This window comes from Saccopteryx leptura, chromosome 1, assembly GCF_036850995.1.
Source record: "Saccopteryx leptura isolate mSacLep1 chromosome 1, mSacLep1_pri_phased_curated, whole genome shotgun sequence".
NCBI lineage: Eukaryota > Metazoa > Chordata > Mammalia > Chiroptera > Emballonuridae > Saccopteryx > Saccopteryx leptura.
In genome coordinates this window covers 149,845,002-149,979,502 of record NC_089503.1, presented here as the reverse complement: position 1 = coordinate 149,979,502, position 134,501 = coordinate 149,845,002, and the positions used below count along the sequence as shown (strand labels likewise).

Below are 134,501 nucleotides of genomic sequence, written 5' to 3'. Positions count from 1 at the left end.
GCTCAGCGGTAGAGCGTCGGCCTAGCGTGCGGAGGACCCGGGTTCGATTCCCGGCCAGGGCACATAGGAGAAGCGCCCATTTGCTTCTCCACCCCTCCGCCGCGCTTTCCTCTCTGTCTCTCTCTTCCCCTCCCGCAGCCAAGGCTCCATTGGAGCAAAGATGGCCCGGGCGCTGGGCATGGCTCTGTGGCCTCTGCCTCAGGCGCTAGAGTGGCTCTGGTCGCAATATGGCGACGCCCAGGATGGGCAGAGCATCGCCCCCTGGGGGGCAGAGCACCGCCCCTGGTGGGCGTGCCGGGTGGATCCCGGTCGGGCGCATGCGGGAGTCTGTCTGACTGTCTATCCCCGTTTCCAGCTTCAGAAAAAAGAAAAAAAAAAAAAAAAAAAAAAAAAAAAAAAAAAAAAAAAGTCTCTTTGGGTCATGTGAAGGAAGCCCTTCTGAAAGTGGGCAGAGGTGGCCAAGCTCTAGATCAGGAATGGAGCTCATACCCACTTATGCTCCTGAGGGTCCAGGGGGTGAAGGGCAGGGACCATCAGGACTTCAGACAGGTGACAATGACAGTTCTTCCAGGCAAGGAGAAAGCTCTAATTATAGTACTAATTTTCTCTCACTTAGGAGTATTTTCATTTTCAAGTGACCACCTTGCATTTGAGTTGATCGGCCATGCATGTGTGGTGCTCCTATTTGAGGGGTGGCACTGATAAGATTCAGAGACATTGCCTGGCCTGTGGTGGTGTAGTGGATAGAGCATCGATCTGGAATTCTGAGATTGCTGGTTCGAAACCCTGGGCTTGACCGGTCAAGGCACATATGATAAGCAATCAATGAACAACTAAAGTGAAGCAACTGAGTTGATACTTCTCGTTCCCCATCCTCCTCTCTCTCTCTTCTCTCTGTAAAATTAATAAAGAAAATCTTAAAAAAAAAAAAAGGTTCAGAGACATTAATGAAAGTCTTTTTTTTTTTTTTTTTTGTATTTTTCTGAAGCTGGAAACGGGGAGAGACAGTCAGACAGACTCCCGCATGCGCCCAACCGGGATCCACCCAGCATGCCACTCTAGCGCCTGGGGCAGAGGCCAAGGAGCCATCCCCAGCGCCCGGGCCATCTTTGCTCCAATGGAGCCTTGGCTGCGGGAGGGGAAGAGAGAGACAGAGAGGAAGGAGGGGTGGGGGTAGAGAAGCAAATGGGCACTTCTCCTATGTGCCCTGGCCGGGAATCGAACCCGGGTCCCCCGCACGCCAGGCCGACGCTCTACCGCTGAGCCAACCGGCCAGGGCCTGAAAGTCTTGGTTGGAGGCTCACAGCTGGTGAATTAGGAGAGTTGGGTTTGTGTCCTCTGGCTGCAGTTCCTCTGCAGGATGCTGTAAGAATAACACACCAGAGCGTATGAACATCCCTTATTCAGACTGAGTAATAATTCAGGGCTCACACATCCACTGTCCATGCCCTTGCCCTGCCTACCCCTGGAGTTCCCCGTCTGTGTTCACGGCACTTACCCTTGTCTGCAATGATCTTGTTCCTTTGTTCACTGACAGCATGTTTGCCACCCGGAGTATAAACTCTATGATGGCAGGAAACTTGGTGGTTTTGCACCTGAATCCCTGGATCCTAGAACTGTGGTGCGGAAGGTTCTTGAGAAACACGGCTTTATCCTGAGATCCCCTGAGGACACAGAGTTTGCGCCCAGGGCCTGTATGCACTTTTTGGAAGTGACCCCCTGTAAGGAGGGGTGTAGTGAATGTGTGCAGAAGGAAAGGAGATACAGACATCCACCATCCAGCTGGTCAGTGCGCTGGGCCGCTCAGGACCAGGGACCATGGTGACTGGCATCTTCTATGAGGCCACGTGGAATCTGAAAGTTTACCCATGTAAGACACAGAGCTACAATTTATTTAAAAAAATGGTTAGTATTTTCCTGTAGCGAGGCTCTAGAAAGAGCTAACATTTGCTAAATAGCCTCATTCATTGATATGCACATTATACAGAGAAAGGGCGGCTTGTGGTTCCAGTTCCCTCGCTTTGAGATAAACGAGGAACTACTCAATCTTTAGAAAAATTCCCCTGGACCATGATTATCTGATGGCAAAACATTTTGGGTGATTTATTGAAATACGTGTCATTAATTATTTAAGTTGTGTTTGTCATGTGGCAATGACACGGACCAGCCCTCAAACCTCAGACACCTACTCAGCCTCAAAAACCTGAACGAAAATGACTTTTTATCGCCGGCACGAAGATAAGAGATGGGGACTTTTGATTTTTTCACCCTCTGTGCTCTGCCCCCCCCCCCCCCCCCCGAAAGTGAAATCAGACATGGTGTCGTCAACCCCTGAGCCCGCTCTGAGCATCAGCTGACCAGCCTAGGACAACTACACACGTTGCTTCTCAAGAACTCAGAGTGTGTCCACTAGCCAGATGGATATATATATCAGATACTGGGGCGCTGGGCTACATACACATAAGTGTACGTACTGAAACATTAAGCGCCATCCTCCAAGGCGTCCCCTAGACAGCACATTTGTCCCATAGAACTTTTTGAGATGATGAGAATGTTCTAGGTCTGTGCTCTCCCATACAGTAGCCAAGAAGCACATGTGAGTGCGCTTGAAATGCAAGAAACTGTATTTTAAATGTCATTGAATTGCAACTAATTTAAATTTACAACGCCACATGTGACTAGCGGGTCCTAGATTGCGTGGTGCATCTGTCAACAGTAAATGACATCAGGACACGCTACCAATATTAAAAATCATCAAAAGGTCACTCCTGCTCAGTTTCCCGTGAGCTTTACTAACTTGATCACTTACTCTACACCTGAGCGTAAGCTGAAGGCCATAGAGTCTAGATCTAGGACAAGGAGTTCCATTTGTCTGTCTCACACCCGAAGCGATGGGACTGATTATGGCATCTCCCCCCCCCCCCCCCCCCCCATTAGCTTAGAAGTCACTTCACAATCTTTCCCACAGCTAGGCTCCGGAAAGCCACCGGTCGCTGAGAGGAGGTAACAACGAGCTGATGCTTACAAGAAGACGCACCATTTGTGTGCTGACTGTTCCATCAGGGGTCACCTCAGCATGAGCCCAAGGAACACCAGCCACGGAGCAGTCTCCCCTTCTTCATGTCTCCCACCGTGATCGGACACTGACCTGCTCGGCACATCCATCGGGCAGTCCAGTCAACCCCTATGAGGACAAAGGAGCTCTCTCCTCTCCTCACTCTTTTGACAAAAAACTTCAGCTATCAATCTCCAATCTTCAAGCCACCGCAATCACTGTATGTCCAGAATGGAGGCTGGACAGGGGTAGAGGAAAGAAAACCCAGAGCATGTTTTCTGAATATCAGCCCCATGTAACTAGAAGAACCACACAACACCCTACACTTCCCTCCTTCTCTGCTGTACCTCCCAAGAAGTGAATAATATTTGGCAGAGGATATTTAATTCAGTTTACTTATTAATCCATGTACTTCCTCCTTCGGTTATATTAAATATCTATTACGTACAAAATCCCACGCAGGGGAGAGGCGCACAAACACCAGGGAGGTCCTGATTGGCCTCAAGGCAGTCGGCTTCAGGGAGTGTAAACTTAGAATAAAGAGTCTTGGCCACAGAGACAACAAAGTGATGGGGGACAAGAAGGGTTGCAAAGACAGAGGCCTTGGAACTGGGTGTTGCTGGATAAAAAGGGCTTGCCAGGTAGGAAAGATGGAGGTAAAATCATGCATGATAGCGTGGAGGTTTGACAAAACTGTGTGGCACACCTGAGACACTGAGAGAGGTTTAGCGGAATTTATCATCCCTGAAAGTGCTACCCTGGGAAGTGATGGTGTCTGCTTACCCTAGGGGGTTGTAAACTCCTTTGCAATCTCATGATGAACTTGAAGTGTTCGTCTGGTATGTAAGCGAGGCTGTTGTGCCTTTGAGACGTCATGTAGAATATCAACATTTTACCATACAGAAGTTAAGTCCCAGCGGAAGTGACCTGCTGCTGACTCGCTGTCCGATGCACTTAAACGTGGTCACATTAGGTTTTAGTTACCTTCATCTACTAAATGGAGAGGTGAGTGTACAATTCATTCATCCTTTATTTTTTTCTACTCTTCTAAGAAACAATAATTATCCTAAGAACTCATTCTCAAAATGAAAGAAAACAGAAAAGAAAATCAGTCGATATGCATTGCATCTGCCCCAATAAGCTTATAGGCCAACAGAGGAAAAAAAGAGGTAAGTCCATTTTCAACATACACTGGCAAAGAATGATTAAAACCTGCTAAGGAAGTATCGAGGTACCAGTTTGGATTTGTGGATCCCAGTGGTCGGGGAGGGCGGGGCAGGGCATGGCATGTTAAGGATGAGCATAATTACGACTCGAAGCTGTAGCATCTGAGGAAGAACTGCTAGACCCGTACAAAACACTCAGGAAAAAAAGAAAGGGACATCACTAAACCTTGTTCTGAAGAAGCAAGAGCAATCATTCCTGGAACTCTGATAAGAAAGATTCCAGTAGGCAGGTCAGCTGAGGTTCAGCCAGGAAGCCTATTCAAGTCTTAAGGTTGGTGCTGCCTGCAGGGAAGGCAGGCAGATGCCCAGTTTCAAACTCAGCCTGGCTCTGACACATCAGAGAAGGATTGGTGTGTTTTCTAGGAGAAGTAGATGTGATCAATCATCATCATGATCACCACCATAGCCCAACACCGCTGTTGCCGTTGTAAAATTCGTGGATGGGAACTCATATCACATGCAGAGATGACAAAGGCCATTGGTTCTCTACATGAAAGAAAGGTGATGATGCATTTTCAAATGACCAGATCGCAAAAAGGTATTTGATTTATCAAAACAAAATTAGGAGATGAATTCTTTAGGCCGACAGGGGACTTATCTCAAGCCCCTAACACCTACAGATTTTATTTTATTCCAACTAATGTTCATGAGGGACCTGCCAGGCTCTGGGCTAGATGTCATATATATATAATATATATATTATATATACATATTATACCATATATATATTATTCCATATATATATCCATGTGGTCCTCACAGACTAGTGGCTCCAGCATCTTCTGGGGTCCTAGAGGCTTCCACCTGATCCTTGGCCAGCAGCCCGCAGGAGAAAGAAGAGAGTGGGTACCATGGGAATTATGTCAGCCAGGCCTGGGGGTACACTCCTCTCCCCGTTGACTGGAACTAGTCACATGCACCCTAACTGCAGGGTAGATGGGGACATGGAACCTAGTTTTGACCCCAGGAAGAAAAGAAAATGGGTTTTCAAGGACGCCTAATCCGTGTCCGTCACAGAGTTTACACAGTAACAACACAAAGACCTTCACACTGAAGGCTACCTCTTCTAATTTTCAGGATTTCCTTGGCTGTCTCACTGCTGGGATTTTTCAGTAATGCCTGGCTCATGCCAACTCTTCCTTCTCTCTCACTTGCTTCTTTCCATCCTTCTCTCTCTTCCCATTACCGACATTCCTAAAAAGGCTTTGTCACGCTCTCTGGATTTGCCTCCCACAGGCTCCTGCGCTCCCACCATCCATCTCACGCCCCATTGGAGAACAAAGAGAGTTCTTCACCAGTGAATTCTTCCCATGAATCAATCAAGTCTGAGGCCCCTTGAGAAACCATATGGCATGTGTCTATGCTTCCCAAACGAACATAAATACACCCTTGGGGACACGAGGCCTTCTGCCTGGAAATGCATGATAGGGCAAGATAAAAATAATTTGTTTGGGGCTCAGAGCAGCTCCCCTGGGGGCCATGTCTTTGCTGCTCCTCCCTTCTCGGGGGTGGGGGGGGTAGTTCCTTGGCACCCCATTGCTCTAATATGAAGTCTAAACCTTCTAAGCAGGATTGGGTGCGTGTGTACATGGGTGTGTATTCATCCTGTCCCCTCGCACGGTGTAACTGACCCATGGCTGCCCAAACCCTGCCATGCCCTCCACCACCGGGGAGAAAGGCAAAGAAGCAGGAAGGAGGCAGAGAGGACAAATGCATGGCGTCCCAGGCCTGCAGCACCCTCTGCTTTGTCCTTGCTGGCTCAACAAGCCCCTAGGTGCCTGTCTCTCTGTTAGAGCTAGTTCAAATATGGCTCGTTACCAACAGCCAGGAGAATTCCAATTTCTATAATGAATGTGGCAGTTTTCCCGAAGTCACTTTTTACTACCAAATTGGTGCAACTCCTCAACATTATTTCAAACTGCTCTCAGATAGGATAGAACAGAATGACTGGCTATCCCCCAGGTCCTGGGTGGTACCTGTTCCCCTCATCTGCAGGTGCTCAGGTGGGGAGGTGGAAGAACCCCTCACTGATCTGGCAAGAGGCAGGGTCAAGCCTGGGGACCTACCTGTAAAATAATAAGCTTCTTTTGTGCACTTTTTTTAGTGCACTTTCTAGGTGGATGTATGCTGGTGTGTGGGGCAATGGAAGTGGAGCTGTGCCGCAGAGTTAGCGACATCTGAGACGACGGCTGTGCCATCTGGCCTCAGGAAAATTTGCCCAGCTTGCTTCCTGGAGGTTGTGAGAGAATTGAAACTAAATCATTTATAATGAACACGGAGGATTTAGTTCGAGGGAGGCTGATAGAAAAACTCCAGCAATCTCAAGCTGTTCGGAGCAAGCTGTGTGTCCCCAGCTGCCTCCCCCACCAAAAAAAAAACCAACAACACCAGAAACAAAAAAAACAAGTGCCAGTTTTGAATAGAAAGGAAACACTTGTAGCTCCATTTCCTCTTGGGCACAAGCAGCGCTAAAAAAAGCAGCAGCCTGAGCAGAATGCCTCCCAGTTGTAGCTGCCTTTGCAAAGAAGCCCTGAGCCAGCAAAGCAACAATGTTGACAGACAGAGCAAGACCGGGGCAAGAGCGAGAGATTTGCAGATTAGAAAAGGTCCAGGTGGGGGCGGGGATAGAAACCAGGTAGGCTCTGCCTTGCGACCCAGAGACCTGTCTTGTTTTGTTCTCTCACCTTTGCCTCAGTCGAAATTAGTGTTGTCTTCCCATCTAAACACTGCCTACTTCTTTTCTTCTTCTCTCTGGAAGTTTCTGTTTGAGTTTCAGCCGCCTGTCTTTGAGATGAGCAGCCGCAGGATATGGCCTGTTTTTTTGGGGGGGGAGGGGTTGTTTTTAATTTTACTCAGAAAATCTAATTTAATGGGGTGACATGGATCCAAAAGAGTGCATAGGTGTCAAGTAAACATCTCTAGAGCATCTGAACTGTTGATTGTGTTGTGTGCCCCTCACCCAAAGCCAAATCCTTTTCCGTCTCCGTCACCGTCACCGTCCATGTGGCCTGTTTTTTAAGTGAGACTGAGCACAAGTCACCCCCCCTCAAGGTCAATGAGGTTGGTTCCTCGGTATAAACATCTGCCCACGTTTCTGATTTGTTTCCCACACTTGTAAGTTTTCACAGATAACACGGTGCAGGATTCTGCTGGGTCTGCGGTCGAATATGTCATTGACTCGCTCTGGATCTTGGCCATGTAACTAAACAAGGGGCCTTGTTTTTCTTTTTTAAAAAACAGGTATCGAATTTTATGAAAATAACCCAAAGTGACTTACAATGGAGTTGGTTATGCTCACTGGATTCATCACATTGTTAGAAATACGATTGCTTATTGTAATATTGGAATGGATCAAACACTAGTCAGGGAACAAGATACCCTGACTGTGTTGGAGTATGGCTAGGCCTGCAATAGGAGGAAAAACTAACCAGACAAGGTGGTGAGGTAAGAAAGGGCATGGAACAATGATCGGGGCCACAGCGCTGGACTAATCTTCATCTTTAAAGACTGAAGCGGAGGCTGAGGGAGAAGAGACGCGAGAGAAACAGAAAGCGCTCCCTGGCCTCCCTGGCCCTCCATCCTTGTTCAAGTCTGCCTTCGGACTCTGCTTACTGGACAGCCCTAGGTTGTTACACCCCTGTCTTTGTCCTCTGTATTGTTGGAACTTTCAGCCACTCTTGAGCGAGAGGATCCTCCTCTGTGCAAAACTTCTTCTGGGATTCTTGCGTTCCCAGCCACTTTGAGGATGAGGGGCTAGCCAGAGGAAAGAGCCAGAGCTCTGAGCTGAGTCCTGTACCTCTGGTTCTCCCGGGACACCGTGGCGGCCGTGGGGAGCCGTTCTGGAAGGCCGGCCTCCTGCCAAGGCTGGCGCATCTCAGGGAGGACCGAGCCTTGTAATCTGAGAAAGACATGGTGTGGGTTTCTTGTCACCAGTTCCAGAGGACCCTTCCCTAGTGTCCAAGAGTTGTCTCTTTTCTCCTTTTTCTATGATCTCAGAAATGGAAGTCTCCCCAGATAGATCAGTTTCCATATTGCAGAAAGTTTGGTGTTTGTCTTCTGCACTTGCATGACCTCTTTCCCATTAAGGTTCTTGAGTTGAATGGTAGAAGGGCGGAAATGTGCAGGAGGGCACTTGAACTAAAGCAGAGAGGGTGGACGGGCCCCAGGGGGAATGGTGTTGTTATGATGCGGGGGAGGGGACAGACAGGCCAGGAGAGGAGAGGAGAGGAGAGGAGAGGAGAGGAGAGGAGAGGAGAGGAGAGGAGAGGAGAGGAGAGGAGAAGGGAGAAGAAAGGAGGGAGAAGGGAGAAGGGAGAAGGGAGAAGGGAGAAGGGAGAAAGGGAGGGGAAGGGGATCCACAGGAGGGTGCGGATTATACCTGAACAGGTGAAGAAGACATCTCTGATTGAACGTCCTGCCTTCCACCAAGATTTTATGTGAACACAAGCAAACAGGAAGCCACAGCCCAGGCAAACCTGGCTCGTGCTTCCCTGCTTTCTCAGACTGACTCAGGGCTGGAGGACCCTTGCTGCAGAGACTTGGCCATGGGAATAACAGACAAGCAGGCCACTGTGTAGGGAAGGTTGCTGTTTTGGCTGCCTCTCTATCTCCCTTTGGGAGTTCTTCCCTCGGAACACGGTGCCTTTACAGATGCCCGAGGTGGAGAGCACACAGCTGTCTGCCCAGCAGGACTTCACGTACAAGACCCTCGCTGACCACTTCTCTTTCCTCCACCTTGCTTTCCCGGTATCCCAGCTGCCCTCTGGAGCTAGTTTGGAGTGGGTTAGGTCATAGTAAATGGCAGTGTCTCCACATGGTCACCTTCTCTGCTTCCAGGTGACATTTTACTCTGTTCTCACTGGAACCCAAAGAAACAAGCAGGTCAGAGTGTAAGGAAACATGGCGGGCTGTTGGGGGAAATGCTTTTTTGGTGGAGGGAATATTTGGGTGCATATTACATAGGAAATTGTCTTGCATGCATCATTTTGTGTATATAAAAGGTGAAAGTTCCTATTATATGGCAGCATAGAGTTAACATGCTCATCAATTCATAGGTTGGTCCATCCATCCATCCATCTAGCAAATATATACCATAATTCCCCATGTATAAGATGCTCCCATGTATAAGAGGCACCTTAATTTTGGGGCCTGAAATTTGAAAAAGAATGTATTACATAAAGTTATTGAACTCAAGTTTTATTCATCATAAAATTTTTACAACTCCTCATCACCGTCAAAACTCCTATCCATTGGCTTGTCCTCATCTGTGTCTGAATCACTGTCTTCATATATTGCCTCATCCTCAGTTCCATCGATGGCATTTGAAATGCCACAACCACTGTATAAGATGCAGCCAGTTTTTAGACCCCAAATTTTTCAAAAAAGGGTGCATCTTATAGATGGGGAAATACGATAATTATGGAACCCTCCTACGTAAGTGCTCCTTGAAATGTGATGAACTGGAACATCCATGCTGGGGAGGAGAAGGGGAGAAGAGACAAAGATAAAAAAGATAAATAACTGCCTAATAGTCTGAGATTTATCCTCTGAGAGAGAATTTGAAATTCTTGTCTGGCACCCACAAGGATAATCCCTAAGGGAACAAGATAAGTGCTTCACAGGCTGTCAGGGGACCAGGGAAGCACAGAGTCACAAGGGCGCCATTTCCCACGGGGCTGTGGTTCCCTGGTCAGCACCCCTTGGGTGTGATAGTGGCTAGTAGGCTATGTCCTTTCATTAGTAACAGCTCTGTTTGTGGGAAGAGTGCCATAATTGTGGACAGGAGTTCATGCCAAGTTCTATTTATAGCTTCTGATGACTCATGAACATGCTACCTGAGCAAGGGCTAGCTCCAGCGCCAGGACCCTACTCCCTTTTAGTCAAAAACATTCTCACTGCAGGATTCTGATGAAATCAAAAGCCATTTTCAGGTCAGCCTTTGAATTTGTGTACTTGGAACACACTTACCCTCAGTATGCAAACCATGACTGTCAAAGGTACCTGCATCTCCAGGTGTGACTCAACAACATGTAGATTTTGTGTTAAGGGGAAAAGAAAAAAAAAATAATCCACTGGTTGTTTTCTGAAGTGATCTGGAAAATATGTGAATCAACCTTCAAAAGCATTTCCGTTCCCAGAAGTCTTTGCACCCTCTGGGACTATGTCCTTTGTGACATTTCCACACATGTGACCTTCACACTCCCCACTTTGATTCCAACAGAGATGCTGCCAGCCATCAGGGTTAAGTTCAGTGCTGTGGAGAGATGTCAAGGTGAGGCTTTGAAGCTGCTGTCCTTTTATGAGTTCGGTCTGAAAAACAACCTCTGCGGTTAGGATGTTAAATCCCCTCTGTGTTTCCATGGTGGCATGGCTGAAGGCTGTGACCGTGAAGGCAGGAGGTTGAGTGGCAGATAAGGCAGACTGGTGTGGCCTCCCTGACACGACTTCAGAGGAGTCGCTCATCTTCTGTGCGCAGTGGCGGAACCTTACAATCAGATACTATTCTCCGCTTTGCTAAAAATATAGTCTATCGCAAAGATGACCAAAGCCAAGTGCCGGCCAGGGTTTGAAACAGCTGGCCCTTTCAAACTCTGCTGATGGACATGCAACATGGGATGGCCACTTTGAGAAGCTGGCAGCTTCTCATCAAGCAAGTCAAACATGAACTTAACCACTGTGAGTTTTCAACCGGTGTGCTGCAAGAATCTTTTAAAACATGCAATACCTATTTAGTCAGGGGCACTGGCCTCCTTTCCCTTTGATGTCAAACTAAAAATAAGGGCAACAGCAATCTGGTGAAAATGAATCAAAATTATACCTATTTTTTTTGTCAGATCAGCATAAAATATATTTTTTTGTTGTGCTGCAGAATTTTAGTAGCTTATGTAGACTGTGAGAGGAAAAAGGTTGGAAACCACTGACTTAGCCTATAACACAAGTTCCCTCCTAGGAATTACCCAAGAGAAAAGAAAACACGTCCCCCCTGCAGAGAGCGTTGCATGTGGTGGAAACCAAGCAGAGGAAACAGCATCTCCCAGGGCCAGGGCGAGTGAGAGAGCAGACGGGGAGCTGGAGGACCAGGGGGCACAGCAAAACAAGACCGCTGGGTTTTGTGGTCATGGAGCCTTTCTGGTCTTTGCTCTGAGATTCAGGAGAGACTATTAAAAAGTGTGAAGCAAGAGGATGACATAATCAGATGTCTCTTTAAAAGATCAGTCCGCCAAAGGGGGGGCATGGGTTATGCCTGCAGGGAGGCTGCTGATCTGTTGGGGAGAACTCACAATGGGCCTTGGGTTGGGATGGTGACCTTGGAGATGTTCTCTTTCATCTCCCTTCCCCCCAACAACACCCCTGAGATGGTTTGTACTGATGTCTTTTGTAGAACACTATTTCTTTTTTTCTTTTTTTTTTTTTTTCATTTTTCCGAAGCTAGAAACGGGGAAGCAGTCAGACAGACTCCCGCATGGGCCGGACCGGGATCCACCCAGCATGCCCACCAGGGGGCGATGCTTTGCCCATCTGGGGCGTCACTCTGTTGCATCCAGAGCCATTCTAGCGCCTGAGGCAGAGGCCACAGAGCCATCCCCAGTGCCCGGGCCATCTTTGCTCTAATGGAGCCTCGCTGCGGGAGGGGAAGAGAGAGACAGAGAGGAAGGAAAGGGGGAGGGGTGGAGAAGCAAATGGGCGCCTCTCCTGTGTGCCCTGGCCGGGAATCGAACCCGGGACTCCTGCACATCAGGCCGACGCTCTACTGCTGAGCCAAAGGGCCGGGCCCTAGAACACTATTTCTAATAGAAACAAGAGGATGCATGGCTTCTTTGAAAACTTATTATAAAATGCTCAGTATGTAAGAAAGAATTTATGTAAATCAAGGTAAGTTAGAGAACATAATACAAAAAGTATATAAAAAGTCATCTTCTCATTTCAGAACCAGAGCCCTGTCATGATGGAAACCTTGTTTACACAAGACTCTGCGCTCAGTTTGCAAAGGGGATTAAAACTCTCTTAGGAATAGAGTGCTGTCGGGACTTTCTAGCAATTAGGGCCATAGAAGGGGCTCCCTCAGGAGGCCACACTCTGGGTAAGAGTATAGGGAGGGATCCCCAGGAGAGGGAGAAGGTTGGACATATGACTGCAAAGGATGCCAATCCTAAAACCCTCTGCTGCCATGCAGCAAAGACAATGAATCCAGGTTCCTGGCTCTCTGAAAGCAGAGAGTCCTCATGGAGCTTATCATAAGCCGAAGTAGCCTGAAATGAACTTTCGAAAAGCAGGAGATGCCTTTAAGAGCAAAGCTTGGCCTAACTTCTGGTGACACAGTGGATAAAGTGTTGACCTGGAACGCTGAGGTCGCCGGTTCAAAACCCTGGGCTTGCCCAGTTAAGGCATATATGGGAGTTAATGCTTTCTGCTCCTCCCCCCTTCTCTCTTCCTCTCTATCTCTCTCTTCTCAAACATGAATAAATAATAAAATAAAAATAATTTTAAAAGAGCAAAGCTTGAAAGGGGCATTTCAAAATCTGAGGTGCTGGTTTCTTAACGTTAACTGAGGAATTGTAGCTACTTTTGTGATATGTCCTTTGATTTGGGGGACAGGTGAGGTGGAACCCTGGGCACACATACATATTCGTATAGAGATCAACCCATGTGGCGGAGGGGTCTGTACGTTCTAAGCCCCAAGGGTCGTGAGTCTGAAGCAGGACGAGATAGTATTTGAACAAGGAAACAGTTACCAACAACCCCATTTTCTATGCCGCTGTCAGGGTTGGCAGGCGGCTGCTTGTGGGCCAAATGTGGCTTGCTCTTTTTTTTTTTTTTGTATGACTCACAGCTAAGCATGGTTTTTTTACATTTTGTCTGATTGATTGAACTTTTAAATTTGAGATAATTGTAGATTCATAGGCAGTTAGAAGAAGGAATGCAGAAAAGAATACATCAACCATCTTCATTAAAATTAAAAACTTGTTTATGAAAGGACTCTAGCAAGAGAATTAAGAGGCCACCCACAAAATTGGAGGGAATAGGGGCTAATTCATATATCTGATAAGGAATCACATCTGATAAGGCAAAGGATTTCAATAAACAGTTCTCCAAAAAAGATATATTAAAAAAAAAAGGCCAATTTGAAAAAAATGCTCACCCTCAATAATCATTAAAGAAATGCAAATTAAAACCACAGTGAGCTATTCATACCCATTAGTATGGCTATTAAAAGTCAGGAAAATTTAAAGAAATCAGAAAATAACAAGTATTGTCAAGAATGTGGAGAAACTGGAAACTTTGTGTACCACTGATGGGAGTATAGAATATTGCAGCTGCTATAGCAAACGTTATGATGGTTCTTCAAGAAATTAAAAAGGCAATTACCATATGACCCAGCAATTTCACCTCGATGTATAGATCCAAAAGAATTGGAAGCAGGGACTTGACCACTTCATGATCATTGCAGCATTATTTATAATAGGCATAACAACCCAAATGTCCATCAGTTGAATGAAAAGATGAACAAAACGTGCTATATGCATATAATAAAATATTATTCAGCTTTAAACATGAATTCTGATATATGCTACATCATGGATGGATTTCCAATGTTACATGACAGAAACCAGACACAAAAGGACAAACGTCTTATGGTTCCACCTATGTGGAGTACTTAGAATAGTCAAATTTACAGAGACTGGAAATGGGCTGTCGATTGGGGTACACGAGGAGTTATTTGTCAATGGGGATGGAGGGGCACTTTGGGATGATGAAGAAGTTCTGGAGATAAATGGAAAACACTGTAGTCTCCTTAATGCCACTAAGTTGTACACTTAAAAATGGTTTAAATGATAAAATTTATATGATGTATAGCTTGTAAAGAATATTTTAAATTGATTTTAGAGAGAGAGGAAGGGAAAGAGAGGGAGAAAGAGAAGGAGAGAAACATCGATTTGTGGTTCCACTTAGTTATGTACTCATCGGTTGATTCTTGTATGTGCCCTAACCGGGGATTGAACCTACAACCTTGGTGTACTGGGACAAAGCTCTAACCAACTGAGCCATCCGGCCAGGGTGATTATGGATGTTTTATCATCATCATCATCATAATAATAATAATAAAGAAAAACAGAGAGTTCCCATGTCCTCTCCAGTTTCTTCCAATGGTAACATCTTACAAAACCACACACAACCAGGAAATTGACATTGATATAACCCGTGGATCTTGTTCAGATATCTCTAGTTTTACACGTACTCATGGAGTGGTTTTTACATTTTTAAATGACTAAAAACAATAAAAAAATATATTATATGACACAGTAAAATTATTTAAAATTTAAATTTCAGCCTCCATCTATAAAATCTGATTAGAAGATAGTCACTCTGATTCATTTCTAGAATATCCATGCCTACTTTTGTCCTATCATGGCAGAGCTAGAAGGTGTGATAGAGAGATATATGCCTACAAAGCACAAAACATTTACTATTTGGTCCTTTGAGAGAAAGTTTACTGACCCCTGCTCTACAGTACAATCAGCTGCTCCTTTTCAGCCCCCCAAAAGGTAGTGAGTATAAAATAATTTAGGGGGGAACCACTGTACAGTATGCATGACTTTAGGCAAATGAATCATAATGAACTGGTAAATTGTCAAAGGTAGTGATTCTAGAACTTAAAACTTAAGTTGGTGCTACTTGGCCTTGCTGGGAACCTTAGCTGTTCCCAACATTCAAGCTTTTAGTTTTTTTCACCAGGGTGAATATTGAGAGAGAGGGGGAGGGGGGAGAGAGAGTACTCTTTTTGGGGGGGGGGTTCTTGTACCTTTGGTCATTGAACCAATGGATATGCTTTTGATGCAAGTAACAGAAAATACAACTGAGTGTAGTTTAGATAAGAAGACCTTATTACCTCTCATTCAAATTGTAGAAGTAAGGGGTTTCAGAGTTGATTGGTTCAGTGCCTCTAGGACCCAGGTTCTTTCCACACTCCTGTGTGTCCTCAGGGTCACCCCTCACGTCCTCAACATGGCTGCCACGGTTCATCCTGAAGTGGGCAGAGGGGGAGAAGCATGTCTTTTCCTCCTGTTCTATTGTAAGGATGATGATGACTCTTTCAGAAGTCCCCTAGGAGAACCCTGTCCTGAGATGCTGCATAAGCCTGTGCTAGTCTTGGTAAACGAAATAGAATGTTACTATGATCGCCTAATCAATTGTCATCCCTGGAATAGGGAAGAGCCTATGTTTCTGAAACACATGCTTATCTAATACTCAAGCAAAACTGGGATTTTGTTAACAAAGAAAAAAAATGGAGAGGGGGAGAATAAATATTGGGGGGCAACAACAAGTGTCTGCCACAGTCACCATCTGGATGTCTGCATCCTTGGCTGTGGAGTCTTTGAGCCAGGAAGTGGGCTGTCACCGCACACTGAATCTGTCGGCACTTTGATCTCGGACTTCCCAGCCTCCGGGAAGGTGAGAAACAAATTTCCGTGGTTTATAAGCCACCAGGTCAACGGGACTAAGTGATGGCAGCCTGAACTGAACTGGCTCACACACCATGTAGTATCTCCTTCCATCTGGGTCCTTTAAAAGTAATTATGAATGTTGACTTTCCTTTCTTAGTTGATGGAACTTGGTAGTCATGATCTCAGTGTGTGGGTGGCAAGAAAACACTTCAACTCAATCTGGTTCATGTAGATTCTCAGGTTTACCCACAGCCAACCCACCTCCTCTTTTCAGGAATACGAGACCGCATCTAAGGAAGATGTCTGTGATTGAAATAGAGAAAGGATATCAGGGGTCACAGTGAGACGGCTTCCAGGAGAGTGAGGGGCCAGGGGTGGGGTCTTCTACAGGAGCACAGGCTGGGGGCTGACAACTTATATACTCAGGGACATTCAGAGCAAAAGGACATCAGAACCAGAAATGCAGGGTAATGGTCAGTGCTTTTTCTTCGGATGGCTCTCTCGGACCGGAACTGAACCTGAAATCCAGAGCAACTAGAAGGTTGAGATGAGCTGTTAGGTTCAGATTGATCAGAGTCTTTGCTTGGCAGCAGCTTCCTCTGCCCTTGGGCCTCCTGTCACATCAGCTCTTGCCTGCGTCTTCCCGGAGGTCCAGTGTCCCCTGCTATGGTAGCTCTGGTCTTGTAACTTTACTGGGAAGTTGGGCCTCCCCCTGCCGTGGTCAGATCTTCTCTCTGACTGAACTATTTGTGATGCCCTTCCTAGGGCCGGAGTGACTTCACACACTCTTGTTCACGTGCTCGGGAACCTTTTCTGAGTGCATGGCATCAATTGCCCGAGTACGACCTGGATCCCGATAAGTTGTCTGAGGGCATCAGGACCTCATCAGGAAGAAGGGTGGCAGAGATGGGGTAGTGGTCGGGTGAATGCTGAGTATGGCAAAGATGAGTTAGAAGCAGGTGTCACCATCGGTGTACCCTGGGGTTGGGTGACAAATGCTGGAGGATGTGACAGGTACACTTGGTACAGGCGAAGAGGCAGAAGTATGAGTGTGAGGGAGAAAAGGAGGGGCTGGGAGGGTGCCTGGTCTCACAATTCTTCTCCCTGACCAACTCCACGCCTGTGGGAGCACCGTAACCAGAGTGCTTTGGAAAGGATGCTTGCTTAACCACATCCCTGCTTTCTCCAGGAAGGCTGTATAAACAGATAGCATTAACCATCATTTGAAATAGGGGAAGGAACACAACCTAAAACAGGGCCCGAAGGTCACTACAAAAGCATATCACAAGCCCTGGCCAGTGACCTCATTCGGTTAGAGCGTCATCCTGAAATGCCAAGGTTGCAGATTTGGTCACTGGCCAGGGCACCTATAGGAAGCCACTGATGAATACATGAATAAGTAGAACAACAAATGATGCCCCCCCCCTCTCTCTCCCTCTCTCTCTCTCTCTCTCCCCTACTCTGTCTCTTTTAAAATCAACCAATTAAAAACACACACATACAGCAATGACTAGTAATGACCCATGTGCAAATTTAACTTGAGGCTTCTTAGCAACCAACTCAAACTGGGGCCCGCGGCTGGTTATACAGCCCACCCAGTGGGTGAGATACCAAGGCCAGTGGCCCCCCATAAGTAAAGCACTCCTGGTGCGAAGTGTAGACCAATTCTTTCGGGAATCTCTCAAAATGGATGGCGGGAAACGCCAGAGAGCGTGCTCAGCCATATCCTCACGGGGATCCGGAGACGAGCCCTTTATGGGCATCCTTCAGCAAACTCAGCTAGCGGGAAAGGGCTGCAGCGGGGTGGGGCAGGGGCTTCTCTGAACTATCAGTGTGTTTCTAACTTGGGAGGGCCACAGACATAGTGCCCATTAAAGACATTTCAACATTTCAGCAAGGAGGAAACATTAACAGTCCATTTTGCGGAAGGAGAACGTCCTGCCTTTGGGGCCTGAACATTCCTCTTCCCCTCCTACCAACCCACACACAAACTTCTCTAAATTCTCAGTCCATGGCTTGGCTGAACAAAGGGAAGGTTATACTATAATAACTGTTTTTGAAATGAAAAAGGAGCCAACAATGAAGGAAATTAGGTGATACATTGCAATGAAATATGGCTTGGTCTTATACAGGAGTGGAGGGAGATGGTGTGGGTCCTGAAGCTTATATCATTTGGGGCTGTCAGGGCTCAGAATGAGGCACCCCTAAGATGTGCCTCCTTGGTGGGTGGATTGTTCTGAGCTAGAGGCAATTGAGACCCTGCAGGCTCAAGAGAAACTACTTCCCCCCTCTACCACTCCCACTTAATGACCTAGAAGAATTTAAATTAGGGGACTTGCCCATAATAAGTTAGACCCAGAGATAACTTCTTATGACAGAGCAAACATCTAATTACCAAAGCCTCTGCTTATTTTATCATCCTGTGAATGGCCTCTCTCCCCTCTGAAGCCCTCAAAGCACCTTACCTTATCCTTAGCTCAGAATGTCGCCTATACCTCATTTTACCTTTTTGTCTCCAAACCTGTTGTATACTATGTGGGGCTCTCTGCCTCTCTCACATATGCGGGTTCCCATGTGCATGTAGGCAATTGAAGTTGGCTATGTTCTCTTGCTGATCTGTCTCAGGTAGATGTAATTGTTGGACCAGCTAAAAGACACTTAGCAGGGTAGAGAAAAGTTTCCTCCTATCCCACTACAGGCTCTCCTTTTAAGGAAGACCATGCAAAACTATGAGTCTCAATATCGTGTGTAAAAATAAACACACAGAGAGTTAGAAAATAAATCACAACAAGTGACTGGAGCTCTGGAGGTCTGAGTCTCTTTCCTCCCAGATCAGGCAACTGACCAGACAGACCTGTTTCCATTGAGATGCATTCTGGTTGTCTCTTTCTTTCCAGCCACTAAGCGCCAGCACTCAACTGGCCGGCAGTGCGGGGGTGCCTGCAGCTCAATCTGCCTTGATTCACGGTTCTACAGAACATCTCCTCTCCCATCACTAAGCCCATCCTCTCGTCCTAGGAGATGAAGTGTCTCCCTCCCTTCAGACACTGCAAACTTGGAACAGTTAGTGACAAGGCCCCAAAGAAATCAATGCCTTTCTTTCTCTGGGTTAAAAGAAAAAACCAACAAAACAAAACAAAAAAACAAACGGAAGAAATTATAGTTCTCAGTATTATTCTTTTTATATCATTATCTGCCCACACTCACATGTTGGGCTCTAAATATGGCTATCCTTGGCTGTTATGCAAGAGGATTTCCAGAGAAGTGTTTTGGGGCCAAAGAGGAGGAATGTGAGCTCTGTTCCCCTCCATGAGGCCAACAGGAAGTTGAGAAAGCCAGATTGCTCTGAATGTCTTTTCTGGACATTTTGTCCTCTGTTTCCATCCATTTGACCTTTATTTCTCGGATGAAGAACTCAAACCAAGCTGCCACCCTATGAACTGTGAGAATTCTGACACCCACTCTGTCACCGACTGATCTTGAATGTGAGGAAGCCAGATGGAAAAACCAGCTCCAATCTGGAAAGTAAAAAAAAAAAAAAAAAAAAAGATGTGCTTTCAGGAAAACCTTGTCTATGACTCAGAAAAAAAAAAAGAATTATTTAGAAATGTAACCTTGAGCACCCAGATCTGAGGAGTGCTTCCTCTTGGCTTCTTGTAATGTCACTGGGGATTTCAGCGGTGTTAGCAGATTCGGTGCACAACAGGTTTCCTGTGCTAAGAGGAAGGAGTCAGAGGTGAAGCTTAGCTGAAGGAAGGCAAGGCCCTCTGATGACTAACGCAAAGTGTAAAGTGGTCAGATTTTTAAAAAAGTTGACAGTTGTGGGGGAAGGTAACACAGGAAGACTCCCCAGCCAGGTAATGGTGGCTTGGAGTAACTGGGCTCTTGGAAGGCAGAATGTGTGATGGAGACTAGGAGAGTGTAGCACCCAGGAGAAGCAGGGCCCTGAGCCAAGATTACACAGCAAAGCCTTGGCTTGTCAGGGCTGATGATCTGACCTCCCTGCCCCTGGGTCTCTGGAGAAATTGGGGATACCTTGTAGAACTGACATTTTTGCTTCGGAGGCCGTAGGGCTCCCAGTGAGAACACAGCAAGCTGACCTACAAATCTGTTTGGTGTGAAAGGAATAGGAAATGATGCATGAGAAGGGGCAGAGAGGAATGAAAGGAAAGCAAATAGAAGTTCGAGTCTAACGCATGGAGAGAAAAAACACTGACAGGCTTTGGATGAAGCGTTCAACTCCCATAAACTCTCGGCAACCTGGAATAGAGTGGAGAGGTCTGATCTGGGTAGAAACGTCAACTATCCATTCATTTTGAAAAGTGAACACAAATTTATTGTTCTTAAGGCATATTCCTTACCAGCTACATAGCAGAGGAAGCCAGTAGAGCTCCTTCTGGGATTGTTTACAGGCTTAAAGGAAAGAAAAAAAAATGTCATTGGGTCAATGAATTGCTGCTATCTAAATAGATTCTGCAAAAGTTACTTGGAGAACTTGGAAGTACCTTGTTTCCCTCAAGAAGGCTACGCAGGACCTTGGCATTTGTCTTACAAGTCCTAATTTTTCAAAATATTGCTTCGACAGATGTTTGACTGGTTCCTCAAATTATCAGGTACACCCTTCCCACTGCAGGGTGAGAAAGACCGCGATTTTATCCCGTGTGGGCTGCATTGATGTGTTGTGGTAATAATAGTGTAACAATGGTTTCCGTTCACTTTGTGTTTACGATGCACCAGGCTCTATACTGATCTCTTTCTGCACCTGCTTCTTGAGATTACACTTTTTTTTTTTTTTTGCCTTGGTCATTTCTACCAATTAAAGTAAAATAAAATAAAGTAAAATTAAATTAAAAATAAAAGCGATGGAAGGGCGTAGAGTGAGATGTATATGAAGTCAATGAGCCTTTCCTTCTCGTCCCCTAATATTCCCCCAGGATCCACCACAGCTCCCCGGTCTCTCGTGTTTTCCTCCCAAGATGCTGGGCCAGGCAATTCAAGTGCCTTATTTCATTGAATCCCCGCTTCAACCCTGTGTGGTGTGGGAGAAACAAACTCTCCTCTGCCTTCCTATGGTTCTGCCAGCTGGTCTGATCATCAAATCAACACGAGACAGATTAATAAAATGACCAAATTTTGTTACATACCTAGGTACAGGAACCCCCCACACGAGAGAGCCAGAGACTCCACACACATGAGTGGTCCAGACACAGAAAGAAGAAATGAGGTGTGGATGGCATTTCACGCCGAGGATGAGGCAGGGTGCCTTGCAGCTTCAGAGGGGAGGAGGGTCATTTGCAGGGTGACAGCAAGAGCGGATGCTCAGTACCTACATGTTTGTCTTGTTCTATACATAGGTTTGTAAAAACCCGCCTCTGGTAACAACTCTTATTAAGAGGAAGGTCTCCTAACTTATATTCTTCCCGGGAAAGGTAAAAGTTGCTCACAGGTCCACAGGGGTCTTTACGGCATTCTGCTCCCAACAATTCACATGCCAAAGCGGCACGTCTACGGGAGGCCTGTTATGAAGGCTTGCACAATGTTTACTACCACACTGTGTGGTAACCATGATTATTTTTATTAATAGAGAAGGAAACCGCCTCACAGAGCATTCTTGTCCCAAATAGCAAAAAAATAAAGGAAGCAGGATCGGAACTCACACCCTTTCACCACCGTGGCACTTCCTCTCCGTTAATGGTGCCCCAGATGGACTCAGACACCTCCCTGCTTGACCCCTCTGAGCCTTGCACCCTACCACCACCATCTAGGGCCCTGCTTGGGATAACAACGGTCGCGTTCATTGAGGGTGTGCCACGACGTGCCAGGCGCTTACACACATGGTCTTGTTTAACCCTCGGAGCGGTCCCATGGAGCATGTGCTCTTATCCTCATTAGACAGAAGTGAAACTGAGACTTGGAAAGGCACCCCGTTTGTAAGTGGCAGAGGCAAGCTCAGGCAGGAGGGTCTGATGGGGGAGCTTTGCCTCCCAGCTCCGACCCCCATCCCTACTCTACCTTCTCCAGTGTGCAGTGACCTCCCTCCTCTCAGGACAGACTGAATGCCTCTGATTGGACACCAAGATGCGGTCCTCTTGTTCTCCCCAGCAATTCACCGTCCTAGACTCCTTCCTTTTGACTTTGCTGCCCACTCCCGGAGAGCGAGGACTCTTTTCTTAAAAAATTTTTATTGATTGATTTTATTGAGAGAGAGAGAGATAGAAACATCAATTTGTTGTTCCACTTTTTGATGCACACATTGGTTGATTCTTTTTTTGTGTGACAGATATAATAGAGAGACAGAGAGAGGAACAGATAGGAACAGACAGACAGGAAGGGAGAGAGATGAGAAGCATCAATTCTTTGCAGCTACACCTTAGTTTCTCATTGACTGCTTTCTCATATGTGCCTTGACCCGGGGAGCTGCAGCAGACCGAGTGACCGCTTGCTCAAGCTAGCGACCTTGGGCTCAAGCTGGTGAGCCTTGCTCAAACCAGATGAGCCTGCACTCAAGCCGGTGACCTCGGGGTTTCAAACCTGGGTCCTCTGCGTCCCAGTCCGATGCCCTATTCACTGCACCACCTCTTGGTCAGGCTCATTGGTTGATTCTTGTATGTACACAGATTGGAGATCGAACCTGCAACCTTGGCGTATCAGGATGATGCTCTAACCAACAGAGCTTCCCGGCCAGTGCCATAAGGACCCTACTTTTCAGGCTCAGTCATAATGCTCAGCAAGTGTCTGGCAAACAGCAAGTGTTCAGTAGACAGCCAGTTTATTTATTTCCTATTAAAAAACCATTTTAGCTCTGGGTGAGCCATGGCAGAAACCCTGATGAGATCTTACAGGACAGAACAAGAAAACGGACCAATGACAATCAAACTCTTTACACTTGGTAGTGAAGGGGGCTCCCGCGGGCGGGGAGGATCAGGTCACAGGCTCTCCGAACTTCTCCTCAGTCCTCACACTCCACGACAGTCTTCCAGGGGCCTTGAGGCTGTTGTCACAAAATGTCTTCTAACTCATTTAGGGCCGCATTCCGCTTTAACCAAGTGCGGCCACGGCCCTCCGCAAGTCTGACTCTCGTGTTCCTCGTGTGAACTAGGGGCTGCTGGTCAGGGGGGGACACTGCAGGCCCTTCTGCTGGGCTGTGGGCACCGCTGCCCGGACCTGGGAGGACACCTTTGACCTGTGGGTTCTGGAGTGGCCCAGGTACAACTGCCCCTGTTGGTCTCCGGGGAGGTCAGTGTACTAGTCACAGGGAGTAAATTAGTGAGGCGTAAGGAGGATCAAGTTAACGGAGCGTTCTGAACCTGGTGTCCCTGGCAGCAGTGGAGGTCTAGTTTGGCCCCCTCTCTGAGAGCAGGTCAGACCCCTGGGGCCCAGCACGGGGAGCCCAGGGCAGCTGAGGACTTGCTGGGGGAAGCTCCCACCCTTTGCCTCCACCTTTCAGCCTGCCTGCCGGGCTCTGCGTCTCCTTAAAGCTGTCTGGGCCTTGTTGTGACCATTTTTTAGCTTTTCTGAGAAGAGAAAGGGCATTCTTGGCTTGTGACGCCCTCCCCAGATACCCTCAGTGAAACGTCACTCTCCTTCTCAGGGGCATAGTCAGCTATGTTGTCACCAACGGGTTAAAAAGCCATCTTATTGGACAACCCCTTTTCACCCACTCTCTTCAGACTACCCTAAATCTGCGAGTGTGTCCTCACTAGAGGGGAGAGCCCACTCCTGTCATTTCTCTGCCCAGGAAGCCTTCCCTTTACCAAGTCTCAGTCCAGAGATCCTTTCCTTCAGGAGGTACCTGGAACCCCAACTTCCAACGCCAGCCTTCTGTCCCCACCCCACCCGGGCCACCCCCCTCCCTGGCTCTGGGCACCCGAATGGTCCCAGGACGTGGTCTGTGTCCTGGCCGCCTCTCACAGGGAGCCCTGACCCCACCCGAGCCACCCCCCTCCCTGGCTCCGGGCGCCTGAATGGTCCCAGGACGTGGTCTGTGTCCTGGTCCGCCTCTCACAGGGAGCCCTGACCCCACCCGAGCCACCCCCCTCCCTGGCTCCAGGCGCCTGAATGGTCCCAGGACGTGGTCTGTGTCCTGGTCCGCCTCTCACAGGGAGCCCTGACCCCACCCGAGCCACCCCCCTCCCTGGCTCCGGGCGCCTGAATGGTCCCAGGACGTGGTCTGTGTCCTGGTCCGCCTCTCACAGGGAGCCCTGACCCCACCCGAGCCACCCCCCTCCCTGGTTCCGGGCACCCGAATGGTCCCCGGACGTGGTCTGTGTCCTGGTCCGCCTCTCACAGGGAGCCCTGACCCCACCCGAGCCACCCCCCCTCCCTGGCTCCGGGCACCCGAATGGTCCCCGGACGTGGTCTGTGTCCTGGTCCGCCTCTCACAGGGAGCCCTGACCCCACCCGAGCCACCCCCCTCCCTGGCTCCGGGCACCCGAATGGTCCCAGGACGTGGTCTGTGTCCTGGTCCGCCTCTCACAGGGAGCCCTGACCTCAACAGCTGGGTTTCTTCCACTTGTCCTTGCCCAGCGTCCCCACAGTTTCATGGTGGAACAACTGACCTGCACGGGGGGTTTCCTCTCCCCACTTTCTTAGATCTTCTATGCTTTTAAACTTTTAAAATCAGACATTTCATGCCTAGGCAAACATTGGAAATACGGCAGGTGGGTTCCAGACCGGTTTACTAAAGTGAGTCCTGACCTGGGTGCCGGAGGAGGGTCGTGCCTTCAATTTGTAGAAAGCATGTCTGCAAGGCATAGTAGTGCCCAGAGCAGCGGAGCGGCATCTGCCTGTGGACAGAGAGCTGGGACAGACACATGCGCACCGGTTACTCTGGGTTTCCCCAGATAGGCTCCCGCTCACACCTGCCACACTCACTGCACCTGCTCTTTCCCCCAGTTATTTCTAATGGCAGGTGTATCACCTCACCCGTGAACACTCATATACAAACCTCTAAAAAGGACATTTTCTGAGAGAATTGTAAGACCAGATGCCACAATACCACCATCACACACACATTATTATAACACCTAATAAAATAAACAAGGGTGCCCCAATATCTCCCTTGTCCCCAGAAGGTTTCTCACGACTGATTTATTCAACCTAGAATCCATGCAGGGACTGCATGTTGGTTGGGCCTTTCCCCCTTTGCCCACATTCTGGACTTGTTGGAGAAATTTGGCCAATTCTGCTCAAAGTCTCCCTTTCGTGGTGCTGTTTAAGTTTACCAGACTTCTGAGGGGGGAGCTGATCTAAGGAAGAATCATAGCCCAGGACTCTTAGGGAGGCTGGGGGAGTCTTTGAACTTGGGGCTCTGCATTTTCATTATAGACCATGAGCAGCCAGCAGCTACTGTTTTAGAATGAAGTGAACACTCTCTCCTCTTAATTTTTATGGACTCAACAACCTCTTTAATTCACCCCAGGAAAAGAGCCTGTTTTTTAAGTGATATCAGGTCTAACAGTGCCAGACTGGTGGTCCATCCCCAGGCAGAAAATCATTGACATTGGCTGCTCCTGCTTAAGAAAGAGAAAAGAAAGAAGAGAAGAGAAGAAAGAAAGAAAGAAAGAAAGAAAGAGAAAGAAAGAGAGAAAGAAAGAAAAAAAGAAAGAGAAAGAAGAGCCGTTTCATTGATTCGACAGAAAACTGTGCCCGATGAGGGCCAGAGTCTCTGCTGTGACATCAACAGGGAATTGCCTTGGCCTTGGCCGGGATGCTCCAACAGATCAGCCAGGAAGAGCAGGGCCCACTTTCCATTTCAGGGGGAGGAGGGGCAGCTGGCCGGAAGTCAGAGCAGCTGCATGCTCAGCTCAGAGGCCCTGGGCAGCCGGCAGCTGGAGAACGTGACAATCCCAGGCACAGAGAGGGTCCCTGGTCAGGCCCAGAGCGCCGCGGAGGAGGGGAGTCACGGCGGAGGGGTATGGGTGCCCAGAACCCTGAGGGGCCGTTTCTCCAGCCTGACATGGAAATCTGACTATTGACTTTGGCTTGTTGGATTTCCAGATGGGTTTATTATTATTATTATTATTTTGACAAAGAAAACAAATCTCTCCAGCAGCGACATTACTTGTGGTAGAGTAGGTCCATTTTATTTTTCTTGGGCATGGTAAAACGCTTGACAGGTCATGAAGGAGACAGATGAGAGGACTTGATACTTTTACCCAAATTCTCAAATTAGGAGTCAGTTAAAACCTTTTCATTCCCTGGCTCTTTCTCTTATTAATTAATTGTTTTTCCTTTTTGTTATGATGTCCCCCACCCCCACCCCTTCCCTGCTCTCATTCAGCCATAGGCGAAATCAGAACATTATTTGTTTTGAAACAGTCACTGGGGAAGTTCATGAATCTTTTTCTCCAGGGGTTTTCCTAAAGCATGTCTGAGACTCTCTTTTGCAACAGTTTCAGGAAAGCTGTGTATATGTTGGGGAGAGGGGTGCTGGTGGCAGACAGGGTCACATCAAGGACCCTCCTCTTTGTAGTACACAAGAAAATGGCTCCCCAGAGTGAGGGAGGGCAGAGGGCAGGGAGTGAGCGAGGTTTCAGTTTCCTCCACAGGATCCAGGGGAGGCCCAGCCCCGGGCACAGAACGCAGCCACGGCTGGGCTGGGTGGTCAGCCCGGACAACAGGCTTTTGAGAGCTGTAAGGAGAGCCGGAGCTTTGGAAACCACTTTAAGTGAGGCTTTAAGTGGGGGTCTGCGGGAATGCAGAGGCACCTGCAGCCTGGTGGGGTGATGCCCCTTTCTGTGGGACACCCCCTCGCCCCCAGTGGGAGGTGGGGCCTGGGAGTCGGAATCAGCTCAGCTTTCTGGGAGAATACTAGGAAGCCAGCTAGAAACAGGAAGTAATCACTTGGGCTTTGAAGCAGGTTGGTGTACTGACGCCAGTTTATACAGAAGATGGTCCAGAGGATTGGGAACCGACTGTAAACCTGAGGGAGGGGGTTGTCGGGGAGGGGAGTGGGGAGAAGAGAGAAGGGCCCTAGCCTCTTCCAGTTCAGGAGAGCCTGTAGTGGGTGCAGGAGGCCAACCACATTAGTGTAAGAGTGGGTTGCGCTGGCCCTTTCTGGACTTCCAGCCTGAGGTTCTTTGTTCCTTCCCTGAGTTCAACCCCCACCTCTTCTAGAACCCTTTCCTGGAGCCACCAGATCCTCCTGGGCCTCAGAAAGGCCTCCCTCCACTGTCCTTCCACACATTCCAGGGCTTGAAGCCTCCCTGGACAGACAGCCGTCACACCTGTGCTCAGAGGTGGCACCTGGGAGTCATCAGTAGCCCTGCTGGTCTTCACAGTGCTCACCTTGGTTAAGGTGTCTCCTGGGGCTACAGGCGGTGAAAGGAAGGAAGGAGAGCGATCGAATGACAAGTTTTGTTTTGTGTTTATAAATGAAACCCCATCAGAAGAGAAATTGTGACTGTTAAAGTTGGCATCTATCTATCTATCTATCCATCTAATCAGTCTCCTATTGTGGACATTTCTATTTTATGAGAAAAAATAAAAGCTACCTGAGCAAAGTGCTCCAAATCCTCCCCGCATACTTGGCTTAGGGACGCCCCGTCCTTTGCTCCTTCTCCTCCATCAGTTGAAGAGATGGCTCATTGCCGAGGTCTGTTCTAAGGTGACTTCCCTTGTCGTCTCTTCTCCGCTGTGGCCTCACTTGCTACTGCATGAGGGTGGCCCCATAAGTCTGTCAGGAAATTTGCTTTTGGTTCGACTGACCTCCCTGGTACCAAGGGCACTGAACTGACAGGAAAAGTAAAACCTTTCCATGCTTTCCGTCATTGCAGTCTGAAAACAGTCCCATCAGGCAGGGACAGGCAGGTTCCGCACTCCCACAGGACGCTGTCACTCAAGTGACACTGGCTTTTCACACTTGTCACGGTTGCTCCTGAGGACCCATGTGCCAGGTCTTCGGTCTTCGACAAAGAACGTACAGCAGTGTTCTTGGGGCCGTCAGGCTGGACCTGGGTGGGCGGCAGCACCCTCTGCACCTACAGACCTGAGGGCACGGGCTCCTCTGTGCACAAACGGGTCAGCGGTCACTGATGGGGATGTGCCCTGCAGACACAAAGTGGAGGTGCAGGGAGTGGCAAGGACTCTCCTGCCCAGCCCCACAGGCATTGTATCTTTCAGAGAAGACCATCCTCCTGAGAGGCTTACCAGACCACCTGATGCATGTGGTACACCGCGGACCGAAATGTCATCACGCAGCACCTGACTGTGTCCCCTTTCTCAGCGACCACCTCTCATTGTCCTGGTCAGAACTCTGATGTCCTCCTTGCTCCCCCCTCAGCCTCATGCTGCACATCCAGGCACTCAGAAAGACCCATCAATTTTTATCTCTTTAAGATTTCAAATCCATCCACCTCTCTCTGTGCCCGTGGCCCTGCGTTAGCTGAAGTCACTGTCAGCTCTCATCTGGTTAACGCGACAGTTTCCTAACAGCCCCTCAGATTCTGTTTTTGTCTCCTTCCTCCATTCTTCCTGTTATAGCCTGTGCTCCTTATACACGTTCATAGCAGGGCACACAGCCCCCTCCCCACATGACACCCCTTTAATGGTGCCCCCTTGCCCCCTGGGACTAAGTCCTAATGTCTCCTGACTTTCAAGGGCTTCTCGCTGGTGCTCTTTGCTTGCCTTGTGGTCTCTTCTCTCTGTTGCCTTCCCTTCCCTGTCGTACTGAACTGTTTGCTGCACCCTAGACGCTGTCCTCCCCCAGCCTGTGTCTGCGCTGGCCCTGGGGCTTTCTCCCCTTCTTTTCCTGAGAACGCAAGCTCACTTCTTAGATTCCGGCCTTGACATAGGGTTCCCTCCTCGAAGCCTCTTCTGATTTCTTGGTGTTCCTAGAGCCAACAGGACGTCTCCATCAGACATCTCACCACACTGGATTTTCTGTGCTCATCTCTTTGTTTCCCCGAAAGCCTGAAAGCACCTGGAGGTCAGGAGCAGGTCCGGGGGTCTGTACCGTTCCCAACAACTTGCTCAGTTTTGGCACACGAGTAGCTGGGTCAATGACTGTGGTTCCAACCGTGCTTGTGAGCTAGAGTGGCCCAGGGACATGACCTGTCCTGAGAATGCTACATTATTATCCTCATGCTCCTTATGTCATCCAGGATAATACTCATAGACACAGACAACAGCATGATTATCCAAGGGAATGGGGGGGGGGATGGGGGTTAAATGGTGATGGGAGGAGACGTGACTTGGGGTGGTGAGCACACAATACAATATACAGATGAGGTGTCATTTGTGTGTGTATATATATATATATACATATATATATATAGTTTTATTAACCAATGTCACCCCAATAAATTCAATTAAAAAGAAAAAGAGGAATATTCATGGAGTACTTACTGCCTGCTATGCTATTTTCCAGGGGCAAGGGAAGAAGCCAAAACCACCACTTCCTTATTTCTTCCACCAAAATGATATTTAAATCAAAGTCACTTTCCTTTTTATTTTATTTTAGGAGTGGCTAAAACTGAGATCATCCTCTTAGGAATCGGCGTATAAAAAGTTCCGAGGACTAGTCACTGACCTTACGCAACACTGACCACAGAGTGGTAGAGTTTTCTGGCTATCCATGATGTATTTTGACTGTATGCATCTAGCCGGCCATTTGTTAGATGCCTGGATATGGGTGTGCAAAATCATCATTCCTAAAATATGTACTTGTTTAGGAAATTGCTTTTAAAGTTGTTTGCCATTCCTAATAATTAAGGGAATAATAAACTCATAAGCCATGTTTTGATTTGCTTGTGGAAAAGCAATGGCTAATATGTTCTGGGGAAAAGAAGGTCATCATGGGGCACAATGAAGTCATTCTTTATAATTTAGTAGGATTTTTGATGGTGACTTGGAGCAAATAGACGTTTATATGTCTGAGATTCTGAGCAAGCCCATCTGGCAGAGGTTGTGAAGAATGATGTATCTGATGTCTCTGACTTTTGCAGTTGCCATTTGAAGAGTCTTTACCCATGTTTGTCAGAGGACAGTCTGCCAAGACCTAACAGGAATGGTCACACATTCTTGGGATGAGCTATTCCATTTCATCTTCACAGAGAAGGACTCGTACCATGTAATGCTTCCTTACACCACCATTCAGGTTGGGGACACAGGTGTTGTCTTTGTCCATTTGTGCTGTTATAACAAGTACCCTCATAGCCTTGTGACAACAGTAGTTTGTTTCTCTCAGTTCTGAAGGCTGGGAAATTAAAGACCTTTCAGTGTTCGGTGAGGAACTGCTTACCAGATCATAGATGGTTTGTCTTCTCCCTCTGTCCTCGTGGGGTGGATGGAGCAAAGGAGCTCTCCAGAGTTTGTTTTAGAAGGGCACTAATTCCACTCATGGGGGCTCCATCCCCATGACCTAATCAAAGATGTCAGTGTCAGTAGGTGGGGCCTTGGGGAGGTGAGCAGTGATTGGGTCTGGTGAGTGAAGCCTTCACGAATGGGACTGGTGCTCAGGTCCCACATATAGCTGCCTAGCCCCTCCCATCGCATGAGGACCCGGTGTGAGGTCTGCAGTCTGCATCCCAAAAGAGAGCCCTCATCTGACCATGATGGCACCCTGACCTCAGACTTCAGAACTGTGATAAATAAACCTGTTGTCTATAAGATACCGTATCTGCGGTGTCTTGTTAGGGCAACCTGAACAGACTAAGACAAATGGGTCTTGCCCAATAGAACTCCCTGCCATAGAGAAGGGACCCTAGTAGGAAGGTGGGCAGTCAGAATCTTGGGCCTGATGGGTGGGGGACACATAAGCTGCTGGCCAGTGGAGGGTGGTTCTGGGCACGGGAGCTAGAGAGAGCAGTGAACCCAGGAAATCCCACTGGGGAAAGAGGCACCTCTGCTCCCTCCCCTCCCCTCTCAGGGACCCTGAGGGGTATAAACATTTGCTGGGGACTTGGAGAAGAAGTGGATCAAGGAGGCAAGAAGCCAACGGCACCCAATTCTCCATTGCAGGCCTCTGAGCCTGAAGTGGACACGAGCTGGAAGTTTCCATCAGAATCAGGTTGACGTTTTGATATTAAACTATCCTAAGCTTTTAACACGACAGACCATTCCTGGGCCTGGCAGAGCTGTAGGACCTGCCTGAGTGATCCATCTTGGGCCTGGGAAAGAGGTCCGTGTTGACTACGGCGTGGTGGGCGAGACCAGGACCGCTTTCGCAGTCATGCCCTGCAGACGTTTCCTCCTGCACCAATGGGTCACACACAAGTCATGAATGCTTGAAAAAATAATTCATCTTGGTACCTTACGGCTTCTTCTTACATGTATGTGTGTATGTACGTGTCACATATACACATAGTCATAGACTTCCCCAGTGGGAGGGAGATTTGAAGATGCTTGAGTTCAACATACTCCCTTTACAGGACAATGAAGTGTCACTCAGGTCCCCTTAAGCCCCACAGTTCTATGACTTCATGGTCTTGACAGCTACTTATAAAGCAAATTGAAATACCGTATTTCCCCATGTATAAGACACAGCCCTTTTTGAAAAATTTGGGGTCTAAAAACCGAGTGCGTCTTATATATAGTGGTTGTGGCATTTCAAATGCCATCGATGGAACTGAGGACAAGGCAATCTATGAAGACAGAGATTCATCATCAGACACAGATGAGGATAAGCTAATGGATGGGAGTTTTGACAGTGATGAGGAGTTGCATGAATTTTAAGATGAATAAAACTTGAGTTCAATAACTTTATGTAATACATATTTTTCAAATTTCGGGCTCCAAATTAAGGTGCTTCTTATACCTGGGAGCGTCTTATACATGGGGAAATATGGTAGATCACCATTCTCTCTTAGGCATATGTGTCAGGCTGTCTGGAAGCAGACTGAAGTAGCCCCTGGTGTTGGGCAGGCACTCGGGATACCGGCTCGCCCAGAGCTTCTGCAGGACACAGGCATGGCTGGGGCTCTGCCCGCCTAGATTATGGCACTGTTTGACCAGAACCAAACCTGGGAGACAAGGAAAGAAAGCCCGAAGTTTGCCCTTGTTTTGGATGGGATCATTTTGGTCCCCTTCTGAGAAACGTTTGGGTCTTATCTTGCCCAGGGATTTCGGCTTGTAGGCTTCCAAGATGGCAGTCTTGCCCTGGCTAGGTAGGCCAGCTGGTTAGAGTGTTGTCCCGATAGGCCAAGGTTGTGGGCTCAATCCCCAGTCAGGGCACAGACAAGAATCAACTAATGAATGCATAAATAAGTGGAACAACACATCAATGTTTCTCTCTCTCTTTCTCCCTTCCTCTCTAAAATAAATAAAAAACAAATAAAATAATTGTTTAAATGTCGGTCTTTTCACAGAGCCCTGGCTCTGTGTTCCTGATTTTGTCACCCCACCCCAATGGCAGTGGCAAATCCAAAAGGATCTTTTAAAGACCTTTAAACAGGAAGACAGAGGAGTGGGCATGGCCACACTCCATTCACATCTTTGTTTCCTCCTGAGGTCTCCAGGTAACATCACCAAACTGCCTCTCCCAACCACGTAGGAACCACTGGCCACAGGTGCCGTGGAGGCGGGAAGGGAGAGGCAGCTCCCATGGTGGGCTGGCCAGCACTCCGTGGCTGAGAGACCATCAAAGGCCCCGGTCCCACCCCCTCCTCTTCTTAGGCTCCCAGTGGTCTAGAGGCAGCAGTGGTGATTGAATGGTTAACCATCACAGTAAAGGGGCAATTGTCTGAAGCTGTGCGTGTGTCGGGGCCTCGGATATCCAGATAAACTCTGTGACCAGTGAGGAGGGTGGGCAACTTCCCCAGAAAAGTTCCTCAGACCATATTCACAGACAGGGCCCAAGGGTCCGGCATCTCAATGACCTGGGAGATGGAAGGAGAAGGAGGCCCAAACACAAAGATCTGTTCCAGCCTCAGGGTCCTCTGGCACTGTTTCAGGTTGACTCTGCCGGGATCCCCTGCCCTGGGCTAGCAGGCCTCCTCGTCCTCCGAGAGGGGCAGGCTCCCACTCACTCGGGTTGCTGGAAACCACAACTTCTGAAGATGTGTGAGCTCTACAAGCAAAGCCAACAACTACTCTTGTTTTGCTGAGCATCTCTAGTACACTTACAGACCGCAAGGAGCTTTCCAGAAAAAAAGGGGAGGTCTTAAGAGCAAAGAGCTACTACTGTAATAAACAACTCCTAAATCTCAGAGCTGTCACACCAGAAAGGTTATTTCCTGAAAGCCTTAAAGTCCACTTGGGTCTTTGGGGACTCAGAGCTCTCCTCTGGGTCCTCTGCATCTCAGTCCTGATGAACAACTTGGTGAGAGGTTTTGGGAGGTTGGACATATTAAAGAATCAGCCCAGGCCTCACCCCAAGCAAGGGGCTGGAGATTGAGTTTGACCTTGTGCCTGGGAGGAAGAGGAGACCATGGCCTTGGTGAGCGCAGCAGGTGAGTGGCACTGGGGACAAGCGGTGTGTGTGCCAAGACTCGGTAAAAAGAAAACCACAGCCCAAGAGTGGCCTTGCTTGTGCTAAAGCCAAGGACACCAAACACAGACTTAAGTCCTGACCTAACTGCTGCTTCAACCTCTCCCAGAAAAATAATCTTAACCAACCAGTCTGGTCAACACTGATGAGGTCATCTGTCATACATGGGCCCTTTCCCCACCCCCCACTTTTACCCCCAAAGAAAGAAGAGATAATCTGCTGGATAAAAACCTACCCCCTAAAAAATAAAGATGTCCAGGCCCCTAAATAATCCTTTCTTTTCTTTTGTTGGTAGCTCCCTTGCCATAGTTTTCTTCCCATAAAACCTTCCATTCTGTACAGCCCCTGGGAGGGCTCTTCTAATAGGATGCCACATGACTCAGGAATCAGTCAATAAAGCCAAATAGAATGAGATCTTCAAATCTACTTGGTCAATTTTTTTTAAGTGAATGGAAGGGAGATAATAGAGCAGACTCAGGAGATTTCGCATGTGGGCTGGGATCCACCCGGTAACCCCTATCTGGGGCCAATGCTGGAATCAACCATACTATCCTCATCACCTGGGGCCAATGCTTGAACCAACTGAGCCACTGGCTGTGAGAGGGGGAAAGAGAGAGAAGGGGGAGAGGGAGGGGGGAGAGAAGCAGATGGGCGCTTCTCCTGTGTGCCCTGACCAGGTATCGAACCCAGGATGTCCATATGTGGGGCTGACGCTCTATCTACTGAGACAACCGACCAGGGTTGAATTTTTTTTTCTTGTTAGCAGACAATGAGGAGAGGTCCTAGACACAGCCTGCCTGGGTGGGAATCCTGGCTCCGCCATGGGGAGGTGTGTAACCTTCTTTGTGAAATGAACATAATGACAGTGCTGACCTCGTAGGATCGTAGGGTCATTGTGAGCACTGACCGTGCACCTGAGGAGATTTTGCTGTTTATAATGAACAGGAAGCACTTAGACCAGGTCCGACCAGGGGATGCAAGAGAACATTAGCCGCTATTGTTTCTCCTTTCTCCTATTGATGACTACACTAAAAGTACTGTTTTCTCATGTTCAAAGTCCGCCCCTACATCCATCTGCTCCCCTCTCTCTTTCCTGCTCTGGGAGGCTGCCTCCTGACTTCTCATTTCTCATCACTCCCTCTTTAGCCAGAAAGTCTCCTGTGGGCTCGCCTCACCCTGCAGCCTCCGCTCCCTCCACCCCATCCAACACCTCCGGCAAACTTCCTCTTAATGAAACCTGGTCATTATTTTTGCCCACGGAAGGAATCTCTCTAAATTAAGTGGAGCGGTTCCTTCTGATTTTCTCCTTTTCCTCCCTTATACCTGTATTGCACTAATTCTCACAGGAAACAAAGCCCGGGGGGAATTGGGGGCCGTTAGCTGCAGCAGCGCCGGTAATTGGGGAATGGATTTTACAGAGAGTCTGGGAGATGAATGGGACGGATGGGCTGAAGGCAGAGAACAGACGCGAGACAGGTAACAAACAGGCTCCATCATTGCGTTGCTGGTGGGAACAGGATTTGGAGAATTTTGGCATCCTTTTAGACAATGAACTCTAGGACAGTGGCATCTTATATCTTTTTATTTTTATTTTTTCATAACTGCAGCTCCCTCATCTGGAACAGGGGACACATGATGGGTGTTTCCAACTTAAAAAAATAAAAATCCATCTTTATTTGGAGAAGGGAGAGTGAGCAGCAGAGGCGACTGGTGAGTGGGAACAGGGGACGTTGATTAAAGACACTAGTGCTTTGTTTCCGCTGAGCTTCCCTACTCCTTTGTATGGAGTGTTCAATTAGAATATTACAGTTATTATTAACAAGAATATATATATTTTTCTTTGCCTCAGAAAGGATGCTAGCCATGTTGGTAGGGCGCACATATTTCATAAAAACATGTGTCTTAGGAGCTACGCGGACATTCTCTCTCATCACATTATTCATTTTCTCCTAAAAACTATCGAGAAGACACACTCACCAGAATCAGTTTAATTGAAACAGGCAATTACTCACAGGGCTGAGGTTTTAAAGTCACACACTCGCATACACACATACACACACTCATACACAAAATCAGAGCAAAGCGTTTCATTCTATATATTAAATCAACCCTGTTTTTAAGTGGCTTGTAAAGTTAACTCTCAAATGTTGCAAACACGCTCCAGAAGCGTCTGTCCATTTTGTTCTAAGCTTCCCTTCTTGGAAGAGCCTGCGTTCCTTGGAGGATGCAGTGAGATGGGTTACCCTTACCTTTTGCTTGATGTCTGTGTGTGACAGGCCGGTCTGTGTAGCACGCGGTCAATTCTCCACTGTGGGGGACGGCTTTGGCATCGACAGGTGGCCGTGGCCTCTCTCCTGTCTTCTCCCTCTTCCGGAGTTCAGGAGCACACCTCCAGGATGGGTAAGTGGAGGGGAGAAATGGGAACATGGGCCTCAGCTGGTTTGGCTTCTTGGCAGCAAGTGCGTTAGAAGTGTTGAGCGAAGACAGAGAAGGTTATGGGTAATCCATTAACATGTTGTGCCTTGTGGGTATTTCCTCCCGACTTTCAGCTGGATAATCACCATATAGGGGAACCACTGGGCCCCGGGTTGGGCTGAGAGGCCCTGATGACTTGGGCCAAGTTAGTGAGAATCAGCTCAGTGTCCCCTACGCCCTTCCCCAGAGCCTGGGGCACTGGCTCTCTGTCCCTGAATAGGCCTACTGGAGAAGAAATGAAGCCACCCTAGCGTGAAGTATCATTCTGAGACAGAGTCAGTGATGTGCACACATTATTAGGGAGGTGGCAGGCTGTGATTTATGTTCTGCCTGGCCGGTAGGCTTACCACTTCACCAGCACCGGGCCAGCTCTCCCGGACTTTGACCTGGTCTCATCTACAAAAACCCGCCAGGCTTTGAGCTTCAGGACCTTGAAGAGTGTTAATGCTCTGGCTTATCACGTCAACTTTTATTCAGATTTCTTCCTGCCTAGAGTCTTTTCAATTTTTTTTTTTTTGGTCTCCCAGGCTCTGAGACTATCACTTCAAGTGGAAATAGAAGTAGAGAAACGATTTTGAGACTTCATAGTTGGCTTCATTTTAAACTAATTTTTTGTCTTCACATCAGAAATAAATAAGCACCAAAACAGAGAGTACACAGCTTAAATCATGGCATTTTCCTTGAATAAGTGTAAGAAGATCCTTGTCCTTTACCCTCATAGAAATTTCCTTTACATGATGTGTGTTCTTTTCCCGACCGCCCTGGGCACGCAGTCAGTGCCTGCAGGAGGGGTGAGTGAGAGTGTGAGCACTTTGCTGTCACCTGTTGACCCAGAAAAACTAAGCAAGGACAGAGAACAGGTGTCAGAGAAGGAGATAGTGTTCAGAGCTTGACATGAGCACCGGATACTTCAGAGCTCTTCTGACCCATCTGAGTCATGTCTTGAGTCCTTTTTAAAAATTTTTATTTAGAAAATTACATTTAACCGGGTGACATTGATCAATAAGAGTGCATAGGTCTCAGGTAAACATCTCTATAGCATTTGAACTGCTGATCATGTTGCGTATCCATCACCCAAAGTCAAATCTTTTTCTGTCCCTTACCAACAGGTGAGCGATTGGTTAGGCACCTGACCAAGTCATTCAAACCCCCAGATATCCATTTCCACGTACAAAAGATCTCTACTTTGCCTCGTTGAGCTACTGCAAATGCAGTGTGGCTGGTAACTATAAGTGGAAGCCATGTTTAGCCCGTTGATTGTGCGAGAGCCTGCCTAAGGCAAGGCTTGTCCCATCCATCCGTGTGCTGACCTTCACCCCTCACCATGGTTTGGTGTTTATGTCTTAGTCATGAGGGTATTTCCTGAGTAATTATTGGGAGCGTGGGCAGTAACAAGCTCAGACCCGGAGTTGGAGTGTATCCTACATCCAGACCTGGCTACCTACCTTGAATGGAAAAACTGTCTAACTTGAGCTGCGAGCTGTTAATAGGCTCCCAAGATGACAGGGAAGACACAGTGTTCATTCATGAATAGTCGTCAAAGTGCTATTTGACAGATGGTGAAATCTGAGGGGAAATCCCATTCAGAGGTGAGTCACGCATGCATAAAGGTTTCATTACCTTTAGATTAAGTTATCTTCCATGAATTGTTGTAAGTTACTACAGTAAAACCTAGGCATGTCATGATTACTCTCGAGACAGTCAATGTGTCCTATTCTCCAGCATCAGGATTATCAAAGTACAGCTTTAAATAATATTATTTAAAGTGCTCTTAATTCTGTATGATTAAAAAAAGTCATATCCCGTGATATGCCCATAAACCAGATCTCAAATTTAAAAAGCCTCGATTTGCAGTGTTGGCCAATTTCCATGGTGTAAATGTTTACACCATGGCCAATTTCGAGCTGCCAATGGTTGAGCAACTAGTTCACTCCATTTCTGAATACTGGACTTAGCAGTGGACTCTAGCAAGCTGGCTTCAGCACATCCATGGAAGAGAATCTTTGTTCACTTTTCAAGCTTTTACTGGAAAAATACAAAGGGCTTTATGAAGTCTGGATCTTCACCCGGGGCTGACGATGGCATGTGGCAAAGAGGAAGTGTTGTTTATACAAGACACCTGCATGCCAAACTCCTTCCGGTGGAGATTGAACAGGACAGCTCTCAGGGACCAGCTTCAACAGAGGGGAGATCCCTTACATCTTTTCAATTCCGTTTTCCTTTGTATATCTGTTGTTTTGTTTTTTTCCTTCCCTGAAGTCACTTGCTCAGAGGACATTGGGATGGGTGCCTTAGAGTGAGCTACTTAGACACAGGTGAACATTGCCGTGGTGTTTCGCTTTTCTCCATTTCAAAGGCTTGCTTGACATTGTCATGGAGATCTGATGAAACTCCCTGAGCAGCCTCCTTCTTGCTGTGCACCATAATGCTGCCTGGCTTGGCCTTCTGTTGACTGCTATTCTCTTACAAGCTTTCAGGAGCTGGCAGCCCAGTAAGTTACATGTTCAAATACTGTTAGGATTTGGCGCAATAGTGATGCATCCAAAGTCCATTTTTCAGTCCATTTTTGAACTCGGTGAAGGAGACTAATGCTTGTAGCTCTGCATCTCACTGACAGGTAGGATTCACTTACATCTAACTCTTGAGCCCCGATGAAGGGAAGTTACAGTTGGGACCTAGTAGGGCATCTGTGAACAATGTCTTAAGCGTCAGTCAAGGGAAATGGTGCTCCTCCCCCAGAGAGAGGCAGGCCTTGGTATGTTCATAGCAGAGGACAGGTCTTTTGGCTTTAAGATGGGGTTTTGCTTCCTTGTAACCTGTCTTTTATTATCTGTGTCTTAATAGCCTGTAAATACAGTAGACTTCCACTTAGAAGCTCTTGTTGGAGTCCTTTTACAGGTCATGGGAGCAGAAATGGCAGGGACAGTTTCCATTCTTAGTTCCTTTATGTTGCTCACTGCCAGGTCGCTGGTGGAGGCTCACCTTCAGGGCCCCAAAGATGTTGCTCATGGTCACCTGATTGTATCTGGGCGCAGTTCTTGGATTCCCTGACCACATGGGGCCAATGACAGCTTCTTCTAGCCTCCTCCCCACCTTCTCATCTTAGAGCTGGCCCACGTCTTCAAGGCCCCAAACTGTCAGCTTCTAATCATCAAAGCCAACAAGTTAGAGTCTACCTGGCCCTTCTGAGGAAGGCCGTGCCTCTCCTCTCAGTTTCTCTAGCCTGTGGACCACCAGCAAGTGCACCATGAATAAAACTTTCTATGTGGGATTTAATAATCGATGACTTCCTCTCTGTTTTCCACAGATTAGTGTGACAGCTACCTTTGTCCTGGTAACCACTGTGATCGTATAACCTACTGACCAGAAAACTTTCAGTTTTTGATACAATTTATTCATTGACTTTCTAGGTGTGGCCTCTGGGGATGTCTTGGATCCCATTCAGCCATCCAAAAATCCAAGGTTGGACTGAACCAGAAGGCGGAGATAGTTGCTTTGAAAAGCACTAGTTTTGATTTTCAAAACACATATAGCTTGTTGACAGTCTTCATCAACCCATATTAACATTTCTAAGTCAGTGTGGTTCTGATAGAATTTCCTGCTTTGAACACATCATTCCCCCTCTCCCCACCCCGCCCCACCCAAGGCAGCTACCAAATGTGAGAGCTGCTATCATGTCCCTTGATTAACACATTGCGGACCACTGGTTTTATTGCTAGCTTTACCCAGTGGCCATATAAGTTGCTATTGGATGAGTACAAAAAACGTTTTCTTTTTTTAAAAAATTTTATTTATTTATTTTATTTTTTACAGAGTCAGAGAGAAGGATAGATAGGGACAAACAGACAGGAACAGAGAGAGATGAGAAGCATCAATCATCAGTTTTTCGTTGTGACACCTTAGTTGTTCATTGATTGCTTTCTCATATGTGCCTTGACCATGGGCTTTCAGCAGACCAAGTAACCCCTTGCTCAAGCCAGCGACCTTGGGTCCAAGCTGGTGAGCTTTTGCTTAAACCAGATGAGCCCGTGCTCAAGCTGGTGACCTCGGGGTCTTGAACCTGGGTCCTCTGCATCCCAGTCCAACACTCTATCCACTGCACCACCGCCTGGTCAGGCAAAAAAACGTTTTCCATAAATGTTAAAGACACACTTTAAAATTAAATACCCATTACATTTTGAAGTTCTTTATTACATGTCCTTACAAGCTAATATCTTTTTCAAGTATGGTACTTGTAAAACACTTTAATATGAAAACACGAGAATTCTTGTGATCCATCCTCAAAGTTAGTTTTGGGCTTGAATGTCATATTTCATCCTGAGGTCAAATGCGCCCTGTCTTGATGACTCCTCATAAGCCTCTGGTGGATTCAGGGGGTCATTTGCAAAGGGCTGCCTTTAAAAGGTCAGGTGCCCTTGCTCATACAGACATGCCTTAGTGCATCCAGAGAGGAGAATCAGCGGTGGTGTCTGCCCTTCTGGGAGGTACTATCTTTCTCATCAGCTACTGGTGGGGTTTCTAAAATCATGTTAGGTGTCAAGTAGTGCACTGACAGTTGGAAGGGACACTAGTCTCTCTATAGATTGCTTCTAGGGAGAGGAGAGCACTGGAGTTCAGTGTTTGCTGGGAGAAATAACACTTGTGTTAAGCCAGGTGCTTACAGAAGGAGACTAAGAATATGGAGGGAGAAGGGGAACTCTGAACAACGTTAACTGGTTTAGCACACACTACTGGGTTGGTGGGCTCTTCCCACGGAGATCAACAGTTGCTGCACCTTGCCTGCGTAGCACACGGGCTAAATAAAGTGAGGAAAGAGGCTTTGCCCAAGGCATATCTCAGCTATGAAATTTCCAGAACAGGAAAATGGTGCTCTGGGAATTCTGTGTGTGGACTGTGGGACTAGAGACTTCCCTGCAAAGCCCTGCTATGCCATTTATTAGCTGGGTGACTTCGAGCAAATTACTTCCCTTCTACCCTGGCCTTGGATACTTGATTTGTACTTGGGGGACATAGGTTGATGTAATGCTCCAAATGGAACAATGTATGCAAAGTTATGATTTTTAAGAGTGTAAATAAACATCCCTTTCACAATATCTCAGCTATGAAATTTCCAGAACAGGAAAATGGTGCTCTGGGAATTCTGTGTGTGGACTGTGGGACTAGAGACTTCCCTGCAAAGCCCTGCTATGCCATTTATTAGCTGGGTGACTTCGAGCAAATTACTTCCCTTCTACCCCGGCCTTGGATACTTGATCTGTACTTGGGGGATGTACACAATGAAAGTTAATGATATAAGTGGTAAAAACAAGAAAAAAAAAGTTATTTGATAAGAAAATAAATGTTTAAAAATGGTGCACAAATTGGTGAATCCCCAATCTCTGATTTGGTCAGTATAATATTGGTTGAGAATGAAATCTACCCCAAACAAGCAGTTTTGCCAAACAGTGAAAGGCCAGCTGCTCTATTTGAAGAGGTGGAGGCCGGCAGGGTATGACTCCCTTGTGACTAATGAAAGGTTCTTAACTGAACTTGGAGGGAAAGGCCCAACTTTGGGCTATTCTATGTTTGTACACAGAGGTACAAGTGTAAGTGTTGGGTGATGTGACTTTTACCACAGCTGCCCACAGTTCTTTCCCTTTCTTTTTTTTTAATTGCTCTGACCTCTTAGCTGTCCACCTGGCAGGGAGCAGGTCAGTGTCCTTAAATGACCACTTAGGGCCAGAGCTTTAGTCCGTGTGCTCATTTTTTGGATAAGTCACAAACATTCCAGTTCTCTCCTGCCCTGACACGTAGAAGGATTGCCTTTCTCTCTGAAGTCAGGCACAGCTACATGACTTGAGTTGGCAAATGAAATAAATGTGAGAGGCAGTGACGAGATGCACCTCCCACTTCCTGTGTTTCAGTCACCAAGGAAGCGCACGTTGGAGTGGAAACTGCAGCAGCCAACTGCCACCTGGTGTGAATGAGACATGTACTGTGAATGAGAAGGAAAATGTGTTCGTCAATGAGATCTGGGAGGCTAGCCCATCCTGACTCATCCAGGCAGTGTAGAAGAGTTATCTCCTCAGGGAGGGTCATGGTTTCAGAGGTCACAAGGGGACACAGGGAGCAGCCTCAGTGATACTTACAGAGAACGATTCTTCACTGATGAAAACAGCCTATAAACGATCAAGACAGAGAGCTCTTCCAATTGCACCAGGATGTGCTCCTCTGGCTACTGTCTGGCTGGGAAGGTTGAGCCATATAAGCACTGTCTTTCAGATCTCTGATTCAGAGGACTGTCATTGTCCTAATAAGACTGCACACTCATAGCCTCTTTCCTGATCACTTCCTACATCTCACTGTCTTGCCAACTCCCTACCTCCCTACTTCCTCCTCTTCCTTCTGTCCTGAAAAATATTGAATGAGCCAGGGCCTCTGATATGCCAGGCATGGTACAGATTTCTAGAAGTGCAAAGCCAGATAACTGTGATTGGGCCTCAGAAGAGTGCCTGATGCGTGAATGGCATGGTCTGACCCCTCTAAACAAGTAAGACTAGTATAAAAGGGTCCATATGACATAGAGGTGTTTACAGACTAACACGCAGGCTCAAATATAACATAGAGCAACCGTGATCTTATATGGCTAACTAAGCCTTGAGCTTCAACTCACTTCAAACAGTATACGAACGTCCGAGGAAAGTCTTCAGTTAGTTTCAAACTTTGCTAAGTCATAACTCTGGGAAAGTCTTGTGTAGGCTGAAGTCATTCATTTGAAACAGAAAAACAAATGATCAAATACATAAAGTATCTGAGGAATGTAGGAGAAATGCCCGTCTGTTCCATTCTGTTGGGCCAACATGCAGACCTTTCCAATTCACGTGGTCTCTCTACGGGAACAGCCAGTCACACCTGAAAATGTCAACAGGTGAAATAATAAAAAAACAGAGGACACACAGAAACACTGTCCAGTGATTTGGTCTGTAGCCAGGAACTGACCATGTTAGGAGGATATTTTGCAGAAAGCTGTATGTTTAAGTCATAAACTGTGACTAAGGCATTTACCACTTAAATTTTAATCAGTTTTGTCATTAGAAGGTGGAATGACAATAAACGTGAATAACAATTACAGAATGTGCTTTTTTCTTGTTTGTTTTTTTTTTATTCAGCAAAGTGTACTTAAAAAAACAAAAAACAAAATGTTAAGTCATTCAGAAAAATCCTGACACATTCCACAAAGCAAACAAAGCACCATTTCCCGGCTGATCACATATTTTGGTGTTTTATATGGGTGTGTAGAGGTCACAGAAACTCACAGACTGACAACATGGGCACAGTCAAAGATTCTAAATGCATTTACGGGTAACGTCTTTACTTGAGGGAAGAATTTTGAGTTACAAAACTGTGAATGGCTTTAGAGAATACAAGTTACTGAAGCAGTCTGTTCTTACACCCGAGTGTCATCTCATCCTCTGACGGCTGAAAATACAGATCATCCGTATTTCTGCGGTCTGTGATCCAGAACTCAGCTTCTGCCGGCAGTGGGGCTGGCAGAGCTTCCACTCGTGTCAGTGGTGGCACCGTGCCCGCGCTGGCTCGGGATGGCAGGAAGCACCCGGTTCGTGCGCAAAGGTTCTCCAGAGAGCACTGGGGTGGGAGAGAGAGAACGACAGGCTCTCAACATTTTCTTCGAGTCTCAAGAGGAACAGGGGTGGGAGAGTGTGTTACTTCTTAAGGCGTGGGGGCATGTCTAAGCAGCGTGTCTTGGTGAGAGCTAGACTGCAGGAGAAAGCGTATGTGCGTGCGTGCGTGCGTGCATGTGTGTGTGTGTGTGTTCAGGCTTACCACATGTAGTCAGGGAGGTCAAGTTTGCACCAATACATGCCAGGTCTGCATTGGACTGAAACACGATGGCGCTGTGTGTGCCTGGCAGAGCTCCCTCTTCCTTGGGCGGAGTGGCTGTTCATGGCCAAGTCAGCACAAGGCGCTAAACAAGCCGCAAGACATCTGCACTGTGCTTTTGTGCAAACCTCAAAAGGTTCTCGGGTTTCTGTTAGGAAAAGCAATGGCGTACCTTTCCATTTCTTTCTCACGGAGCTAAGGTTGACCAGAGGTCTTTATCTCCCCGCCTCTCTTAGACATTGTGAAAAGCCAAGTTCCTGGGCGCTGCCTAAGAAAACCCCGCTCTGTTTGGCTTCTCTGGGCCCCGCCAGTGTTTCAGGCTGATGAAATAGATGTCTTTCTTCAGACATCTTAGACTACTTTCTTCAGACATCTTAGACTAGTTTCTGCTTTAAAGACAAGGTCAGGCTTGACTTCCATTCAGTGATTGAATTCACACCATCCAAAACCCTCACTTTGCACAGATCAGCACGGACACAGGGAACTGCTCTGTTCAGGAAGAGAATTCTGGTTTCTGCTACTCTTTGTGAGATCTGGGCATACCCTGCCTCCACCTCCCCCTTTCCTTATCTGCACAGATAGGACTGTCCTAAGACCACCCTTGGTTCATTGCTTTCACCGAAGAAGTTCTAGAACTTGTGCTCTGTCCCCTCCACATGAACGCCTGGTGCAGAAAAGGCATAGGTGGATATTTACTCTGGCAAACGGCTGCTAAGTGTTTGGCATGTTTATCTCATTTATTCCTTCCAATAATATCATCAGATTGGCCCTGCCGTTAGAGGCTATGTGAAGAAAGTCAAGTGCAGAAAGGTTAAGGGTTTTGCTGAAATGGTGAGGGCAGCTCCTACATCACTTAACCTCTGCAATCAAGGAGAGTGGAGGAAGGGAGGGTGCGTGCATGCGTGTCCCTGGATACGTGCTATAACTGGGTGGCTGGGCTGAGATGGGGGGGAGGGTTGGGGAGGAAGCCTATTAGAATCCTGGAAGAACTGTTTGTTTTATGAGGCTGCTGACTCAGCATCCTGGCTCTGCTAATACTCCATCAGTCATCTTGAACAAGTCGTGGAGCTTCTCCGAGCTTGGGTTACAGAATTTCTGGGTGTGTGGCCTGAAGTCTGCTTTATAACAAGCAACCCCAGGGAATATTTTGAGGCACTCAAACAGGAAGATTACTGGCTGAATAGAATCTATTAATATTTTCTACTGTGAGACATTTTTGTATAAACTATAACAGACATCAAAAACACCAAAAGTCCTATGGACAATCAGCTTCTCCTGGGCCGTTCCCCCTCTGCTTAGCAACACAGAGCCTGTGGATGCAAAGCAGACGAGATATTTCCATCATTCCAGTGAGGACACCAAATGTCAGGAGACTGGTCTTAGGGATTTTTTTTTGTATTTTTCCGAAGTTAGAAGCAGGGAGGCAGTCAGATAGACTGCCGCATGCACCCGACCAGGATCCACCCGGTATACCCACCAGGGAGCGATGCTCTGCCCATCTGGGGCATTGCTTCTTTGCAACTGGAGCCATTCTAGTGCCTGAGGCCAAGGCCATGGAGCCATCCTCAGCTCCTGGGTCAACTTTGCTCCAATGGAAAAAGAGCTGGGGAAGGGTGGAGAAGCAGATGGGCACCTCTTCTATGTGCCCTGGCCTGGAATCGAACCTAGGACTTCCACATGCCAGACCGACGCTCTACCCCTGAGCCAACCAGCCAGGGCCGTTTCAGGGATTTTTAAAGCTTCTCCCTTAACACATTAGCTTGTACATAAGAAAATAAACTGTTAGCATTTTTATAGTCCAAACAGAAAGATTTCTCCAGGGGAGGAGCACCTTTGTTTGTTAAACACACATTACAGAGCTGCATGAAGCTTTAAAGGCTGTTCCCTTCCATTTTCCTGTCCCTTATGAGTGCCCTGTTGAGCACTTGAAAAACGAAAGTGACTTGAAATAACATTTAGCTGTGATCAGACACATTAACACCTGGTGATGGGAGCCGAGGAAAGACGGAGAATACTTACATTTCTGGTCTGGCAGGGGTGCTAGGTTGTTCCGGGGTAAAGGAAGATCCCTGATTTGGGGTCTGTTCTGGGAGAGATGCTGAAAATTTTGTCCTGCGGGCAGACATATTTGCATCAGTCATTTGAGACTCAACCAAAGGCAATGTAGAACGTAGTGTGGATAAGATAAACAAAAAATTGTTAGAGACCACTACCTTTGAGATGCTAATCACCACCACCACCACCACCACTACCACATAACAGCCGGACGGATGTAACTGAATTTCTGTTCTATACCACTCACTGTGTAAATGAAAAGGCACCAAGAGTCACTTCTGGAATGATCTAGTTTAAATTTTATAAACAAGCACTGTTCGAAAAGTAAAATAGAGCATAACGTATTGCGTCTTCATCAAATCTGTGGTGAATGAGTGAGGGATAAACCGAGTAGGACACATTCTCCTGGAGCAGAGTTGTTCAGTCCTGGCTGGACATAGGATTTATCTGAGGAGTTAAAGAGAATACTGCTGCCTCAGCCAAACCCCAGGTACATTAACTGAGCACGTCCGGAGAGGGACAGCTATGACTGTCAGCTAGGACAGGGAACCACTGCCCCAGAAGACAGAGGTGGTGATCGTCTCAGGAGAATGCTGTTATTTAATTTAGACTTGAGGCAGTGCTGGGCTGAAGCCACAGGTACCAGCTCTTGAGAGCCAATGGTCAACCTTTCTGGAATTTTGTGAGCTGGTTGACATCACACTGGGGGCTTGAAATTGGGCATGATGGAAGTATTTACACCACGATAATGGGCAAGCACTGATTTTTCTCAGTGGTTAAATATAGAGCCACACACTACGGATTACCTGAAACTAAAAGGGAACACATAATTGTTTAAGTCTATTTTATAAGTCTATTTTAAAAGTTCAACAAGTGGTATAATTATTGGGAGCTTGGGCTCTGGGGTCTGACAGGATTGGGCTCGATTCCCAGCTTGGGTGAGCAATGCACCCCCTCTACACCTCGATTTCCTCTTATAGAAAATGGTAAGAATAATTGTATATCCGTCTTTTCCAGTTGTCACAAAGATTAAATAGAGGGACAAATGTCAAGCATTTAGTGTACAGGGTTAATAGTAAGCATCAGCAATCATTATGGTTTCAGTCTACGGAGCGTTGAACATGTCTCCTGGACAGGGGCAGGCATTTATTTGCTCTCTTGCCTACAGGTCCAGTAGGAAGCAGAATCGGTACAGCAATGCTCATAGAGCTAAGTCTTCCATGTGAGCAAAGTAGTCCTTATAATAAGGAAGGGGGAGGAGAGAGTATTAGCCTTCATAGGTAAATCTGATGGTAGACCTATAGGCCAGCCCTCTGAGCTGTGTTATTTGATGAAGACTGAACAAAATCTTCAGTCTCCATGGTGGATATGTTCTCATTATATTTTTATTCATTTGGACTCTGAAGGTCAAATAACTTCATAAGCTATTGTTTAAAAACAAAACAAAAAAACAATCTTCTTGAGTAGAATTACAGTAGACCTATATTGGCTCCTATGTTATTTATTCATGAACACTGGAGAAGAAATTGCAAAATCAAGACCTGAGATAATGATCATTGTGGAGCATGTTTATCAAGCACTTCCTGTTGTTAGAAACAGGGCTACAATCCTTGTAGGTGTCATCTCAGGTAACCCTTCCCTTGTGCAGTAGACGCAGTTATCAGCACAGCCATCATAAACCTTGTGGCTCGGGGGAGATCTCAGAGTGCTCGAGGGCACATACTTGCAGCAACAGGGCCCAGGCTCCAACTTAGGCTGGTCTGACCCTAAGAGTCAAGCTGTCCCTCTGTCCTAGGAGCCAAAGCAGTGTTGGTAGGCTGGGAGAAGTGCGCAGAGAGGAGGTGAGAGGAGAGGTCGGCATCACCAACACTAGCATTTTGCTCCGGATTGAAGGACAGGGTGGAGCTGTGCACAGCCCAGAGCCTTCTTCCCTGTGCTGCAGGCATATTTTGGGAGTGGCCAGGTTTGGGGACAGGGCCAAGGAAACTTGTCCTATACCAAGAAGGCCACAGAGGTTGTCACACTAAATGGGGGAACCAGAAGTGAATGCAGGGTGTTAATCATTAAACAAATTCAGCCCTCATCCTGCTGCGTAGTGACTGTGCTCCGAGCCCAGAGTTGAGAGGAGGCAAGGTGACCCGGAGGGGCGTGCAGTGCATGTTGGGAGAAACAAGGACACTTGTGTCTTTGTGGCCCAGAAGAAAGAGGGTCCACAGAGGTCAAGGTGTCTTGAGTCTCCTCGACCTCTCTTCCTCACTAACTATGTGACCTTAGGCAGGTAGGCTAACCTCTCTGTGCCTCCTCCACGTCTTCATCTCTAAAACTGGGCTAAAAACTCCACTGTGGTGGTATTGCTGGCAGGGGAAGGACTAGCTCTCTGCCCCAGAGCAGGCTCAGCAGGGTGGGGCTATTCTTCTAGGATGAACGGTCAGCAAGAGCCACAACTCCTACAGAGGTCAGAGGGCAGGGTGACCTCTACATCCACCTGAGTGTTGAGCTGGTGGTTCTTTGAAGACGGTAGGGCTCTGTCAAGCACAGGGCCAGCAGAAGGTAAAAGTAGCACAGACAAAGATATCCCCGAGTGAGAAGGCACGGGGTGTGGAGGAACCGAGAGACACTGCAGGAACTGTTGAAGGGGGGAGTGGGGAGGATGGGAGCCGGGCAGGTGCAGAGGCCAAGCATGGGCAGGGGCCCAGGCCATGCTGCCACCACTGGGGGGACTTTTCTGCCTCCCTTCGGGACATGCAAAGTCCCTGATAGCTTTAAACAGAGGGGGTTGGGGGGTTTCAGGATCAGACCCCCACGGGGAGGCGAGCGCATTGTTGCTGCGATGGTCTAAATATCAACAGTACAACGATTGAAATTTCTTTTGAGAGCCAAATGTTTTAAACTTAAACTATATAGGTAGGCACATTCTTTATCGAGGTAGCACCTGCATATGGTATTTTTCTGAAGAGCCACACTCAGGGGGCCAAAGAGCCGCATGTGCCTTGCGAGCTGCAGTTTGCCGACCAGGGATCTAGAACATTCAGAAGAAGGAAGCTCTCTCTTGAGAGAGGAGGGAAGCCAGCATGTTCTCACTTTCTTTGTGAAGGCTCGAGTGGAACCAGGCGGGCAAAAAACGCACGGAACTTTCTGTTCCACTTTCTCTGAGAGCTGCTCGCAATGAATTCAGCTGATGTGTTCTAAACCCCCTCATTAGGATAAGTGCTCCCCCCCCCCTTTTCCTCCCTCCAGCAGCAGCAGCGCACTGATGGGTCTCAGCAAATGTCCGGCAACACTCATTACAGCTAACCGGTCAGGTCGGCAAGGCGTCTGCGCCAGGAATCCCAAGGCAGCAACTTGGAGCCCATGTTATTTCTACCAAACCCAGGGCCAGAAAGGAGAAAAATCCAAAAGTCACATCCACATTCAAGCCAGGGGCACAGTGCTAGGATTTATAGATGTGTTTTTCAACCACCCATCTGCAGACTGGTTCACCAGAAATTCCATGCCCTGTCTGCAGAAGAGTTAACCCCTCGATGTTGTGTGAAGACTATGGACCCAAATGATCTGAGTCGAATTCGCTTATGCTCCAGGTGATTTCAGCCCTGAAATAATTCTCCTACTGTCACCAGTCCCTAAGGGTAAAAGGTTGAAAATCACTGATTTTAGTGTCCAGTGGCTTCACCACATTCGGCTTTCTCATGTGTGGAGGTCAGCGTAGAGAGCTGAGTGTATCATCCTGCCTTGACCGGCACAAACCACGGCTAATAAAAACACCAGCTGCACAGTCTGGGAGCCTCGGTAGTTCTAAAACCAACATTTCAAACTGGCTTAAAAGTGTCCACAAAAAAAAACCCCACGGGCTGACAAATTTTTCTGACTTTGGGGAGGACAATGTCATTTCTTAAGGAAGTCGCATCACAGGGGATCGGTAGGCATGCCGACATGCTGGGCTTTGAAATTTAAAGGCGGGTGGGGGCGGGGGGAAACATGGCTGTGGCGATGCCTTCCTCTTTAGGAGATCAGGGTTCAAGTTCTGAGCATGTTACCAATGGGGTGGTAACATTTGGAGCAAATGGCTTTTCGTCTCCCGGGCCATGTGAATTATACCTGGAAAGGGTCCCATGAAACATAATGGTCCCAATGTTGGATCCAGAGGGTCAGGGACTGTAGCCCGGAGAAAGGACGTGTCTTGCTTTATTGATCATGGCTCATCCAGGCAAGGAGAGACAGACCTCTCTAGGTCTCAGAAACAAAAGGGAATTTTATAAGAAAAAGTTGGCTATCCTGGTGATGGCTAAGCTGAGAAGCCAAACTCAGCACGGGGTAGGAAGGCTATCCAGACGGGAGCCACGGCAGGAAGACGCCAACACCTCTGGGCTTGGAGGGAAGGCGGAGAGCTGGCATTACCCAGGCCCGGAAGCCAGAGTGCGGGGCTGTTGTTGGGGTGGGGGGTAGCCGGGAGGAGAAGGAGCCACTGTGGAGGCCCCCACAGCAAGCAGAGGGACACTGCTCGGGAAAAGGTGCTCCTTTTCCTCCTGCTCCTCCCGTCCATCTGTGTCTCCTGGGACTGGGCCCAAAGTCACAGGGGGCTGGGAAGTGTAGTCCCAGAGATGCCGAGGACAGCAGCGGGGACGGCAAGGTTGCAGCGCACACAGCCCGTCGACACTGAAATTCGATCGTCCTTCACAGAGGTCAGGTAGTTAGTCTGTAAGGCATAGGGCCTGGCATAGTTTAAAAAAAACACACTCAATGTGGGTGTATATCTAGTACTACGTTCAAGTCATCGTTCCAAGCACTTCACATATGTTAACTCATTTGCTCTTAACAGCAACATACCATCCTGTGGGGTAGGTATGCCCGTCCATTTTACAGATGAGGAAACAAAGGCTGAGAGACATGAAGTAAGAGCAAGTAACTGGCAGAGCCCAAACCTGGAGCCAGACAGGGTGGCCCAGAACCATTAGCCTCTGAAGATGCTGTCTCTTGATAAATTAGGATGGCAGATGCTTAATAGCCCTTTAGTGAATGCGTGAAGAACTGAGATCCTTTCCATGATAACACCCTATGATCTCGTACCTAAACATGAGCAGAATATCAGTTTAAAGTCAGATGAGCAAGCTCTGTAGCAAATCCGGACCCCTTAAAGCTCAGGTAGAGGCTGCAGGTCCTCGGGACAGTTGCCCACATCACGAGCTCTGTCGCCTAGAACGGTGCCGAGTTCTCGGCACTCAGAAGCACTGGTGGAAAAGCTACAGGCTTTGATGCAGACACAGCTGGTCACTGAGGAGTCCCCTGGACAGTCTGGCTTTTCCCTTTCTGCTCTGCTATGCAACCCAGGCTTTCTCTGGTTTCTTCAACGGAAAAGTGGAGCAAACCATCAAACCATCTTAACTGAACTTCCCTTTGACTTCAAATAATACTGGATGTTTTGGAAGGTGCATGTCACCAAAGCCTAGGTCTGTAGCCAATGCCCACTCTCTCCTCTCTTTTAGAAACAGAAGTCCAGTTTTGGAGGGAGAGCCCAGCTACAGGCTACAATTGGAGCAGCTAGGTGGGACCATGTGACTAAACCTGTGACTTATGAGCCTGATCAGGCGGTGGCACAGTGAATAGAGCATCAGACTGTGATGCAGGGAACCTAGGTTTGAAACCCCGAGGTCACCAGCTTGAACGCGGGCTCACTGGCTTGAGTGTGGGATCATAAACATGACCCCAATGTCGCTGGCTTGAATACATGGTTGCTGGCTTAAGCAAGGGGTCACTCAGTCTGCTGGAAAGCTCCCCCCCATCAACGTGCATATGAGAAAGCAATCAATGAACAACTAAGGTGCTGCAACAAAGAATTGATGTTTCTCATCTCTCTGTTCCTGTCTGTCTGTCCCTATCTGTCCCTCTCCCTGTCTCTCTGTCTATGTCATAAAAAAAAAAAAAAGTTGTGACTCATGAGACATCATAGCAGGTGTGTAGGACTTCATGGAAGGTGATTCCTTCATGGGAGCTGATTCAGCTGGGGGGTGTCCGTGTTTTCTCTCCCCTACATCATTCCTCCTGTGAAATGCTCTGAAGACACATAATAAGTGATGGAGCCCAGAGATGGAAGGTGCCTGGGGCCCTGGTGAGGGTGGAGTGCCATAGCACACCTGGGAACCACCTACTTCGGACTTCATGTGACAGCAGTCACCGTCTGTGTTGTGTAAGCCACTGTAACTTTGGGTTTCTGCTACAGGCAGCTAAAGCCAATAAACATGAGTCTAGAAAAGACAGCCCAGAGCCGTCTGGGAGACTTTCAAAAACTTAAAAAGATTTTCAAAAAAAAAAAAAAGAAAGTAAGAGCTAGGACAGGACTAATTCCAGAACCCAGACTGGATCAAAGCACAAGGGACCACTCAATGTCGGAAGATGACAACCCATACCTTCCCTTCCTGCCCTTCCACTGCAAGACCAAAAACGTGACCCATGCCACCAACCCAATGTGTCAGTGCTTGTGGAGGAAGTAAACGCTCGAGTGGAGTTTTCCTCAGACTCCGGGAAAGCAGCCACGTTGACCCTGGGCTTAAGTACAACATATCAGTATGTAGGAAGGAGCCTCAGTCTACAACACAGGCTTTCCATGTGCATGAGTGACGGAAGCCAGACTCATGCTGCTTCTTAAGAAACAGTACCTTTCGGTCTTTCATTCCTCTACTTTGAAAAGAAATATGAGTTCAAGGGATACAGCATTTCCCCCACCCCAATCCTGCTATAAGAAAGAAAATACCAGAAACACATTGATAAAGAACACCGGACTAGCCTGACAGGACAGTGGCACAGTGAATAGAGCATCGGACTGAGATGAGGAGGATCCAGGTTCAAAATCTCGAGGTCGCCAGCTTGGGCGCAGTCTCATCTGGTTTGAGCAAAGCTCACCAGCTTGAGCCCAAGGTCGCTGGCTTGAGCAAAGGGTCACTTGCTCAGTTGGAGCCCCTTGGTCAATGCACATATGAGAAAGCAATCAATGAACAACTAAGGTGCTGCAACAAAGAATAGATGCTTGCCCTGGCCAGTTGGCTCAGTGGTAGAGTGTCGGCCTGGCATGCAGGAGTCCCGGGTTTGATTTCCGGCCAGGGTACACAGGAGAAGCACCCATCTGCTTCTCCACCCCTCCCCCTCTCCTTCCTCTCTCTCTCTTCCCCTCCTGCAGCCAAGGCTCCACTGGAGCAAGGTTGGCCCGGGTGCTGAGGATGGCTCCATAGCCTCTGCCTCAGGCGCTAGAATGGCTCTGATCACAACAGAGCAATGCTCCAGATGGGCAGATCATCGCCCCCTGGTGGGCATGCCAGCTGGATCCCAGTCGGGCACATGCAGGAGTCTGTCTGACTGCCTCCCTGTTTCCAACTTCAGAAAAATACAACAACAACAACAACAACAAGAATCGATGCTTCTCATCTCTCCCTTCCTGTCTGTCCCTCTCTTTATCTCTCTCTGTCTATGCCACACACACACACAAAAAAAGGAACACTGGACTAGACAGTGGTGTGAACTGGCTCGAACCAGGGATGGTGACGTGCACGTGGTTGGTGACCAGGGGGAGCGTGGGTCCTCAGAGCAACCAGTGGTTCCCAAGTAAGAATTTGGGTCCCATCCTGCCAGATTGTTCAATTTCTCAAGAGTTGCCAGAATTTTAGACTTCTATGTAAAACTTCATAATTTTAAAGTATCAATGATTATCACTTGAAAACAGACACAGATGTGTGTGTGTGTGGGGGGGGGGGGGCGGGCTGTCCTGCAACCTCTGCTCTAGGGCAGGAGTTCTCCAGTTTCTGGTGTGCATCACCATTTACCACAGACCATTTTTCAGAAATAAAAATAAATTATAGCCCTGGCTGGCTAGCTCAGTTGGTTAGAGAATCAACCCAGGACATCAAGGTTGCAGGTTTGATCCTGGCTCAGGGCACATACAAGATGCAACCAATGAATGCACAACTAAGTGGCACCACAAATTGATGTTTCTCCTTGACTCACTCTCCTCCTCTCTCTCTCTAAAAATTAATAAATTAAAGAACATAAATTTTAGTGTGGTTCATTTATTTATAAAGGACAGAGAGATATACCTTTAATGTATATAACTATGTGTGTGTATAAATAAGCAAAAATTAACAACATTGGTAATGTTGAGGCCAGGGATACGAAGTAATGGGAAAGAGGCAGGAGGGAGACTCACCCTGTCTTTGGGACGTGTGGAACCTTGATTTGTGAACATGTGTGTGTGTTCCCTTTCCACATGTGAACATATAAGGCATTGCCATGTTCCCTTCTCCCATGTCAAGATTTTGGGTCAGTCGGTCTGGAGTGGGGATTGACCACCTGATTTGAAAATAGTCACACAAACAAATCAACCCCTGGGGGTATACCCCCCATGCCCATGTCCCTGGCTAAGAGTCCCTGCTGGTGAAAATGTAATACTCCTGCTCTAATGCTCCAGTTACCACGAGTCATTGCCGGGGAGACAAGAAGACACACTCTGTTATTTAGAATTGTGGTCTGGGTGAAAAAGCAGAATGTTTCCATGGCCTGGACATCTTGAATCCCATGGATTCAAGGAGAAAAAGGTGAGCCTGACACCCCATTTTGTCCTGGCCCTGTCCTCTAGGCTGCTGTCACCCCAGTTCCTAACCAGAACCCGAGGTATTTCTTTACACATTTCTGTCAGGAAGGAGGAAGGAAGAGGCAAGGACTTTACCTGAGGATGGATTATGCAGATGAGGGAGATAGGGGGGCCCCGAGACTTCCTGGTGCCTGGCTCTGCTGGTGAGCAACTGGTCCAGCAGCTTATCAGTGGAGGACACAGTCCACGCCTTGCCCTGGCTAGCCTCACCCCGCCAGGGGTGACTGGGCAGTGCCTGGCCGCCCGTTCTGCTGTTCAATAAATCCTGCTCACTTCGGCTTTTCTGAGATCGCGGGGCCGTGTGCTGGGTGCCAGGGCTCAGGCCGGCGTGGAAAGCAGCCCCGTGGGAGGCCGGCAGGAAGTGATTGCCCAGGGTGATGGGTGGCAAGCTCTGTGTTCTGATTGGTGGAAGCCCCTGCTGGGCCAGAGGCTTCCTCTCAGGCAGGAGGTACTTTGAATTCTCCGAGGTCCGCTTTTTAAAGTCGACCATTGCCACCCGCTCCCTAGGCTGTTGCTGTTCTTGGCAGTTGGTATCCACCATGCTGTCAAAGGTGGCGATGATGTCATCGACTTTCGAGGGGTGCTGCCCCCTGGGTCCGTCCTTGCCGGGAGCCTTCGGAGAGGCCCCCTGCTCGTCTTTCTTGTTTTTGCAGAAGATTTGGTTGAGCACGCCGAACCGGCCCTCCCTCTTCTGGGGCCTACTGTTCTGGGAGGGAAGGGGTCTAGGAGGCTCCGTTCTGGAAAATAGCAAGGAGAGCATGTGAGTGTACATAAGCGCAGGCACACCCTCTAACTCAGACCCCCTGCCCAGTGACTTGCTGGGGGGGGAGGGGCAGCAGGATGTCTCAGCTCCTTCAGACACCTGGGAGCCCTATCCAGTCCGAGGCTGTATGCCAGAACCCCCACCCCCCGCCCTTCTAGATAACCCATTCTCAACCAGTGTGCGGAGAGAAAACTTTAAAACGTGTAGCCCCTGACTTGTTAGTCAGGGACACTGGCCTCTTTCCCCTTAGATTTGTCAAATAATAATAATAATAATAATAATAAAAATGACGATGGCCAACCAACAATAGCCGTCCGGTGTGAATGAATCAAAGTCATACCCCTTTTCTCTGGGTCAGGTTGGCAAAAAATATAAGATATTTTTTTGGTGTGCTGCAGAATTTCAGTAATTAGTTTATGTGTGACATGAGATGAATAAGGTGGGTAATTGCCGTCCTAGATAGGTGTGCTTCTGGGACTTGGTCAGTTCTCTCCCCACGAGGACATGTTTTAGTTACTTTCCCCTCGCTCCCTTGGGAGCTGTGGTTTCAAATTTACCCCAGATGATCCATTTTCCCTAAGGGGTAAATGAAGCTGGAAACAGCCCAATGTACCCGTGGTTCAGGGCGGGTGAAGGTGTCGGCATGGGGGCCGTGGACAGAGCTCTGACATGGCCCACCGCAGGAAGCCCCCCCTTATCATGAGCCGTTTTGTATGTTCTTTGTTCCCTTTCAGTCTTTACTACATTTCCTGTTGAAAAATGTATACTTTTTAAAGATGTACCGACTGAAACAAACCAAGGAGAGCCACTTTAGTCAGGGCTTCGGCCACAGCAGAGGACCTGAGCAGCCCTGATGGGCCGCCGACTCCAAGGGAAGGAAGGCCAGCCGTGTCCGGGGACTCTGCATGTGGAGGACTTTCCCAGGGCAGCGTTCTGCTTCTGCTCCTCGGAAAATTCCGTTCTTCTCCTTTGAGGCCACAACTGCCCTGACGCTCTTCTGTGGTGCTAGTTCGTGATGAAACCGGACCCACGTGCCATCCCCGAATGCCAGCCTCACAGGGCTGGCTCCTCAGAATGAGACAGCATCCTCTGAAATTTGAAAAATGTTAGCACTCCGGCGGGCTGCATCTAAAGACCATTCTTTCTACAGGTCACACAGCATACTTGAGCCTTTATTCCCACGGGTGTATTTATTCTTGTCTTCCCTCTTTTCCTGTCCAACAGGCTTTTTGAAAAGTGGAACAACCACTTCTGGATGCCTGACACTACTAGGAAGAACCCCAGGGGGTATCTAATATTATTTTCAAGTGTTCATATATAGGCTATGTCCCTGCGCTCATTAATGCCACACTAGCAGCTCCGACCATCACCGTCTTCTCCTGTTAAGGTTGTGATTTAGGACAGCGTGTCTCAAAGTGTGGGCCACCGAACCCGAGGGTTGGGGGGCCCTGACAGTCCTTAAGGGGTTTCATGGGGTTAAAACGATATTCACAATGATACCAAGATATGACTTGTCTTTTCCACTGCGTGGCTTTCTGCACCATGGGTGTAACAGAGACAGGGATGGAACTGTGGGCTACTCGGCACAAATCAAGACAATAGCATCAATGGACTAGCATTGCAGAAATCGTCATGGGACATAGTAATGTCCAGTACAGGGGATCCCTTTTATTAGATATTGATCTTTGCGTAGACATCTTTTGACAAGATAGGAAGTACCCATAAGAAATTCCACTGTCCACTGAAGTGGGATGGTTGTGGTCAGCTGAACCAGGCACTTTTTCATGAGACACCGTCTCTCTGACTTATGAACAGTGGTTATTTGGAGTGCGACGGCTGCAGAAATTTTCTCAAAAACGAACGAAGAGAACCTGTCGTTTCAAGGGAAAGAGCCGACAGTAATTGTTGGTGATGACCAAAGTCTATCTTTCCAGCATAAAATCTGAATTTCGAAAAACATGAAAAACATGCTGCCATACACTTGGCAGCTTCCGGACTCATGAAGTCTTCTCTGACAAAGATCAGTGGTGATATTAACTGATGAGACTTTTTGATCTCGTATAATGAACTGTGTCACCTGGAAGACATTCATAACTAAGGGAATCAGAATTTTCCAAAGGACCCAAACCAGATGTTATAAAACTGAGGGTGTGGACAAATGGATTTGAACGCAGCTGAGTAGAAAAGTACATGGATGGGGTGGCGGAGTCCACGTCGCAGCGAACCTTTAGGGAGGGGCTGCCGAGATCCGGTATAAAATCCAAGTATCCATAATGACCTGAAACGGCTCATGGAATAGTTCCTTATCCAGCCACATGTTTACGTGAGACCAGACTGTTTTCACACACTTTCATCAAAACACCAAGTGCAGCAAACTGAGTGCAGAAGCGGGGGTCATCCAGCTGTCTGCCCCCAATCTTCTGTCATGGCATTAGAGAGATGTGCAAACTGATGTTGAACAGTGATGCTCTTCTCATGATGCTATTTTTGTTGTTGATGTTTTGTTTTAAATAATGAGTTATTTCAACTAAAAGTATGGTGTGTATGTTAACATGTAAATATGAAGGGTTTATCATTAGTTTCAGTGAACTAGGACCTGGCCGGTTGACTCAGTGGTAGAGCATTGGCCTGGCGTGTGGCTGTCCCAGGTTTAATTCCCAGTCAGGGCACACAGGAAAGTGACCATCTTCTTCTCCCCCCTCCCCCCCCCTTGCTTCTCTCTCTCTTTTCCCCTCCTGCAGCCATGGCTCGATTGGAGCGAGTTGGCCCCAGGTACTGAGGATGGCCCCATGGCCTCCGCCTCAAGCACTAAGAAGAGCTCTGTTGCTGAGCAACAGAGTGACACCCCAGATGGGCAGAGCATCGCCCCCTAGTGGGCTTGCCAGTTGGATCCCAGTTGGGGCACATGCAGGAGTCTGTCTCTCTGCCTCCCTCTTCTCGTGACTACAGAAATAATAATAATAAATGAACAACTAAATAGTGTACTAAACATTTCTCAGTTTTAATTTTTAATGCCACAAATATCGATAGATGCGACTCACATAAATAAAAGCCCTTGGGGGGGGGGTCCTTCCTAATTTTTGAGAGTGTCAAGTTTCCTAGGAAGAAATAGTTTGAGAACTGGGAAAAAGAAGAAGAAGAGGACATAGCCTAAGGGATGAGGGAAGAAGAGAAAGGTAAAAAGGAGACGGAGGTCCATTGAGCGCCCAGCGAGAGAGTTCAGGCTTATAGCTACCATTCTGCTCCACAGAGCTGGGGACACATCGCTGTCTTTAGATAAATGGCAAACACGATCACCAAGCCCTTGCTGGTTTTGCAACACCGGCGATTGAGAAAATCTCCTCCAACCTGATCAACATTGGGAAGGAAGACAAACATCAGAGCCCTGCTGCTGCGCTCACCTGCTCCGCTGGGAGAGGAGGTGCACGCATGCCGTGTGGCCGCAGTGCATAGCGTAGGCCAGGGGTGTGCTCTCGTTGATGTCTTGCAGGTAGCTGTCCACGCCCAGGTCCAGCAGCAACTGTACACAGTCTGCCTTCCCTGCAGCAGCTGCCCAGTGCAGAGGCGTCCTGGGGGGTTCACACGGGAGGGAACAACACAGGCATTTGAGCACATGAGTGGATGGGATGACCAGCCCGCACAGCTCCTGTCTCAGGCCAGGTGGGCAGGAGAAACGTGTCGCTATTTAGTGTGGGAACAATGTGTGTCCAAGGGGCCTCAGGGCGATGGTGGATGTGTGTGTGGGCCTTTCCTCTGACCTAAGGGCTCCCTGGCCTTCCACCTTCTCTGGCCTTTCTGAGAATTTCCTAGAAGAGGAAGCAGTGGGTACAGAGTCTGACCAATCTTAAGGCTCTTTATACTTCATACCAAACTGCCTTCCGATGGCACACCCTCTTACCATCGGGGTCCCCAGTTCCTTCCACGAGTGAGTGCTGTTCCCATCTTAAAAGCTCTTTGCAGGTGGGTAGGCAAACTGGCAAAATGGTACTTCACTATTATTCTATTTTGTATTTATTTAACTAATGGAGAGGTCGAACTTTGGAAATGTATGTTTACATGCCCCCTGAGTTTCTTCATTGAAATGACTCAATGCCCTTTGCCCCTTGTTCTGTTGGAGTGTTCGTCTTTCTTACCAGTTTATCTGGGCTTTATACATATTAAATGCATTAATCTTTCATAGGATATGCTTATGCAAATATTTCCTCTACTTTGTTACTTGACTTGTTAGTTGCTAGTGATTTTCTATAAAATTAAAAAAAATACGCACATATATAAATACCTCTTCATTTCTTTTGTTTCTTTTATGATTTTATGCTCAGAAAGCCCTTCATCAGCCAGAAGGAAAATAAATACTCACCAGTATTTAAACCTTTATTAAAATGTAAAACCAGTGTTTTCTTAATAAAATGAAAAAAAGAAAAGAAAAAGCCAGAGACTTTGGAGAAAATCTTTGCGAAGTGCACATCCAACGGAGGGTTTAGATTCAGGATATATAAAAATCTTTCAAAACTGAATAAGAGAACACACAGGATCGTTTTAAAAATTAGCCAAAGGTCAGAACAAACATATCACCAAAGAAGACATACGAATGATTAAGGAAGCACACAAAAAGGCGTTCAATGAACGTTCAAATAACTCTTAGAATGGCCAAAATTAAAAAAATAAAAGAAACAATAAACAAAGAAGCCTGGCAACACCGGAGCTGGCACTCTGACACGTTGCTGGTGGGAATGCAAAGTGGTAACGGTCGCTCTGGAAGAGAGTCCGCTCCTTCCGCAGTTGAACAGAGACTGACCACAGGGAGCGAGCGATCTCACTTCTAGGTAGCACTTAAGGTAGAGACATGGAAATGTAGGGGCACACAAACAGCGGCACATGAATGACTGTTGATAGCAGCATTATTCAGAATGGCTCCAACCTGGAAACAACCCAACGTCCTTCAACAGCTGAATGTCTCCACAGACTGCAGTGCATCCGTGCGATGGAATAAAACTCAGTGATAAAGAAGAACGGCCTACGGCTATGGGGATGGACACAGACGAATCTCAAAGGCAGTCTGCCCAGTGAAATATGTCAACCTCAGCAGATTGCCTGCTGCCTGCTTCCAAGTCCATGGCGTTCTAGAGAGAAGAGAAGTCATCCGTTGCCAGAGCTCAGAGTCGGGAGAGGGCTAATGAAAGGACAGCCAGAGTTGAAGTTGGAATGGATGGAACTGTTCTGAATCTCGTTTGTGGTGGTTACATGAATCCGTGCACAGGCGGCTAACAGTCCTATAACTGTACACCATTACCACCAACAACAAAAAGTCAATTTTATTAAATGTGAATTTAAACAAATCAGTCGCTTCTTCTATATTTATCTGGATTAAAATAAACAAAGTGTGCATGTGTCTGTAGGTGCATGTTGGTATGTGGGGTGAGGGGGGGAGCTGATCTGACTGGTTTTCCAGGACAAAGCTGAGTGTCTCTGCACCGTGACTAATGTGGTCGGATCGTATTTCAGATCCTGACCTTGTAAGTCTTTTTCTGCCCTTTCTCCTCTTTCCTTCATTTAAGATGATGCTTGACTTTGTGCTCAGCCTCAGGGAAGGAGGAAGCAGGAGAGATAAGAGAAACAGTGTCTTTCTGTTTCCAGAGCCAAGCCCAGAGCTGAAAGCAGATCTGGGGCAAAGCAGTCCCCAGCAACAGAAAGAGCCCCCTTCAGCGGTCAAGGTGGGGGGCGGGGAGAGCAGAAAGGACTGTGGAACGCGAGAGCAAAGGGGACCAGAACCTGGCTTCCTTGGCTGAGCTGATGGGAAGTAGGGACGGGGATATCTGTGTGGCTATCAAGGCCTTGGGACCCTAGGAGGTTAAGGGGAGCACAGGGATGAGGACCTTCCTATAGATGGGGTTTCCGGTGAAAAGAATGGCTAGTCTTCCTATCAGTCACTCTGGGAAGGACCCATCCTGGAGAAGACAAGGAGGGAATGGGAAGGCTGTCCTTGGCCTTGTGCTGGGGTTGCCCTTGTCCTGCGAGCCCAGTGGTCTCTTAGACACAGAGGCAGCCGGGGATGGATGGAGCAGGGTCAGCGGGGGCTCCCTTCCGTGAAGAAGCTCGGGCCTCATTATTTGTAGAGTTGCTATGTTTACAGCATCCAAAGTTCCTCTGTGTAGATTATGTTCTCTGTCAATCAAACATCCCTTTCCTCCTATTATGCTATGGGCAGCAATTTGAGAACACTTTAAAGGACCATATTTTTTTTTAATATACTGATCAATCACACTGTTAATTTGAATACAGTATGTGGCAGATAGGCTTTATCCCATTCTACATGAGAGAGGTCTACAGGCAATATCTGGGACACCAGTTAGATGAGACCCCACTTAGAATACACTCTACTGTTTAGAGACTATGTTGCAATAAGTTCATTTGCAGGGTTGGACATTAATCAATTCAGGTGCACTAACATAATAGTTTACTTTGGAGCATTGATGAAATACTCCTTTATGAGAACGGCTGAGACCAATTGTTTTCATCCTTTTGATCAGTGGTAGTCAACCTGGTCCCTACCACTAGTGGCATTCTAGCTTTCATGGTGGGCGGTAGCAGAGCAACCAAAGTATAAATAAAAAGATAGATTTAACTATAGTAAGTTGTTTTATAGAGATTTATTCTGCCAAACTTAGCGAAATCCTGACATAAAGTACTTGGTAAGTAATTATTACTATATGCTTTAACTTGCTGTAACTCTGCTTTATAAATTTTATAAAGTAAAGTTACTTCTCTACTTTATAAATCAATGTTACTGTGAAACTGGTGGGCGGTTAAAAATTTTACTACTAACAGAGATACAAAAGTGGGTGGTAGGTATAAAAAGGTTGACTACCTCTGCTTTTGACCATCAATGCAGAAGAAGCAGTCCAGATAAACAGACAGGGGGAAACTTAAATTGGTTTTGTGGAGGAATGAAGGGAACATACAGACAATGTTTCTTAGTATAGGGTCCTTGTGGGTGATCTGTTTTATCCAAGGTCAGGTTATCTACCCTTTTGTTCCTTCCTTATCTCTAAGCTTCGGGCCCTAGAGGAACTCTAACTTAGGCAACATCCTGTCACAGTGACTGGCCTTGGCTCTCACAGTGAGGCGTGGACAGTGGGGGCCTGCGATTCAGAAGAAATGTGTTGAGATGAGCAGCAGTGAGGAGGTAGTGAGCGGTGATGATGCATATAAGATCACAGTATTGGTCAAGGGATCGGGGGTCAAGGAATGATTTACAGGACATGGAAACATTCCCCAGAGAATCCCAGGAATGTGTAGGGAGAATTGCATAAAAGACGATCCTCCCTGAAGATAAATCAGTTGGGTATCAAAGGAAAGTGTGACCTCACAGACTGATGCAACGTGGGACATTTAATCTATACCAGCTATTACTGGGGTGTGCGTGCAGTGCCAATGATCTTAGGCTAGTACTGCCATGTTTACATATCGTAGATATATGATGTATAGTATTTTAATACCCAGGAGGACAGGTTTCCCTATAGTTTTCTCCTTCCTTCCTTCCTTCCCTTCTTCCTTCCTTCCTTCCTTCCTTCCTTCCTTCCTTCCTTCCTTCCTTCCCTCCTCCCACCCTCCCCCCACCCCTTCTCCCTCCCTCTCTCCCTCCCCTCCCCCTTCCTCTCCCCTCCTCTCCCCTTCCTTCCTTCTCACTCTCTCTCTCTCTCTTTCTTTAAATCACCACCTTATTTATCTTCCCTTTTCACAAAACTTTTCCCTCAACTAAGAAAGAGGAAAGGGAAGTCACAATTACCACAATGGCTGAAAACACTAATACCTAATGAGATTCTGAACAGTTCTCCTCTGAACATAAGCTTACAGCTTCATCGTGATGGTGCAGCTACCTGATGCAGAAAATGGGACACAAAACAGGCCAGTGGCAGCCCGTGCGTGTGACCTGGGCAGCCATCGGGCTCCAGAGCAGGTAGGAGGGGCTCCTGGAGACTTCCTTTCACCTTGAACTTGCCCAGCACCCCACCTTCCGCACTGTTTTCTTCCCTCAGTTTCCCTTTCTCCCCTGAGGCCCCAGGGAACAGGATTCTCTTTGCTTCGTGTAGGATGGTACAAAATGGGAAATGTTCCCATTTGAAGTAAGCAGACTTTTCTCCAGCCTCCCGTTCCAATGAGTTCCTTTCACTTTTCTCCCCCTGTGACCAGAATCCTTACCCCTTCTCAGCTGCTCAGGATCGACACCTTTCTTAGGAAATGTCTAGCTTCCCCCGAGGCAGACTTTCATGTTAGTCAAAGTCAGCCTGTCCACGACCAATCAACACCTCTGAGACTCATGTGCAACTCAGCCCCCCCCCCCCCCCAAGCATTTCAGGTATCAGGGAGTCGTTTGTGGTCTCTGAAATCAGGATGAGTAAGTGGCTAATTTCGCCCTTCAGAGAAAGACGGTAAAAAAAAACAAACCCACACAATATACAGACCTTAGACTTCTTTTTAGTCTTATTTTCTGTTACATTATTTGATTTCCATGCACTTCAAGTCCTGACCTAAACAAGGGTTAGTTAGCTACGTGTTGTGATGGAGCAGCTCTGGTGGCCGGGTGTGGGTGAAGCACACGGGGTGGGGAAAGCACTTCATCTGGGAGACACAGGTAGGAGTCCCCACGGAGGTGCTACTTGCCCCTGAGCTGAGTCTCTTCACTTCCCAGGATCCCGCCTCCTTTTCTGTGCCAACACCTCTTTAATGATTAAAAATTTTTTAAAACACAAACAAACACTAATAAGTTCTCATCTCATTCTGACTACAGAGCCTCTTGGGTGCGCTTGTAGGGACAACAAAACTTGTTGACTTTATGACATAATTCAGGAGTGAAGAAACACCATTAAGAACAAAAAGTTCCTACAGCAGGAAGCTGGTAGAGAGAGCCTTCTGAGAATACCAGGGACGTTTAGCCAAAAAGTGGAAACTCTGACAACACCGGGCAGTCTCAGTGTATCTCTTCATAACAATGACTTTTTCCCTGCCCTGACTAAAATAGAGCAGTGTGCACGGTCACCAGCATTATTGGCAATAAAGACCAAGTCCTACCAGGGTAATTCCTTACTCATGTGCTTTCTGTTGAGATGAACATTTGGAGAAGGTGAGTGCGCTGTTCCCAACACTTTCTGAGTTACTATGGATACCTGTCGTCCGCATCCAGAGCCTGCAGGTTACACTCGGGGACTTTGGCCAGCTCGGCGATGATGTCACTGAAGCCTGCGGCGGCGGCCATGTGCACGCACGTCTTCCCACTCTCGTCGTCGTGATTGATGATGGACGGACCCTGGTGATGGCTCAGAATGATGGAGCACAGGGCTCTGTTTCCACTCTGGAAAAGAGAGCCGGAGAGAGAGTTTGTTCCGGACAACCCAGCGTTCCTCCCTGTTCGCGCATGTGCAGGTGAAAACACCAAGCAAAACAATTCCAAAAAAGGGAAAAACGAAAATACATTCTATCAAACCGCCAACGCGTTTCCTCTCGTCTCAAGTCACTGCAGAGATGATTATCTCCCATAAGAGCTACGCTGTCCTCTGTTATTAGGGACCCAAGGAAGACTTACATTAGACAAAGATGTAAATGACGGACACCAGAGCCAGAGGGGTGCTTGGGCCACCAAGACGGCACCTTGCTTGTTAAAACTACTCGTCATGTTTCCCCTCTGGGTTCGAGAGGTTGACCGCTGGGGAGCCAGCAGAGTTTAATATCCACGTTCACCAGATGACCATGACGAGTACTGACTGGGGGCTCCCTCAGACTGGGGATTCTCACCACAAGCACAGACACTCCGAGGGGCCTGCCCCATCTTGCAACTCGGCTCCTGGTGGTTCCCGACCCCCCAGTCTCCCACAGAGAGGCAGGACTGTGTGTGCCAAGGCTGCCTTGTCCAATCAGACTTCACTTACAAGACACATGTTCAAAGCCGTGAGCGTAATTAAGATTTCCAGATGGTGACCACAGAGCATCACAGCCCGAGCCCAGGGCTCCCTTGCGGCCTGCTATGGATGCTATGGCCGCAAGCCCATGGAGCAGTCCCTGCCACAGTGTGTTTCTTCCCTTCCTCCCCCCTTTCTCTCACACCCTCTCTGTCCTCCATCCTTCCTTCGTCTAACAAGGATTCTGAAACAACCTGGGTCAAGTTCTGTGGCTACATGGAGCACACCTAAGCTTTCGTGCCAGCTTCATCAGCTTTTCTAAGATATTTTCACCTGATGTTACTTAAGCATATTTTTCTGGGGACTAAACTACATCTAAAACAATCGACACTTCCCTCCCCAGCCCCGGCAAACCCCTTTTAAAAACACTGGCCATTTAAGAAGGAAAACAGAAGCAGAAAGAGTATCAGTTCAATGGACTGATTTTGTTTCCAATCTCATGGAAGAGCAAAGGAATGCAGGTTGCCAAGGTAACTCAAAGGGCAAAATGGCCCCACCCTGCAATGCTCTTCCTGTGTGTCAGCCCGGATGGAAAGAATAGAGCCCTCGGGAGCTGGAGTGTCACAGCTCCTCCTGACAAGTGAAGACACTCTGTGATGTGGGTGGTTGAGGCCAGGCAGGTTCGCACTGGGTTTGGGCAGACCACAGGAGAACGGTGGAGCTGAAAGGTATTGGGTCATTTCCCTTTATTGGATTCTTGCAACTGGCAGGCGAGCAATCATGAAAACTGCCTCTCAGGATGGTGGGCAAGCGATCAGGAAAACCTCCCAGGGGGAAAGTACCCATAGCCTTATATAGGCAACACACACACACACACACACATACACACACACACAGAGCTTTCTGCCATGTGCTCATGCACTAATCATACAAAGTGCTGTCACAACCAGAAAGCAAGTGAGCAAGCCTAACACAGCTGTTTTCCCTACATACTCTCACCCCTGACTCTTTCCTCCAAAATGCCTCTTGTCCTGAACTCTCCAGACAAAGCTTTTGCCTATGACCTTTAGGGGGTAGTCATGGATTCACAGTGAGGAGCAGGGAAGCAGTGTGGACTCCTTACTCAGGAAAATGTAGGCCAAAAATGCACACAGCCCCCCCCCCCCCCACACACACAATAATCCACACAACAGTAGGGTTTCTGCTAGGGATCTGTCCTGCTCATCATTTTACCTCTCAATGCTGGGTGTATAGGGGGAGCTTAAGAAATACATTTGCTAAGGGGTTGAGGACGTAAGGGAGGGAGGCCTTATGCTTCCACAAACTCATGGCCAACATGCAAATACCTCGGGCAGGACTAGACATGGCTTCAGCGCCCGCTGATACGAATTCATGTCTCATCGTGGTTTGCAACCCCAGCTGCACATCCCGTCTCCTGGGGATAGGGGGAGCTTTAAAGCGTATGGGTGCCTGAGCTCCACCCCTGAACAATGGACAGAAACTCTAAGGGTGTGGGGCCTAGGTTTCAGTATTGCTTAAAAGCTCTCCAACCGAGTCTAATGGGCCAACAGGACTGAAGTCAGTGCATTTGCTTAAAAGCGTCACTATTCAGCAGAGAGAACAAATACAAAGGTATGGGTGTGATACCCAGGCTGCTGTGGAGGAAATCAAGGGCCATGATAAGAATGGCCGTCTTTTCCAACGACACAGGTCATTACATTTGCTGTCACACACACCGTGTCAGCCACACGCCAAAGACACCCTGAGAGGTCAGCCAAGCAGGGGTTGCTGACTTTGCTCAGACAGAACCAGGTCGGTGAAGGCAGACTCAGATTTTCTGAGTTGAGTACATTGTATTTTTTTTCTGGTTTTGCCAAACAGCCTCTTTAAGGATAAGAACAGGGGTTCCCACCCCCGAAGAGCCCAACTCAGCAGGTGTGCCTGCAGTAGGGTCTGCTGGTCACCCACAGCCAGGCCTGGCCAAGTCTAGGACAGCCGCTCTAAACTGGAGGTGGGTGCGGGAAGGGGGGCGTGGATGCACACGGGTCCGAGTGCCCGGGGAGGGCTGTTCAGCGTGCCTATACGTGAACCCGCCCCAGACAGCAGCAGGTGGAGTGAACACAGAGGGAATGCCTGATTGTGGTGTCACGCTGACCTCAGCTCACAGCTGTCATCCATGGGACGCCTCCTGAATGCCCAGCCAAGCTGCCGCTGGGGCCACTGTTATGGTGGTGACCCTGGCCTAGCCAGGGGACTGGGCCCTAAGGGGCAGGGACCAGCCTGTGGGGGGGGGGCAGGGTCGGCAACTAGACACTGAACGTGCGATGAGCAGGTTGAGGGGACAAAGCCAGCCTTCCCACCACACAGCCCTGCCCCGGGCTGGCTGGGTACAGAGTAACAGCAGCCGTGGTCAGAGGGACAAAAACAGAGCAGTTTCCAAATCACTGCCATTTCCTCCTGACCTCAGGCACTTACGTCGGCCCTGAAAGTAGCAGGTGCCCATGTGGGCCACAAGAAAACCCCTGACAGCCACCCTGTCAGGGTGGGCAGACTCTGCTCTGGCCAGCATCCTGCAGCCACTTGGCACAGGTGCCCTTTCTGGCTGAGGGAAGTAAACAGGGGTGTCCATGTGAGTCATCAAGAGACAGAGTGGGGGGCAGGCCTGCTGAGGGGCACACAGGGTCACCATCCTCGAAGGGACGGGATGGGTAACCCATAGGTAACCATTCAGTAAGCGTCAGCTGTTGTCCTTCTTCCACTCTTTTCTGGCCTGTGGACTTCTGGGGCCTACTCTGATGCTTTGGGTTGTGTAGACTCCCTTTTGATGTAGTGATGTTGGAGCCATGATCGTCAGCACAGAATTCAGGGTCACCTGGGATTCCTCTGCTTTGCAGGGTTGGGGAGAAGTAGAGATTCGTGGCCTAAAGACTTAGAAGAGGCTTTCTTGGTAAATCTTTGAAGACTTATCCTATTGTATTATACTTGTGAGCCCGTGTCAAAAGCTGAGGTAGAGAGCAAGAGGGTGTGAGTGTGTGTGTGTGTGTGTGTGTGAGTGTGAGAAGTATGTGTAAGGATGTGCCTGTTTTATGTGTGTGTGGCTGTATGTATGCAAGTGTCTGTAAGTGTATGACTGTGTATATATGTGTGTAGCTGTGTTTAACCCTTTGAGTAGTGAGTTTTTTTCATGCTTGCTGACCCTCTGGGAGTGAGTAGTTTTTCAATAAATGAAATTAGTTTCAGTTATAGTTTTATTAACTTAAAATCATGTTTGTTTAATAACCAATTTATGGAAACAAGAAGAACATACATTGCCTTTTTTAATGTCGCCTTCCACATGTACGGCTGTACTCTGGATGGTCAGGAGGCCCAAGGATGTCCATGAACTTTCATACTACTCAAAGGGTTAAGTATGTGTGACTGTGTTTTGTGTGTGTGTGTGTGCATGTGTGAGTGACTGATTGTGTGTGTGTATGGCTGTCTGTGTGTGTGTGTGAGTGGATGAGTGTGTGTGTGGGAAGCCGAGGCAGGTACTAACCGATTGTCTATAACTCCCCCCCTTTCTCTTGGCAGGGTTTCCTCTCAACAACTGATGTATCCAAACCCTTTAAAATGACAGATCTGCTCCTGTACCCTGGATACAAATGGAGGGGAGGAGACTCTTCCTTTGTCAAACATGGAAACTCCACACCAGAGTCAGGGCCGTACCTTCGAGCACCCCGCCTCCCAAGTCTGATGTACTCAGAGCATCATTAACAAGAGTCCTACCTGGACCGCCCAGTGCAGAGCCGTCTTAAAGTCCTTATCCACAAGGGTGGGATCGGCCCCCTTCTTCAGCAGTATGTGGGTGTGCTGAGGCTGGTTGTGGAAAGCTGCCCAGTGGAGGGGTGTCATTCCCTATAAAACCAAAGTCAGAGAGGGCAGAGATGAGCACAGCCTCCTGGTGAGGGCGGTGGAATCCACACTTTCCCCAGGACAGCGGGCCACCACCAGTAGCACCGGTTGCTGCCCTGTCAGTTCATGCATTCCTTAAGTCATTTATTCAGCACGTATTTGTTGAGCTCCTCCTTTGCGCCAGGCACATAGGTGTTGAAGACACTACAGGGAATAAGATACACAAGGTCTTTGTCCCCATGGGAACTGTACTGTGGGAGGGGAAGATGGACAATAAATGCACACAAACGAGCCAGAGGATTTTTTAGGGTGCCATCTGCTAGAAAGAACGCACACAAAGCGCCATGAAGGAGCAACACTGGGGCAGTGACTGTGACATGACCTTGGGGAGCTGGTCTGGGGGAAGAGGCTGGTCCCTGTGACAGGAGGCATGCTAGGCTGTCACCTCCACAAGGGCAGTGCACTGTCTGTTTTACTGCTGGATCCCCCGTTACTACAGCTGGTGAATGAATGAATGAATGAATGAATGATGAAGAGGGAGAAGGGGAGAGCCATGTGAAGGAAGGTTGGATGGGGAGACAGGGGCTGACCCTGTATAAGGCTTTTGGATTTTATTCTTAAGCCAATGGAAGGACTGTTGACAGGATCTGATTTACGCTGTTGTGAAATCACTCTGGCCAGGTGGAGAACCGCCATGGATGAGTCAGTCTGGTGAATCCTGGTTTCATTCAGAGTGGAAGGTCACACACGTTCGGCATCATTAAATAATGAAGTGAACTTGTGATGGCCTCTTGTCCTTACCCCACAGCTCAATGGCATGAGATACATCTAAAATGATTCCAGATCACAATAAGTGGGACAGAGAGCGTGGAGGTGTTGAGAAGCTTACATGCCTCTCTGCAGATGATACGATGTGAAGATAGGAGTCACTACCCTGGCCTTTGCTCCATCTGCAGCACGCCAAGTGGAAGAGCTGGATCTAGCTGGGGGTGCAGGGATGATGTTATCCCAGGGCTCGTCCTCACTGATCCAGAGACCTTTGTGAGTCCTTATAGGTATTATTACACAATCTCCAAGCAGCCTCCTGATTAAGTACAGTGGTCCCTTGTCTATCACGGGGGTTAGGTTCCAGAACCCTCTGCGATAGGCGAAATCTGCAGAGTAGCGACCTTACATCTATTTTATTATTTATATATTTTTAAGGCTTTATAAACCTTCCCCACATTTTTATAAACCTTTCCCATACTGTTATTAACCTCTCCCACACTCTTATAAACACTTCCTATGCTGTTAAACACTTTCTACATATTTTATTTTGATTTAATACTCTTTTAATATGTTTTAATTAATATTAAAATTTTTTTTCAATTTTTTAGGCTAGAAAATGCTTATTTTACCACAAAAATAATTCAAATAATAAATATACAAAAATACCTATATACTGCAAAATCCCACAATATAGCAAAAAATCTGCAATACAAAATTAGATATATACAATTTACAAATACGCGATACAGTGAGACCGCAAAAAGTGAACCATGATATGGCAAGGGATGACTGTATTGTGGCAAAATCTGCTACGTGCTCCCCAAACTCTATGTCCTCCTTCTCCAAGGCACACAGACTACACTTCCCAGACTCCCTGCACACAGGTATGGTGTGAGACTGAGTCCCTGACCACAGCCACATGATCACTGTAAGGAAGCCCCTTCAGGCCTGCCCAGAAGGCAAAGCCCATGGGGCCCTGCATGCCTTTCTCTTCCCTCCCCCAACTATGGAATGCAGGGGAGACCAGGCTGGACAACGCGCTGGAACCATGAGATTGAAGAGCCTGCAGCCCCGACTGAGCAGATGGAACAGGGCCCCTGGTTCATCAGCCCTGGCCTCTGATGCAGGCAGGACCTGAACAAGCTTACCCTGTGCCAGGCCCCCCATAAGATTTGGGGCTGTTTGCCGCAGTAGTTAGCCAACCTTGGCAGGTGCCACTCAGCTTCTCAGTTTCTGGAAGAGGAAGCAGAGCCCCAGAGAAGTCCCCAGGCCCGTGAGTGAGCACGGAACAGAATCTAGGATGTGAGGTCTGTGGGCACTGGCCTTCAGTGTGAAGTCCCCTCGGCCAGAGTGCCATAATTGTCACTCAGTCATGGTCTGCTTTCAAGTTTCGAGGGTCAGCCACAGCACTGAGCCTGCAGAGATCCTCATGAGCAGGGATCCCCAACCTTTTTTGGGATACGGACCGGTTTAATGTCAGAAAATATTTTCACAGACCGGCCTTTAGGGTGAGACGGATAAATGTATCACGTGACCAAACAAGTGTCAAGAGTGAGTCTTAGACGGATGTAGCAGAGGGAATCTGGTCATTTTTTAAAAAGAAAATATCGTTCAGACTTAAATATAAATAAAATGGAAATATGTAAGTTATTTATTCTTTCTCTGCGGACCGGTACCAAATGGCCCATGGACTGGTACCGGTCCGTGGCCCGGGGGTTGGGGACCACTGTTCTTGAGGGTATGTATTTCAAGAGACCGGTTCCATGTGGAGAAGAGCACTCGTCTAAAAGCAGTCGGCCTTGTTCTTGCGCCAACAGCTGAATGTTGACTCGTCACTCAGAAGCGCTCCATGCATTTCAGGGGGGTCCTTTTCCCTTTCAAGTTGGCCCACTGGGGTTAAACATCTGAGCTCAAGAGAACCAGGTTCTTTTTCTGATACGTGGGATTTCCTCGTTCTAGTGTTGTTGAGTCCCACTTGCTTCCATCAGTGGCCTCATGATGACTTGCCACCAGCACCCAGGATTAGAGACATTGAGGACAGTTCTGAAGTCTTTGGATTGCCAGCTTCACGAGGGTAGGCTGTCTGCCCATCTGGATCCCAGGGGCTAAAGCCATGCCCGGCCTGGGGTACGTGCTGAACAAATACCTGTTGAAGGAAGAAAGGACTTCTCATGGTCCTGGATGGACTCTGTTTGCTTTTGTAAAATGTGGCTTAAAATCGTACGCACAGGAAAGGAAGGTAGAACGTGGCCCCTCCTTGAGAGAAAAATGGGCTTGTCTGACATGATCCTGGTTACCACCAGATCACCTCTGGAAATCTGAGTTCTGACGAGGCTCCAAGCAGGGATATAAATGACTGTGTGATGTGAGAATTCAGCGTGAGGATGTGGCTGGGAATTCAACTGTAACTATTAGTGTAATAACATTCTGTTAATCCTTGTCTCTTGACACAGTTGGGCTTTAAGAGTTATCCTCTGGGAACAACACTCCACCTCCTGCAAACAAATAACTCCTACAGCAGTAGAGGCGTGGGGTAGGGACCAGCCTTACCATTTTCCATATACCTACTTAGTGCCAAAGGCTTTGTGGATGATACTCACTACATCTTAACAACCTCAGGTATTTTTTTTTTTTTTTTTACCAGTATTACAGGTGGTCACAGGGGAGGAACTGACATAGACAGGTGAAGTAATTTGCCTAAGGCCATTGACTGGCTACAGGGCGGAGTCCGGGTCTCTCCAGCTCTGCTCTTTCCACACAGCAGCGTGCTGGTCGACATCCATTCTGTAAATGAGCTCAGATGCTGGGAGAGTCTTTTCTCTCTGACTTTAGCTGGACCTAGGGTCTTCTCGCTTTCTAACACGGTGGCTCCCAGTCGTGTAAGAGTTGCCACCATATACTATTACTTGTTTCATTTCTCACCACCTCTCCTAAACGTACAGGTGGCATATATATATGTTTGTAAGGTATTGAAATAAATATATTCCTGCTCCCCCCTGCCCGCTCCACCCAGGGATGTGGGATTGCTGTTAGAAATAACTGTGGATTCTGTAAGTGGCCCCAACATAGGACTTGAATTACTCCATTACTACTCAAAATAATAATACATACTATAATGCATATCATACATACTATATACAACTATGTTGAATATTTATATCACAATATAAGGAGAGTGCAAATACATTCAGTCAAGTGAAGGGACGTTTCCTACTGCTATTTTTTTTTTTTCATTCAACTGGGCTAGTGAGAAATAAAAATAAATCCTCTTAGAGTTCGTAACATGAAAACCAAAACTTTCAACACCAGCTCGCATCTAACTCTTGGGACAATTGCACAACACGGTTCAGAACTTTTCCCTAAACAGCCTCCGGCTCATGTTGAATTGGGCAGTACCAGAGCTGCTCTGAAGACCGTGCTGGCCACTGATGGAGCTGACCTTGGGCTTGGCAGCAGACCTGCCCTAAGCCGTGATGCAAATCAAGGTGAAAGGCAGAGGCTGCGGTCTATTCCCCATGGTATGCCCACTGCGCTGAGCACACGGTAGGTGCTCGAGCGACGTTTATGGGAAGAATGAATTATTGTACTGCAGGCAGGGAGGAAGGCTCCCTTGGGCTCGTGGGGAGTGTCCAATACCCGAGTCTGTCAAAGGCAAGCCCTGTGTCCACACTGTGCAGACCTTCCCTACCAGCTGCTCTCTGGGGCTTCACGGTGGACTCGGTTGGGTGGATTCAAGCACCCAGGGGCTCAGAATCTAGGCCTCAGTGTTGTAATAAATACCCACAGGGCCCTGGTGCATGTAGAATTCCACTTAAAAAAATAGTATCAGTTCAAAGAATGAAAAGCAACTCACATGAGGTTGGGAACAGGCCCTCCAGAATGTCCTGCAGGGACGTGTTAAGTTTCATTGACTTAGGGTCCACTCTGAGATCATGGATGGGACTACATGCGTGACCCTTGCTGGGCGGGGGCTGCTTTGGAACCAACCCCGTAGCTATGCAGATGCATAATTATCTGCCCTGAGCCCGTGCCGCCAAAAATTCAGCTAAGGGTTTCCAAGTCCTATAGGCTTCTCAAGATTTTTTTCTTTTATTTTCCTGAAACCACTGCAAGTTTTGTGTTCTCTGAACCAGAAATCTGATGCAGTACCTAGCAGTGGTCACGTCCCGGAACTGCACTGTGCACGGCCTCTGGCAGACAGAGAAAGGCACAGAGAGCCAGGTGCATAGTGGCCAGGCACTGGGGGCAGCGTGGGGAGCAGGGCTGGGTTAGCGAAGCAAAACTAGCTGCTTCACACACGTACAGCTGGGCTTGGTGGACACTTTACACTCACATGCTGTTACTCTCCCACCTCTTTTAACTGCCCTTCGTGAGAGTTATAAAGGGTTTTCTGTAGACAAGAGACTGGAATAAGTGATATACCGTATTTTTCGTTCCATTAGATGCACCCCCCCCCCAAATGTGGAGGGGAAATGCCCCTGTGTCTTAAGGAGCGAATGTTCATTTTTTTTTAGCTGCTGCAGGTTCCCGGACAACTAGAAGAGTATTTGAACATTAAAGTCTCTTCTCATTTGTTAATAACAGTGCTAATGGTTGTTAATACTGCTGTTGAGTTTATATTGTTGAAATATTATTGTGGTATGTTTTATTAAATATTTTAACACACCATTTGGTTCAGAATATTTTTTTCTTATTTTCCTCCTTAAAACTCTAGATGCATCTTATGGTCAGGTGTGTCTTATGGAGCAAAAAATATATGGTACCTTAAAAAATTTTTTAAAGAAATGTTTAGAAGTGCAGTGATGAATGCTCTTTTCTTTCAGTTTTACTGGGGGGGGGGGGGTGGAATCTTAGAGATTACAAAGATGAGTAAATTAATTCATAGTCTTTGTTCTAGAGGTTTCTAATTTGGATAAACAAGGAATATCCCAATGGCTGACAGTTATAACTGAAGGCTAAGAATAACCAGAGGTTGGATTTTAGGGCATTAGGGATGGTTATAAACACTGGTATTCCTTAAAAATTCTCACTTTCTCCCTATAGTGACAAAAATAATGTATCTGACAAATAGAAATCTTCAGAATGGAGATTTTCTTAATTTAAAGGAGACACTAATGCAAGAAAAACAGTATAAATTAACTTAGTTCATGAAGTATGAGAGCAAATTTTAACAAAGAACAAACTAATAAAACAAAGCCTTTTGGTTAAATAAGTTTGTAAAATATGATTTTTATGTTTGCTCGCTTATAGTTTGCATTGGGGGCTGGGTAGTGCCAGGTATATGTGGTCTGTGAAATTGCAAATTATCTTCCTGCTTGGGAAGGGCCATTGTTTTGCTAATGTTTGCTGGATAAGAGGTTTTCTTGCCAGAAAGTTTTGAATAGAGAGAGAAGAGAAGAAGAGGGAAGCCATGTTTTACAGGGAGAGCAGAGAGAATGCAGGGTGCTGTGGAAGAAGCCAGTTTGGGTGGAGAAGGGAGAAGGTGTGCAGATGGGGAACCAGAGCTGAGGGGCTTTGGGAGCCGTACTGAGACTGCTGATGCCTTTGATTCTAGGAGGAACCGGAGAAGATTCTCCTAGTTGTGGAACTGGATAATGTGTCAGGGCTTTGTGAGCTCTGAATGTAGAAGGAAGTGTTTTCCCTGTGTGTTTGCTTGTCGGCCAGTGCAAGACTTTAATAAAGGAATGGCCCACTATTTTTTGGCTCCACTGTTTCTTTACCATCTGCTCGAATTCAGTGTGAACCTGTATGAGCATGGCAGCGATGGCCATAACTACTGCCCATACAAGCCTTTAGTATAGAGGCCTAAGTTTTAGACTTTTTTCCCCTTTTAAGTGAGAGAAGGGGAGATAGGGAGACAGACTCTCGCATGTACCCCCACTGTGATCCACCTGGCATGCCCACTAGGGGGTGATGCTTGAATCAACTGAGCTATGCTTAGCACCTGGGGCCAACACTCAAACCAACTGAGCCACTGGCTGTGGGAGGAGAAGAGGGAGAGAAGGGGGAGAGGGAGGGGAGAGATGCTCTAACCAATGGAGCTATCCAGCCCGGGCAAAATCTTATTTATTTATTTATTTATTTTGCAAGTAGATTTTGGAAATAATTAAGTCACCGAGGGTCAAGCCTGGTAAGTAAAATGGGTAATTGAGTTGGGCGATTGACAAAGAGTCATAAAATAAAATAATATGACTTTTCCTCGAGTTTAATAATTTAACTATTTATTAATTTTATATATATATATATATTTGGGGGTAGGGAAGGCCTCCACTCTGGGCAAGTTACTGAACTACAGTAGATGCTAGGGACACAAAGATGAGAAGACACACCTGCCTCCTCAAACTCATGGGGAGTGGGAGATGGGGAGAGGGACGTGAGGGCTCTTGGACATGGTGACCCTACTCCATTTTTTCGAGGTGTTCATTTTTAGGATAAAAATTCTGGCACACTAAAAAAAACCCCTAAAAACAAAAAAGAAAACAAACTGGCTCTTTTATTTTACCTTTTGCTAACTCTAACAGAAAAAGATTTCTAGAGTCAGGAGCCATTTTGCCTTTATAGCGCACCATCTGTGCTTGTGGTTATAGCTTAGGAATGTTACAAGTTGATTTAGTGCTAAGAATTTTACCCAGAGGTTCACATCTGTTTTTTACAACTTGGATTTATTTTTCTCAGAGTGCTGTTAGAATGGATGTTTCAACAGTTTGGCCACTCCCACACATAGAAAAATCGACTTAATCAGAATTTATACGTGCACTTAATGGAGAACCCACACTCTATTCTAAATGCCAGGGGTTATCAATAGTGCTTCTCTGGATGGATAAAAACTCCTAACCCAGATGCCAATAGTTCACAGGCCCTCTGCCTGGGGCGCTCTTCCTGCCAAAGCTAATAGGAGAGCAGGTGAGGTGAGGTTCTGGGAGTTTAGCGGCTTGTGAACCCCTGTGGCTGCATCGGGCAAGCCTCCCTGCAGGAGAACAAAGGCACAATGGCAGTGTGACGGGCCTAACGGGCCGTATTTGTTAAACGCGGCAGTGTGGATGGGCTTCCGACTAAGTCATTTCCTAATTAAGCAGTGAGATTAATGAAACAAACAAAAAAAAGTGGACAGACCATTGTATGGGCTTCCGACTAAGTCATTTCCTAATTAAGCAGGGAGACTAATGAAACAAACAAACAAAAGAATGGACAGACCATTAGAACAGAACAGAGTTCAGAAAACGAACCCACCTATTTAAAAGAGAAACTTCGTAACTAAAAGCATAGTGTGGTCATGTCCCTGGAGGAGGGGATCAGGGAGAGAGGCCTTTAAGAAAGATAAAAAACAAAAGAATTCGTGAGCAAGAACAATCATTCTGATTTGAATCATATTTTAACGTTTCTATGCAAGAAAAGACATCGTGAACAGTTCTAAAGTAAGCAGCGGACTGGAAAAAAAAAGTACTTGTAACCCCCAGTGAAGGATTAATTTTCAAAATACCAACTCCCATGGGTACATCAGAAAACAAGTGACCCAACAGATGCCTCAACAAAGAGTCTAAACAGGCAAGTCACAAAGTCATAAAAAATGATCCCTACACCTATGGAATGATGCGTCTCATTGGAAACGCAACTTAATACAACAAGAAAACCCAAGCGCAGGAGAATGGAGAACGAGTGCCCTTTCCCGCAGTGGGTGGCGCTCTAAGCTGACACAGCCGTGGCGAGGTGGGAACAGCTGGGTGTGTGGATGGAAAATAAAATCGTACCCTCTCTGATGCCATGGATTCCTCCAGAGAAGTGCTAGTATAAGACACTCAAGGAGGCTCAGGCAAGAACACCCTTAGGGTAGTGCTGTGATGGGGAATGTTGGAGACAACTTAGACAACCACTCACAGGGAAATAGCAAAACAAAAAAAGGTATGTTCATAGCACAGGCGTCCCTCCTCATCCGTGGGGGATCAGGTCCAAGACCCCCCAGTGGGTGCCTGAAACCATGATTAGACGGAATCCTACATATGCTGTGTTTTTCCCTGTAGGATTGAATTTATAGCCACAGGAAGAAATGAACAATAATACCTAAGAAAATAGAACAAGTATAAGAATATGCCGTGATGAAAAGTTACGTGAAGACAGCATTGTTGAGGAAAATAAAGGCCACGTGAACGTGAGCACAGAAGCAGCAGCACAGTCAGTCTGGTAAAGGAGGCGGGCCCTGAGAGATGGACGGCCAGGTGGCCCATGACCACGGGTACGCTGGATGAGGGGACATGCCACGTCCCAGGGCGGAACGGCGCACAATCTCATCATGCTGCTCAGAAGAACGTGCAGTTGAACACTTATGAACAGCTTATTTCTGGAATTTTCCACGTGGTGTTTTCAGACCTCAGTGGACTACGGGCCACTGAAACCACGGACAAGGGGTGGTCTACAGGATGAAGTATTGTGAAGTCATTAAAGGGGAAGAGCCAGGTTACATGTATCGAGGTGAAGCAGCTCAGGGTGACACTCTTGAGTGAAAAAAGCCAAGCTGCAGAAAACCACAGAGTGCAACACCATGTTATAGTCACCGCATCCCTGCAAATGTAGACGACATTGGGACCGAGACTAAGACAGTGATTACCTGGGGGCTAAGGTGGTATGGTAGAGGTAGCCAAGGGTATCTGGGTATTACCTAGGCTATTCAAATTTTACTAAAGGAAATGTGTCCGTGTATTACTTATGTAAATAAATAATAATAATACATAAAATACTTCAAGTCACTGAACTCAGATCAGGACACTCACCTCCCCGATAGGAAAGTAGCATCGTGTTTGTTTTACCTGAGCAGTGATTGAATGGGTTCAGAAACAGGTGTTTCCTCCCCTCTCTCTACTCTTTAGTTTTGGTTCACAATTTAACCTCTCTCTTAATGAAGCTGCTTTTCTCCTAATAGACCCTTTCACCTTCAGCCATTGTCGGAACAGGCTTGGGAGGTCCCCGGTTCTTCCTGGAAGAGAACGTCATGGGAACCGCGGCGGGACGCCTTGCTCTCTCTGCTCTTGTCCTTGGGAAACCATAATGGTTCCCTGGTACTAACTCACCTTTTCCCTCAGTCCTTAGCCTGGCTGTTTTTGCTTCCTGTTTTTTTCAGCCGATGTAGCGTGTGCAGGCGCCCACGCTGAAACTGCCACCCCCGGCACAGAGTGGAGACTGCCCTGTGCTGGGGCTCCCTGGAGCCACTGAGGACGGGGGGTGGACTAGGGCCTCTGCAGAGCACGGAGACGCCAGGGGCAGGCATGCCTCCGAGAAAGGAGGCCGGGACTCTGTCCCCCGTGTCAGAGCTGCCCTCGCTGCCCTCGCTGCCCAATGCCAGGGCTCCTTGCCTGTGCAGGTCTGTTTGGATTGGCTCACAGAAGCGATGACAAATCTCTACACAAAATGAAAAATGCAGGCAAGCGTCACCAGGTGGCTTCAGATAGGTTTCAGACATGTAGACCTGCGGGGCATGGTACAAACAGGAAGCTGCCACACACACATGGGCGGGGGCGTCCTCTCTGAGGACTCAGAAGCCCAGAGTCAGAACTGGTTCATCAGCTGGAGGAAACGTGTCTGAGAGGCTACTTGGCAGGAGGAGGAACCAGACGCTGTTCCAACGCTGACCACACATTTCCCCGACACGTCACAGTCACCACCACTAGAAGGATCTGTCTCCTTTCCCCATGACCACCAACCAGGGGGTCCCCAGGGAGGGGAGGACAGAGGCTCCCTTTGCTGGGAGTGCTTCATCAGCTGACCGCTGGACAGGGCCAGAGGTCTGTCAGGAGGATTTGCTTTTCGGGTACGCAAAATTGGTCTCCTTTCTAAAAAGCCCCAGCTGGGGGGCTGAGGAAGGGCTGGCCACAGCCTGAAGTCGGCCAGTTCATGGCCGGCTGGCGCCAGGCAGCCACCAAAGTTCTCTGCTTTCACACCGCAGCTGAGTGACCGGCGGGTGCTTCCCCGTCTCTGCTCTCTGGTTCTTGTTGGCAAAGCAGAAGCTGAACCCCATGCGAGGCCGTCTTGGTGGGTGTGAGGCAAACCACGGAGCTCACAGAGAGGGAACACAGTAGAAGCCTCCCCGTAGGAGGCGTCCGACCTCAAACCAGGTGGGAAAGCAGGTGCTTTCTGGGGTGGCCGTTGATGCCCAGACGGCGAGCTGGGAGGAGGCTCTGAATTGGAAGGCTGGAGGAGGAAGGAGGGCCCAGCTCATGGAGGGGCTCCATCCCACCCCCCACAATTGTCCATAACCAGCTGGCTTCCCGGGCGACAGTGTGATCTGACCTTTCGGCGCATGTGCATGTTCACTGCTAGCAGACCTGCTTAAAGTGATCATACATTCTTAGTGCAGTGCAGGCAAACCAAGCTTATGTGTATAAAATATTTCATTAACACCCAGGTACTTATATTGGGTTTAAGGAGCTTGTTAGATATCAGGCTGACTAGGCCCTGGCCCATTGGCTCAGTGGTAGAGCATTGGCCTGGCGTGTAGATGTCTCGTGTTCCTGGCACACAGGAGAAGTGCTCATCTGCTTCTCTACCTCTCCCCCTCTTGCTTCTCTCTCTCTCTCTCTCTCTCTCTCTCCCTCCCTCTCTCTCTCTCTCTCTCTTCCTCTCCTGCAGCCATGGCTCAATTGGAGCAAATTGGCCCCAGGTGCTGAGGGTGGCTTTATGGCCTGTGCCTCAGGTGCTAAGAAAAGCTCAATTGCTAAGCAATGGAGCAACGGCCCCAGATGGGCAGAGCATCGCCCCCTAGTGGACTTTCCAGGTGGATCCCAGTCAGGCACATGTGGGAATCTGTCTCTCTGCCTCCCTATCTCTCACTGAATTAAAAAAGAAAGGAAAAAAAGAAATCAGGCTGACTGAGGAAAAGTCAGTCCCACTTCTGAAAGGAGTCGAGCAGCTGTGATAAAAGTCCAGGCTCCATGGGGGTGGGGTAGCTCCCCCCCATGTGTGACACCCCCACCCCACCCCCCACACTCAGGAGCTGTGCTCAGTGGAAGTCTGCACAGGATTCTCTTCACAACACAAAGGAAACTGCAGTTGTGACCACTGGCCCTAGGATTGTGTCCTCTGAAACGGGCCCTGGAGTCATCATCTCTCCCGCATCTTTCATGACGAGAATGTGGGCGGCTACTGGCTTGTAATCCAAGCTTCCAGGACTTGAGAAGTCAGGGAAGGGCAGGATTTACTTCTCTGGGTCCAGAGGGAAATTACAGAATTTTAGTTGTGTGATAACTGCTTAAGTACTTCGTACAATGCATCCTTCTCTAGTGGAAGCTGCCTACACCCACTGTGGGGATAAAATTTCTGCCTGAAGGTGGGTAGTGGAGACACAGGCTTCCTTCTCAGGGTGGGGACACAGAACGTGCTCCATGCCTTCCTCCCTCCTGGCAGCACAGTTGTTTGGAAGAAGCCTTCCTCCCACCCTGCCGTGCACAGTGGCCAAGGGTCCCTTAGGAGGGCAGGCTCACCTCGTTGTCCTGGTGGTTGACCTCACTGAGGTTGGATTGCTGTAGCAGGACCGTGAGAAGCCTGTGAATAAAGATAGAAGGAGCTTAAGAGGACAGGGTCTGCCGGGCCCCCCAGTGACGAGGGGCCCTTCCCAGGCAGCCGGAGAGATGTGCCATGGGCAGGCAAGAAGCTGGTGTGAGAGGGATGAGGGCACCTGGGGAGATACATGACCTCTGTCTCTTCTTCTTCCATTTCCTCTGTGTCCTAGAGTTTCTGGAGGGGCAGAGGGCACGGAGAAAGGGAATCTTTAGGCTCCTCTCAGTCCCCAGACCTATGCGTGTCTAAGTGTGCACTGTGAGCACCAGACTCCCCTGTGTCTATTCTCTAGTCATTTTACACAAGGTACTTGTGCCTTACCTTTTATATCTAGTTTTTAAAAAATTTTCCATTGATTTTGAGAGAAAAAGAGAGAGAGAGACAGAGTCAAGGGAAGGGTGAGAGAGAAAGAGAGATGTATCAAGTCATTGCTCCACTTAGTTTTTCCATTCATTGGTTGCTTCTTGTATGTGCCCTGACTGAGGATCGAACTCACAACCTCAGTTCACTGGGATGACGCCTTTCCACTGAGCCATCTGGCCAGGGCATATGTGTCCTTTTAAATGTGTAGACCTACAAACATCTAACCATGAAATGACACTCATCGATGTGAAACAGCCACCAGTGATTCTCAGCTTCAAATGTGTATCCCACTTGGGTGCCACACTTGGTAGACAGAGTCCAACACTCCATCTATGGGAGACAGGCTGGTGAGTGTAGTGGTTAGAGGCCCAGACTCTGGAGCTGGACTGCTTGGATTCGCATCCTAGCCCTGCCACCAGTCAGCCGGCCAGTTCTGTGATCACAGGCAAGTAACTTAACCTCTCTGTGCCTAAGTTTACATCTCTGCAATGGGGGTACTAACAAGCACCTACATATAGCTCAGGGTGAGCATCAAATGAGTTACTATGCATACGGCAGTTAAAGCATGCTGGGACATAGTAAGTGTTGTTTCCAGAACACTTAGCCTTAGAAGATTTTTTTTTCCAAGATAGAGACAGAGAGAGGGACAGGCAGGGACAGAGAGACAGGAAGAAAGAGAGATGAGAAGCATCAGTTCTTTGTTGCAGCACCTTAGTTGTTCATTGATTGTTTTCTCATATGTACCTTGATCTGGGGGGCTACAGCAGAGCAGGTGACCCCTTGCTCAGGCCAGCGACCTTGGGTTCAAGCCAACAATCTTGGGCTTCAAGCCAGTGACCTTGGGCTTCAAAGCCAGTGATCTTTGGGCTCAAGCTGGATGAGCGGATGAGCCTGCACTCAAGCTGGCGACCTTGGGTTTCGAACCTGGGTCCTCTTTGTCCCAGGCCAATGCTCTATCCATTGCACCACTACCTGGTCAGGCTAGAAGTTTTAACCCTGGGTCCATCTCAGAATCCCCAGGGAAGATATTTATTTTTTAAACCACATATACCTGGTTCTATATTAGGGGTTTCTGACTTAGTAGGTTTAGAGAGAAGCCCAGCTTCTATAGATTTTTTAAAAAAGAAAGCTGTTCGGGGAATTCTGGTAAACCGTCAGGTTTGGGAACCACTGACAGAGGTGCTAAATGAATTAATCAAGGAGGACACATTGTGATGAACTGCATTAGGCCTCTCACCAATTCATCTGTTGAAACTCTGACTCCCTGGGGCTTCAGAGCACGACTGTCTCTGGAGAGAAAGCCTTTATAGAGGCAATTCAGTTACAGGGAAGCCGTTAAGGTGGCCCTGGTCCAATGTGGCTGGTTTTCTCACAAGAAGAGGAGAGCAGGACACACAGACACCAGGGTGGGGGGCGCTCTCTCAGAGGCACTGCACCTGCAAGCCAAGGAGACGCCGAGGAGGAAGCCAACCCTGTCCGCACCGTGCCTCTGGCCTTCCAGCTAGGTCCCGACCGTGAAAACCAAGCCCTTGCTGGGTAAGGCCGCCAGACTGGGTTAGTTTGATGTGACCCCCCCCCCTCAAGATGCTCGTCATGATGAGAAAGAACATCTGGGGAGGCAATGAAGAAAATTCGGAAATTATTTTTGAAAGAATTGTTTGAAACCCGAAATGGCTTCGCCTCCTCTCCCGTTTTGTGCGAAGGTGGCCTAGGAATTATTTCTCCCACGGCACCCATCTCCTGTCAGCACCAGCTCATCTCTGTCCTGATCTCGGACCCCCCCCCCCCCAGGCAGCAGTGGACGGCCTGTCGCATCCCCAGTACTGGAGGGCAGGTGCGGAGCCCCACCAGGAGCGTCCCGGACAGGCGGCACCGTGAGCGGTGAGACAGCAGATGCTGCGGCCAGACGGCCCCTCAGTGAGAGTCCCTGCCTCATGACCAACCAGTCAGTGTCCTTGGACGAGCCAGGCAACTCGCAAGGCCTACATTTCCTTATCTGTGAGACAGAGACGACAGTTACACCCACTTCTTAACGACTTGTTGTGACTTCTAATGAGTTGGTGCGTCTTAAGCACTTAGAACATAGCACATATATCCGCTGTAAGTTCTCTACAGTGATTACTATTTTTTTTAAAAAGTGCCTACCCTTTATGGTTTGGGGTCCCTGATGGCCGTTAGGTGATTGGAGGGCAGAGAGAGGCCAGCGAGACGTGTCCTGGGGGGAGCTGGTTACCGTGGGCTTCTCTGGTTCCTGGCCCCTTGAGTGTGTAGCCCTGGATTTAGCCAGCCCAGTGATGTTTGGGGGAAGGGTCCCCAGCCCAGCCAGCTGTCCCCCTGCCCCTGAAGCTGCCTGGTTGTGGGAGTGAGCTGCACAGACACCCCTGCACTCCCACCCCGTATTAGAATGCATTGCCCAGTAGCAGAGAACAGGACCCAGAAGAAATGGTCTCCTTCCTCCCACCGCTGAAGTCAAGAGCAATGAAAACAAGCTGGACTGCAGGCACTCTCTTGGGCAAGGGAGAAAAAAATTCTGCCGGTAACCATGGAGATCATGAGAAACACCTTCAGAGGGCCCTGAGGCTGCTTCAGGCAGAAACTGCTGGTTGCCCTCCCAGGCCCGTGTGCTCAGCCTTGTGCAAACACAGCTCCGGTCTGTTTGGAGCTTCATCTGAACGATCATGCCTTGTCTCTCACAGGGGCACCCCCTGACTATCCCGGCGACCGAGGGAACACGAAGAGCCAGGAGAGATGAACAGGAGAAAACTGCAACCCACCGGGACCTGCTGAGAAACTGAGGGCTCAAAGCAGGGCGGGCGGCCGTGTGACAAAGGCCGTGGTCCTTTGCTTGTCCCTGCATCAGCGATGGCCCGCAGCGGCAGCCACTCAGCTTAGGCTATAGAGGGGAACTGATCGGTTTGCTGGTGGTCCATTGCCATCCTGGCATGGAATCCCTCCAGAGGCAACGGGTCACTGAAGAGTCCCCTGGGGCTGGTTTCTACATAGCTTCAGGTTGCGGCTTTGCTCGAACACCCTGCAGCCAACACTGAGCGGGAGGGCGTACCATTTGGAAATGGAAGAGTTCGTTGATCTTAAGGCGAGTGTGACCACCTGAGCACAAGGCCACAGTGTGGCCCGTACATGTGCTCATGGCCACTAGCAAAGGCAGGGAAGGGAGATTCGGGGGAGCTGAAGGGTTGCATTTGATGTTCATTGAGTTCTTGAGTCTAACAGCTCTGAGCCCCAGGGTTGGAGCAGACAGGGGCGCTGTCCGAACCCTGACAGCCTCGCAGGAGGTGTGTGCACACATGCGGGCACCGGTATGTGCTGCGGTGGAGAAGGCCAGGTGAGAGCTGGTCAGTGGCGGGAACCAGGAGCCAATCTTTAGCTCCGATGGAATGGTGCTCTGTCCTTTGCCCTTCTCTCCTGTCATCACCACCACCAACGCCCCCCAAACACCAACAACTGATGGTGCACGGTGTCTGCCACACATTCACTCACTTTCTCCTGCTTACTTACCTCTGAGGTGAGTTCTGAATCATCCTCACTTTTTAGAGAAGAGAGTGAGCTGAGCCTTGGCCTGAATAACATGGTCACGAGGAGATGGAGTCCGGCTCAGACTCTGACCCGAGCTGGTGCACTGGGCCACCCTTAACTGCAGTCCACAAGGATGGCTGGTGGTTTTCAGACACATGTAATGAAGTGGGATTACAAGAGAGGAGACTGGACAAGGGGAGAGAGGGCAGGGTGAAGGGGATGGGACTGCGGTCCTTCATGGGCACAGGGGACAGACTCACACTTTGTACTTCGAGTTTCTAACATAAATAGAGAGACACATGATCGATCACATCACAGTGCCCACCTAGTGAAAAACGAAAAATAATTATCCAGGAAGAGCTCAGTGATTCCTTTGCTAGTAAAACTTTGTGTGTGTGTGTGTGTGTGTGGATTCTCATAAAGGATCTTTGGATGTTGTGATGAGCAAAATGTTTCCCGACAGTGAGCCAGAGAGGAGTTTTGCAAGACTTTTTCTTGTCAGGGCTCTCTGCGGGGGTGGAGGGCTAACGGCAAAAGGTGGCCATTAGAATAAATCCTCCAGGGTCCACAGCAGGCCCAATGGCAGCTTCCTTATTTTCACACACGCACGAGACAATTCACTTTCTTCTTGGTGCCTCAGTTTTCTCATATATAAAATGAGAATAGAGATACTACCTCTCACGTAGGGGCGTGGCCAAATTAGATGTGGCAGCCCATAAAAAGCATTCAGAACGTGGCAACTCAATGGCCATTCCTGGGTGTCACCATCACCACCGTGGTACATGGAGACCTATATGCTCCGGTGGTCAGCCAAGCTGGCCTGAATGGCCCTGGTGTCCACTTAGGAAAATTAAGCAGTGAACCAGGTTTGTGCCACTGGATGGAGGTTGCTCCCTTCTGGTTGGAGGGTTAGGAAGTCCTCACAAATCAGATCGAGATTTTTTGTTGTTGTGGCTGTTGTTCTCAGAAAGCAATCCTGAGATCATGCTGACACCCAAACGGGGTGTACAAAGCCCCATCTCTCTGCTACAGAGCACAGTGTAGCACAGAGGGGTTATCCAATTCTGCCAGGGCCAGAGAATTTTGCCATGAAACAATGTCGAAACAGCTCATTTGAAGCCATGCAGCATCATGAGGAATCCTGTTTAAGGCAAACTATAGTTCGGAACGTTCTCCAAGTAAACAGACCAGCTGATTTGCTATATGGGTTGTTAAGGTTTAAAACCCAATTTGTTTCATGGAGAACATATACCAGAAATGATGATTTGGGTTTTGAAACAGCGACTTTGGATTTTAGCGATCACCGCATTACCATAACGGAAGCAGGGTTTTATCTCCCAGAATCAGACAAGTGACCATTTAGAACAATAAAACGATAGCATCAGCACACAGGAGGATGTTTACTTTTCTGGCTTCTGCTCTCCCGAAGGTGGAGGCTGGGTTGTTAGGTGCAATTTCAAGAGCAGGGAACGCCAGGCCCCGTGTTATCTCGGTGACAGTGAGGGGGTGTAGCTCTGGAGAGCCCAGGCTCATGGCTCATAAATAACAAGACTAATGCAAAGAGGAAGTACAGGTGGACAGTTTCCAGCTGATTACTGCAGTGATTTCAGCTGATGCACCTGACCGACAGCAAACAGACTTTGAGTATGATTTGACTGACAAGGCCCAGCGCACCCCTAGGGGTGGGTGGGGCAGTCACACCCTTCTTTCCAGGATTGGAGTCACTGCAGGGATGTGATTCCTTGTCTGGGACTCTATTCCCCAGCACTCCTTACACCCAGGTGTGGCCACATGACTTGTTAGCTGGATATGAGTGGAAGTGAATGGGGTCCTTTATTTGCAGGCTAAAATTTTAAAGAAGTAAGTGGGGCCCTGGCCAGTTGGCTCAGTGGTAGAGTATCGGCCTGGCATGTGGATGTCCTGGGTTCAATTCCCAGTCAGGGTACACAGGAGAAGTGCCCATCTGCTTCTCCACCCCTCCTCCTCTTATTTCTTTCTCTCTTTCTCTTCACCTGCAGTTGAACCAAGTTGGCCCTGGGCACTGAGGATGACTCCATGACCTCTGCCTCAGGTGCTAAGAGAAGCTCAGTTGCTGAGTAATGGAGCAATGCCCCAGATGGGCAGAGCATTGCCCCCTAATAAGCGTGCCGAGTGGATCCCAGTCGGGGCGCATGCAGGAGTCTATCTCTCTGCCTCCCCTCCTCTCACAGAAACAAAAAAAAGTAGGGGGCTTCTCTACACCACTCTTCCTCTCTCTGTGAGCTGAACAGAGGAGTCTGAGATCCTAGGGGTGGACAGAGCCATAAGCTGGAAGAAGGTTGGGTCCCTGAATCATAATGTGGAGGGGAGCCACCCCTCCCCCCAACCAGGAACAAATACATTAGACTAAACTTGCATTGTGTTCAGACACCTCAAGCTTTGGGCTTTATTTATTATGACAACAATAATCACCAAACTAAAGTAGGCATTGATCTTCCACAATCAATCAGCAAGATTTTGAAATGACCACTCCAATTGAAGCACAACATAATAGCAATTAAGTAGGGTAAATCAAGGCAGCATAGTCTTAAAAGACACATTGGAAACATATTTTCTCACGATTACCCCTTAGAAAACAGCCTGATTTTATGACTAAGTATGTCTAAAGGAGTCATTTTTCCCCCTAATTCATCACAAGGGCGTCATCCCTCTGTGATGTGGACTGCTAGCTCTGAGCATGCTCTTCCTTCTCTGAGCTTCCTTGTTTTGTTGAGCTTTGAGTAAATCTTAGTTTTCTGTTATTCCTGGATTTAACCCAAGGACAATAAGGAACAAGCTTGGTTGGGAATGGTCCTGGAATTTCCCAACCCTTTTTATTTTATTTTATGGTAAAACAGACTGCAATGAAGAAATCCTGCTACCGCCCCATCTGGAAGGCACCTTGGTCTCGCCCATCCTCATAGAGATTTAGTTTCCATTCTGGACACAGGGCACAGAGGACAAGGCCCCCGCAGGCGGCCCGTATCCCACCCACACTTTGTGCTGGCTCGAGGTCCAGCTCTTGAAGGACACTCAGTTCCTGTCAGAGTTGTGTCCTGTGTGACCAAGGCTGGGAGAGCACCCAAATGTTGCTGATTCTGACAGCACAAAATGCTGTCATCAGCTGCTCTGAGTGGCTTTCAAAAGACAGGAGACCAAGGACATTGAAACAGGATGGGGAATTTACACTCGGCCTGGGCAAGACTTCTCCTCTTATTGCTCAATTGTTTCACAAAGTGGGGACCCTCGTGACCATCCCATTTATCTTAGCGCCTTTGTTCCCACGGCTTTCAGCTATACACACGCCTGGTGTCCCTTATCACCCACTGCTGTCCTGTCTCAGTCTCCTTGTTGGTCCTTCCCCTCTTCCCAGCCCATAAATGCTGGCACAGCTCTGAGTTCAGACACTCATCTTCCTGCTGGGTCCATCTCTTTCACCATGTTTGATTTTCTTCATAGCACTTGTCACTATTCTAAATTTTCCTACTTAGCCTGACCAGGTGGTGGTGCAGTAGATAGGATGTCAGCCTGGGACACTGAGGACCCAGATTCAAAACCTCAAGGTGGACGGCTTGAGTGCAGGCTCATCCAGCTTAAGCGAGTGATCATAGACATGACCCTGTCTGTGATCGCTGGCTTGAGCCCAAAGGTCACTGGCTTGAGCAATGGGTCACTTGGTCTTCTGTAACCCCCCCTCCCGTCAAGGCGCATATGAGAAATAATCAATGAACAACTAAGGTGCCGCAACTATGAGTTGATGTTTCTCATCTCTCTTCCTTCCTGTCTGTCTGTCTGCCTCTCTTTCTCTCTTTTCCTCTCTCTCTTTTACACACACACACACACACACACACACACACACACACACACACTATCCTATTTGTTTTACGAGTGACCACTTAACTAGAGCGTGAGCTCTGTGAGGTCAGGGACATTGTTGTCCTCACTGTGGAAGTGCGTGAGCCTACAACAGAGCTTGGCCCATAATAAGCACTCAATTAATAGTTATTGAATTAATAAGTGATTGATTAATTGAATGAGTAAATAAATAAAATTAGAGGATGACAAATAGCATTGATTCTTAAATCAGACTAGGAGAAAAGGGTTTGATTGATTAAAATTATTCCAGGATATTCTGATTTACTAAGATGTGGCCCTCAACTTCAAAAAAAAAAAAAAAATGGATGATTTGTTCTATTTGCCACAGAGAGTTGGAATAGGTAAAGATAATCACCTGATCCAAGCCAGGCCATTCCCCACCTGGTGCCCTGGGAACCCAGCCGGCTACTGACCTCACGTCGGGCTCAGTGGTGGCCGCATGCAGTGGCAGACGGCCACTTTTATCCGGGATGTTGTGTTTGGCTCCATTTCTAAGCAGACTCACACAGCCTTCCAGCCAGCCCTGAAATGCAGGAGCAACGGCGACGTTACACAACAGAATGCCATACAACGCCGTCCCACGGACTCTCTCCACTGCTTCTCCCCCTCCATTCCTGTATCGTCTGAACTCGCGTTTTATTTGACTTGAGTGATGGAAGCACAGTCTCCTTTAGATACCTTAGCAGAGACCCGATCTTCTTGAGGCAGATCTCGGTTCTTGAGTTTTCGGGTGGACCTTTAACCTGTCAGATGGAGACTGATTCCTAGACTCTCTCTTCCGTGCACCCCCTCCCCCGCCATTTCTAGGGCTGCCCGCTAGTCCTCCACTTTTATCCTCGGTCTCTAGAACATGTGATAGGGGATGATTAATCTGTTCTGGCCTCTCGTTCTATGGGTTTAGCCCTCAAATCATGCTTGTCCATGGTCCGACCTCAATGCCATGATCTAATCTCAAAAATTGGCCTCCTATTTCATTCTTGAGCCCCAGTCTCCACTCTGTGCCTCAGTTTATCCATATCCAACAAACAGGCATTGGTCCTCTTTTCCAAGTTCCCTTCCGAGTAACCACAAGGACAACATCTTGTGCATTCGAGTCAGTCTCTCTTCCGATGCCTATAATCCCAACTTGAGCCCTCGTCCCGTGGAGGGACCCTGTCACCTTGCTGATGGAGTCTTCCAATGCTGAATATGGGCGCATCACCAACACCCTTTAAGGGTTGCCCATGGCCGCCTTTTATCCACTTATGAATTCCCTAAGAAACTCTGTGAGAACACCTGCTGGCTCCTGATTCTCCAGACTGAGATGTTCTGCTACATCTCACATGTCTAACTCCGTGGTCATTTCCACAGTTTCTCTCACTCAAAGAGCAGATATAATTGCAGGCCAGGCCCCTTATACGTTCCATAGACGGAACCCTACTGATAACCAAGTTTGCCTCATCCACCAAGAACAGTGCCTCCTACATTCACTCATGACCACTTAGGTCACTCACTCAGTTAACATGGCCCATGTAGGCGAAACTGTTAAAAAGGAGAATATAATAACTCTTCCCCCCTTCAAATATAATGAAGCCTCATGATTCCCAAGTAAAATGAGAAGAAGACTGAAGATTTTCCCACCCAAGGTTGGAAATCAAAATGTTATTAAATGCATGGAGAAGGAGAAATATAATGATAAGAAAAGAATCTTTTGGTTCTGAAAAACCTGGAAAAAAAAAAAATCTTTCAACCAAAGCACAGCAAAATTCACAAGGTATAATACTGAATATGATTTTGTAGAGTTGACCAATCATGTCTAAGTCTTAAGTGCTTTTCAGTCTTGAGTCAGAGCTTACTAATGTATTAAATCTAGTTTTAGTTGTGAATGTCCAAGACATCAAGTTCTCTTATTAAGTGGCGGGGGGTAGGGGGTGGGGGGATGTGATGCAGAGGCCCCAAAAGAAAGGCACATTGAACAAATTTCAGAGTTTCCAAAGTTTTACAGTTCTTGAAAAACAAATTCGATGAGGGAGGGTTTGAAGCATTTTTATCTTTTTGCCACATCTCCTTGAACTATGTGTGTATATGTGGTTTTCTTCTCTTCTTCAGAAGAGACCTAAGATAGTGATCGAATACTTCTGAAACCCATGGCTGCTATTCAGAGCCAACAAATCCGCTCTGGACTGACTCCATGCTGGGTTCGCCAGCACGGTCCTCCTCCTTCAGTTGGGATCAACCTGGGCTGTCGTTCTTACTACGTTTTACAAACGGGGCAAGAGGTACAGAGAGGTGAAGCGCCAGTGAGGGTCCCCATTATCCTTCCCTCCACCAAGATGGTTGGAAACCTTCACGTTGCTGCCCATCGAGGCTGGGATCTGTCCCGGGGCCTCCTGAGGGGAGTCTGCATCCTGAGTTGGCAGGGGTAACCGAGACTGCATCTGACTCGGGAGGTCTAGGTTGCAGTCCCGGAAACTGATTTTGAGAGAAGCACTTCAACACCCTGGAAAAGTCTGCCCAGAGTTGTGTATGAGTCCTGGAGAAAGAGTTTGTGCAGACAGAAGATGAAAACGCAGCTTGTAAGGAGAGTCCAAGCACTGGGCAGCACGTCATTGCATCCCTGTGGGAGCATGGCAGATGGACATTGGGGAAGGGAGGTGTCTTGTTCCACAGCAGCATCAGCCCTGAGGCAGAGGGAGGCCCCGGGACAGTCCCCGCCCTCGATGGGCAGCAGCGTGAAGGTTTCCAGCCGCCTTGGTGGAAGGAAGGATACTGGTGACCCTCACTGGCGCTAAGGAGAACTAGTTTGACGTGGAGTGGGGTCTTCCAGAGGACTTTGGGGAGGATCTGAGAGGAGAGGGCCTTGAGGATTTGGGGCAAGGCTCACCAAGCTGGCTCTAATGTTGGAAAATGCTGAGCTGAAATCTCTCGTGATGAGGACTGGCTCTGCACCAGTTTTAAGTCGAACACGGATTCTAGGCTGAGTCCTGTGCTTGCTGTTGGCCCTCAGGAGCCCGGCGTTTCTCCCTCCCTCCCCACCCCCATCTGCAGTTCTCCTCGCCCCCCATGTCCCTCATCCTCCACCTTCCACTCAACTCATCCTGCCCCCAGTACCACCTGCAGCAGGTGCACGGCCCACTCAGGGTATTAATGGAGGGAGTGCTCAGAAAGAGTGCCCAGTGTCCAGAAATGCCCAAAGGGAAATCCTGAGGCAGTCAAGTTGGAAAAGACTGTTTCTCTAATGATGATATCATCTCTATCTTAGAGGATTGTTAGGAAGACCCAGAATGACTCGAACTCACGAGACCAACTCTACATGGTGACGTATATGTCGGAGGTGACTGAAGCAAAGTTTCAAGTTCAATTTCCATTGACCAGATGCATAAATCCAAGAACACTCTTCTCTGCCAGGGGGATCCCATCATGACACACTTAAGCCCACCCCACTCCTTAGTGTCCACCTGTGACAGACACAGTCATACCAGGTAGGTGGCCAGGCACAGGCTGGTGCGGCCATAGGCGTCCTGGGTGTTCACATTGGCTCCCATCTTCAATAGCAGCTTCACGGTGTCCACTTGACGTCCAGAAACAGCATGCATCAAGGGAGTGCATCCTGGAAGGAGACATTTCAACAGCCTTTTAGAAAACATTTGATTTGTGAAATTGATGAGCACGGTTTATTTGCCTGTTCATGTATTAGGCTCTTTGCCAATTAATGAACTGCCCTCAAAAACAAACAAACAACCAAACAGACAAACAAACAAAAACAGCTGTTGAGCTGCATGGGACCAAAGGGAGACTGTTGCAACACATACTAATTGTGCATTTTTTCTGGCCCTACCCATCTTCAGTAAATTTTGCAATAATGGGTTGGTTAACACATATTGTGCAGATGATTAACACTGCTTCTTACGACCTTGGGAATCAGCGCAATTTGGGATGTAACAGGCAGGTGTATCCTGACATGGCATGAACAGTGCGGCCTCCAGAAGCACCCTCAGAGGTGACTCCAGCCAGGGAGGGAGGTCCAGCACATTTTTTTTTTTGGGGGGGGGAGTATAATACCCTGAAGTTCTGGTATTTTTTGTTGGTTTGATTTTAAGTTTTCTTTCCGTTGTGCAGTTGGCTTCATTTTTGCTCAGGGGCTTCTCCACTGAGTTTTAAAGTGTGTTTATTGTATTTTGGAGTTCTAGAAATTTCCATTTGTTTTTTTAATACACATCTGATTTCATTGCTGAGACTTTTCATTTTTACATTTGTTGTAAGCATGTTGGAAATTGAAGCATGCTTCTTTTTTTTTCATGGCTACTTGAAAGTCTTTGTCAGATAATTCTAACATCTGTCACCTCAGTATGTTGACATCTATTGATTGTTTTGCTTTTTGTTCAGTCTGAGGTCCTCCTTGATACGGCAAGTGGGTTTCTATTGGAACATTTGGGGTACTGTGTATGAGTCGCTGAATTTCACGGAAACCCTCCATTTGATTTGGCTTCCTCCTGCGTGCCTGCACAGGGGAAGTGAGAGAGTGCCGCTTCATCACTGCAAGGTGCAGTTGGAGGTCCAGGTTCCCTAATTAGTCTCTGCTGACATTTGCGGGAGAAGACTCTTCATTACTGCGGGATGACGGTGAAAGTCCCAGTTCTCAAGAACAATTCCTCTGACCCCACCACAAGCTGGGGGTGGAGGACCTCATTACCACCAGGTGGGGGGAGGCCCAGGCTCCCTGCTTGGTCCCTGAGGGAATGGATGGGGCTGGGGCCTAGGAGTTTGTTCTGTGACATTTGCCTGGAGCAGAGTCCTTATCGCCTACAAGTTTTCTGTCCAGACTGTTCCTTTCCTGGTGCTTTGGCTTCTGTTGGGGTTTTTCTGGTCAGTGCCTGCTGCATTTCTAGGTTCCTAGCTTCTTTAGCACCATGTCTGGAACAGAGGCAGCAAACCCCAAGAAACTCACCCCTCTGTCATTTCTCAGTGCCAAGGTCCTAGCCAGTCTGCTCTTTAATCTCTACCTTCCAGAAGAGTATTGTTATGTTTGTTTTCTACATGACGTCTGGGATGCTCAGCTCTCTTTAGCAGAAAGGGTAGAGAAGAAAGTACTTCTAACACATCTTCCCAGCGGAAGGTCTGGCTCCTGGTCTTGAACAGTTGTGCTGTTCTAGTGTCCATCGCTACAAAGAGTGCCTCTTCTTTCCACACCCCTTCTCTTCGCTCAACCACCCCCATCATTTGTGCAAAGAAGTTGGGAACAGACTCAAACTGACTTGTTTCATTATAAGAGTTGATATAGGCCCTGGCATTGGCCTGGTGTATGAATGTCTCAGGTTCGATTCATGATCAGGGCACACAGGAGAAGCGCCCATCTGCTTCTCCACCCCTCCCTCCCTTTCCCTCCCGCAGCCAATGCTCCACTGGAGCAAAGTTGGCCAGGGTGCTGAGGATGGCTCCATGGCCTCTGCCTCAGGTGCTAGAATGGCTCCGGCTGCAATGGAACAACACCCCAGATGGGCAGAGCATCGCCCCTTAGTGGGCATGCTGGGTGGATCCTGGTCAGGCACATGCAGGAGTCTGTCTCTGCCCCCCCTCCTCTCACTAAATTAAAAAAAAAAAAAAGAGGTGATATAAAAGAATCTGTAACTTGGTGCCCAGGACGTCACTTAAAGAAGTAGCGAGGGACTTGTGCACAGCTGGCCACAGGCCAGTATTCTTTGGCCCTTCAGGGTCTCAGTGGCCTGTCAGATACAATGGATTACCACAGCTCGCCTCCCAGGCCCTCTGGGAGAGCATAGAGCAGAGCATCCTGTGGGTTCCCAACACACGTGGCCTCACCCTCGCTGTCGCAGCATTCGAGGATGGAAGGGTCCTCCCGGATCACTGCAGTCAGGGCGTTGACATCTCCGTTAGAGGCCGCCTGGTAAACCATGGTCAGGTCCACGTCCTCTGATGAATCACCTCCATGAATCAAACATAGACACCCTTAGTGTATGAAGAGAATTCACCGAAATAACAACCACCACCCAGCACATCACCCACATGAGTGATTTATGAAAACCTCCCCGGGGAGAGCAGGCAGGAGGCCGACTCATCCCCATCACATGCGCCCACACCACTTCTGAGGAAGGTGACCCAGCATGGCCTCGGGCAATGTCACTGTGTCCTGGGAAGGAATCTGAGGGATGAGATGTCCCCTGAGGTTTTATGATTCCCCCTGGGCATCAGGCTGTGCAGAATCTGTGAGACCAGACACATGTTGCTTTTCTTTATATTGACTCAGTTTACCCACCTTTGAAAGTGGCATTGTGCCTCTATGCCCTGAGGACCCACCCGTGCCCACCACCCCACCCCAATCCCTCCCGCCTGGCTTGTCCGCTGAGACACCCACTGGAGAACTGGTAGGAGAGGAGAGGACAGCTTTTCCTGCTTTGTCCGGCAGGACTCCCCCCCCAGACTCCCCTCCCCAGAGCTCACCGGGCTCCCTTCACGAATGAGCACTGTGTCAGCCCTGCCTCAGCTCTGCACAACACCCCTTCACCCTTTCGCAGCAGCCCCTCATGGGAACCACCTGCGGCTTCACGATCGGGCATGCCCGGAAGGAACAGAGCTATATGCAACTCCTTTTGACTTTGGTGGCCGGTGGTAGGATGCCTTTGTGCATAACTGAACCAGTGGTGAGAGAGAACGTGGGTCAAGCGACGCCTGCGGCGCACTGCAAGGCCTGGGAGGCGAGTTCCGCTCACAGGGACACGGGGCGAGATGCGACACGGAGCAGGCTGCTCTTATAGCTCTGCCATGCGCAGCCACTGCTCAGGGAAAATGCGTGCGAGGAGCATTTTTAACCCGGGTTTTTCTGCCGACATGGACACACCAGAGACACTCACGGCTGTCACTGATCTTTAGCTGGCCGGGGTCCTAGCGCTCTGGCTTGGTTTCTCTGTCCCAGTATTTCTGGGAAGTCATTGATGACTTTTTAACCCATTGACCTATCCCAAGAGAAGCTAGCTCTTGAAAATGATTCACTTTTGACCACAAACTGCTTTGTAAAGTGAGAGATTGCTCCCTCATTTATCCAAAGTAGGCGGTTGTTCTTGTTGTGTCGTTTTTTTTTGGTTTTTTTTTTGAAGCTGACTCACCTGAACATTTTTGCCTAGGGGGCTGGAAGTGGGAGGTCAGGGGTGTGAAGGTCAAATGTCCCTTCCTAGATGAGTGCCACAGCAATTGGGTTCATATGCTGTGACCATCAGCTGTGCGGACTTGGGCCAGTTACCCTCTGTGAGCCTCAGTTTCCTGTTCTTCCCTTAGATGATGGTGATTATGACAACCACCTATCTCATAAGGCTGTTGTGAGGAACACATGAATATTTCATCCCTGGTGCTTCTAGAACAGGGCATGGCACGTAGTAAATGATGTACAGACTTGGTTACTGTAACTACTGCTTTCTTTTTTCTTGCATGTTGAGAGATCATGAGACAACCAGGACCATGTAGGGAAGAAGACCTGTCTTCGAGGACGGTGACATAAAGAATCCGTACATGGTGTAGGACATTAACTGTCTGTTAGAAACCCTCCGAGAAGTCGAGACACTTTGGTAAGATTGCTCACGATATTTTTGGGCAGAAGGAACAGAACCCGGACGTAAGGACCAAGATGGGCACGATATCAGCAGGACCACATCTGGAGGAGCTAGCATCACCCTGGAAGGAAGACCCTAGTGGTAGGCTGAAGAGGTCTGTGTTCACAGCCTGTCTAGATCTTATGTAACACATCTGTGTAACGTGCATACACATGCTCATCATGTATTTCTCACTGAGCGCAGTAAAACCTATAAGGCACACTCATCACTGCTGAGCCCACTCGGCTGAGGGAAGCAAGAGCACATTACCTGATAGAATCAGGATCCCCAAAGAACTTCCCTGAAGGATTCTAATAGGGTTGTATTTATTACAGATACACACAGGGCAATGTATCTCAGTCCCTACCATACCCAACTGAACTCACAGTAGGTTGAACCTACTGTGTTTGTTGCTCATACCCCTCCCCCTGCTGGTGACCTTAACCTGACTACTTTCTCCACCTTCAGTGCGTGGGCTCAGTCAGTGCAGTGTGAGCACACCACGGCTCAGGGCAAGACATGATCTAAACTAAGCGGTTCAGCATAAACATCACCCTGGGCACAGAGACTGGCCCAGGGATGTGTCCTAGTAAGAGCACATAAAGTCAAGGATACTTTGACGGGGAGCACTGGGCATAATGCTCTCCCTTGTCCCACCACCCATGGACCTGGGAGGTGTGAGGGGACATCTTTTGGGTGGAGAGCCTGAAATTACAGACAGCAGCACAGACAGGAATGGAGCTGGGCTCAGACGAGGGAATGATCAAAACCTGGTGACATCATGTGAACACCTGGACCAAGCCACATCGTGAGCCAGCACCATCTCTGGAACATTTACACATGCCCATGAATTCCTTTTTTTGCTTCAGTCAGTTTGCATAACTATCTGTTTTTTGTTTGTTTGTTTGTTTGTCAATAACTGAAAGAGTTCCAACCAAGCGAAGGTTTAGGCGGTGACTCAGGAGAGAAGAACCTTGGGTGTTAGTTGGGCAGTGAGTGCTACAGTGACAGACAGTGTGACAAGGAACCAGAAGGAACTCTGGCTGTACTGAGAAGAGTCTAGTCACCAGATTGAAGGAAATAACAGGCCTTTCCTGTTCTTCACTGGTCAGTGTCATGTTGAGCTCTACGGCCCGTGGATTAAAGGGGTAACAGGAGGCTGGAGGACATTCAGAAGTGAGTGCCCAGAACGAGGTATGAGTGGCTTCATGTCACATGATGATTTGTCTTTCTGGAGATGACTCCACAGCCTCATGCTGGCAATCTTCAGATATTAGAAAAGCTTCTTTTAAAAAAAAAATTTTTTTTTTAAAGAATAATTGTGATAAATATACATAACGTAAAATTTGCTGTCTTTATTCTTTTTAAAGGTACTGTTCAGTGGCATAGTGTACATTCGTAATGTTCCGCAAGCATCACCACCATCCATCTTTAGAACCCTTTTCCTCTTCCCAAACTCCAACTCTGTGCCTATTAGGCAAAAACTCCCTATTCCTTCCCCCATCTCACCCCCAGGAAACCAACAGGCCACTTTCTGGCTCTGCGAATTTGACCACACCTCAGAACCTCACAGAAGAGGAATCAACAGTATCTGTGCTTTTGTGACCAGCTTATCTCACGTAGCATACCGTCCTCAATGGCATGTGTCAGCGCTTCCTTCTTTTAAAGGCTGAATAATATCCTGTTGCCGGTATGTTTATCCACTCGTCTATGGGTTGGACGAGTTTATCCACTTTGGGGTTGTTTCCACTTTTTGGCTGTTGGGAACAATGCTGTCGCACACATGGGTGGACAGGTTTCCTTCCCAGACCGGCTTTCAGTTCTGTTGGATATATACTTAGAAACGAAATTGTTGGGTTGTATAATAATTTCATTTTAAATGTTTTAAGGAACCCTCATGTTGTTTTCCACAGTGAGTGTATCACTGTATATTCCCACCAACCATGCACAAAGGGTCCAATTTTCCTGTGCCCTTACCAACACTTGTTAGTTCCTGGTTTTGTTTCACGTGTTTGTTTGTTTGAATAACAGCTAGACTGATGGTTTTGATTTGCATTTCCCTATGATTAGGGATGTTGAGCATCTTCTCATGTGTTTTTTGGCCATTGGTAAATCTTTTTTGGGAAAATGTCTATTTAAGTCCTTCACCAAGTTTTGATAGGGTTATTTGGCATTTGTTGTTAAGTTGTAGGAATTCTTTATATATTATGGATATTAATCCCTTATCTGATATGCGGTTTGCATACATTTTCTCCCACGCTGTTGGTTGCTCTGCCCCCCGTTGACAGTGACTTTAGGTGCACAGTGCTATAACTTTGAGCAGGTTCAGCTTGTCTGTTTTTCTTTTGTTGTCTGTGCATCTGTCACCATATCCAAGAAATCACTGCCAGACTGAATGTCATCAAGACTACCCCCTATGTTCTTCTCTTCTAAGAGTTATATAGTTTCAGGTCTTGTGTTTGGATCTTTGATCCATTTTGAGTTACATCTTTTGTATATGGTGTTAGGTAAAACTCTGACTTCATTATTTGCATGTGGCTGTCCAGTTGTTCCGGCACTATTTGTTGAAACACAATTCTTCCCTCACTGAATGGTCTTGGCACTCTGGTTAAAAGTCAATTGACCATAGATGTATGAGGTTATTTCTAGACTCTCACTTCTATTCCATAGATCTATATATCTGTCTTTGTATCCGTACCATACTGTTTTGATGACTGTATCTATGTAGTAGATTCTGAAATCAGAAAGTATGAGATCTCTAACTTTATTCTTCTTTTGAAAGATTGTTTTGGCAACTTGGGGTCCCTTGAGATTCCATGTGAATTTTAAGATGGATTTTTATATATTTGGAAAAACATCATTCGGATTTTGATAGGGATTACATGGAATCTGTAGATCTCTTGGGATAGTATCTTAACAATACTATCTTCTAATTAATGAAACAATGTATTTCCATATATTTTATCCTCTTTAATTTCTTTCAGCAATGTTTTGTAGTCTTTAATGTACAAATCTTTCGCCTCCTTGGTTAAATTTATTCCTAAAGTAGTTTATTTTTTTTGATGCTATTGTAAATTAAAAAACATTTTTTAAGAGCTTTTAAAGTAACGTTATGTTTCTGTGAAACTCCAGCAGTTAGAAATACTCAGTGAACGTGACAGACAGAAGATTATTGTAATTGTCAGAACACTGTGGAAATGTTCTGAATCACCTCAAGGGGTAGTGAGCTTCCTGTCACTGAAGATGGCCAACCTTGGCTAGATGGCCACCAACAAAGTGTATTGCTGAGGGAATTCAGACACAGTGGGGGAAGACAGATGTGTGAGGCCCCTTGAATGCACTTCAGACTTCCTCCAGCCCCCAGACATCACACTAAACCACAGAGACATTGGGAAATAGGGAATGACGGAGCTCCCGTGGAGGTGGGGCAGAACCAGTCAATGTAAATCACAGTTGGTGTGATAACTGAGCCTCGGCTCGAGATAGTCCAAGGCATCTACGTAGAAATGAGTCAGGCTGATGTAGACATACCAGGTACGAGGAGAACAATGACTAACGGTCCTCCGGAAGCTAAAACAGGGGGCAAGAAAGTTTTTTTTTCTATTCCAGGTTACAAACCATTTAAGATCTGCAGAAGATCTACATCAACTAACAACATGCAAGTTCTTCCTTCTCTCCTTATCTGTCTGTCATCTATCTACCATCCTGTATTGACCCTCTATTTTTATCCTGTCTTTCTTTCCATTCAGCTAGGAGAAGGAACAAGCTCACCTAGCTCTTCCCTCTCTAGCTGGGTGAGAATTACACAGATGAGGCTTCCGCAAGGCACGTAAAGAGAGATTCCAGAATTCACACACAGAAGAAGAGAGACTGAAAGTTGAGGAAGTGGGAAGATGCAGAAAGGAACAGGAAGAGAGAAGCGTAGGAACAGCTGCAGTTATGTTATAGAAGGAACTCGCGAACTGTGTGAAAAAGGCTGGGGAACATGCCTCCAAAAGTCAAGGGAGAGAAAAAAGGTGTTGGAGAGTCAGTCTTCAGGACTTTCTTACATCTTCCAGATTCTCTATTAGGAATCGACTTTTTTTTTTTTTTTTTTACAGTCATCAAAGGAAACCAAGTTGTCTTCTTCCATAGTGAAGGAATGTGTCTTACCAGCTTGACGTTCATGTGTGACAATTAAGAAGGTAGACAGAGCCTAGTGTGGCTGTAATTGAGACAAGTCCTTGATATTTGACACCGTTATGAAAAAGAAAAATATTTGTAAGTATTTTTATAATTCTGACCTTTATAAATACCTTATAGTAGATTTATAAATACCTTAGTAGATTAAAAAACAAACCAAGACAGGTACCTATTTTTAATTTTTTATTAATTTTTATCAAAACAGTGGAAGGATGGATGTTACTTCTCTCATTTTCATTGTTAAAAACCTTAACAGATTTCTGGCCATGCCATAAGTCACCTAGCTTACCACCAGGACCTAACTCTTAAATCGTAGAATATCAGACATATGACTGGCTACTAGAAATGTTTCTGATGAGCTGACCTTCTTCAGAGCTTCTCAGATTTTACATAAATGTGGGTTCCTTTCCTAGAACTTCCCAGAGGCTCTGCCTGGGGGTCCTGTAAAGGTCCTTGGGGGAGCCCACAACCACACCAATTATGGGGCCCATTTGTTGAAATTACCCAGTGATCTGCTTGACGTTTTGTTCTGCTTGAGCGGCGGCTGCTTTGTGGAAGGACCAGGTTGGTGTGAGGATAGACTGGGTACTGAGGTTTCAAGAGTCCAGACCAGGATGGCCTGAGAAGCTTTCTTCGGTTGGTTCCATTTTGAGGACCCTTAGGTGTCTCAACCCACCTGAGAGTTATCGGTGAAGTCCAGATTCATTTCGGGCAACTCCAGAGAAGTCAGCTCATCTTCCTTAGATTGTTTCTTGGAAGACCTGAGGTTGAATCATTCATCCATTTACTTAACACCTAACATAGGTGAGTGAATTTCCTCGAACAAAGGCTGTAGGGTTTCTGTCCCTAAGAAGTGGGAAGACAGGTGTGTCATGTCCGATCGATTGTGATATAGGAGGAATGTTACAGCAGGACAGATGAACATTCACTTAAATAGTTTCCTGGGCATTCCTCTATGCCAGATCCCTCTCTCCTCCAACAGGATTGTCCTGGGAGCTCTGGGGTAGTAAAGGAATTACATTCGGGGGTGAAAGGGGTGCTTTCTGGAATGACCCATCTGTAAGGTGATGGGGCATCTTTTCATTTTTAGGGAGGTGCCAGCCCTTTGCTGCACCCAGATGGCTCCCTGTGACAACATTGCCACCCACTGGTGAGAAAGAGTCTCTGTGACCCTTGATCTGGACCCTGAACCAGGAGGGTGCCATTTCTGCCGGCTGGCATTAGAAGCCACGCAGGAACAAGGTGAAGGTCATGACACCTTTGGGTGGCATGAAAATAAAAGTGGTTTCCCGCAACACGGCATGTACGTCCTGGGCAGAGGCAGGACAGAAAGTGGCCAGCGCGCAGGCCAAACCTCCAGGGTTTGAAACCCGTTGCTACCACTTACCCACTAGCTGGTGACCTCGGGCGAGTTGCTTAACCTCTCTATTCCCACTTGTTAGGTGAAATGAGGACAGCATTTACCTGGTGAGGCTGTTCTGAGAGCTCAACGAGTTCATCCACTTAAAGCACTCAGAGCAAGGCCTGGCCTGGAGTGACAGATCAAACTGTCATGCGTTCCTGTCTCTGCTGCTTCTCTGACATGGACAGGTGCCTCCGAATTCTCTCCCTTTAATGAGACCCTCTGCTTCGCTCAGCAGGCAACAGGCACCCCATGAGCCAAGTGGTAACATTCTGCTATTCCTCCTGGCTTCTCTTCCAGCCCCTCAAGGCGTGCTGACCAGGCTTTGAGAGTGTTTTATTGAAGTGCCAGTCCTCTAGGAGGAGGGAAAAGAGTTTCTAATGTTTTAAAGAGGAAGACAGCTCTGAGTTGTCTGCATGGCCCCATGCCCACTGAGAGAGAGAGAACAACTTCTCAGAGCAGCCTCTGTGCCCCGGGGTCCCATCCTGTGGGGAGGAAATTCTCCCAGTGATGTTACCTCGAGGGCACGTATCTGGCCACCTTCGCTCTTTCTTCGTAATCAGACTTGTAACACAGGCTGCATGTCTCTGAAGGCCCTCCGGGGTGATTCTTCTGAGCTGTGAATGCCATTCCACAGTCAACATCTCCACGGATGGAGGGGTGGGGGTCAGGGGACTGGGAAACGGAATTTGCAGTTTGAAGAAGCATGTCTATGTCGAATCGAATGTTGGTATAATGGTGCCTCTCTAGAGGCACCATTTACGTAGAAGGCACTTTCATTTTAATAATGCTAATTATTAAAAAGATCCTAATCTTAAATGCATAGGGCTCTTAGTGTGTGTGCAATAAATCGATCGATTGACTCAGTTTGCATGTTCAGTGGGTTTTCTCACCCACTGGGGTCTTGCGAACATCCCCTTCATGTTAAAATCCTGTGTCGAGAAGCTCTTTGGTTACTGGGCTGGCGTAACTCTTAACATTTTATGAAGGTGGCCTTTGGAAATTAAAAATGTACTGTTATTCCAACCTCCGTCCTCTAATCCCACTTCCTTCCTTCTGGGTCAGATGTATGACTCCACCTACCTCCTCCAACTTTCTAAAAACGCAGGTGTCTGCCCAGGTATCTTTGCCATTTTAAACAGGGACTCTGGAAACTGAGGGGTAGGTGAAGAAGCAGGAATTGTTTCGTTTGAAGAAAAGCAGGCCCAGTGGGACATGACAACTGTTTTCAGATATTAAAAACATGGGAAGAGAGTTCGGATGTTTTTTTCTGTACATCCAGAGGGCAGAACCAGTTCTGATGGGTAGAAATTGGAATAAGTCACACTTTTGACTGATGAGAGCTGTGGTGTGCAGGACTAGCAGAGACCACCTGGTGAGTGTGTTCCTTATCACAACCACGTTTCAGCAGGTTCTGACCAAACATGTCCCGGGAAGCGCCTGGAGAGGTAACCTGAGCTGAGTAGAAGGTTGGCTCTAAGGTTCTTCTGTGACTGACATCTGTGTGTCTTTCTCCCATCTGTGGAGCGCCAGATAATACATCATCTCCTGTTGGTAAACCAAGGCTATTGGGCTTGGGGGGGGGGCTGGCAAAGGGAGCCTTCCGTGGGTCCTTTAAACAGCACATTCCTAAAAAAAACCAACAACAAACAAACAAAAAACCCCAGCACATTCCTAGCGGCCCTGTATCGTGGCCACTTGTAAAACTGCCTCGAATGCTGTGATCTCCTGAAAACAGTTGAAGGAAACAAATGTCATTTGGGCAGCTCCTCCCGGGGCCAGAGATTAAACACTCCCATCTCTCTGTGGTCCATGAGCTCTGTGTCACACCTGAAGCCTCATCATCATGACTCCATTTGTTCCTTCTTTGTCAACAGTTCATTCCTAGAACAACTAAAATTATCCAAGGTGCAGGGTGAGCCATTGGCGAACACTGGGGCCAAATGTGTTGCTTATTGACAGTGAGTCTCTGTCCTCCATTGCCCTGTCCCAAATTCCCTTCCCACAGTATCATCGAAGGGGGTATTAACAGGTGCTACAACTGGCTTGTCGGAGCCTCCATCAACATGAAGGCACTGATAACAGAAAGATTCTAAAGTGAGGTCGAGCGAATTCTTTTAAAATGTCTCTTTAAAAAGCATAGGGGGCTTGAAAAAGATGGCAGCAGAGTAGGCGGACGCACAGATGCCCAGCTCTCACCACCAAACTGGAATACAAATCAATTTAGGAAAAATCAGCATGAAAAACCAAGTCTGAACTACAAGAAGAGCTCTCAAAAACCAAGGGGCAGAGAAGAAGCCACAACAATCCTAGTAGGGAGCGCCTGAATCTCCTCTGCTTATAGGAACGAGGGGGAGGGGTGAGGCTGAGAGCCCAGAGGGGATCTCACACAGGGAAAAGAGCAGAAACTACTGCTCACAGCCACTTGCCTGGCGACCAGGGAGCGAGGTGTGTTGAAAAGACCAGCTTATCTCCCAAGTGGAAAAGACAGGGAGAGGGACAGACTGTGAGGGGCTAAGGAATGCAGGAGACAAACTAAAAAAGCTGACTCATCCGTGCTGGAGGCGGCCATAGCTGGGGGAGGGACTGAACCTTTCACAAAACAGAGCTGAAGTGCTTCTGGATCAGAGATCTCCGGACATCTATCCAGCTCCAATCAGCGCAACAAGACACAGCTGAAAACAAGAAGTGGGGAGGAGAGGCAGTAACTCAGGTCTCCATGGAGATCTGAGATACACCTCCCCCTACTGAAGCTGAGAAAACACCCTGCCCCCAGTGAGATTAGCTGGCTAAAGAGGCCTTCAGAGTCTCAGGTTACACCCATCGCATTCCTAGATAAAGTTTCAAGGAAGCCCCCTGCTGAGATCAGTAAACAAGACTATCACTTGTTAAGAAAACAAACAATTCAAGACTTCAAAGCTGCCCAAATCCGAAAGTGGATTACAGATAACAGCTGATACCAATCCAAGAAGACCTAGAAATAACACAACTGAAAACTGGAGGCAGACAACACCAAGCCTAGACTCAACCAACTCTATAAATAAAACACCCAAAAACAGATGATGAGAAGACAAAGAAGTGCAATCCAAATGAAACCACAAGAGACACCTTCAGGTGATGAACTGAGTGATATGGAAATAATCAAACTTCCAGATGCGGAGTTCAAAATAATGATTGTAAGGATGCTTAGGGATCTTAGAACAACAATGGATGGTCATTATGAACACCTAAATAAAGAAATAGCAGGTATAAAAAAGAATCAGTTGGATATGACAAATACAATATCAGAAATAAAGACCACAATGGAAGGAATTAAAAACAGGATAGATAGAGCAGAGGATTGAATCAGCGAGTTAGAGGATAACTGGAATGAAGGCATGAAAGCAGAGAAGAAAAGAGAAAAGAGAATCAAAAAGTCAGAGGAAACTCTTAGAGAGCTCTGTGACAACATGAAGAGAAATAACATCTGCATCATAGGGGTTCCTGAAGAAGAAGAAAAAGAACAAGGGATAGAAACTTTGTTCAATCATATCATAGCTGAAAACTTCCCTAAATTAATGCAAGAGAAACTCTCACAAATCCAAGAAGCACAGAGGACTCCATTAAAGAGAAACCCAAAGAAACCTACACCAAGAGACATCATAATTAAAATACCAAAGCTAAGCGATAAAGAGAAAATATTAAAAGCTGCAAGAGAAAAAAAAGTTATCACCTACAAAGGAGCCCCCATAAGGATGACATTCAACTTCTCAACAGAAACACTTGAGGCCAGAAGGGAATGGCAAGAAATATTCAAAGTAATGCAGAACAAGAACCTACAACCAAGACTACTTTATCCAGCAAGGCTATCGTTTAAAATTGAAGGAGAAATAAAAAGCTTCTCAGACAAAAAACAACTCAAGGAATTCATTACAACCAAACCAATGCTGCAGGAAATGTTAAGGGGCCTGTTGTAAACAGATCAAAGTGGGAAAAGAATATAGCAAAAAAGGAATACACCTTTAAAGAAGAAAATGGCAATAAACACCTACATATCAATAATAACCTTAAATGTAAATGGATTAAATGATCCAATCAAAAGACATAGGGTAGCTGTGTGGATAAGAAAACAGGACCCATACATATGTTGTATACAAGAGACACACCTTTGAACAAAAGACACACATAGATTGAAAGTAAAAGGATGGAAAAAAACATTTCATGCAAACAGAAATGAAAAAAAAGTTGGGGTAGCAATACTTATATCAGACAAATTGGACTTTAAAACAAAGGATATAGTAAGAGATAAAGAAGGCCACTACATAATGATAAAGGGAGTAATCCAACAGGAAGATATAACTATTATAAATATCTATACACCTAATATAGGAGCACCCAAATATATAAAGCAGACTTTGATGGATTTAAAGGGCGAGATCAACAGCAATACTATAATAGTAGGGGATTTCAATACCCCACTAACATCACTAGATAGATCCTCAAGAAAGAAAATTAACAAAGAAACAGCAGACTTATTTGGAACACTAGATCAACTCGATTTAATAGATATCTTCAGAACCTTTCACCCTAAAGCAGCAGAATATACATTCTTTTCAAGTGCTCATGGTACATTCTCTAGGATAGACCACATGTTAGAGCACAAAAGTGCTCTCAACAAATTTAAGAAGACTGAAATCATATCAAGCACTTTCTCCAATCATAACGGCATGAAACTAGAAATGAATCACAACAGAAAAGCTCAAAAATTCTCAAACACATGGAAACTAAATAGCAGGTTGTTAAATAATGAATGGATTAAGAATGAGATCAAAGAAGAAATTAAAAAATTCCTAGAAATGAATGACAATGAGCATACAACAACTCAAAATTTATGGGACACAGAGAAAGCAGTGCTGAGAGGGAAGTTCATAGCACTACAGGCACACTTTCAGAAGCTAGAAAAAGCTCAAATAAACAACTTAACCCTGCATCTAAAAGAATTAGAAAAAGAACAGAAAATAAAGCCCAAATGTAGTAGAAGGAAGGAAATAATAAAGATCAGAGCAGAAATAAATGACATAGAGGCTAAAGAAACAATACAGAGGATCAATGAAACTAGGAGCTGGTTCTTTGAAAAGGTAAACAAGATTGATGAACTTTTAACTAGACTCACCAAGAAAAAGAGAGAGAGGACTCAAATAAATAAAATTAGAAATGAGAGAGGAGAAATAACAACTGACACAACAGAAATACAAAATATTGTAAGAAAATACTATGAAGAACTATATGCCAAAAAACTAGACAACCTAGATGAAATGGACAAATTCCTTGAAACATACAATCTTCCAAAAATCAATCTGGAAGAATCAGAAAACCTAAACAGACCGATTACAACAAATGAGATCGAAACAGTTATCAAAAAACTCCCAACAAAGAAAAGTCCGGGGCCCAATGGCTTCACAACGGAATTCTACCAAATATTTAAAGAAGAACTAACTCCTATCCTTCTCAAGCTATTTCAAAAAATTCAAGAGGAAGGAAGACTTCCAAACTCCTTTTATGAAGTGAGCATAATTCTGATTCCAAAAGCAGGCAAAGACAACACAAAGAAAGAAAATTATAGGCCAATATCTCTGATGAATATAGATGCTAAAATCCTCAACAAAATATTAGCAAACCGTATCCAACAATATATGGAAAAAATCATACACCATGATCAAGTGGGATTTATTCTGGAGAGGCAAGGCTGGTACAATATTCGTAAATCAATCAATGTGATTCATCACATAAACAAAAAGAAGGAGAAAAACCATATGATAATTTCAATAGATGCAGAAAAAGCATTTGATAAAATCCAGCACCCATTCATGATCAAAACTCTCAGCAAAGTGGGAATACAGGGAACATACCTCAACATGATAAAAGCCATCTATGAGAAACCCACAGCCAACATCATACTCAATGGGCAAAAATTAAAAGCAATCCCCTTAAGATCAGGAACAAGGCAGGGGTGCCCCCTTTCACCACTCTTATTTAACATGGTCCTGGAAGTCCTAGCCACAGCAATCAGACAAAAAGAAGAAATAAAAGGCATTCAAGTTGGAAAAGAAGAAGTAAAACTATCATTATTTGCAGATGATATGATATTGTATATAGAAAACCCTAAAGTCTCAGTCAAAAAGCTACTGGACCTGATAAATGAATTCAGCAAAGTGGCAGGATATAAAATCAATACTCAGAAATCAGAGGCATTTTTATATACCAACAATGAACAGTCAGAAACAGAATTAAGGAAACAATCCCTTCACAATTACAACCAAAAAAATAAAGTACCTAGGAATAAACTTAACCAAGGAGACTAAAGACTTGTACTCGGAAAATTACAAAGCATTGATAAAAGAAATCAAGGAAGATACAAACAAGTGGAAGCATATACCGTGCTCATGGTTAGGAAGAATAAACATCATTAAAATGTCTATATTACCCAGAGCAATCTATAAATTCAATGCAATACCAATTAAAATACCAATGACATACTTCAAAGATATAGACCACATATTCCAAAAATTTATATGGAACCAAAAGAGAACACGAATAGCCTCAGCAATCTTAAAAAAGAAGAATAAAGTGGGAGGTATCACACTTCCTGATATCAAGTTATACTACAAAGCCATTGTACTCAAAACAGCCTGGTACTGGCATAAGAACAGGCATATAGATCAATGGAACAGAACAGAGAACCCAGAAATAAACCCTCAGTTCTACGGACAACTGATATTTGACAAAGGAGGTAAGGAAATACAATGGAGTAAAGACAGCCTCTTTAACAAATGGTGTTGGGAAAATTGGACAGCTACCTGCAAAAAAATGAAACTAGATCACCAGCTTACACCACTCACAAAAATAAACTCAAAATGGATAAAAGACTTAAATGTAGGCCGTGAAACCATAAGCATCTTAGAAGAAAACATAGGCAGTAAGCTCTCGGACATCTCTCGGAGCAATATATTTGCTGATTTTTTCTCCACGGGGAAGTGAAATAAAAGACAGGATAAACAAATGGGACTATATCAAACTAAAAAGCTTTTGCACAGCTAAAGACAGAATTAAAAGACAAACTACACAATAGGAGAACATATTTGACAACACGTCTGATAAGGGGTTAATAACTAAAATTTATAAAGAACTTGTAAATCTCAACACCAGGAAGACAAACAATCCAATCCAAAAATGGGCAAAAGAGATGAATAGATACTTCTCCAAAGAGGACATACAGATGGCCAATAGGCATATGAAAAAATGCTCAACATCACTAATCATTAGAGAAATGCAAATTAAAACCACAATGAGATATCACCTCACACCAGTCAGAATGGCGCTCATCAACAAAACAACACAGAATAAGTGCTGGCGAGGATGTGGAGAAAAGGGAACCCTCCTGCACTGCTGGTGGGAATGCAGACTGGTGCAGCCACTGTGGAAAACAGTATGGAGATTCCTCAAAAAACTGAAAATCAAACTGCTTTTTGACCCAGCTATCCCACTTTTAGGAATATACCCCAAGGACACCATAGAATGGCTCGAAAAGGAGAAATGCACCCCCATGTTTGTGGCAGCATTGTTCACAATAGCGAAGATCTGGAAACAGCCCAAGTGTCCGTCAGAGGACGAGTGGATTAAAAAGCTTTGGTACATATATACTATGGAATACTACTTAGCCATAAGAAATGATGACATCAGATCATTTACAATAACATGGATGGACCTTGATAACATTATACGGAGTGAAATAAGTAAATCAGAAAAAAAACAAAGAACTATATGAATCCATACATAAAGGGACATAAAAATGAGACTCAGAGACATGAACAAGAATGTGATGGCAACAGGAGTGGGGGGTGGGGGGAGGGGGGATGGGGTGAAGAAGGAGAGAGGGGTTGGGGGAGGGAAGGGGCACAAAGAAAACCAGATAGAAGGTGACAGAAGACAATTTAACTTTGGGGGAGGGGCATACAGCACAATCAAGTGTCAAAATTATCTAGAGATGTTTTCTCTCAACATATGTACCCTGATTTATCAATGTCACTGCATTAAATTTAATAAATAAATTTAAAAATAACTAAATAAAAAGATAGAATAGGCAAAAAAAAAAAAAGCATAGGGATGGAGTGAAATTTTTCTCATTTATTTTCTAAGGCTAGCATGGAGACAGACGCACACAGAGGGACCCACAGACAAGTTCAGTTTATGAACACAGAATTCTTAACTTCTAATGTAAGTTCTATCAGATCATCAAATGGTTTGCTTTTAGGATAGCTGTTACTAAATTAGATCACATCAATAGAACAAAAGGGAAATGCGAGATCATACATATAAAGAAGAAAAAGGTTATTTGACAAAATTTGATATCTGTTGCTAAAAAATGCTTACCATCTAGGAAAAAAAAGATAGCATTCTTCATATTATTACATAATATCAGCAATACAATTAGAAATGAAGCAAAAAGAAATGAGATTGTAATTATGAAAGAAGAGCAACATTATTATAATATAATAATAGCTAACTTTTATAGATGACGCCTGTCCTGCTCAGGTTCATTTGAATTAGGCTTGTTGGAACAATTTCATGAAGTAGGTGGTATCTTTAGCTCCGTTTACACAGGGGGGGAAATTGATGCACAGAGAGGTATAGCAATTTCCCCAATGTTGCACAGCGATGAGGTACAAGAGCAGGACCTGAAACCAGTCCATCTGCCCAGGATGACACATCAGAATGAACCACAGGACAATTGGAATGAACAAGATATGATCAGGTTAGTTTTAAAAGAAATATAAAATTAGATAGTCCTTTATATTAAATAATATCAAGAGGAAAATAAAGCCTCCTTACGTTGAAAGATAACTCATTCCAATAACTCGCTATGAAGATGTAATATACCTGGGAATGAATAGTGAGAATCTAAGTGAGGAAAACTGCAGGACTTGGAGGAATACAACAGAAGGGTTGAATTCATGAAGACAGAGTCCATGTTCTCAGATGGGATGACTAAAATCATATAACCAACTTTAATCACTACACATATTCATTTGTACGTTTAATGTCATTTCAATGAAGTCCCAACAATTCTCCTTTCGGGGGTGAAAGGAGAGGCTCAAGAAAATGATACTAACTTTCATGTGTGAAAATAAATAGATCGCTTTATGCTTTCAAGAAGAAGAAAGAGTATACTTAAGTATTTGCTCATCTCTACACAGTGTCCATTTCTCTGGAACGATGCTTAGAACCGCTTACATTGTTTTGTGGAGTGTGGGGTGAGGGGTGGGGGTATGGATTGGATGGCCATAAGGATTGTATGGGGAGGGCAGATTTTCCCACAGTACTTCGTTTTATCCCTTGAACATGTTTGAATGTATCGTCATTCTGAAGGCAAAAACAAACAAAAAGAGAAAACAAAAATGGGTAAGACTATCCTATACAATTAAAAGAGAGAGAGAAGAAGAGAGAGAGAACATTTTGAGAGGTTTCCTCTATCAAATAGCAAAGCATCATACAGCTAATAATTTAAAAAGTGAGATCTGTCTCACCTCTCAAAACTAGGTGGATTCCTAGCACAGCACCGAAGGCTGTGAAGCCGGCCCCCTCGCCGGTGGGGAGCGTGACCGCTGACAGGGAGGCTGGCTCTCAGCACAGGGCAGAACTTGACAAGAAGGCAAGTCCTCGACCCAGAGGACAAACACCAGCTGCGGGAAAGGGGACACAGGCGCACTCTTGGGCCTGGGAGCTTCCTGCAAAATTATTTTCCTATGATGTGGTTTTCCTATGCAGGCAAATTCTGCCCCTTCCAATTTCCAAATTAAAAGGGGCGCTATGCTGTTGACATCATAACAGAGGGGGAGATAGCCAGAGGGTGGGTTGTCCCAGCCCGGGGTCCTTGCCAACTTACGCAGCCATTTATAAGGATCCCTAGCAGGTGCTCAGTGATTACTCTGAATCGGATGTGGTCTCCAGGGCCTTGAATGCATTACATCACAAAATCTTTATAACAATCCGTGGGAGAGTGTTATAACCCACCTTCTAACCATCCTAAAACTGCCGCTGGCCCTGCCTGAGTGATTACTAAGGGCCAGGCCGGCTGGGTGTCAGGTATTTGTTCATCTAGCCTGTGTGACAACCCTTTGTAGTAGCCGCATCTTTCTGTATAGGCTGGGTCAGTGAGGTGAAACAGCCAGGTCACACGGTAGTGCCTGCAGGGGGACCTCAGCTGTCACTCTGGCTCCAAAGTTCATCCCAGCTCTGACACCACATCACCGCTCATCCCTCTGGGGTTTTTTTTTTTTTTTTTTGTATTTTTCTGAAACTGGAAACGGGGAGAGACAGTCAGACAGACTCCCGCATGCGCCCGACCGGGATCCACCCCGCACACCCACCAGGGGGCGACGCTCTGCCCACCAGGGGCGATGCTCTGCCCCTCCGGGGCATCGCTCCGTTGTGACCAGAGCCACTCTAGCGCCTGGGGCAGAGGCCAAGGAGCCATCCCCAGCGCCCGGGTCATCTTTGCTCCAATGGAGCCTCGGCTGCGGGAGGGGAAGAGAGAGACAGAGAGGAAGGAGAGGGGGAGGGGTGGAGAAGCAGATGGGTGCTTCTCCTGTGTGCCCTGGCTGGGAATCCAACCCGGGACTTCTGCACGCCAGGCCAACACTCTACCACTGAGCCAACCGGCCAGGGCCCCTCTGGGTTTTGATGGTCACACAGAAAAGGTGAGCGAGTCAGATGACATGCTCACTGAGGTGCCTTCCAACACCACAGGAACTACTGTCCTAAGGTGAACACTTCCAGGCTCCATCCTTAAATTGATTTCTACTGGGTGCCTACAGGCACCCCCAACCTGGTAGTTTGCTGCTCCTAGCTGAGCCCACCAAGCAGAGCACATTGCAAAGGCCAGCTCCCCTGCTGACCCCACTTGAGCCGATCTGACCTCCTTTGCTTTCCTTCCCCTCCTTGGGCTGGCGGTCATGAAGGGCTTTGAAGGTGGGCTGTCAGAATCCAGAAAGTACAATGCGGCTGAGAAGGGGACTGTGAGGAGGTCTCAGGGATCAGAGCCAGAGTTAAAATAGTAGCAGCTTTGCCCTTGAGCTGTGTAGCCTTGGGTGTGAGTGGTGTGAACTCAGATAACCTGGAAATCAGTATCTCTCAGGCTGTTCTGAGGATCAACCGAGACACCAGACACAAAGAGTTTCGCCCAGCGCCTGGCACAGGGGAGCCCTTTCATCAACTGGACCCGCTCAGTGTTTTTGTTTTTGTTTTTTTAAGAGTGTAAATATCAAAAATGTCAATGTCATAAAAGACAAGGAAAGTTGCAGAAATATTCCAGGTTAAAGGAGACTAAGACAACATGACAACTGGTCCCAAAGCTTGCCAATGGCTAAATATTTTGAGTGTCACCCGTCGGGTGTAACTTCAGCGCTAGAACTAGTGTTTGGCCAAATCACAAAAGTGTCAAAATTTACGGGGTTCCCTATTCTGGTTTCCTTTTAGGTTCAATACACTCCCTGAAGAGTCCAGTGCTTCCTAATCAATCCAGTTAGACAGAATTCACTCAAATAAAGATTTTTCTAATGTGTTCCAAGAGAGAGACAGATATATATATATATATATAGAGAGAGAGACAGAGACAGAGAAATAGAAGGTAATGAAATGTAATACCTAATCCTAGACTAAATCCTATACTGTGGGGAAAAGCTTTTTAAAAAAATATTTTTGGGTCAGCAGACAAAATTGGAATGCAGACAGATTAGGTAAAAATACACACACATGTGTATACACACATATGTACACATATATAGAGAGGGGCAGAAAGAGACATAGAAAGAGCAAAGAACAAAGCACATGTGGTAAGATGTTAACATCAGGTGAATCTGGGTACAAGATACACAAGTGTTTCTTATACAATTCTTCCAACATTTAAGTTTAAAATTATTTTCAACCGAAAAGTTAAAGAATAGGAACTCTGTGAAATATTATGTATGTATATTTTAAAATGCTGAGGACACAAATATAATGGAAATTGTACCCTTGTAGACCAGAACATCTTTCCCACTCCCCTCCCCCAATAAAATACGTAGTAACCTGCTATTCGATGAGTGGACGCCATTTTCAGGTTTGACGGAGATAAAACAGACCGAGGGCTCTTACTAATCACACAACCTATTTACAAGTTTCAAGCTAATATCAGCATGAAACCACCAGAATTTTGGCAGGATACGTGAGCTATTCCTTATTTGTGACAGAAGTGAATTCTTGGAATCAGCAGACCCTTGGCATTTAACCACTGACTTCCGGAGAGTCCCAGTGTGCTAAACACGGGCCCCGGGGCTGGACGCGGTCTTCCTGCAAGGTGGTGTTTAGCTCATGCCCATCTTCTACACAACCGTCGCCCTTACTGCATCGAGACCCTCCCCTTCCCGCCTTGTCCCATAGTTGGGGACGGGCAAGATGCTTTCTTCATACGTGCTTGGTAATAAAAAACAAAACAAAACAACAACAACAAAAAACCAGCTACTAATTTTAGCAGTTTTTCTTGAAAACACCTTTGCATCCTAATGGTTGCATCAAAGGGAAATCCATGAATGTCAGTTATCCAACATAGTGGGCTTAAATGATTGTTAAAGTAAAGTGTACTTTATGGATACAGACAATAGGAAAAGCTCAGCTGACTTTGGACCAGAGGCTGAGTTGCGTGGCTGTGGCTACCTTGTGGGACACACATCAGGTTGATTCTGGAGGTCTGGCTGACCAGGTGGGCCCTCATTCCCTCTGGACACCCCACCCACATGGGGTGGGGGCCACACTCAGGCAATAGGCCCCACTCCTCAGGAGCGGAGGCTAAGGCTGTGAATGGTTAGTTATTTGGGATGAGATCAGTCTGGGCTTCCTTCTAGCTAGGACTGCGAGGGGGGTGGTGGCCCAGAAAGGGACTGGTCCTCAGAGGGCAAGAACATCACAGAAAGAATTCTCCTCCCATCTCTTTGCCTCTCTGCCCCTCTTTCATAACCAAGAGAGAGAAGAGGCTGAACATTTCCCCCGAGGCAATAGATAATCCGAAGCTTCTAAACCTCTAGGTCGTCATTCACCCGCTAATCTTCCTGTGTCTGGGCAACCAAGCTGAAAGTCACTCACAGAACTCTCCTCAGGGTTCCTGGGCTTCGTTCCTGGAGAGGTCTGTGAACTAAAAATCACCCACAGAGCCCAGTCCATTCCCTCTTTCCCGCTGCCTCCGCCTGCCCTTCCTCTGCCCTGTTCCCAAACCCTGTCCAGTCTGCTGCTTCTTCCTCTGGAGGCGTCTGGTGGACACATGGATTTTAATTTTGCTTTTTCAGCAAAGTGCACGTCTGTGTATGCTGATTCCTTTTTGTTGAGCCCTCCCATTTTAGACAAAAAGTTGGACAGGAAAACCAGTACATCTGTTGTGTGGGACCTTTAAAAATCCCCAACAGGTCCTGGCCTGTTGGCTTACTGATAGAGCGTCAGCCCAGCGTGTGGATGTCCTGGATTCGACTCCAGGTCAGGGCACACAGGATGGGGGATGATCTGTTTCTCTACCCCTCCCCCTCTTGCTTCTCTCTCTCTCTCTTTCATGGCTTGGTTGGAACAAGTTGGCCCAGGGTGTGAGGATGGCTCCATGGTCTCTGACTCAGGCACTAAGAAGGACTCGGTTGCTGAGCAACAGAGCATCGTCCCCTAGTGGGCTTGCCATATGGATCCCAGTCAGGGCGCATGCAGGAGTCTATCTCTGCCTCCCCTCATCTCACTGAATAATAAAAAAAAAACCCCAACACAGTGGGATTACAACCTGATTGTGAAAATACAGCCGCTGTTCATCTGAATTCATGCAAATGCCTTATGTCTTCAGTACAATTTACAGTGGATCCAGGATCAAGCAGGTGAAGGCTTGAACCTCAGCTCTGCCATTTTGTCTCATGGTAACCTTGGGTAAATCACAACCTTGTTGAGTCTCCTCATTGCTAAAAGGGGTGTGTGTGTGACAATGGGGCTGATATGAGGTTATCTGCACAGCCTGGCTCTACTAGAGCTCTGGATACATCGTCCCCTCATCAGGATGGATTCTCTGCAAAGGGCCCACCCACACATGCCCTTTCTACCCCAGCCCAGAGGCACAGTTTCCTTCCAGCTTAAATGAGAGTGGATTTTAGCAGAAACCACCTCACGAGGCTGCAGGCTTTCCGAAAAGAGACTTGAGAGTTGACCTCTTTTCGTGCCCTGGAGATATAGCCGTGCCCCTAATTGCCGAACCTCTGACTATCACCTTATATGGCAGAAGGTGTGATTAAGTGAAGGGCCCTGAGAACAGTCGTTTATCCTGGACCCTGGGTGGGCCCTCAATGTAGTCACATGTGTCGTTCTGAGAGCGAGGCAGAGGGAGTTCAGACACACACACAGAAGAGAGGGGCCCACAGAGAAGACCCAGCGAAGACAGAGTGGAGACGGAGAGATGAGGCCACGGGCTGCCGGAGGCTGGGAGAGGGAGGAAGCAAGCCCCCCCCAGAGCCTCTGGATGCAGCACAGCCCTGCTGACAGCTCGACCCAGGCCTTCTGGCCTCCAGGGCGGTGAGAACACGCATCTGTGACAGCTCGACCCAGGCCTCCTGGCCTCCAGGGCAGAGAGAACACATGTCTGTGGCTGTCAGCCGCCTGGCCTGTGTTGATTTGTGATGACACCCAGGACACAGAGCTCTGTCCCCACCAGGGCTGGAGGGTCAGCCCCTCCGCTCACCCTCTCCACAAGGCTAGCAGAGAGAAACCTGTGAGGGTGGAGCCCGTCCCTATGGGTGCCTGCAAACACTCAGCTCAGCAGAAGCACCTTTCTACCAGGACCCAGGCTGGGGCTGGGGCAGGGCCGGGGGAGCAGGTCCCTGACCACACCTGTGCCAGCTGTCTTCTGAGGCCTGGGTCCTTACTCAGGCACCACAGAGCGTGACTTTCCACAATTGGGGACAGAGCTTGAAATGCAAACACCTTCAGCGACATGACCTCTCAGCGTCCATAGGAACCTCGCGTTCCGTAGTAAAATAGTTTTACTATGGTCCTTTCTGCACATGGGCTTTGAGAAGCAGCAGAGCCCAGATGAGCGTGGGGCCCGAGGAGATGTTGCCATGGCAAAAGCAACAGGCACCTTGTAGGGGGGGTGTCTCCCCAGATGTCACAAAACAAGCCTGAACCCCCACCCTCACCCCAGTCCCCACCAGTTGAAAAACCAGATCTTTAAACCTCCCAGCAGCGATCCTGCAAATCTCTGATGTTGTTCACAGCCGGAAAGGGGACAGACAGGGCCTGAGCTAACATCCATCCACACCCAAGCCCGTGGCCTGAAGCCATCTCCTTATCTCTGCTGAGTGTGGGCGAATGCGGTTGGATTCAGACCGACCGAGCTGACCTTTTCTGAGCTGTGAAGGCGGTTTGGCACCATATTCTCCAAGTGCACAATGTATCCATTCTCTGGGCAGCCATGAGCCAGAGCTGTGGAGCACCCCCCCCGACACACACACACAGAGGTGCAGCGAGGGCCAGGGGCCGCCGGGTGAAGTTCCTGACTGTTCTGTGTTCTGATGAAGGACTCCTGGGTCCCAGCCCCTGTCTTCCTAATTAGCTGTAATTCCTGTAATGGGCCCACCTTTAACTTCTCTGTGCTTTACGCTCCCCACCTGCCTGAGATGTTGGGGGTGGATCGCTTGGGTGGTTCAGGATCTCTGCCATACATTAGGACTTCCCCAGGAGTCTCTGTCAGGCCCACCTCATGCTAGTTAAATGGAAATCTTCAGCAGGGAGACCCGGGCACGAGCATTTTCAGACACTGTCCAGGTGAATCTGAGGGGGGTGGGGGCCCAGTTTGAGGACCAATGGCTTACGTGACTTCTATGACCTTCCCGGATGTGATGCCTTTCATCAACATCTGCCTGTGAGGCTACTGGCCAGGACAGATTCGAGTCCCCAGACATTCAGAAATTATGGGAAACTCTCTACCGGAGCCCCACATTCATCTTTTCAAGAAGAAGGCATGTCACCATGGCTTGCCCAGCGATATGGTATTTAAAAATCTGTGTGATGGTCTACACCTATTCATGCTTTCAAGACGGTGGACAGATTAATGAGATCCTAGAGCTATTCAGATATAATTTAGTTAATTACGCTTCTAGGGGTTGCTCTAAATCAGTGGTAGTCAACCTGGTCCCTACTGCCCACTAGTGGGCGTTCTAGCTTTCATGGTGGGCGGTAGCAGAGCAACCAAAGTATAAATAAAAAGATAGATTTAACTATAGTAAGTTGTTTTATAAAGATTTATTCTGCCAAACTTAGTGAAAATCTGACATAAAGTACTTGGTAAGTAATTATTATTATATGCTTTAACTTGCTATAACTCTGCTTTATAAATTTTATAAAGTTACTTCCCTACTTTATAAATCACCATTACTGTGGAACCGGTGGGCAGTTAGAAAATTTTACTACTAACAGAGATATAAAAGTGGGCAGTAGGTATAAAAAGGTTGACTACCCTTGCTCTAAATCAAGCATCCCCAAACTATGGCCTGCAGGCTACATGCGGCCCCCTGAGGCCATTTACCTGCCCTCCCTCCCCCTCCCCCCGCTGCACTTCTGGAAGGGGCACCTCTTTCATTGGTGGTCAGTGAGAGGAGCACTGTATGTGGCGGCCCTCCAACGGTCTAAGGGACAGTGAATTGGCCCCCTGTGTAAAAAGTTTGGGGACCCCTGCTCTAAATGGTACCCTGGAGTTCTGAAAAAAAAATTAATGTAATCTAGTTAACCAGCATTAGCTGAGCTCTCATTTGTGCTGAGGACTGCTACATTCGAGTAGAAACAGAGATATAAGTAGCCTTTTGCCCTGGAGAAACTCAGTCTAGGAGGTTACTAACAGCGAGAGCAATAAAAATAACAAAAGCAGCTACAATTGGAAAGTGGTCATTGCACACCATGGCCATGAGACAGGTGCATTCTTACATTATTGTAGATTCTCAGAACAACCCTGCTAAGTAAGCATCCTTTCTTCCAATTTCTTGCTGAGGAAACCAAGGCCCAGAGAGGTTAGGTAACTTGCTAAGGTCACACAGCTAGGGAGAAGCCTCTGTGGCCCATGCTCCTGCCACCACACCCCAACCCCTTCTAGAGAGAAAGGGCTGAGAAATGGAGGCAGTGGTGGCCAGGAGAGGGTTACCTTGCATGGGAGGGAAGGAAGCCTAGGGCAAGGAATCACTGTGAATTGCTCCCATGAAAGGCACTATAAAAATAAACACTGCATGTTAACACTTTAACTGCGTCTGGGCTGAGTCTTGGGAGACACCGGAATCGATGAGTTCCTTGGGAAGGGCTAGTTCTCTGCAGTCAGCTCTAGCACTTCAAGTTCATTGAATAATACACCCACCGTGTCCTCTTTGGACTACATGGCTCAGCAATGTCACTTCTTAGCCAGAAGGAGGTCTTTGCATCTAGGTATATTTTCACTGTTGTTTACTGTCAGCAGTGAACAGAATGTACCAAGGGGAGCCGGTGGGGGTGGGCACATCTGTAACAATCTCTTTCTCCATGGAATTCACATCCAAACACAGCAAACCTGCACATTCTGAACACACACACACTGTTCAATACGAGTTAAGACCTGGAGATCAAACCACACACACACACACACACACACACACACACACACACACACACACACACACACACTCTTACCCGGAAATCTAAGTGTCAATCTATTATTTGAGAAATCACTGAGCTAGAATAATTCACCATGAAGCCAGATGAGGCTCTCAGGGTAGTAAACACACTACGGTCTGTCTAGAGGGAAGAGGGAAAAAGGAGAAAAAAAAGAAGCAGTACATTTTCTTAATGAGGCTTTCAAAAACACCGTTTTCCTGTTGTGGCCAAAGCAAGGAAACGACCGAAGGACCTTCGGATCCCGAAGAATATTTAGTAATGACAGAAAGTGATTTGGATATCAGATATTTCTTTAAAAAATAGATTATAAAAATATCGATGACGCTTACAGAATGAGGATTTCCTCTACATACGCAGAAAGGACAAATGATCACGCACAGGCATTATGTGAACGTATATAGACACACTTCATATGCAAAAGGTACACACACAGACTTGTATGGTTGAATACATGTCTTTTTAAATAAAAGTGGATTGATTTCTATAGCAATTTTTTCATGTGGAAAATTACCTCTCTCCTGGAAATTATGAGTAAGAAAGATATGTCCTGCCATTGCAAATAATAACATAGTGATAAGTGATTACACAACCTCTGATGAGATAACATATCAGCAGCCACGTCAACCTGGGCAACATCTCTTGCTGAAGGGAATGAAGAGATGTTTATGAAGCTGCAGTGAGGAGACATGGGGCTAACAGACTCGAAAGAGGCACACGATGTACTCTCTGTGTATTACTTACTCTGATCTATTTTCTCAAGATTTGAAAAGGGAAAGCTAATGAGCAGAAAGATGACACTGAGAAATGGCTTGAAACTCAGTTTTTAAAATGTGTACATAGGGACACGTTAACAGACAGACAGGACGAAAGCTCACTTAGGAAACAGGCTGGTTTTCTACGTACAATCCTCTTTCTTTCCACGTCTCACACACACACACACACACACACACACACACACACACACACACACACACACACCTTCCCTTACAACTGCAGATGCCTCCTGTTGGACTAACCGTGCAGAGAGCCGAAGGATATGTGAAAGCAGCCTTTTACCTTTCTGCTGATCAAACACAGACGGAGCGCTGAAATCCATGGTTGCCTGTCTCATAGTTTATCATCAGCACGGCACGTAGCCTCCAGGTCCCCAGGGAGGAGAAAACACAGTTTCGCTCACAACTGTCAACCCCACAGTCAGATGCAGCATCTGTGCCAAGACCTGGGGTAGAGAACCAAACGTGCCTCCGAGCTGCAGCAGTGGGCACTGCAGACGATGGCCATAGGGAGGTGTTCTTCCTGTAACACCTGCCAGGAACAAGCGCGGCTCTGACGGCCTTGTTTACCAGCAACACTTGTGTGTAAGTATTATGCACCCTCTACCCCTAATCAAGTACACAAAAGAAGCTCAAACCCTGAAAAATCACTCTTGGGGGTGTGTGTGTGGGGGTGGGGGGCACCTGCCTTGGACCAGGGTCAGGAAACACTGGTGGTCACTCAGGCTTCAGCAGCTGGACAGTGGCTCTCAACCAAAAGCATCTCAGTGTGTGAGTAAGGATGCGGGGCCCACGGAGCATGTGCGGAGCAGCCGGCAGCTGGCTGTATTCTCCCTGGAGGGACCACTGCATCTGGGTCACGTGAGCAGATGCCAGCTCAGTGGACCAGGATGTGGACGCTGGAGCAGGAGACTGCTGGCCATGTGTGTCTGGGGGTCATTTCTCAGCTTTCTCTGGCGGCTTCCCTCCACCTCCCTCCCGCTCCTGCTCTCAGTGACAGGGAGGAGGGAGGGGGAGGAAGTGGTGTTTGAATGGCTTCGGGGCTCAGATATCCACATGGGTAAAATTAAAACAGCCCACAGTCCTTGGGGCGTATAGGGCAGTGTCCATGCGGCAGCAGAGTCCTGAAAATCACTCTGAAAGGCACAGCATTTGAGGAACACTGGAAAAAAAGAGATGTGAATTCATATTTCAGATTTAAAGATCTGAGGCAAATCTATATGAAGCTAGCTGGTGCAATCAATCCCCCTGATGTATTGTTAAAAACAAAATAAAACAAGATATCTGTTTTATTTCTTCACAGGTTATAAAGCCAGCAACTACCCACTGCATACATAAATCTGTTCACATATGTTCATAGGACCGCCGAGGAAGGTGCTACAGACAGACACCCACGGAGCTCTTAGTACGAGTTATACCGCAGGGGACTGTGCAGTTGAATGAGGAGCCCCCTAATTGTTCTTTCTCTGCCTCTGTGGTTTTCAGCTTCTTAAAACAAATGTGCTTATTTTTATATTTATAATTATTTTCATATTTTATAATTTTTATATTTGTAATTATAATTTATAATTAAAAATCTGATATTTTTATATATATAATTAAAAATCTGATAAAAGAGATGCAGAACAAACACACAGAGCATGACACTCAAGACCATCGGATTTCTGGATGTCACACCGTTGTATGCATAACAGGTGCTCTCTCATCAGTGTTGTCGGTAATGGTGATAGTTGTTTCCTCTTTAAGTTAACCAGTGTCTGAATGTGGAAGAGAGGACAGTGACCTGCTCTCTTCCGCGGTGGCCACGTTTGTGTTGCTCTGGGCTGATGGAATGTGCAGACTGGCTGCGCCCGAGAACGGACAGACTCCCTGCCTCTGGTATTTCCCCGGGGCTCCCCATCCATTTTCCACCAACACGTTGTGACAACTGTGAGCTCACTTACCTCCCCCTTATCAGCATCTACATGTGTGCAACGTGCCCTGTGCTCTTTTATTTAAAACACAGGTATAGGACCTAATTCTTATCAATTATCACCCAAAATGTGCTCCATAGGTAAATCTCTTACATTTCTCCAATGCTGGTTTTTGGCCATAACCATGAAGGCTAAACAAAGGGGTGGAGAATGGACAGGAAAGAAACTCTGGCTTACACTAGCAGACGCTCTGCCGGAGGGTTGGGGGAGACTCAGGCTCCAGGCTCACTCAGTGGAAGGAGGGTGGGGTGGGGGGGAGGAGGCACGCGGTTACTTTACAAGAGAAAAGAGGAGAGTTCAGATGGACTTCCTGTCCATTCATTTGTTCATCAGTTGCTATGGAAGGGTTGCTATGCACCCTTTGGTTCTACAGGCTCAGGCAGAAGTGCCATAAACAGGGCAGAAAAAGGTCTCCACTCACATTCACACTCTTGGGTGACCTTTGCTCCAGCCATCCTGGAGTGTAGGGACAGGATTTACCCTCAAACTGGGCAAAATCTCCGAAATAACCGTTTTCAGACAGCAGGTGGTGCATGGGGGTGCAGGCCAGTGGTCCCTGGGAAGTAGGGGGCAGTGGGGGAGTGAGGGGGTGGGACAAGAGCTGAACCTGAGGAGTGCCCAGCTGACCACCTGGGGAGTTTCCAGGCAAAGCCCAGGGAGGGTGTGTGGGCTCAGTGCTGGCCCCTGTAAAGGATGGGTGCACCCCCTGATCCTCAGAACCTATGACTCTGACCATATTTGGGAGAGTTCTTGTTGGTCAGGATAAATTTTCTGTATAACCAAAGCCAAGTGTAAGATAACAGTTTTTGTGTCTTCACAGCACGTTGAACAAGGACCCTTATCCCGACACGTGGGCGCCTGTGGCTCAGGAACTCTTGCCATGTAGCAGGGACGGAGGACAAGGTCTGCGTGATGTGCCAGACTGGCCCTTGGCTGCCCCTCCGGTGAGGGTGGAGGAACCCCGTCAGGGAGAGCGGGCCCTAGTCCACGTCACGACCCCTGTCTAGCTCCCTGCTTCTCTGGGTATCTGTGGCATAGAACCAGATTTTTCTATTTCTAAGACACCAGGGACCAATACATTCATAAAATTTAATAAGAGTTAATAATAGAAAAATTAAAATGATAAGATTTACAGAATGCAGGCCCTTGTTTTTGTTACTCGATTCAGCAAGCCTACAGTTATACCTTGACACATGGAATCCAAACAAAAATAGAATAAAAAAGTGTAGGCTTTGTGCCTCGAAAGCACAATTAGACCTTAGCATGCAGTGCCATTCAATGGGGTGGCAACGAGTCACATGTGGCTTTTCAAATTTAAAATTAAGTAAAATGAAAAATTCATTTCCTCCATTACAGTAGCTACTGTGATGGCATTTTGTCCTCATTTAAAAACATTTGCTCTCTGGGAGATACTGGTAACGAGAAGAAAGGACAAGCCCCCAACGACAGGGAGAAAATATTTCTGAAACATACCTGACCAAGGAACTAAATCCAGAAGAAAAAGAATTTTCAGAACTCAATAATAATAATAATAAACCATAAGCCATCCAGCTTTTTTCAAAGCCAGAGGTCTGAACGAACATGCCATCAAACAAGAGCTCTGAGTGCCAAATAAGTCCATGAAGAGATGCTCAGCGTCACTCATCGTTAGGAATGTGTAAACGAAAATGACAAAGAACTGCCACCCTGCCCCTTTGGAATGGTCCTACGTGTTGGTGAGGACTGACTCACTGTGATAGGCAGATGAAACGGCACCGCTGTGCCAGAAACCCGTTTGGCACTGTTGGGCAAATGAGTTTGTAAAATTTGTATTATTTGAATTTTCTCATTTTTATTGTTAAAAATGGCTCCAGGCAATGCCAGGTATGTGATCTGTGAAATTGCAAATTACCTTCCTGCTTGGGAAGGGCCATGGTCTTGCTAATGTTTGCTGAGGGAGAGAAGCCAGTTTTGCAGAGGAAGAAGCCATGTTGGCAAATGGGGAACCACAACTGAGGGGCTTTGCAAGCTCAACTGAGACTGGTGGGGCCTTTGATTCTAGGAGAAACTGAAGAAGATTCTCCTGGTTATGGAACTGGAGAATGTGTTAGGGCTTTGGGAGCTCTGAGTGAAAGGGAAGTGTTTTTTCCCTGTGTGTTTGCTCGTTGGCTGGTACGAGACTTGAATAAAGGAATGGCCCACCATTCTTTGGCTCCACCATTTCTTGACCATCTGCCTGAATCCAGTGGAAACCTGCATGTGCGCATGGCCATGACGGTGGCGTCCCTTGGCCCTACAGGTACTTTCTTCTAGAGTTAAGCATCAGTGTGGCCTGGTGTTCCCACTCCCTGGCGTTTACTTAAGATGAATGCAAATATCTCTTTTTGGCCCTGACTTGGAAGCTCAATTAGTTCGAGTGTCATCCTGATAGGCCAAAGTTGTGGGTTTGATTCCCAGTCAGGGCCCAGACAAGAATCAGCCTATGATGGCATGAATGAGTGAAACAACAAATCAATGTTTCCTTTTCTCTTTATCTTTCTCTCAAAATCAATAAATTTTAAAAAAAGAAAAGAAAAGAAAAATATCTGTTTTCACAAATACCTATATAGGAATGTGTCCAGCAACTTAAGTATGACCCCAAACTGGAAACAATCCAAATGTTCATCAGCTGGTGAGTGAATGAAGGGATTGTCACACCTGTATGATGGAATACTATGTGGCAATAAGTAGCAGCAAGTACTGAGACCTGCAACAGAGGGGTGGTCCGAAACGCATGGGACCCAGTGAAAGGGGCCTGGCACAAAATGCTATGTTCTACATGATTCCACCGAGAAGGTATTCCAGCAAAAAAACAGAGATGGAAATCACAGGATTTCCTCCAAGGGAAGGGAGTGGACTACAGAGGGGTGGAGAGAATGTCGGGTGATAGGAATACTTCGCATCTCAATCATGGGCATGGTTACCCTCTGCGTTCATTTGTCACGCCTGTAGAAATGAACACCTCAAAAGGCTGAATGTTACTATACAAAAATTATATCTCAGCAAGCCTGAAGGAATAAAAAATATAACATGCATTTCTAGAACCTACTAATTCATGTTGTCCTAAACTATAAAATGCATTTGTTAAAAATGAAAATGATTGGAAACAGCGAGCTTTGAAAGGATTAGTCTTATGGGTACTTTTCACAGAACGCTGATGGAATTTTTTTTTTTTTTTTTTTTTTACAGAAACAGAGAGAGAGAGAGAGTCAGAGAGAGGGATAGATAGGGACAGACAGACAGGAATGGAGAGAGATGAGAAGCATCAATCATCAGTTTTTCGTTGCGACACCTTAGTTGTTCATTGATTGCTTTCTCATATGTGCCTTGACCGTGAGGCTACAGCAGACCAAGTAACCCCTTGCTCGAGCCAGCAACCTTGGGTACAAGCTGGTGAGCTTTGCTCAAACCAGATGAGCCCGTGCTCAAGCTGGCGACCTCGGGGTCTCGAACCTGGGTCCTCCGCATCCCAGTCTGACACTCTATCCACTGAGCCACCGCCTGGTCAGGCTGATGGAAGATTTTAACACACTTTTAGGAGACAGCTGACACACCAACCTTAAGATGTCATATACTCAGTACACACATTTGACAGCCGCCAAATGGGTGTGCATGCACCGTGTGAATGGAAAACGTCCCTCAGCGCAGGCTCAGAGGTGTGGCAATGTCACATGGCTGTAAGCATGTTGCAGTAGCTCCATTTAGCAGTACCACTGACCTTTGAACAGCTCTGGGGTCAGGGCACCCACCCGCTGTGCAATGGACCATCTGTGGATAATTGTCATTGGCCCTCTGAGTACGCGGATTCCCAACCTCGGAGGGAAAAGGCAGCCCTCTCAGTTACCTTGAACTGGGACCAGCAGTCCCAGGATGGGCACCCGCCAGGCCCCCCCTTGGCCCAGGGCAGGTCCAAGTCTCTCCTCCCTGAGTGTCTCAGTGGAAGCTGCATCTTGCCTCCAGGATGTGGATCACAGGGGACCCCAATCCACATTCCATCCAAAGTAGCGGTTGCTCCTGCCCCGTCCCAGTTACAGTGACTACAGTGTCCTCACTTCTCCTTCTTATACTTGACCCAATCTGTAATTACCTTGTCTTTTGTTATGTTTTCATTGTCCATCTCCCTGCAGCCGATGCTCAGACTGCAGACTTTTTGATGTGCTGGCTTGCAGATGCTTATATCTGTATTCGGGGTCTGAAGGCACAAGGCCACTTTGCCGGAAGTGCCAGAGAGCTGAGCCCCCTCCCTCGACCTACAGCTGCCCCCACCCCATGACTCTCCAAAGCTAGTTGGGGGCTGGGCTGTAGCTGCCCAGCACCTTGCCTTCAGATATGAAGAGTCTAAGCTTGCTGTCTTGTGCCATTTCCTGCTTCCCCTGCAGAATGAAGCTCCATCCCACCTGTGATGACTGATTTATTAACACTCCGCATGAGCCGCCATACCCTCCTTTTCTAGGGGCCTTTCCTTCATGCCTTAGTCAGCTATTTGCACTGGTGTGACTGTCCCAGCATCTGCTTCTGGGAGAACACACCTTAAGAGACCTGTCCCATGGAGGGCAGAACCCTGGTCTGCTCTGGCCATTCTGGGTCCCTCCAGTCTAGCACAGAGTGGGGTACAGCCTAGGGACCCAGTAAGTGTTTCATGAATGAAGGACATCATTGAGAACTGCCCTTGCCAAAGCTGGTGACTTGCTCATTGACAAGGTGACATGAGAACCCAGCAAGCCATTGGTCATTGGGGTCATTCTGTCCAAAGGACTGTCTGGTAAGAATTTCTGATGATCTTGAAGTTTTCCCAGGTAAAATAAAAACCCCAAATCTTTGAGCATTTCAGATGCACTGCCCTTTTGAATGCTACTCTAATTGTGTTGTGAGCCAGGGGTGAACTCAGAAAGATTTTAGGAAGTCCTACATTTTATTCAGAGCTTTCCCTACATGCTCAAGTTCAGGAAGGGGTGAGGATGTAGGCAGTGGCTCCGGGTTTGGGTTCAGACAGCCAAGTTTAAGTCCAGCTCCAGCACATTTCTGGCTTTGTGACCATGAGCAAGGTATTTAACTTAAGTCTGAAGTCACTTACCTATTTTGCTGAAAAACTGACATTTGGTTTGTTTCTGACTTTAGAAGGCTATGGACACACAACACCATATACAGATCATGGACCATAGAGGTGCACACCTGAAACCTAGATGACCCCATTAACCAGTGTCACCCCATTAAACTTAATAATTAAAAAAAGAAGGCTATGCATAGTCCTTTTTCCTGGTTGAGTTAATTAAAAGCAGACCAAAGAAATCAGTGAGTAGCTCAATTATTCATAAGACTCATGAGAAAAATCAATCTCTTAAACCAAGCCTGGTTATCACTTGAAGTGAATCAATGTAGTTCTCTACCACAAACCTTCCAAGAGATGTACATTCTTATAACAAATAAAAGGTTACCAAGTCAAAAGCCTTTGGATTTATAAACAAAAGACTTTCCATATTACATCTCTCCCCCCTTTACTAAGCAAACTCAACTTTATCATGGCAGGATGTACACTGCGAGCAGACTAAAATTTTATTTTATGGTAACTGGCCCATCATTTTTTTTTAACCTTCTTATTTTAAAAATCTGCTTACAGGCTTCTAACTAAGCAGTGCTTTGCATTCCCAAAGTGCCTCAGTCAACACCTTCTTTACTTAAAACTTTTCGTTGAGATTCATGAGGTATAATTTCAGTTGCAGTTTGAATCAGCACTGACTGAAGTAATTCAGGTGTTTTCGTAATTATTTCCACAGTGCCTGCTATTATCGGGTTCTCTTCACATAGCCCCCGCCCCCAGTTCATACATTGAAACCTAATATGCAATGTGTTGGTACCTGAAGGGGGGAGGCTTTGGGAGGTAATGAGGTCATGAGCAGGGAGTCCTCACCAATAGGATTTGTGTCCTTAACAAAGATGTTTTTTGGGGAGACTTCAATTGGATCCTCCTGGTGGTCATTTCAGAGCTACCCCGTCCAGCATGGTAGCTACTAGCTAATACACATGGCTAGTGAGCATTTGAAATGTGGCCAGTCCAGCCTGAGACGTGCTGGAAGCGTATGTTGTGGGTTTTGAAGACTTGGTATAAAAAAAATAATAATGTAAAATATCTCCTTAATAATTTTTTCATTAATTATATATTATGATAATGTTTTAGAAGTAGTGGGTTAAGTACCATGTCTCATCAAAGTTAATTCTATCTGCTTCTTTTTTTTACTTAGTTTTGACTATGCCTTGCCTACTAGAAAAATGAATATTACACCCATGGCTTGCCCTTTATTTCTATTGGGCAACACTGTGTTCTTAAGTCTTGCAGGGATCTGTTTCATTAAGTGGCTCAGCCCTGTGCCCGATTCTAGCAGGACTGAGGGGACACAACTTGAAAAAGCTGAGGTTGGCCTTGGCTGATTGGCTCAGTGGTAGAGCATTGGCCCAGCCTGTGGATGTCCCAGGTTTGATTCATGGTCAGGGCACATAGGAGAAGCACCCGTTTTACCACGCCTCCCCCTCTCGCTTCTCTCTCTGTCTTCCCCTCCTGCAGCCATGGCTCAAATGGAGCAAGTTGGCACCAGGTGCTGAGGATGGCTTCATAGCCTCAGCCTCAGGTGCTAATAAGAGGTTGGTTGCTGAGCAACAGAGCAATGCCCCAGATGAGCAGAGCATTGCCCCCTGGTTGGCTTGCCAGGTGGATCCTTGTTGAGGTGTATGCAAGAGTCTGTCTCTGCCTCTCCTTCTCTTGCTGAATTAAAAAGAAGAGAAAAGAAAAGAAAAGTCTGAGGAAGAAGGAAGGAAGAACACAGGACACTGAGGAGCTCTGAGAAGCTGGGAGGTCATCATTACCACCATCATCATGTTGATGTCTACCATCACTGTTCTGCAACCCAAGAGTCGCTCCTTCCCTCTGTCTCAGTCTCCACGCCATGTTAGCTTATGTCCTTGGAACTGGAGCAGCTTCAGGGTGACATGTGTTCTTTCCCTCCATGCCTCCCTGGCTCCTCCCACCCATACCTCTTCCCACCTGCTGCTCCCCCAGCTGACCCATGAATGGGTGCTTCTATGAGACCAGCACAGGCAGGGAAGAAGAAGTGGAGGCTACTCAGGTACTGTCCATGTGGAACAGAGCTGTGGGCCATGGGACAGAGTGTTCTTGCTGCTGTCTTGGTGTCAAGGGCTCCTTGGCTGTTTCCAAGGACACCCCTTTCAAGTCAGTGGGCACTGTTCTTAAGTTCACTTGGACTTTTCCTAAGGATGGCCTGTATACTTATAAGTTATATTCTCAGAACTATATATATACTTGACCAAAATCCTGGAAGAACACCATTGAAAACTGGTGCTGTCTGTCACTTCAGATTTCCAACTGTTTATTTATACTCTATCCACTCATTTCATGAAGCAACATAATGTTTCTTCCTATAAAATATGCTTTATTCTGTGTATGTAGTATATGTAGTTGTGTGCCTATAGATCTTTGTATGTTTGTCTGTATGTATGTATGGGATTATCTATTGAGAGAAAGATGCCTTTCTATACGTATTATCCCTAAGACCATTTTGATATGGCTTTGGTCTTACAAAGCCTACCTTTTAACATTCATCCATAGTCACTCATATGAACAAATAAGCATTTACCCCTTATTATGTGCCAGGGACTCTTATAGCTCAAAATATAGCTCCTTTCCAAAGAATTTCTCTGACCATGTTAACATTCCTTAGCCCATTTCACACCTGATCATAAATTACAGTTGGACCCCTCTCCTCCTGCTAGTTTGCATTGTGTTTTTCCATATTTGTTATGTATGTGGTCATGTTTGTCTTACCTTTTCAGCCACACTCTGAGTTCCCAGAAGGTAGGAGCCGAATGACAGGTGTTCTGACTCTCATGACACCAAGGCGGTGCTACACGCCGAGTCAGCGGCCGGTAATAGACTCAGGCCTGTTAAATGCTAAATGTCAAGTGACCAAAGGGACAAACCCAGCCTTTGGCAAAATGGCGAAGGAGGTGACAGAGCCTTCTGGCTCCAGAGAGAGTGTCCCTCTCCTACACCTCCCCCACCTGTCCCCAGTTTGTGCAGACACCCTCATGTCTGACTTCACCCTGTGATTTCCCTTTGATTTCCGGATGACTATAAACTTTCATTTTCACGCATATCATGATGGGGCATTGGTAAGCATTTACCAGGCATTTGTCGCATCCGGGTTAACCTGGAGCAATGACTTTGTTTCTTCATTGATCATTTGATAACAGTTTAATGAGCATGAACTATGTGTGAGGCAGGTGGTCTTGCTGCCGTGATCGTGGACAAGGTGGTGACCAACACAGGCAGGTGGTCCCCATGCCCAGAAAGCTCTCATTTGGGGTGATTTGGGAGGCCACCTCCTGTGGCTTCCTGGCGTCACCAAGTCCTTGGATGCCGTTCTTGGTCCCCAGGAGCCTGAGGAACTATGTATCTCAGAACGACCGTGTTCTGTAAGGATACACAGCTGGCACACAGACTGCTCTTCCTCCTCTCTGTCCTCTGACAGGCAGGTTTGCTAGCCTGCCTCAGCGAGACAAAATGTGCAAGGGGTGTTTCCACCCTGTCTCCTCAGTCACATGGATTTAGCTAGTCCTGCACGCCAGTAATGGCTGTCACCCTGGGTGTCCACACAGAACAATTTGGGCCTTTATTTTTAAAATCTCAGATTAAAATTTTGGAAATTTCTTCTTTCTCCAACCTGTATTTGTTTCATTTCTAGATTTTCATCCCGACTGGAAACTTGGGGTTTCATGGGCCATTGCACCTGGATTGTGGCCCCTCCCTTGGCCACCCAGAAGATTTGGGAAAAAACAGAAAGTGAACTAGAACACACACCCAACCCACTAGTGCTTTTACATGTCCATGTGTACGGTGAGTTTGCTGAACATCTCAGAAGTGTTTTTTAAAAAGTTCTAACTTGGGTCACATCTCCTCAGCTTCTATTTTCCCCTCATGACTTATTGGCCATGTTCAAATGCAGTCCTGAGGTTTGAATTAAGGTAGCTTGTCACAGAAGTCTGGCTCCAGGAACCTCCCTCCCCCACCTCCTTCTTGGCACAATCTGGAGTGTTTAAACAATATTATTCTTTGCATTAACTTTTCTGAGAGGAAATCCTTGTGAGCAGCCCAGTTGACCTTGGCTGTCCAAACGTCCTTGTACAGTTAGGAAAACAAATTTGAGGTTATTAAAGAGGTTAATGGAAGGGAAGTCTGTGGCTGTTTGCCTGGAATCGTTGTTCGTGAGGCCAACTCTCATGCCGCAGAGTTGCTCTGTTTTGTGACTATAGACTGTCCCCCCCAACAGCACAAAGGGGACAGGAGGAGATCGGGGTGTTACTGAGTCAGTGCCAGCAGCTGCCAACTGAAAAAGGACTCAAGTGAGTCACTCTGGGCACACGGGAGCTCCGATGTTGTTGCTGTGGGTGAAGCAACGCCTCCTGAGTTCTGACGAGCACACGAGGCTCAGACACTGGATTTCCAGCAAGGTCCCTGATGGTGCTAGTGGTCAGTCCAGCCTTTGTGCAGCGAGGGGCCAGAGTATGTTTCAAATACTAAGTAGCCCTGGCCAGGTGGCTCAATGGATAAAGCGTCATTCTGGTGTGCCAAGGTCACGGGTTTGAGCCCTGGCCAGGGCACATTCAGGAGGTGACCGGTAAGTACACAAGTAAATGGAACAATGAGTTGATGCTTCCTTCCTTCTCTCTTTCTCTCTGCCCCCCACCCCCACTTTCTCTCTCTTTCTCAAATCAATGGAACAATTCTTTTTAAATTCTCAGGGAAAACATACACTTCTACAATTACGGGTTTTATACAAAGGATCTACTGAGCAGTAAAAACCCAGCCATATAAACTTAGCCCCAAAGGTCCTCAGACAGTGTATCTGTAACAGAGGGGAGTGGGAGGCAGGGCCCAGCTAATGACGGGCAGCGCCCCCCCCCCCATTTCGGTGGCTGTTTGTAGAGTACGGAAGGAGCGGCCCTCTGGCTCGACGTCATGGTGGACAAATGGTGATAGAAGGGAGAGCAGATTTGGGGTGCTGAACACAAAATACAGCACACAGGGGATGTGTCCTAGAATTGGACACCTGAAACCTGTATCGTGTTATTAACCAATGTCACCCCAATAAATTCAGTTAAAAAATAGAATAGAAAAAGAAGCACCTCAGGTACCCGGTGCTCAATAGAGCTCCATGAATGTGAATTGCTCTCACCTTAGCTGCTCTCTCCGGATTCTCCCAGCCCTTGAAGTTTGAAGCACACCATTCAGCATGGGGTACTCCATTCCGGCTTCCTTCTCAAGAAATACTACCAGGGGCTTCCCCTCAAGAGTCTGGGTCTCTTGAAACCGGCTGCTGGCTGCAGGGGTGTGGCCATTCCCTGTGGATCCCATGATCGGCGGTGAGTTGCTCCATCACCCCTCCAAGGAACCATGGAGCCTCGTTCCAGAACCTTTGGAGTTCACTGCATCCGCCGGTTTGATCTCCTCCACAGGAAGCATCAGCGGCTAACCTGAACAACCTCAGGATCAATCCCAGGGGAGTAACGTCTCTCTCTCCCAAGTCTGTCCGATGATAAGTTTGCCTGCATCAGAACAGGGGGGAACAGACCATATCTGAGAGGTTAGACAGAGCAGGTCAGTGGCCCGGGCACACGCTTTCTCACATTTGTCTAAAGGACTGTAGCCGGCAGATCACTTGGAAAGTGGCACCTGCCATTGCAGGTAGGGAGGCAGTGCCCCTCTGCATATTTCTGCTGACAACATGCTTGTAAAGAACAGCCCAGCCGTCCCGTGGGAATGGCCTCACTGTCTCTCTCCTACCCTCTAAATTTTGTCATTCTTTCCCCTAGACCCTCCTTATTCCCTTCTGCTGGGAAAAAGGAAGCGTCTCCTCCCCTTGAGGATGCAGGTGACCATTGTTGCGGCTCGTCCTGCACAGACACAGTTCCCAGGGAAGCAGACGGGCTCAGCCGCGAAGAGCACGGCCTCTGGAAGCCCGAGTGGTTCAAAGCCCAGTCTCGCGACTTGACTTCTTCCCCTCACCTGTAAAATCTGAAGGACACAGTGTCTTCCACATGGAGTTTTGAGTGAATTAAATTGATTTCAATATGTCAAGCCCTTGGAGCAATGCCTTGCATACCGTAATTCTTCCACACGTTTAGTAGTATTATTTTTATCAGCTGTTAAGTCTCTTTGGCAACGTCATCCTTTTTTTTTTTTTCTCAAGATCCTTTCCCCAGGCCCTGGCCAGTTGGCTCAGTGGATAGAGCATCTGCTCAGTATACAAACATCCTGGGTTCAATCCCCAGTCAGGGCACACAGGAGAAGCGACCATCTGCTTTTATCTCCCTTCTCTCCCTCTTCCCCTCCCACAGCCAGTGGCTTTATTGGTTCCAGCGTGGGCCCCAGGCACTGAGGATAGCTTGGTTGATTCGAGCATCGGCCCCAGAAGGGGCTTGCCGGGTGGATCCTGGTTATGGCACATGTGGGAGTCTGTCTCTCTATCTCCCCTCTTCTCATTTAAAAGAAAAAAAAAAGATCCTTTTTCCTAGCCTGCATGTATGCTCACACCTGCCAACCCTGAAAAAAACCGTGATGTTTCTCCAAACAGGGCTACTCTTACCTCCCTGACCACTTGGTCTCCACAGTGCTACTCCAGCCCTATGGCTGCTGAGCTCAGGCACCACTGCACATGCTCTGATGGACAGACACCTGTTCTGAAGGGACTGTCAGGGTTCACCTCACCTATAGCTACACTTGGGTTTTCAACGGCCAGGGGGAGGGGTGGTGATTGGTAACACCTGCTATGAAAAACATGCAGGCTTAAATAATATTTCCCACAAATCTCAGGTCTCTGCCAGATAAGCCTGCAGAGTTATTTGGGGGTGGGAGGGATGGATTGTGACAGCTTAGCCCAGGCAGGGTGTCTGATGTGGTGCAAAGGAAGGTCACCTTGATGTCACAGGACTTGG

General features: G+C 47.2%; 1 protein-coding gene across 1 annotated transcript; it reads right to left on the bottom strand.

The window, feature by feature from the left end:
• Positions 1–42,846: 42,846 nt before the first annotated feature.
• Positions 42,847–121,130, bottom strand: ANKRD55 (ankyrin repeat domain 55). Its single transcript, XM_066360828.1, has 11 exons — positions 120,791–121,130; positions 94,646–94,768; positions 92,305–92,435; positions 89,260–89,369; positions 80,980–81,040; positions 68,618–68,746; positions 64,124–64,308; positions 58,361–58,528; positions 54,272–54,933; positions 45,529–45,621; positions 42,847–43,254 (listed from the first exon to the last, which is right to left on the bottom strand). Exons 1-11 carry the CDS (start codon positions 120,843–120,845, stop codon positions 43,133–43,135), a joined length of 1,839 nt encoding a protein of 612 aa, XP_066216925.1. The 5' UTR covers positions 120,846–121,130; the 3' UTR covers positions 42,847–43,132.
• Positions 121,131–134,501: the final 13,371 nt, after the last annotated feature.

Coding starts and splice junctions, on each gene's coding strand:
- ANKRD55 (XM_066360828.1), bottom strand. CDS start 120,845: ATGAGACAGGCAACCATGGATTTCAGCGCTCCGTCTGTGTTTGATCAG. Junction 68,747..80,979: donor TCAACCACCAGGACAACGAG/GTGAGCCTGCCC, acceptor TTGGTTTTATAG/GGAATGACACCCCTCCACTG. Junction 58,529..64,123: donor GCTCTGGATGCGGACGACAG/GTATCCATAGTA, acceptor TGAACCCCCCAG/GACGCCTCTGCACTGGGCAG.